This window comes from Patella vulgata, chromosome 2 (genome assembly GCF_932274485.2).
Source record: "Patella vulgata chromosome 2, xgPatVulg1.2, whole genome shotgun sequence".
In the NCBI taxonomy this organism is placed as follows: Eukaryota; Metazoa; Mollusca; class Gastropoda; family Patellidae; genus Patella; species Patella vulgata.
In genome coordinates this window covers 7,730,201-7,847,184 of record NC_065880.2, presented here as the reverse complement: position 1 = coordinate 7,847,184, position 116,984 = coordinate 7,730,201, and the positions used below count along the sequence as shown (strand labels likewise).

Below are 116,984 nucleotides of genomic sequence, written 5' to 3'. Positions count from 1 at the left end.
CCACATATTTTAACCTAGGGGAACCAGTTAATTACCAAGATGAAAAATGTGTCGAAAATGGAATCAGCTGCCTCCAAAACGTATATATGACACCAAATGTGGTTTTGTAAAATTCGAATTTTATGATAAATATTATGATAAATGGATATAAAATTGGCATTTTCCAGTCAAAACTGGTGGCCATATTGGATATTTGTTAATTTGACCCATTTGGACACGGATTTCCTGACTGGGACTTTTTTTAGGTGATAATATACGTCTAGACCGACCATAAACCGTGGTCGACCTTTATATTGCAGCAACTGCCTGGACTAAAGTTTAATACATGATGGTGGTTCTTGAAGACACGTGACACAGTGTGGTTCTCGGGAAAAGCTGGCTGTTCGGTCATTGGAAGTCCACATTAGGATCATTCTCTCCATACTACACACGGAAATTCTTCCCTTCACACCGAGACTTCATCGTGACTAGCCGCCTACTAAGGGGATAACGCGTCCACATCGGTGTTTCTAGCACAAGAGCCTCATCGACGTCGAAGTAGTAATGGGTCTTGTTCTGACGGGTTCGTCACAAATCATAAGGGTGACATGATTTATCAAGCATTCCGCCATTATCTCATTATTAACATGGTTCAATATTTGAACGTTACTCAGGGGCGGATCCAGGAATTGTTGCAGGAGGGAGTTTGCAAGGTTTCTGAGACAATGTATCCCCCCCCCCCTCTCCCGCATGGTCTCTATCGTCATTTTGGCGTATATACTTACACATTGAGCTTTTTAAATAGAGAAATTCAACACCTCGTTTGACGTCAATTTTTATTATGAATTAATACAATGACATTGTGATTCAATTTCATGGATGCAAAGCATTAATTGTGATATCACATAATGTCTATATCATTATCTCGTGCTTTGAGTGCCCATCCTGTCCCACATCTGACGATAAAGGATAAAGCACACTTTTCCCATAAAAAGGGTTGATTTACAAAAGAAATTATGTAGCTGAGCAGGGTGGGGGTGGGGTGGTAGTCTACTCTGAGATATATATTAATGTTATCATAATCTATAGATTTCAGAGAAATCGGTTTATTATTGTATGGTCAACAGTCGTCCCTTAAATATTTACATTATTATGATCGTAAGTTCCACTGGAATCGGTTGATTTTTGCGATCTTCAGGCGGGCCACATGAAATAATAATGTGGTAACCTGATGTGCTTGAAACCGCTCACAGGAAGTGACCGAAATGGTGCCTACTGTGGCCATTAATATTTCTTTGAAAATGTATACCCGGTAACATAGCTACAGGAGGTTGCTCGAGGCTTGAATAATTGGTTCTAAGAGCTCACATAGTTAACCGATTCTGTTCACTGAAATATATTTCTCCATTAAAATTGGCTGTTATCTTTATATTATGGAACCCTACGCAACCATGAGTCACAGAAACCTTTTGATCAATAATAACAAAATAGATCAATTGTATTTTATAAAAACTTTATAGTAAAGAAATAAGCAAAACATAAAACTTGAACAATAATACTCAGTTATCAAGATTCAGCGCCCTTTGACGTGTTCTAGAAGGTATAGAGATTGCTAATCTCTGTGTTATAGGTGTAATCAACTACCAAATACTAGAAGTGTATTTATAAAGTGAACCCAAAAGTATCAGGGATTCACGAAAACGGAAAGGTTGATGTGCGTGCCGTCTCATAAAGATATCCCGAAGACGGCAGGACGAATGGGCAGATTTCAATATCGCCGCTACCTTCGGTTTGCACAGGATAAAAATTACTGAGTTACATGTAATTACATTAATATATATCACAATAAAGGTGACAACCTACACATTATACTATATTCATACATTATACTATATTCATGTGATATCAGATATAACGATCGAGTGCCACTCAAAACCCTGAGATACACCCACGCAGCAGCTATGTTTAACAAAACACAGACAGTCATGTACATACCCGAACTGACCAAATTTGAAAAGGATCATTTATGTCTTCAAGAAACAGATGATCGTAATTATGTTCACAGGGTTTTCTGGACACATAATATAATTTTGGAACAGAAACTCCTAGATTGCTGAAAATCAACATGGTTATTTATCTTCGATCCGAATGCTTCACACTAAATTTGAAAAGTAATAGGATTCATCGTCTCACAGTCATAATCTTTTACGCCAAATTGGAAAACAATCCATTCAAAACTGAAGCCTCTATCAAATTCATAATGTTTTCGAAACCAAGGGTTACTCCAGAACGCTGTAAATCGATAGGATTTATATCGGCATGACCCAAGGCTTCACACCAAAGCTGTAGTCTCTATCGCGTTCACATGATTTTCGGAATAGAGTGTGGCGAAATGCTGAATAATCGATAGGGTTCGTCCTCATATCCCGAATGCTTCACAGCATATTTGAGAAAAAATCTTCTCTATCGAGTTTACAATGTATTCGGAAAACGGAAGGGTAACTGTGGAATACTAAAAGGTCGTTCAAAACAGAATATCGATAGGGTTCGTCCGTCCAGGACCACAGTAGAGCTGGGCGATATTTCGGTTTTTCGATATAAAACCGTCACAGAAATAAAAACCGCAAATTTACTAATTATTACGTCACCTGCACCCTGTTTGTGCGGATACGCCAGAAATGTCAAGTTTGGAGTCAAGGTAAAATAATTTACCTGGCAGAACAAATCCAAAATTCAAAAAAGCAGCTGTCGTGAATTTCACTTTAGTCACTCTGTACCAATGTGTCTCGTGGCCTTCCATCACAGGAGGAAATGAAATGAAATGAAATGGGGTTTAACGTCCTACTGTTCTGCTCCTATACTGGGCTAATGAAGACGGGCATACGCCACAGTGTGCTATGGGGGAAATTTTGCCCGGGCAGCGGCACTATCGCCTACTCTTATATCGAATTCCAACTGCCATTCTAATGTATACACGGGACCTCGGTTTTTCGTCTCATCCGAATGACTAGACAGCTGTCCTTGTCAGGCCCTCTGTCCTGCATCACTGACAAGGGGAAACCACGTCGGAAAATCCAGATGAACTTTCTCGGCCAATGCAGGGATCGAACACCCGACCTCCAGTCTAGCGAGTCCGCGTCTTAACCACCCAGCCACCGTGGCTCCCTCATCATAGGAGGAATCAACTAGCGCTCCCGGCAACAAAAATGGGACATTTTTCAATGAAAATATTCCTACTTATCCATTACTAACTGGTTAATCAAATATTCAAAATTTTCTCAACTAGTCCCATTTTTTAACCAGTTAAATTCTCTTGACTCTTGACGATACAATGATAATACGTTAATTAATAATATGACGATATGATAGTTTCACAGGTTGATGGTTGTAAATTAATTGCAGGTCGGGGTTTTGGCCTAAATTAATCGATTTATGAGATATATTATTTGACAGAGATTATAATCAGATCGCATATTTGGGGTTCATTTTTCACAATTTTCCGCGGTCAGTAAAAGGGGCCGCTCTGACACGGGAGCCCGGGCCGGTTCTCGGCCCCAATCCGCCCCTGTTTGGAAACAAACTGTTAAGATCTATATCATTTGATCGAAATAAGAAATTATATGGAAACAGCGGTGGGGGAACTGAATATCGATATGGTTCGTCCTATAATGACCCCAATGTTTTGCACCCAATTTTTAAAAAAATAAAATAACCTGTTTAAAACTGTTTACAACGCAATTCTTGACGGACCTACGGACATTCATGGATGCCAACACTAGAATGGCATAAGCAGATAAAAACTAGTAGAAAAATGTCAAAATAAAATCATTATGATTAACAATTAAAGTGGTAAAAATGTTTAATATTTAACATCGATTATCAAAAATGTCTTTCTGTTTTATAAACACTGCTCTACAGAAGAACAATAACATCAAGCGAAGCTACATTTAAAAAAAAGGCCTTAGTTTTAAATAAATGTTTGAAGACTATCAAAAAGACCTATTATCTTGGCGGTTAGACATCACAGGTCCTGGAATCAATATGTATTTGGATATGGATTATTTAATGTTTTTTGAAAGTCATTGGTGGATTGTATATCAAGATAATTTTAGGTTTGCACGCAAGTTGAAAAATTCTTGAAATTGTATTTTTATAGAAAAGTTTCGATTAAAAAATAATGTACACAAATTAAAATATATTAAATTTAAAAAAGAAAAGGTGAGTGTGTTTGTAAATGGTTTAAAGTTTAATAAATAAACGGTGATATTTTATACAACATCTGTAACATACCTACTATGCAAATTAATACATACAAACATAGTTTTAAAGTAAAAATGTATGAAAACGCTTAAAACAAAACAATTCATATTAAAAATACAAATTTTTCTATATAATATAGTATTATAATTCTCGTTCTTTCTTCATGTAAACCTCAAGAAGTAATTTCCATACTTGTATAGCCTGTGATCCTAAAACGCTCTCTGGCCAGTCATTAAACATTTCTATGTTTAATTGTATGAGTTCTGTTGGAGGTTCTGTATACGGTGGTGAATCAAATTCACCTATTAATATATCTCGTAACCTAAAACACAAATAATAAACAAATGATGTCATAAATGATTATATAGCTATGGATATTTGTTCAATATAATATTAAATATGTGTTTACTTCAAAAGTTGAATTTAGGTATACAGCAGGACTTTCTAAGTCTCTAGAATGATCTTTGTGTTTATATTTGAAAATTTTCCTAATGTTTTTGTCAAATTCTTTTTCGGGAATATTCTCGTAACAAGGGCATGCGATGTCGTATTATTATTAGATTCATCGCAGTTTAGAAATGTGCTTTGAAGTTTACAGGGGCAATAACTAAGCATAAAATTCGTGTTTCAATAGGATTCCAGCTGAGCGTTTACAATTCTTTTGGTGATAGGTGCAGTGTTTCTGGACACAATCTATATATGTTTGACTTTGAGTTTCTATCTATAGGAGCTGGCAAACAATCCAATTAAAACAACAAACTTGTGCTTTCACAAGTACTGCGGACAAAATAGACACATATACTCCTAAAAGCTATATGAACTAAATTAAATAAGAAGTGTAACAATGTATAATTCTGAATTACCTCATTGCTCGATAATCAACATCATCTTCGGGATCTTTAGTTTGTGCAATACGAAGTAAGATAGAGTCATAAATAACATGTAATAAAACATTCAATTTGTCTACACCATATTGCTGATATGTTTGACGGAAATATTCAGCATCATTGTCTTCTATCTCCTTCTTTACTTCATCATCTAAATCTACAAACGACTCCTAAACAAATATAAATTAATATTAACGCTCATTGTGGTGCTTCTAAAAAATCAACACTAAGCCAACATTAAACACAACAACATGATAAGGAAGACTATTTCTACTTTAATTAAAGAGACGTTTCGTCCAGTGTTCTATCAACGTTATCAAGCAAATCATATACAGAAGGTTGGTATACAAAAACACGTAACTACTTGTAATAACCATTAATCTATAGGGAAACCATTTAAATATATTACGTAAATTTACCGACCAAAAGGAATATCATCCAAGCTGAGAGAGAGAGAGAGTGTGAGAGAGAGAGAGAGATGGGGTTTAACGTCCACTCAGCACAAACATGGTTCAATTTTATTTCAATAATTCGCTTGCGCGTAGGGGTCTTTAGCAGTGGGAGGAAACCGGAGGACCCGTAGAAAACCCACGAGGTTGCACAGGCGACCTTACTCCTTCTGACGTACAACCGGGGATTCGAAACCACGCCAGTTGACTCAATGACAGGCCTTATGATACAGTACGCACGTGCTAACCATTTGGCCATTAACATCCAAGCAAATGTAAGTCAACAAAACCATCGTCACCTATAGGACTCATCTATCAAGTCTGTAGCTATACATTGAGGGAAGACTTAGTCAACACCAACCTAAACAATCTAACCAGACCTCAGCCGTAGCAGACCACATCCGATAAAATGCAAAACTTCAGCGGTTGCTAGGCAAGATACGCCCACATTTTGCAAGAGATGGATAGAGAACAAACTAAAACAGAAGCGATTTTTCGCACAACCAGGGGCCATAATCCAGAAAGGTATGGTCCGAAATGCGCAAATATCAACAGGGAGTGAGATTTTCGGGATATAAAGATATATTTTAAGTTTCATGAATATCGGATAAAAACTGTGACCTCTAGAGGGTCCACAAACTTTGTATTACATACTTTTACACAATTTGCGTACAAAGAGCGCCCAGTTTGTTGGACAGTTTCTTTTCGATTTTCCCGAAATTCGAATTAAACCTTCATTATGGTAATGGTATTTAAAGTTTTTTTTAAATATCGGATAAAAATTGTGACCTCTAGTGAACCCACAAGCTAAAAACGCGATTTTTCGAACGGTTACGTTCGGTTATGCGCGATTATCAAACGGAACCAAGATCTTTGTGATATAAACATAAATTTAAAAGTTTCACCAAAATCGGATAAAAATTGTGGCCTCTAGAGAGTCCACAGCCTTGAAATACCATATTTTTCACACTATTTGAGTACGAGGGCCTGCCTTTTGTCCAGTAGTTTTAGTCAGATTTTCAACAAATTCGAACTCAACCATCACTAGTGTGTAACGGTTATATATCCACACGTTTTTTTTTAAATTGGATAAAATTAGTGACCACTACAAGGACCACAATCTAAAATGCGATTTTTCGTACAATCAAGGGCCATAATTCAGGAAGTTACAATCCGATATGCGCGAATATCGAAAAGAACAATGCTCTTGGGGTTATAAACATGTCTTTCAAGTTTCATCAAAATCGGATCAACATTTTGACCTCCAGAGGGTCCACAACCTTGATATACCAGATGTTTACACAATTTTGCGTACGAGGGGCGGCCATTTTGTCAGTCAGTTTTGGTCCGATTTCACTTTTCTTTCTTAATATACATTTTATTTACCTTATTGCTTGCTGCCAATCTTTTGTCTTTTTCAAATGACAATGTCAACCACAAACATTGGAGATGTTTAAACTGGCATTCATTTCTTGCCTATAAAAATATTTAAATAATATCTACGATTAAATCAACTACAATATTGCAACTTACTGGATAAATCCCATTCTGATTTCGTTCAGTATTTACAAAGAATAAATGACGAACTGAAAATTTCATCGAACGATGTCGCTTCCTATGTAACAAGACGGTTGCCATCTTTGTTTGCCGTGAACTAAATTGACGCGTCTGTTTTAAATTTCATTGACCCCCCCCCCCCCATCCACCTGCGAGAGACTATCTTGTTCTTATGTTTTGATTTAGTTTTCTGAGTTAAATGTTGAATAATATATGTGAGTACACACATAAGCGTCGGGCCGCAAGAAATTTGATATTTTTCGAAAAATGCGAGAATCACACATCGTTACTTTATAACTGATATAACTGGCAAGAGAATATAATCACATTAGCATCCTTGATGCTGTAAAATATTGTACACGAATTCAACAGTTTAATTCAATTCTTAAACAAATGAATGGCGTTTAACGTCCTACTTTTCTGCTCCGAACTGGGCTCGTGAAAACGGGCATACGCCATACAGTGTGCTATGAGGAAAACTTTGCCCGGACAGCGGCACTACGGCCTACTCTTATATCGAATTCCAACTGTCAAGGGATCTTTTACGTACAGGCCAATGTGTACAGACCTCGGTTTTTCGTCCCATTCGAACGACTAGACAGCTGCCTTTGTCAGGCCCCCCCGTCCTGCCGGAATATCTGGATGAACTTTCTTGGCCAATGCGGGGATCGAACCCCGGACCTCCAGACTAGCGAGCCATCAGCGTTTATCCACCATGACCCCCAAATCTTAAACAACACTCTTTCTATGTGTGGTAATGTTTTCAATAAATAAAACGTACTGTTTGAGAAAATATTGTTGTTTTCATCTTCAGAGTGCCCGACATGAATTGATGTAAATTAGCTTCTGGATCACCTCCAAGAGATTTTAAGAAGGAGTTAGCAATATCTAAATTGTTGAGGGAATCACATATATCAGGTAACTTCTGTATTTCTTCACATAATTGATGTTTTAATACCAGTTTCAGCGATACCTGAATTTGTGAACATACCATTATCATGCTTTATTTTAAAATGTCAATTTTACATAAAGTTCATAAACCATCAATCAAATTAAAATACAGAATTATATTCCGTTTCGTTTTTCTATACTTTCGATGGTCTGCACTACATGAAGATCTAACATGTTGTAGCGATAGGTCGCGTCAAAGGTCATACGAGCAGCTTTTGACCGATGACGTCAGAAATTTGATTAACCGATCAGCATTGATGTTACTCGTGGATTACCCACAGTTCCGTGCAAAACACGCATAAAGCTCGCCGTAACAGACCGTTTCATTAGCTATTCCCTCACATCATTCAGAACACGTCAAAGATACCAACTCTTCCAGATCCTAGCGTAGTAAAGACAAATAAAACAAAATTTTGAACTATAAAAAACGAAACGAAATAGTATCTGTTTGATAAACCATCTCATAACCAAAATGAAACAGATGGGTTACCAGACAGTCACATATTATTTTTCTTTTGTAGGTAATGTGAGCATTCACAAGACAATAAAAACTGATCAAGAATAACAACCCATTAAGTAATCATCAGACATAATTATTCCCATTGCCAACATTTAGTTTACACTGTATTGTTTAAACCTGCCAGTAATTATCAGAAACGGGATAACTTCAGCCTACAAGAATAGTCGAAGTGACCATGAACCATAACTCTGGGTGTCTTCCCCTCATGACCTTGAACACCTTTTAAGTTCTGGAACTTTAGGTGTTATTACCTGTGGAATTTTATTTCTTAAAGCACTAAATACAACAGCATTACTGGAATCTGCTTTAAACAACATAGCATCAATCTGAAACAAAAAAAAAAATATTTGCAGTTCTATTCTGAAGGGTTAGGGTTAGAATTGTGGATATAAACACGGACAGATATTTCTCAGATCGTACAAAGATCTAGTATCGTGTGAGAGAAATAACTGATACACGTTCAATCTTCAGCATTCTGAGAATTCTGTTGAAGTTGAAAAGTTGTTTTGAAACCATGATTTGCATTCCATGCGGCGGAGACAGAAGTTGTTGTCACAAAAATAATAAAATAAAGCTTACTGAATAAACTATAATTATTGCCTAAGGCGTAGAAGTACAGACCGAATTAATAAATAGACGGGAATTCACGGACTTGTTTTATTTTTATAACAGTCTCTTATTGCGGGGGGGGGGGGGGCGAATGGTTAGCGCGTGCGCGTTGTACCATAAGGTCTGTCATTGAGTGAACTGGCGTGGTTTCGATTCCCCAGTTGTACGTGACAAGGAGTAGGGTCGCCTGTCCATCCTAGTGCAAAAGACGACTACGCGCAGGCGAATTATTCAAAAAATAAAAATGAACGATATGTTAGTCCCGAAATGACCTAGTTTGTGTCGAGTGGACGTTAATCGTTCTCTCTCGCTCATCTCGACGTGACAGTCGATTCTTCTTGTGTATAGTTCTTTTGGAACATACTTATATCCCCATAGGGTCTCATAACAACTATTTAAAGTCAAAGGAATTATCGTTGAGCTGTAAATCGACTCCGAATCATACTCCTCGCAGTGTTTTGTTTCATTATACCTAATAGCAAATTTCTGTTCCAAATTATGACTGGTTAATAGTCCGATTAACAACCAATAGCTAACTGCGTAACAATATCATTACGCGTTAAACAGAGCTCCAAATTGGACCAAATATTTTTACATAACGTTACGTCATGACTCGCGATTTTATTATACCCAATATTGCAGAAAAACTAATTGCGTGACCCTGGTGTACAAAATATTCCATAAATTGAACAACAAATTTATACCGGAGTTAAAATTCTCCGGAATTAGAATAGCAAATTTAGACGATTTTGATTCCATGTAGATTTCCGTAATCGTATAGACCGAAAAAAAAAAAATTCTTGTCCTTATAAGCCTTATAAAAACATGTACGCTCACCGAAACGAAATTCGATCGTTTATATAAGGGATTATGATCTCACTATTGTTCAATTAAGTAAGCCCTCCCAAGAGAAATGGCATCTATTATCCTATTCGGAAATAGACCACGTCATGCAACTTCCAAAAAGGCCAATCAAATCATTTAGAAGGCTGATATGCAAGTAGAACTGTTACAATATAAATAATTGGGCTTTTCATGACTGAGACTGATCACGACTGAGACATACATGATATGTCACACGTTGGATAATATTTGATCCTTTTTAAATTTTAAATCGATATGGATTCACAATTAAGAACTTTTGCATCGACGGGTATACAAATTCATAAGAATTAGTCCCGAAGTGTCGCCACATTCTTTATATTTACAAAAAAGGTCGTTTTTTCCACCAACCGGAATATTTTATGTGCCAGAAATGTGCAATAAACAAGACAACACACAACCATTTTAATTCTTAGATGGCCTATTTTTAAACAGTTACGGTTTATACCATATATACAGTGATTTATTACGATCAGTTTTCATTTTGGTGACTTCCAGCATATCATGTCAAATCTCATCCAAGGATTGACAATTTTTCAGTTTTCTTTATCAGAATCTGAATCCCTGATAGGAAATGAAATGAAATGGGGGTTTAACGTCCCACTGTTCTGCTCCGACTGGGCTAATGAGAGTGAGCATACGCCATATTGTGTGCTATGAGGAAACCACGTTGGAAAATCACAATGAACTTTCTCGGCCAATGCAGGGATCGAACACCCGACCTCCAGCTTAGCGAGTCAGCGTCTTACCCACTTAGCCACCGTGGATCTCATCGTTGACAGGATAATAGAAATATCAATTTCATTTGTATATGCTTACAATCGGACTTGTCGTTCTGGACGGATTTTGGAAACGGTAATGAAACAAATGGCGGACCGTTTTCTAGAATCATCGATATTCGATTTGTTTGTTGTTCGCACGTTTCCGACCCATGGTGACAATAGAATTTGACACAATAATATCCAATTAGGCATTCTTGTATAGTTTACATACCGTATGAAGCCAAATCAGAAAAGGTATGTTAGTCAAACACTATGCTCCATAATGCTTTGCAACTAAGTGTCAAAATCTATTTGTAGGACGTTAAACCCCATTTCATTTCATTTCTGTCAAAATCTATCTTAGCCGTGAACTCAGGTATAATGTTCAATTTTAGACTGTGTATAGTTTAATTCTCTTAATAGTTATTTTGGCTATTTATAACTTATGTCATTTTCAGTGGAATTAATTGCGTCTATTGTTTATAATTTTATTTTTTAAAAATATACTAAGTTTGAATATATAATATACTTACTGGTATAATATGACCTTCTGTTTTAATACGGGATTTACGAGTGAATACAGTGTCCTTTAATTGATTTTCAAATCCACCAAAATCATAGATCTCCTTTAAAAAAAATAGAGCTTTTGGTACACACCTCAAATCTTTCTTTACTTAATCGCTTTAAAGGGAATTTCCCGATTTGAACAGAGTATCAAAAATAAAAGTCGGAGTACGTATGAAATATAAGCGCCAAAATATAGAGGAATGGTGTATTTACCTTGTCTCAAAATTTCAGCTCAAAATATTGAGATGTTTGGACGTGAACGTCAAAATTCCTTGTTTGAAAACGTATCACATATGTTGAGTTAGTTGCTCGACCCTAAGGTAGAGTATTTTATGGGATTTTAACACAAAATTAAGCAGTTTTATTCTCCAAAATATTATCGGGATTGGCCCTTTAAGTCATAAGTAGGGTGACTGAGATACTAAGTCGGGCGCTGGAGATAATTAAGTCGAGCCCGCGAGATACTAGGTCGAGCGCTCGAGATAATACGACCGAACACGTCTCAACCGATGATTTAAGCTTTATAACTGTGTGCATTATTTAATGATAAACATGCAGAATACAGATATCCATTTGGTCTTTTTTACAGTCCATCCAAAGCTGTAGTGACGAAACGGATACACCTCCCCCCATCCGATGCTTATCATACCACTAAATATTTCCCATTATACCTACCCCTTTCCAAATGGGGAATATATCGCAAGTTATTATAAGAATCAATAATTTTATATATCGAGGTTACAGAGTTTTGCTAGGGGAGACTAATATTTCCTCTTATCCCGAAGCTCAGTTGTGATCAGCGTTTTAAATAGGCTCTTGGCAATGTTGGCAATTGTATCGAATAATCGAAACTGCTAAAAGCGTTGTGCAACTCTTAAAATCGGTTCTGTCTCAATGTTTTGAGTTGTAATTTTCAAGGAATGTAAAATAGGCTATTGTTCGAGGACCCCGTGATATGTGGAGGTGTTCCTTTAAATATTATTCTATGAATGAATTAAAAATAAAGTATATCTAACCTCGGGTTCGGATTTATCAAGTTGAAATGAATAATTGCAGTTACTGAGAACTAATGGTAGAATATCCTTTTCCAGGTGGAAAGCTATCAAATGGTAAGAACTAATGTCCTTTATTTCAACGACTGGAACATCTTCAAATCTTTTTAAAAAAAGGACAAAATGTGCAAGTAAGTGTGTGTCATCATAAGTCTTGTAAATCAAACTTAATTTAAGAATCAGACCTTTGTATTTTCATTTCTTTACAAACCAAATCTAAATTGGTAATTGAGCCAGATATAATTCATTTTCATTTTCGCTTTATCTTTTTACTGGTAAACAGAAGACAATATATTCACTAAGTTTACTTCTGTCTTAAAGCCAAAGTTGTTGACAAAATGAGTTATATGTACACTATGACATATTTTTTAAAAAAAATTAGATAGATATATATTTTTCAACACACATAAAATGTAATAAAATTGAAGGTTTATTTTTCAACCCATTCAAGGGCATTGTCAGCGCCAACATGTACATCTATATACATGTAAATGTAATATATGGATTGCTTCGTGTACATACTCTGGTTTATTTCTGGGAGTAACAGTTATTGCATAAGCTTGGTCAATTATTTACAGGAATTAGGCAAGTGATTCAATATTTATAACATAGTTTGGGTTTACAGAAATAAAATATGATCTGGATTCAACATTTTATTCTAACATATACAATGGTATACTAAATATATGAGAAACCCTTCTCTGGTGAGCAACCAAAGCTCATCTCTTCTATATCCAAAATCTAAACACAATTTATACTAAATATGGTGAATGATAATAGTACATTCATTAATGATACTGAACAAAAGAACTTCTCACTATAATCACATAGCAGGTTACAGAACAATTGATATCTAATCACTGTAGCTCACATTATGTAACATATTATTGCTAGATGTATAGATGAATAGGCTATAAATAATAAACTAAAACTGCATACCTCTGGTTAGTTAGTAAACAATAACTTTCTAAACAGCTGTTATGTTTACGAAGTAAGTATTCAGTCATGATATATGAACAGACTCCTGGGCCTTTGACAGATGGCAATATAAAGTCTAGCTTTGTTGACTTGTCCATCTTCATATTGTGGAATTCATCTGGAATTACAAGTCTGCCTCCATCCCTGAGATGGCACACTGAAATTCAACACATACCATGCTTATTTGTCTGATAATTTGATCTTATGAAAGTTATCTCACATACAGGCAAAACTATTTTGCATGGAGCTACAAATAAGGCATTCCGCAATGACAGTCTGTCGTTCTTATTGCAATCTTTTAAAAGATCCTACTTCTTATATTAGGTATTTGAGGACAGTATCACAACAATTAACTAGGAAAAAAGTCACACAAAGCGTGGATCAAATCAGGTTCACATGCTTTTTTTAACAAATAAATATCTCTGCAATACAAACTTATAGATCGCTGAAATTAAACCGGGTTCATCCTGGTCGCGGGACACTGAATATACACAACGTGAATGGATTCATCTTCTCATTCATTAGACGCGGGGTTTAATGCCCACTGGACACAAATTAAGTTATTTCGGGACTATTGCGTTGTTTTATTGCGTCTATTGGTTTTTTTTTAAAATATTGGAACGCTCACTGCGGCATTCCTCGCCGTTGGACCTACCCTCTGCGTTTCGGCCACCTCTACCTCGAATCGGTGAGCGCGCGTCGTCGTCCATCCACGCAAGCCTGACTTCACACACCACATTTTGATGCAAAAAGGTTGACAAAATTTTAAATTATTAAATATTAAGGCAATATGATTTGAATCTGATGGTGATATCAAAGGCAGTAATTGCGTTAATATAATATAATACACGAGAAACGTGTTTTAATGTTTCAGGTTTAAATATAATCGCTGATTTAATTTCTTAAAGTTAACAATTGAAGTAATATAAAGAACTGATGATATTTTATTTTTGACTGGATGCAAAGAAGATGTTTTAATTAATGGAATAACGAATAGTAAAATATCATTAAAAATGCAAAGCGTTTACCTAGCGCCAAAGATTTCTTGGATACAATCCACAATGAGTTTACACAGATAATACAAAATAGAAATGTTTCTGACAACATGAACCCAAATTTGACAGATATATAAAAAGTAAAGTAAAGTAAAGGACATATGCCCTGTTGAACAGCCATTTATTCTTTTTCATGTAATGTGGACATTTAAATAATACACCCAAATCTGATCAAGAATAGTAATCCACGAAGTACTTATCTGATTAATAGAATAATAAAATTTACCTCACTAGAAGTTCGACAAATTACTGGTTCCTTACTTTTGTTACATAGCGACAGATGTTATAGACGCTTCGTGCCATCGTGACACGTGAAATATCAACCTGTCCGCTATCGACAACCCTGGTGGTCCTGCTGGCACTCATAAGTCATTATGTAACATCAACTTGTGGCTGGCCTGTGTTTTATTTAACTTACTTTGCCTGATAAGCAAACTGTATTGAATGTTAAATCTTATATGATGCAGTAGCCAGGTGTCTAATAATATCCTTTGTCTTGAAGGGTTTATAAACCCAGAATAGAAACGACATCGGCAGAGAGGAGGCTAGGCGAGACGGAACGAAGGAGAGCGTCTTGGAGTTGGCACATTTGTGATCAGCTAGGACATGGCTCCTTCAGTACAAGTTAGTAATGGGATCTTTAATATTAAGATGTTTGTACTTGATATGTAAGAAGCAGAATAAAAGTATTATAAGATGTTAAACCAGTTTGAAGTCCTAAACCACTAGACGATCACAGATATTATTATTAAGAGGTAAGTCTTTTCTGAATCCTACCATGGCCACGTTTAATCCTGACGATAGTGCTATGTTTAATAATTTTACTGAAGAAATAAGCGGTAACTCAAATTGTTTTAAATATTTTCTGGAAACCTGACCAATTTATTAATTGGCTCACAATTATATATCAATGTGACCTTTTTTACTGTTGTCACTGCTCAAAAATTAAGTATGTCGCGTATAAGGCGAGCCGTGGAACAGAACATACCTATTTGTAGAGACATGACTGAAAAAAAGCTTAGGGGTGCATCTATTTGTTTCGGATAGGTCGTGTTGTTTTTAAAAGATTATAAATTATAATTGTTTGTTTTGAACACATATTTTGGCTCTAAACATTATTATTAATGAAATATTAACGGGTTTATATTGATAAGTAAAATGTTTTGTGGTTGTTTAACTAGAATTGAGTAAAGAGTATCCTAATTGAGAGATATAACTCATAAGCATTCACACGGTATTAACGGTTTTATCTCTTATATTTTTTTGTTATATATATATATATATATATATATATATATATATATATATATATATATATATATATATATATATTTGACCCGAGTTTTATGGGATTCCCCGATATGTTATGGGAGAGATTTTATTTGTTTAACCCCAATAATATGAAATTGGGATGCCCCGATATTTTACGGGAAAAGTTTTATGTGAAATTCCTATAAGGTGGGATTGGTTTTACCCCCAGGAGGGTCGTGCTCGGAATTAAAGGCGAATGTGATGTCTTGTTTTGTGTTTTGTTTAAATATTATAGAGATAAAACCACTGTTAACTTTGATAGACTCTTTCCAAAATATCTTATTTAAGATTGGTGAAATATGTTCAGATCATTCATTATTCTTTATCTTGAGGTAAAACAATATGATCTTCTATTTTTCAATTTTTTAATGTTAAATAATAATGTAAATATCGTTATCTAAAGTCTGCTCCACTTGCTAATTTGATTAACTATTAATTAAGTTCACTCCATGATATGATAAGCAGATGATACAACATGGGCAAGGGTGCCAGTTATAATATTCTTCATAGCACATGTCATAACACACCGTTCGGCCAGACGGTATGGAAAAAGAAGAGACTACCGGACAATAACAATGCCAATGGTGGCAAAAAATGAAAATAGTGGATCTACACTAAGCAGAGAAAATAAAGACCCCTCGCCATTACGGGAAACAGTTAGCCACAAGAATGATGTAGTGAATAAAGAAGAGGGAAATAATTCGTACTTTCCCTACAGTTTGTGAATATTAGAATAATTTGTATTATTTATGTGATTCAAAGAACTCGCGTATGTAAAAATTAGAATAGTTTGTATTATAAGTGATTCCAATAACTCGAGTGTCTGAATCTCAGAATAGTTTTTATTATGTGTGTGATTTTAATAACTCGCGTGTGGAACTTTACAAGAATTCATGCTATATGTGATTTCAATAATTCGTGGGTGTGACTATTAGAAGAAATGAAATGAAATGGGGTTTAACGTCCTACTGTTCTGCTCCTATACTGGGCTAATGAAGACGGGCATATGCCATACAGTGTGCTATGAGGGAAATTTTGCCCGTGCAGCGGCACTTCGGCCTACTCTTATATCGAATTCCAACTGCCAAGGGATCTTTTACGTATATGTATACACGGGACCTTGATGTAAAAATATCGTACACGAATTCAACAGTTTAATTCAATTCTTAAACAAATGAATGGCGTTTAACGTCCTACTTTTCTGCTCCGAACTGGGCTCGTGAAAACGGGCATACGCCATACAGTGTGCTATGAGGGAAATTTTGCCCGGACAGCGGCACTACGGCCTACTCTTATATCGAATTCCAACTGCCAAGGGATCTTTTACGTATATGTATACACGGGACCTCTGTTTTTCGTCTCATCCGAAGGACTACACAGCTGTCCTTGTCAGGCCCGCCGTCCTGCATCACTGACAAGGGGGAACTACGCCGGAAAATCTGGATGAACTTTCTCGGCCAATACAGGGATCGAACACCCGACCTCCAGGCTAGCGAGCCAGCGTCTTACCCACTTAGCCACGTGACCCCTCACTATTAGAAGAAGTTGTATTATGTGATCGTGTGAGACATAGCGGTGTGAACAAAAAAAAACCCTTGTGTATGTATAACTCTTAAATTAGTGGTTTGTTCTTTAATTTTCTTTTTAGACTTTTGTTTATTGTATCACAGTTAATCGGTGTTGATTTTTTTTATTGTTGTTTATATTTTAATTAGGGTAGTTATTATCGACCCCATATATATAACAATTTGTAACGGCATTAAAAAAAATATTATTTCATATTTGTAACAAGCGTCTATAAAATTTGTCGCTGTGTAACACTTTATCGTGATCATAAACATTTAAGTCAACCGGATAAGCGCCAAATGTGGACAACAGGAGTGGCGATAATATACGACTATATTTCATGTTGGCGTGAAAAAAAAAACATTGTAAGGCAAACCCAACACAACCTAAGCATCACTTACCATGAGAAATAAGTTTTTCCTTGAGAGTTTCCCAGGTACGAATAAGATTTTCAAATTGCAAACGAATCTCATCATTGCCTGAAACATAAAAAGAACATAGATCAGATATGATTGTATTTCTAGTCATAATCCACTGAAGACAACTCACTGAACTGAAAATGCGACCATCTCCAATTCTTCACACCAACTTGGGACAAAATCCATTAAAAACCGTAGTCTCTGTAACGTCACCAGTGTGTTCACCAAAAGTAGAGGGGAAGTAACTCCATTAAAACATTAATAATGTTTTTCGAAGAGGGGCGTGTAACAATGGAATGGTAGGTCGCGTTCTCTGATGACCCCAATCCTTAACATTAACATATGGAAAAGACTCTGCTCACATGAAGTGGGGTGGGGGCCGGAACAAATGTTCATGTGGCACTGAATAGAGTTCTTCCGCTAATAACCCAGTGTTTCACAGCACATAAGCATATAGATGTTGACCAAAAGTGATAAGGGCACTTGAAACCTCCAAAACCAGTGAATGTAATAGTTCTCTCAAACGGTAGGTTATAGATTGCTGAAATCAACAACGTTCATCCCCTCCGATCCCACTGTATAACATCAAATTTGAAAATCAATAGGATTCATCCTTCCACATTCCTTACTCTGGAACGGACTATCGCTGAACGCTGCAGACGAAAAGTGTTTGTACTATTGTGTTTCATGGCCCATATCCCGCCCACAAGTCGATTGTAAAATGGGGTTGTCTGCAGAAGACGGACAGAACGGCTGACCGACAGAGTTACGGTATCATACACCTACTAAAGTGAAGTTGTTCTTACCACCAAAACATTCGTTTAAAACAGTTCCTATAGTTAAACGTTTAGCTCCGCTCCTGTCCACCTTGCGACAGAATGTCATCACAAGAGTATACTGTAGTTTTATTATATCTGGTAAAAACTGCAAGACTTGTAAACAATATTTCTGAAATTAAAAATTTAAGAACTATAGGACTTCACAATTTTTTCTAAAGCTTTAGATTGTGGGTACTTAGTTTATTTTATACATGGTATAATATTAAATATGATAGATAGTTTTGCCAGTAAACACAAAATATGCTTCACCAGTAGGTTTGTAAGACAGATATTCTGCCAGACATGAGGCTTTGAATAAGGTTTCAAAATGTACTTTTAGTACTACTCTAACACGATGTCATGTCCTCGATGGTAACGGAAACGAACGTGACTGGGCATCGACTTGGAGGTGTGTGGGTGCTTTGGGCACCATCAGGGTGGGTGTTTAGGTACCATTTGGATGGCGCGGGGGAGGGGGTATCAAAAAAGGTGGTGGGTCTCAGAGCAGCCTGGTTACAAATCCAGATTTACCCTTCTTGAACCCGACGTTTGGTTTAAAAAGTCCTGAGTAAACTTCCTGTTATATATACAGGTTACAATTCTATGGAATACAATTACTGCTTAGTACATTTCCACTAGACTTCTATATGGTCATTATCAAGCAATGGAATTATGACCTGTATACTCCAGTTCAATTACTAAATGCCATTGAAACAGTTCCTGATGTATAGTCGGTCTCTCCCCTAAGACTGCAATGCCAAGTCCTAGATATTTCTTGGTCTTTTTTTAACATTTCGATCATCTGAATCTTTATATAACCACAAATAGCTTAACATGTTACAATCATCTGAAGAAATATTTTCAAACGTGATGACTATCTTGATATTTGTGATACACTCGGCCAAAGGAATCAGTCAATAAAAACTTTCCTTGGGAGATTTTGGCACATTTCAGTCCATTTTGACGGAAATTCGAACTCATTTGCAACTGTAGTGGAATGAGCATGACATAGAAATTGTGAACTCTATGTTTTCGTAAAATCAGAGGCAAAAGTCCATGGCGTTAGAAAATGATCCGATCCAAAATCGACCGTTGTGATATAAACATATTTTCAGTTTCACCAAAATCGGATCACAAATGTGAGCTATAGAGTGGTTTATTAATTGTTTTCAAACACCCCGACCTGGACAACATCGTTTCAGTAAGACAGGGTTCCATATTTCAAAACAACATATAGGGTCACAGCAATATACTCTCACGTAAAAAGGCCTCAAATTCCAAATGTTTACATGGAATTAACTGCAAAAATATTAGTATTAAATATGGTTATTTTTCATGACCAAAACAACATTAATTTTAGAGCTACTTAAAATTTTATAAATAACAATACTGATAACTCTTAAACGTATGTTAAACAAAGTAATATTATCACGTAATAGTCTTACTTCTTGCATGAATAATCGAATCAACTGGAAGGTTTGTGCATCACGTTGATTGTCTTGATCTATAACTTTAAGTTGGAATTGTCTCAAGAAATGTTCCACGGTTATCCTCTCTCTGTATCGCCAAAGAATAGGATTAGTTTCAAGGTTTTGTAAACCCGTATTTTCTGCTGGACTGTCCACTTCATACAGTATTTTGAGAAGATTACTTTCATCTTAAAATATGAATAAAATTATATTAATCCAGTTACATGATATACGTCCACAGCATCCAAGTCCGAACAGTCCAGAATTGTTGTCCCACTTGGATTTGTCATAGGTAACCAGCAACATTATGATGGGCAATAACTATGCATAATACATCTTCTCTAGATGACTTACACGATTTCGGCATGTTTTAGAACAATATACAAAATGACAGAAATTGTGAACGAGTAGATGGGGCCACGTAGTGTACAGATTTCAAGTCCTCATGTTTCCGACCAAATTAGAAAACAAATCCGTTAAAAACTTCAGTCGTTATCGTGTTCATATAACAATTATTGACGAACCGACAGAGTGACAGGTTAAAGGTGGGTATTAATATCTGATACCGTGATGTTTGATTCAGTATATTGGTGGTCTGATATTTACAGGTCGAGATGTCTGGTATATACGGACAAACTATGATCACTGACTATATTCTTACCTGAACTGCTATTTTCCACAATCGTTTGATTAGCATTGGCCAGTCTGCCTTCCATACTCTGTAATATAAATCAATATAGATTTAATCCATTAATATATTTATCAGATATTCACGTAAGGCCGTGGAATACGTCAACACTACAGCTTATCCGAAAGGAAAATGAAATATAACACATACTTGTGGAAGAACAAGTACTGATTTACTTAGGCTACGTTTTGAAGTTGTTGTTGTAAATCTTAATTAATGTTATGTTTTGATTGTTATATTGTTTTTACTCATGGATGTACTATAAATGTAAGGTTGTTATTCATTATTGATCATTGCTTGATAAAGATACCTGTAAGAGTATTGAAACGTTGCATGTAATAAACTAAGAAGTAGTAAATCCATAAAGTTGTGTTATTATGAAGTTTATTAAATAATTAAAAATAAAAATTACAACTTCATGTACACAAATATTTATACCTGCAGAATTTGGGATATAATTGCTGATACTTCATCTTCCCAGTTCTTTCTACTTTCTTTGGTGTCCAACAAATGAATTCCGCCACCTACAAATACAATTTGTACTGTTTATGTTATATAGTTCCTTGATATTTCTGTAGCCTTGTCTTTCCGTCAGAGACCAATCCTCTCACTTTTTATTATAATGACGTCACCTTTGACAACATTGACGCACCTCAGACCATTTTGCGGCGGTGCAGAACGATTTTCAATCTGGTGCCAATCATTCGGACCTTCTTGCTATTATTTCGGAAGAATTTGTGAAAGAGAAGAGTGTTGTTCGATTGAAGGAACTATTATTAAGGATATTTTCATGACATGAACAAGTTTTAGGCGATTCATGGACCGACGATCAATTTGTCACCGAAGTCGGAAGTGGCAATAGAAACAACGAGAAACCATTTTTAGTTTATTTAAATATGATTAAAAAGGACGAAACAGACTGTTCATGTTAAGCTGTTCTACTTGTGTCATATCACTTAAGTCGATAATTGTGACCATGGTTGAGTTGCAAGAAGGCTCTCTAAAGCGTAATAGGAATCGGGGGGTAGGAGGGTTGTTAAAATATGACATTCTGCAACTTTTAAATTTAATAAAAATCTAGAGAAATTAAAGGACAGCTATAGCAACTTAGTGCTGATTGCAAGGCATATACAGCTTCTATTATGTCTAGTAGGCCATCCTAATAAAACAGTAATGAATATATATCTACTTATTTAATATAATACCTGTTGGTAAATTATATAACAGGTGTTGACAAATAAGATGAATCAGCAGATAAACATCATCTGAACTCTTTTGTAGTGCCTTCTGTAGCACAGCTACATCTTTTTGCAAATGACATGTAAAGTAAACTTCAACATCTTCATTAATTGGTGGATTAATCAAATTTGCTACACCCTGTTAAAATATATTATAATAACACGGTCTGAAAATATTTCATAATTCATTAACATATCCATTCTTGACAATAAATCATAGAACATAGTTAGATTATATCCTGGTGGAAACGTGTTCAAATTATATTCATATACCAGGACAAGATTATTAAGCCCTTCAAATCACCGTAGACTCGTGTTTAAAAAAATAAGCTAATATAAAAACTATTGTTGAATGGATTTAATGGTTTGTCTACGATATCACCGCAGGTGGAAGTGGACGTAAAACTCTAGTAACGAACGAACGAACGGATTTAATGGGGATTAATATGAAGCCGACATTTAGTTAGACCATGTTAATTTCCATAGCTAGCGAGGCTTAAAATGTCGAGAATTTGTTTATTCCTATGTTCTTCACACAACCATTCCCTAAAACATTTTTGAATATTGTTTGGAACAATCTGATTCAAATACAGATCTATATTTCGTTTCGTTTTTTTATACTTTCGATGGCCTACACTACATGACGATCTAACGATAGGTCACGCCAGGGGTTAAAAGACCGACTTATGACCCTATGATGTCAGATATTTGATTAACCAATCAGCATTGATGTTACTAGTGGATTACCCACAGTTCCGTGCAAAACACGCCTAAAGCTCGCCGTGACAGACCGTTTCATTGGCTTATCCCTGACACCATTCAGAACACGAGTTAAATAACAACTCTTCCAGATCCAAGTGTAGTAAAGACAAGTAAAACGAAATTTTGAACTAGAAAAAGGAACCGAAATAGGATCTGTGTTTTAACCCGATTGATACGCCACACAACTTTTATTTAGCCTGAAAAATTACTTCACAAATTCATCAGATGGCGTAAAATTTATTAGTTGTCACGAACGTTCATACTTGGTGTTGATGTTTACTAGGCGTTTACGAGCATTAGTATGTCCATCGTGGACTTAAAACCCAATAATAAATTTGCTTCTATTTGATTGAGAATGGTGTAAACGTCGTGTTTGGTTTAATTTTAGGGGATTTATCTAATTCCTCATATGAACTATCAATTTAAACCTACTAACCTCTGGATTTTGTTTGGCTCCCAACATCATTGACATATGAGTCATCATTCGTATAATAGCACAAACAGATGGTGACATAGATCTTTCTGGAATGGCTTCTAATGGACGCTGATCTGCTTGACCCAGGATATGACCCGTCTTTGATCTATCATGTCTAAATTAAGTCAGAAAACTAATTGGGTGAAAATGACCAAGATAAAACATATTCATTATACAAACATTATGTTGCCAAATAAGCTGTCAATGAACGAGAGATTATAGTTTGGATTGGGTAGCAAGGTCCATGGTTTTTCCCAGAGAGAACAATAAAACCAAATTCCAGGACATCAGTGAAGTGCAATCCATTATCTGTTTCATTTTTATTTGTATTTGGTAAAAATAGTAGTGTTGTAGCAATAGGCCGTCTGTGAGACTTGGAAAGCGGGCCACACTCTCTGCTACATATCTCAGGACAGTCTGCTGATCGCCTAGTTTTCTCCTTGGTGGATATTGTTCTAATTCTCTATTATTTGGGACACTTTAAATGTCTCTCCAGCTTCTTACATTCTGTACTTTTTTTTATCAGTCTCAAAATACCGTATGATTAACAAAACAAGATCACAGGAACAAGAGTACGGTTTCTTCAGTTTTAAATCAAGCCTGGATACATTAGTTCTACATATATATATATATATATATATATATATATATATATATATATATATATATATAAAATCAACATTTCCACGCTAAGCTAGAATACGTCTAACCAGCGTTGGCTAGACGTTTAGAACCCACTACATCATGGCTCTACTACGACTTCCGCCGGTCGTCAAGGAACTGCCAATCTGATGCCAAGATGGCTCTTAAATAGATTTATAACTTAGCTGACTCTGAAATTTAATTATGTGATTGGCTAATTACGCTCAAATACACCCCTATATGGACCAGAAATTGGCCTTGGCATGATATATTTTTAACCCATTAAAACAACATTTTTATCGACCTGTAGGACAATTCATGCATCAAATTGTAAACATCATATACCGTTGTTTCCACAATATTGAAAAGAATAATTTTCACTTCAGATAACCCATACATGTACTAACGTTACAATTCACCACAGAACGTAATATTGCTAAACGCCCATTCTTATATTCGCCTAACACCATTATCTCTTAATATAGAGCATATATCCCCTATCAATATTATAACAGTGTTAGTGGTATAGATATGCAGCGAAAGAAAGACTGGCGATATCTTCTAAGGTTTTTTTGACCGCTTACCGAGAATTAGTGTTTGTTAAATATTGACGAATAGCATTGACGTTTTCACTTATGTGAAGGACTTTTGATGATGTATGTTTGCTTGGAATTAGCAACAACGTAAAACAAACAACGACTTGTTGGCCTTGTAACCTATGTGAAAGACCACTGTCATTACTACGATTATAATTCTTTGATCTCAGAAACTAAAAGATGGTTGTCATACATTTAATTCAGCGTACGACGTGTTAGTTTCAGTAATTTGTGCCGAGATAAGAAGGGACGTAAATCTTGAATTGGAATTTAAAAAACGCCAGAGAATTACATTAACAGATAACTGATGATATTGTCTATTATATACCAGTTCCAAACTGTTAAATTGTCTGAAATATTTAATTGTTGAAATATTTGAATTTGCATTGCATATCTGTTTCCTTGACAATCGACTTTCATTTTACATGATTAATCTTATAAAAAGTGGTTACGATTGAACAAGGATCTGGACACCTTTAGATGTATTTTGGCTGGAAATTATCAAAAGACAATTTTGAAACATGGGTCTATGTGCGAAAAATGTTATTTATGGGTGCCGAGGTTTCGTTATAAACTATTATATGAGACATTATAAAAAGCACTCTCTATCCTCAAATTGACAATAAATGTGGGCAGACAACCTAATACATCCACTAGTACAGTATTTATATAAATATTAATTTACCCATCATCTATAGTATTTCCGTCTGCTGCTTTATGGCGCACGCCACCAATTTCCGCATTACATTCATTACATCTGCTAACTCCCCATGGCCTACCACACTGAAGAACAAAACAGGAATTAATCAATAAGTTGAGTTACAGTCAGATATCCTTAAACATACATTATGCAAAAGCTAAATCTTACTATTCCAGATCTTTCTTTAGGTCTGGAATGTTATCTAAATTATTAATAAGTCATTAATTAACTTATCCAGACCATAATCAAATCTCGATGGCATCGGATTTCTCCGATATTAAATAGTTAAGAACGGTTCAGCCATATTTTAATTTAATTTAAAAAGGGAGGAGCGAGACTGAGCTTCGAACAACCAGTACGGTGGTTGCAATTATGACATTTAAACGTTGCAATTGGAGAAAAAATATAAAGGTTAAAATGAAGAGAAACATTGAAATTGTTGAAGAAAAAATTGAATGCTAACATTGGATTATTTCAATTGTACTTGTCATTGATTCATTTGATAATGGCTATATTTAGCACGAAGACGGCAAAATCATTCATTTTTGTTACGTACATCCGATACATAAGTAAGAGTCGACACTCGTATCTAGCAGTAGCAGTCGATGTATATTTCAATAAGGTATCGGCAGAAAGTGACAACTTGTCAGACATTGATATCGCCCCAAATGTTCTTCCCTATCTGTACGGGCCAACTTTGCTCAATACAACAGCAGAGTTCATGGACTATTACGTTCTTCCGATGGTATATATTGACGACAGAATATATATCTTTACCTAATACCTTTATCCTGAGCGCATACATATTCGGGTGTTGCGATAATTTTCTAATTGCATATTAAATATAAAACAATGAATTTACCTCGCCGATAAGATAAGCATGACCGTTTGGACACCCTAAAAATAAAAAAATATACAGTTAATCAAATATTCAAGATAACTGCATTATAGAAATAATTATGTTCACTAGTTTTTTTTTTTTGCTTATCAACAAACAGTAACACAATCTGGAAAACTAGCTGTCAGATCGTTTTTTGTTATTTAACATAATTACTCCCTGTTAATATATATATATATATATATATAGCTTCTGTCAGACGTTAGCCTACTTGTTTTGCTATTCACATTTTCCAAGAGACGAAAAGGGAACAAGCCGAAAAAAAAAGCGATTTCCGTACAGTCAGGGGAAAACGAGAGAGAGACAGAGAGAGAGAGAGAGAGAGACGTGGTTTAACGTCCATTCGACACGATCCAGGTCATTTCGGGACTAACATATGGTTCAATTTTATTTCAATAATTCGCTTACGCGTAAGGGTCTTTAGCAGCGACCCTATTCCTTGTCACGTACAACCGGCCCATCGAAACCACGCCAGTTGACTCAATGACAGACCGTATGATACAGCGCGCACGTGCTAATCATTCGGCCACCCAACCCCCCGTACAATCAGGGGGCATAATCCAGGATGTTACGGTTCGAAATTACATAATATCGAAAGAAACCCGGATCACGGAGACATAAACACATATTTTAAATTTCATCAAAATCCGATTACAATTGTTAACTCTATTGGGTACCCAACCTTGGTATTATATTAGCAAAATCCGCGTAATTATGGTGTAACGGTGATATATGTGTAGTCTTTAAAAGAAATACAAATTATGACCTCTAGATGGCCTACAAGTTATACTAGCATTTTTCCTAAAATCAGGGTTCATAATCCAAACAGTTACCGTCCGATATGCGTCAATATCGAACGGAACCGCGCTCTGTGGGATATAAACATATGCTTTAAGTTTCATCAAAATCGAACAAAGACTGTGACCTCAGGAGCCCGGGTCGATAATCTTGGCATTACATACATTTTCACGATTTGCGAACAGGGGGCAGCTTTTCAATCAAATACGTGATTTTTCGTACAATCCGGGGCCATAATCCAGGAAGGTACGTTCCGATATGCGCCAGTATCAAATGAAATCGAGATGGGATATAAACACATATTTTAGGTTTCTTCAAAATCGGATAAAATGACCGCTAGAGTATCAATACATACTTTTATACAATTTGCTTACACGGAGCGGCCATTTTGACTGGAAGTGTCTGTCCGATTTTCACGAAAATCGACCTCAGGCATCATTATGGTGAACGGTTGTTAAAATCGGATAAACACAGTGACCTCTAAAATCGCGAATGTTTTCGTACAATCACGGGCAATAATCCGACCCGAAAGGAACTGGATTATCAATATATACATATGGCACTAGATGCTTACAATATTCTCATACAGGAAGCCGCCATTTTGTCGGGAAGTTTCAGTCTAATTTACACGAAATTTCAGCCCACCCGGTTTTTTAAAGGACAATATTGGTGCCAGTCATTATCACATAGAACTGGTTAAACACGTTCCAAATATTATTTTATCACAGAGATCATTACTGCGATAGATGCGTTATCAATGCTTCAACAATCGGAAGTGACGAACACAAAAGGAAAACACGAGTTATCCCTCTATATAACTGACTGAACTGACGAGTAATAACAGATACATGGGCGAATATCTCCTCACTAATAATTCCTTCGAAGACCAAAAGTTGTCACCATAAAGTCGAACAAACACGAAAGTGAAACGGGAAGTAAACAAAATCGAAATTCAAACATCGGTTCCCTAAGGATTGTTGCCATTTGGAGTAGGTTCAATACAAAATCGGAATTAAAATGGCGGCTGAATATCGATTTGAATGTTTTTTTTGGTAAAATCCAATATGGCGGCCAAGCAGTCGAAAATGTTATCGCAAGGTCTTTGAAAATGAAAGATAATATCTTGGGCTAATACTAACATATGTCATTTTTGTCTATTTTTAAAATGGAAAGAACTATTCGTGTTCGGGAAAAAACGGAAGGCCTCGGTAATTGCCGGAAGTTTCCGGAAGCCGTCACAATTGTTTTTAATATGCCAGTTTGAAGGCATCTGTGTGTTCCTTATTCCTACTAAGTTTCAACTTGATACCTCAAATAGTGACGGAGATATGCCATCTAGAATGTCAAAAAAAAAATGATGAAGAAAACTTTCGCAAATCTTTGATGCTAATATTAATCGAGCGAACTTCCGAATTTCTAAAAACTGTCAGTCATAGCCCATATGGGATTTGTCCAAAGAATCCAAAAATGAAGATCTGCTGAGAAATAAAACAGATATGGGCAATCTGAGATGATTTTTTGTACCATCAGTAGAACACCCCCTGTTCGTCAAAAATGAACGCACGGAAGCCAACCGCATCTACGTTGGCAGAATGTTTGTACCATGTACAGTTTGGGCTGCACAAACTGACTAAATTTCACACAAAAAATAATAAAAACACTTACAGAAACTATACGTGTTTCGAACAAAGGTCCGAAATACGTAATTATGACCTGAAGAGTACACAAACAAAATGTCAACGGACGAATGTGGCGACGACAGTATACGACCACGTATTAAAATATGTCATCCAGGACAATAAGTGACAAAAAACACAGTTTAGTGAATGAATAGTGGAAAGATTGGGGCCCCGTTTCTCGAAACTTAACTAAAGATAAAATCCAAATTTCAGTAGATACTTCAATTTTGATTGGCTTAGCACTAAAATCAATCCCTATATTATCCAATCAAATTACTAAAATCTTAGTTAAAATTTCGTGAAACAGGCCCCGGCGTTAGTCACATATATTTAATCTTCCAATTTAAAAATCGCTTTACCGAGGACAATAATTAGCGAGTGCGACGAAGGACACAGCTACCTTTTTGTTCTTGTTGCTGTTTTTCACACAGTGTAACACAGGGTTGTGTAACATGCCATCCCATGATCCCAATACACTGTAGCTTCTATATTATTGTTGATGGGTGGCCCCCAGAGACCGACAGGAAGGTGACGGCATAATACACACATACTAAAATATGACCGTAAACACATTTAGAATAGACAGCAGGATGACAAGAAGTATATGAACATCGTTAAATGTAAAATGTAATGATATCTAAAATGCTTACTGTATACAGTGACCTGGTCTGCTCGAGTTATCATTGCTTTTATTACCATTGATATATCCGCCAGAGTTTCTTCAGGCATTGTCGGTAAAAACACCCCCTGCAAAAATTTAAACGTTGGCAGTATGCAAATTCAAGATTCCTCAAACAATCGGGAGCCACAGTGGTTCAGCGAGTACGAGAGAGAGAGAGAGAGAGAGAGAGAGAGAGAGAGAGAGATGGGGTTAAACGTCCACTAGACACAAACTAGGCCATTTCGGGACTAACATATGGTTTACTTTTATTTCAATAATTGGCATGCGTGTAGGGGTCTTTAGCAGTGGGAGGAAACCGGAGGACCCGGAGAAAACCCACGAGGTTGGACAGGCGACAGCGAGTACGACGTTGACTCGTTAACCTGAATATCTCGTGTTCTATCCCTTAATTGGCTGAGAAAGTTCATTTGGATTTTCCGACGTACTTCCTCCTTGTCTGTGGTGCGGTAGCTATGGTCTGGCAAAGGACAACGCGTGGGGCATTGAAATGCAAAAATGAAATGGAATATAAAATTAACATTTATGATAAAATCCTGTCTCTTTTATTAAACAAACCCGGTTGGGAAAAGATGTGATGTAATGACTGACAACGGTTGAGGCTCTCACTTTAAGATGAAAATATGAGTTAAAAAAGTATGACCTATGCGAGAGCGACACAAAAATAACTTCATATCTTCTGTTTGTTCTATAGTAGTTTGGCGAGTCTCGTAAGAGCGGCTTAATGTGATGAAGTTTATTTGTGCCTGCCAGATTCCAAGAACGTTGCCAGCGGTCATAAATAAATGAATTTATGATAAATTAAAAAAAAATAAAAGGAATGTAAAATTCGGAAATAGCAGGGACAAATGGCGTGAATGTAAAAAAGATCCATAGGCAGTTGGAATTAGATATAAGTGTAGGCCACTGTCCGGGCAAAATTTCGTTATAGCACACTGTATGACGTATACCCAGTCGGAGCAGAACAGTAGGACCTTAAATCCATAATTTCATATCCTTTTATCTTGATTTTTAAGCGAAAATATATTCCTACTTCTTTTTTAATCAAAATTCTTTCTCTAAAAGTTGCATTATTGCGTTTCAAAAAATCAGCAAATAGGCTTCATTCTCTCAGGACCCAAACTTTCCAAAATTTAGAAAGAAATCTGTTAAAAACTCCAGCCCCTGTCGTGTTAACTATGTTATGGAAAAGGGAGAAAATTCCACCTAATTTGAAAAACACTACAACCTATATCATGTTTTAGGCAAAGTCACAGGGCGCTGAGACTCGAAAGGGTTCTTCAATTTCGTACCATGTAAGATACGCTCACATTTTTCAACGAATCGACAAAGAACAAGCTTAAAACGTGATTTTTCGTACAATCAGGGACCATAATCCAGTATATTATTACAGTTCGACATGCGACAGAATCAAAAGGAAAGAAGATCTTTGGGATATTAACATAGATTTTACGTTTCATCAAAATAGAATAATTATTTTGACCCCTTGAGCTAAAAATCTAAAACGTGATTTTTATACAAGCTACAAATACGATTTCTCGTAATTCAGGATATTATGCTGCAAATTTCCCACATAGACATATGCCCATTTTCATTAGCTCAGTGGGAGCAGAACAGTACACAGTGATGATGCATAGTGATTTACTAAATTATGACTGCAACGAAATAAGTTAACCTAACGTTCTCAATATAAAGTCATCAATTGTTTTATGAATCTGCAAATAAGACCGATGGTCGAAATTCAAAAGTTGCCTTTGCTGTGTGCTATTTACTGTATTGTGTGTTTGTAAACTCGTTACAATCTGGTGTAATGTATTGTTAAAGCAACGTTTATTTGTTTTACCTGTCGCGGATGATGTCCAAAAGGCTAATGCCTATTTGATATGAATATTTGTCTTACCGCTGGGCTCTCTATGTCTATCTTTTTTTTTATCAACCTATAATTATTTTACTTGCATCTTACTCATAATGTTCACGTTTTATTATTCGTTTTTAAAAAACAAACCAGCGGCTGCCAGCCAGGATACGCCCACATTTTACAAGAGATGGATAGAGAACAACCTAAAAACAAAAACGAGTTTTTGTACAATCAGGGGTCATAATCCAGGAAGTTATGGTCTGAAATGCGCAAATATCAAAAGGGACTGAGATTTTTGGAATATAAAGATATGTTTTAAGTTCCATCAAAATTGGATAAAAATTGTGACCTCTAGAGGGTCCATAACGTTTGAATTACATACTTATATACAATTTGCATACAAAGAGCAGCCATTTTGTCGTCAGTTTCATTTCGATTTTCCCAAAATTCCAATTCAACCTTCATTATGGTGGAATAATGATCTAAACGGTTTTTAAAATCGAATTTAAAAAATGTGACCTCTAGAGAATCCACAATCTGAAAATGTTGTTTTTTTTACCAACCAGGGACCATAATCCAGGAAGTTACGATCCAATATGCGCGAATATCGAAATGAACCAAGATTTTTGGGTTATAAACATGCATTTCAAGTTTGATCAAAATCGGATCAAAATTGTAACCTCTAGAGTGTCCACAAGCTAAAAATGCGATTTTTCATACAATCAGGGGCCATAATTCATGATGTTTCGATCCCATATGCGCGAATATCAAAACCAACCAAGATCTTTGGTTATAAACATAAATTTCAAGTTTCATCAAAATCGGCACAAAATTGCGACCTCCAGAAGGTCCACAACCTAATACCAGATATTTACACTATTTGCGTACGAGCGCGGCCATTTTGTCGGTCAGTTTTGGTCCTATTTTAACGAAATTCGAACTCAACCTTCATTAGGGTGTAACGGTGATATAATCCAACGTTTTTTGAAATCGGATAATAATTGTGACCTTCAGAGGGACCACAAGCGAAAAAAGGCGATTTTTCGTACATTCAGGAGCCACATGTCAGGAAGTTACGATCCGATATGTGCAAATATTGAAAGGAACCAAGATCTTTGGATTATAAACATGCATTTCAAGTTTGATCAAAATCGGATTAAGATTGTGACCTCTACAGGGTCCACAACCTTGATACACCATATTTTTACACTATTTCCGTACATGTGGCGGCCATTTTGGCCTGCAGTTTTGGTCCGATTTTCATGACATTCGAACCCAAACTTCATTACGATGTAATGGTGATATAATCAAACGGTTCTTTAAATCGGATAATAATTGTAACCTCCAGAGGGAACACAAGCCAAAAAACGGTGATTTTTCGTACAATCAGGGGCCATAATTCAGGAAATTACGATTGGATATGGGCAAATATCAACAGGAACCAAGATCTTTGGATTATAAACATGCATTTCAAGTTTCATCAAAATCAGATTAAAATTGTGACCTCTAGAGTGTCCACAAGCTAAAAAACGTGATTTATCGTACAATCAGGGGCCATAACACATAAAGTTATGGTCCGATACATGCCAATATCGAAAGGAACCGAGATCTTAGGGAGATAAAGCTATATTTCAAGTTTCGTTGAAATCGGATAAAAATTGTGACCACAAACAAATTGTAGACGGACGTCCGGACGGACGGACGGACAAACAGGGGCGACGACAATATACGTCCACATGAAAATGTGGGCGTATAAAAAGATATAATTAATATTTTATTCTTAAAAGGCGACTATGAGCTGAACATGGTCCTTTACTTATACTGTTATTTTCGTGGGGGTGGGTGTGTGATTTAGTTTGTCTTATTGTATAGCATATGGCTTCATTAGAATTGACTTTGTGTACATATTCTATGGATAATAATACAGTAAGGGTATCAGAATGTGTTACTAATTCATTTCATGAGGAATAATACTTTGGCTATTTCGCCAAATCAAAAAATAAAAACTTAGAAAATCTTATTACACAGCATTACAGTTGAACCAGAATTAAATGAGGGCAAATCATGCGGACATGGGAAATGCTGCTTTACTAGGTGTAGTATGGCGAAATACAACACAATTTCTACCATTTCTTGTTTTAATACGATATTTTGTTGTTAAATAGGGACACGTAACTTGTGTGGACAATAACACAATCTCGTGTTGTTTCATAACACGTGTTTTGTAGTGTTATCTTTAGCCAATTACTGACGGGCAGTTTTCCAAGTTTAAATATATCTTTCTCATTGAGACCAACCCAGATGATCCTTGATTACATATGTTCTGGTGCAGTAATAAACACACTGTCGAGAAACCCACAAAAACGCATAGTTTAAAAGAGCTAAATCGCTAACATTTTGGACCTAGAAATTGACAAAAGTGGGTTGCAACGCATATAATACTGTAATATGAATGTATATAAACTGATTTACATTCAATGGTTTCCGTTTTTACTCCAATTTCAAATCAGTTATGTTCGGCGAAATAAGCCAGCAGTCTCAAGCGAGTCCAAATTTTTAGAGTCTGGTTATTCCAGTCTACATACGCCGTTTGATTTGGTGCAATGTGTCTAGCCTCGTCCCCCGAGTCTTTTGATACAACTGGGGCTGAAGCGCATTATGGTACACGATTCGTGTACCAATGGTAAAATGTTTATTTTGTCTTAAATATTGGTTATCAAAAGCCCATCTTTTCCCGGTATGATCACAACATGAATGTTGATTTAATTTGACAAATAAATCGTGTTTTTAATGTTGAAGATTTTGGATGTCATTGAGTTAAAGACTTAGCTCCTTTAAAATTCAACTCTTTCAGTCGATTTCATTCCTACCAAATCAACAATCAACCAATACAAACTTTCACATACCTCCATACTGCTGGGATCCACTAATAATGTATACAAAGGTTGTAACAATCCACCTTTAGATGCCGAATTTAAAACTATTAACCAGTGATAGAGCAAACTCTCCAAATTTTTAGATTCTATGTGGTTTGTAGTAGTAACACCTATATATTGATTCTTCTGCTCTTCTGAGGTTGATAAAAACTCAAGTGCTACATTCTGAAATTGCAATTCACATCAGGTACATTCTCGATTTGCTTTTACATATTTTTAGTTTACCAGTCGGATAAACACCTGTTTTAGGAGTTTATTAATTTGTTGTCGAACGTGGGTGACTACAGACGAAATGTCTTTACTCACCTTTAATTGGAATTTATCATTGCCTTTGATGAATTCATCAAGCTTTTGTTTAGTTTTCTAAAACAAAGAAAGACAATAATTATTCAGACAGCTGCTATGAAATTCTAAACATGATAATTCTCAGAATAATATAAGGTGAATCAAGGGGAAGGACTAACTCTATTCTCTCACGACGACATAACTACATGTATATTTCAACTACCAATTACCTACTACACGCTCGACTGATTGATATTATTTTCACTATCAGCTTACTGAAAAAAATTATAGCTACACAATTATTATGTTTGATCGAGTACATATTATTTTACTAATTAGGCGAAACAAGTCAACCACGATGTCCATTAGCCCACCAGTAAGCTAAACCACGTTTGACTTTTAAACTTGATTGCTGGGGTTATAGTTAATGCAATAATAAACAAAGAAGCCCATGGTTGAAATGTTGTGATTTTCGATTTCGAAGGCAAATGTACAACAAATTCAAATCAGTTTAAATATTTCAAAATCACAGGAATACCAATTCACTTACTTCATTTTCAAATGTTGATACTGTATTCTGTAATACCATTAAAAAGATGAATTCTTGTCTTTTCTTGTTTATTTTCTAACATAATAAAACATATGGAAGTATCCGTAATTTTCCGTATTATCACATGCAAGTTTCATATTGTGATAAGCAATATATACTCTTCAAAAAAAAAAGTGTAGGGGATATTCAGAAACAATACAAAACTGCGAAATGCGCTGCTGTTTTTATTAGAGGTAACCAGTGTATGTTAATAACAGGCCAATTGCCTACACATGATCATAAACAGTTCATATGGGCGGCTTATATGACGGCCCCATTTCACTCGCAAAGAGATACACTGTCAAAAGTGAAAATGGACGTTTTTGATTTTTGTCTTTATAATGAGTAATTGCTCCACCAATCCTCAAACATTCAGCAATTCGCCCTGGCGTGCTCCTGGTTAACCGTCCATTCACGATTTGGGGCAATCTGACCCACTCCTCTTGTAGTGCCACGGCCAATTCTTGCAGTGTTGTCGGTTGACGTTGACGTCGACGAACACGGCTCCCGAATAAATTAAACGTAACACACTAAAGCAAAGATACGCTAAACAGTAAATATTATGCAAGAACCGATAGGAAAGCAAACATGGATAGGATAAACCAGAAAGCGGCAGTTTTCATCAACCCTTCCTTGAAGTGTCAAATTTGACAATGAACCCCTCCCACGTGTATTGCGCTATTGCGTGTCGCATGTGCAGCTCAGTGGTTCTGTTGGGGCAATAAGTTCTTCATCGGTGATCATACTCTCAAAGCATGTCAAGTGACCATGACTATTTATCATATCACAACCTGCATAGGTATTTGCATTTCAATATCCCCTACTTTTTTGAAGAGTATATTATAAATAAAGATTCCTACCACTAGCATTAAAACCACAGTTATGATTATTTCTAATGATCTTCTGCACTAAGAATTAACATTCAGTTCGTGTCAATATACGAACATCAAGAGATACAACCTTATCTTTAGATAAACTAGTGCCTAAGTTTCCATTGTCTACGAACACGATATCCCCATGGACAACATCACCGGACGTGAAGAATAGTTAATTAAGGTATATGTAAGGTAACAACCCGATAACTTTATATATTCTTACCAGTAATTAGCTTATCAGATTGGCAGGATTTTTAGGAATTCATAATCGATGTGACCCTGCGTTACTTTGCTAAAACTTTTCACTTAGTTATGTTATATGACTATAATGTTAGACATACCTTTAAACTCCTGTGTAGTGTTTTAATATCGTCTCCTAAATCAACAAGTCTTAGTGTCTGCAGGACATTTGTGTAGTCTGTACCATAAATAACATATCTATCCGGAACCATTTGCTGTTTTAAAATATGAAAATTCAATTATTTAGAATACACATTAATATCATCATGTCACTGGCAAATACAAGATCCAAGTTCAGAAATCTTTATTAATGGCCTTACCACTGTTATTGTGTAAATTGTTCCGTATTGTGCGCTAAAAGTAAACCAGTGGGTGACCCTCATTCAACACACTGCGGTCAGCAATATCCATAAAGATTGCCATTAATTGCGAGTCAATTGAGTTGAAAGTCGCATTGAAAACTACGTGATTTTTTTTATTTGAGAGGGGGGCGCAAAAATCCTAAACCCATGATACAAAGTGCGTCACTGTGTCCCCTTCACATAGCCCCTGTATCATACAACAATTAACTATAGTGTACATACCCTTTTTCTTTCTAAACCAATCCATTTGTATTGGTCATTACTCATAATTTCTTCATAACAGTCAGTTCCATATTTTCGGCAAATTTGTTTCAACAAAAACATCCTAAAACACACAAACATTCTGTGGTGGGTATTGCTGAAGCAATATATGTTTATAAAAGTCTGAATGTTTATCCAAATTCTCATTTTTATAGACGCAATACATTTTCACAAAATTGATCTGTAATTCCGTTGTATACAAGCATTCTAAATGCCAATCATATACATCGAAAAATTCTGGAAAACAAATTGTGTTTTTACTTTAATTCAGCACATGGACATTGTATATAATCCCCTGAAACTTGGATCCGCAACTGTTATATTCATCAGTGTACTAACTTTCAATCAAATACCTCGACGTTAAACCTAAATTAAATCCAGAAACAAAGCCTTAATTCAATAAAAAATATTCACACAATTCCACGAAATGTATCACTGTTATATTTAGCAATGTACCGATCTTACTGAATTAAATCAGGCTCAGGCATATAAATTTATAAATGATTATAAAAGTTGTTTCCAGAGATTTTCCGAGAAAGAGAAGCAATATACGTCCATATTGTAATATCGGTAGGCGTAAATAACAAGAGCATCGCTAACGCTACAACAATATACGTCCACATTCCTGCTTTGATTGATATGGTACTTTTCAAAATGAAGAGAATGAAATATGAAACGGTTGTAATATGACAAAGGGCAAAGAAGGCTAGGCGTTGGGTTTGATTTTCCAAATTTACAGACAACTTCAATAGTTGCCGTCCTTAGGGTATAAGGAATAAGTATACCAAGTTCCAAGATAATCCATTCAGAATTTTGGACTTCGGGCGCTAAAGGCAAAAATTGGGCGTGGCTCTGCCTCTGTCGGTCGGGGCATTGACCAATATCAATAGTTGACGCTCTTAGGCTATAAGGAATAAATATGCGAAGTACCAAGTTGATCCATAAACGATAAACACAAAAATTGGGCGTGACTCTACCACTGGGGGTTGGGCAATCACCCAAAAACAATAGGGGTCATCCTTAGGTTATAAGGAATAAGTATGCAAAGTTTCAAGGGGATACATTTAGAAATGCAGTCTGTAGATGACAAACAAATAAATTCAAGAGATTGGCGTGGCTCTGCAACTGGGGGGGGGGGGGTGTCGGGCATGCACCAAAAAACAATAAGAATCATCCTTAGGGTATAAAGAATTCATATGAAAATTTTTCAAGACGACCAATTAAGAATTGTGTCCTGTAGGCGACACACAGACACACAAAAAGACAATGGGTGTGGCCCTGCCCCTGGGGGTTGGGAATGCACCAAAAACAATAGGGATCATCCTTAGGGTATAAGGTTAGGGTACAAAGAATAAGTATGCAAAGTTTCAAGATGATACGTTAAGAAATGCGGCCTGTAGACGATAAATAAACAAATACAAGAAATGGGCGTGGGTCTGTCCCTGGGGGTCGGGAATGCACCAAAAACAATAGGGATCATCCTTGGGGTATAATGAATAAGTATGTAAAGTTTCAAGATGATCACTTAAGAATTGTGGCCTGTAGGCGACACACAGGCACATACAGAGACAGCGGTGGCGGCAAATATACGTCCACAGGAATTAACCATGTTAATTACAAATGCGATTTATAATAAAAAAAAATTACTTTGGCCACATCATTGTAGTTTCTATTTTGATAACATTTCTAATGGCTTCTACCAATGAACGGAATTCCTCTGACATATTCAAGCTTTTTGAAATAAAGAAATGATGGAGATATTTAGCTGCTACAACCAGTCCATATCTACAACGCACTAGATTCTCGAGTTGCTCTATCACAGAAATCTCATCTTTATCTCTTTGTCTGAAATATTCTGCAGCTGCCTTTAAGCTTTTTGTGGCTGCATCTATTTCTTGGATACACTGGTCTGTAAAGTCAGAAGCGTTTTCATAATATACATCCTGAAATAAACAAACAAAAATGCAGTTCTACATGCAAGCTAAACCCTTTAAGAAGTTTAGTAAACATCTTATATGTTTAAACCCACGTGGTTCACCGTGGCAGATGAACAAATGGTAAAATGGCAACATACACATCAATAACAAATATCAATACACTGCAGAAATTGTTTAAAGATGCCTTTCCACTTACAAACTGTGTAATTTGATGATTTATTCGGGAAACTAATTTGTCTATCAAACGTTTGCTGCAAATGCCTCTTAAAAACATTCGAATCCCACGAACACTAGCCCGCCCCAACATAATCTATTTTTATCACCCGTGATTATAACAAGGACTAATTGAGAGAGAATCCATTTTTAAGCTCTTTAGTTGCTGTCCGTTTACTATAAATTTCAAAGCCTTTTTTAAGTTCATGGACAACCGTGTGACGTTAAAGCCGCCTCACCCACCTCAAATGCTGTCACAACCGTTAGACATTAGATCAACAGCGCGTGTCGCGACCTGAGCCGACAGTTCAGGACAGCCTTAGAATGTTACCCTTTGTGTTTATCAGAGAACCCAGTATTTGTGTCTTAAGTTTGGGTGTATATATTTGTCATATGTACCAAATATGCCATACTTCTTTTGGGATAGAACTACCCCAGAAATAGATTCATGTGAATGAATCTTTAAGTAAATTTATTACAAAAAGAACATTCTTTCTCTTAAATATGAATCATATTAATGACATTTGAAGTACCATGCTTCAAAGCATCAATCCAGCGACTCAGTGTATCAGTAGGAGATTACCAATGACTCTGAAGTATTTAACTTTAAAATTAAACTGGGGCAACAACACATACGTGTTTAATAAAATAACTTATTAAACGTATTATTTCGTTACTAAATTTTAAACTCGATGTATAAATTTCAAATCAATTCCATGATAATTGTAGCCTCGGGAACAACCATATGCTTTTTCAAATCGATCCAGGGCCATAACTCCGACAATAAAACATTTCAATTAAAACGATTGAGGACTGGCATGCAAGTCAATCGGAAAATATATGCCAGCTCATTTCATGGTTTGGAAATACTGAATACAGCATTGGTCAAGTCAAAATGTCACAGTTTGAATTTCTGACGGAATGTAACTGGCTGCCACGATTAGTGACGAAAGTCATATGCACTAACATGACAGGCCATGTTCACAGGTTTAACTAGGGAGCCCCTGAAGTGCACGATTCCACTCTCAGATAATGTTCTCATACACAATGCCACGCTTCTTATATAATTATTTCGTTATAAATATTAATTCGTTAGAACGAAATAATAAATTCGATATAACGAATTTTGTGACAGCAAGATGGTCTCACGCCATTCATTTCAACAGAAGTCGCTAAAAATGAAAAGTGTTTATCCATTAATATGTTTATTACTTCTTTGATTTGGACACAGTGGGCTAAAAACTGTTGGCTCTATCGCTTTCACAAGGTTTTTAGATGGAGAAAGGGACATGGGCAACTCTGTAGAGGAAAGTTGTGGAGGAGGAATGATGTAAAACTGTGGTCCTAAAGCTTCGCAATACGTACGGACGGATAATGTCGGGTGGGGAAGGTGGAATTGATACGGTCCATCCACAAAACTACGCCATGGTTGGTCCATGTAATTGTGCACGAAAAAATGATCTAAAAGTGGAATCGTGCACTTAAGGGGCTCCGTACTTAACTGACCTTTTGCGATCAAATACATTTCCGAAAGAATTAGCAAAGACAGGTGCAACTTAAAATCAAGGTTTATTAAACTGCTTTACGTTAATGAGATGAACACGGTCGACAACATATTACGTACACATAAATAAGAAACACAAAATATAGTTTTATAATTTGTGTTAATTTTTCTTAAAACTATATATTCTTTAGTTTGGGAACATTTTTAAATCAGCGACTAGTACTCTACCACACACGCACATCAAGTACAGTCGTTGTATCGTGTAAACAGCTGTCAGACATGTTTATGGGACTGCTGTGTGGATTGGTGGATCGTATAAACCCCACTCTAGTCCCCACAGTTGAAAATAACAGAAAAATGGAATTGTTGGTAACCAAACATACATGTCTAAACGAATTACTCACCTCCAGGCAATATGAAACCAAAGCACTGAATTCTACCAGAGAAGATTTATTTACTTTTGATGTTCTTCTACTAGTTTGTTCAATTAATTGTTTAGCGTCCTCGAAAAAGTCATGTAGATAACTTGATGTGTATTCAGCGCTACGGATTAAAATATCAATCGTGTTTATAACATATTAGTCAATACTTTATTACATATCCGTATTTGGTTATTTGTTTGCGTCAAATAGCCATTTCAATTCCTAGGGGAAAATAATTTATCGTTTCCAGCAGCAGCTGCTCTAACTATATAGAATGAAAAATATTTTTTGAGTTCATAGAATTGTAAACCGTGTATCCAGGTTTACATAAAACCGAATTATTTTTGGGTGGTATTAGCGACATCCTGATGTATGTGCCAACGTCAAATATACTAAGTCAATAATTGCAACAAACGTGGAGTTCAAGATTGGAGAGCTACAACAGTTATTATACTCGATCAGTGGCCAAGACAAAGTATTGTAGCCGCTAAATTGGTAGTGGTTTAGCTTCCATTTTCGAACATATATCTGTTCTTAGTAGAGGTCAGACTCATATTTATATAGGGTTCAAAGGTAGTTAAACGATGAAGTCACCAGGTTTAAAGGGTCTTTGGAAGTCGAAAACATTTCAAGGTGGAATGGGAAGAAAACAAAATATCACGACAAACCCATAAGATATGATGTCTGTAGGATGCGTGCAGGTGTGGACGAACTGACCACCATCAACATATAACACCATAAAAAACATGTTTGGAATTTAAAATCATTTTATATTTATGAAATTCAAAGTTACCTTTGACGAATAAGCAGTTTCAGGAAAAAGAGTCTGCATATTGGAGTACGGTCAATTTCATGAATGAATAAACTCATTGGTTTCGTTTTGACGCGATGAACATTTAATTCTCCAGTTCTAGCTGTTTTTTTAACTGTTATATATTCCATCAACCTGTGTACAACATCTTCACTAGGTGCGGTGTTTGAACTAAAGCACAGTTTAGATACCATGGCCATCAGAAATGAGTCACAATGCCTATGAAAGGTCTTTAATTGTCTCGAGCTTTCCCTGAAATGAATTTGATCTTAATTACAAGTATGGGTAAAGCACCAAACTGCAGCCGAATGGGTATAATGCAAATGTAAAAGCAATATTCCCTTAAAATGGACAAGAATCGTTGTTTTACTAGTATAAAGGTTCCATTTGAAAGTATAATAACAAAGCTATGACATGAAGTCAATGTGAATGATAACCAAGGCAGCAACTAAAATTAGCGTGCAAGGGACTTGCGTAAAGTAAAAATTAAAATATGTTGTCCAGTATGCTTGAGTTTGTAAATTAAACCTGTTTTTCTTCAGTTTGAAGAAAAATGCCTGAAATAACTATATTTTTACTGGATCATATATACCGGTTTGAAGCCGCAGCATTAAAGTTGTCTGGGTTTTCTCTTTCGCACCGCCGACAGTGTTTCTCCCCATCTTCTTGCATGTCAATCATACATTCAGTACAGATTTTATTACCACATGGAAGTTTTACTGGTGCCGATTCGAATTTGGTATTACACTGTGTACAAGATGCTACTTCCCTACAATGACATGTAAATAAACATAAAAATTAAACAAGAGGTTGCCATGCAAGATAAGTCCACATTTTGCAAGCGATGAACGCAAACAGAACAATAACGTCCTCTAATAGGGGTGGGTCATCTTAAGGGTATAAAGAACAAGTCTGCAAAGTTTCTTGACGATCCGCTAAGAATCCCGCCTTGTAGGCGATACACAGACACACACACCCACAGACACACGCAGACAGATAGGGGTGACGGCATAATACATTAAGAATGTGTACGTATGAAAATGGATGTAGTAAAATAGAAATATGGAATAACAATACACTAGTTCAAATACAACTATCTTGATTTACAGAATGTTCCTGAATAAGAACAATGTGGTCAAAATAACAATATCCTGTGTGAACGATACACCGGGATTACGGAACATGTTTATATCTGAGAAATTAGAATAAACTTACCCCAGAAGCTTGTGTAATACGGCTTTGTTTATTAATTTCAGGAATTTTTCAACCTTTTCTAAAGAATCCAAATTGTGCAAGTCGACATCTTCTTTTAATAACTGTAAAAAAGATTATCGTAAACAATGATACAGACAGAACCGATTGTCATTACATAGACATGAAAACATTGATAATGTGCGTTTATGCCTTCAAAAAACGGAATATCGTACGTCCGCTGCTTCAAACCAAATTTGAAATAACCCGTTGAAAACTGTAGACTCACAATGCTTTCGGCAAGGGGAGACGGGGGATGAATATCCATTAGGCTTTTATCATTAAAAACTATAACGTTATATATCCCAACAAACAGAGGTCGAATAATATCCTGAAAAGCTATTTCCTTTTCTTGCTTCACTCGCCTTCCAGGACAGCAAGTTATGGAGTAGGGGTATGCCCGCAAAAACATTTCCATACCAACTATTACAGTAGTGCAGACAGTATACTTGGTTGAGGGTCGCATGTTTTGGAGGTAAGAACAGCCCCGAATATGGTACAAGTGAGCATAAAATTGGCCCAGTTTCATGTTTTTCTCTTACGAATTGACGATTTTGTGTTTGTCGGAAATTGTAGTCTTTAAAGGAAATCTGACATTTACCGTAAAAATTGTGTACATTTCCGTAAATTTGTAGGATGTCAACCAGTACATGAAAAAACACTTTTTTTTATTTCATTGACTGGTCTAAATTGCTTACGAACGGGCCGGCGGGCAGGGTGATTATACGCTCAAACTATGTGTAGGCGTATAAAAGGTAAAACGAAAACCCACTAAATTGTTGGCAATGGGACCCATGTATCAACACAGAAATCTCAAATTATGATTATGTTTCTTATCTGACTGCAAAAGAATAGCGTAAATAAAATGTCAGCTGCATTATCAAAAAACAAAAACAACAAAAAACCAAACACTTACATGCCAGAGTATCTGCCATTTGAGGGATTGATATAGAGCAGCAGTAGATTCATCTGCTGGTGAGAAATGCTCAACGAACAGTGTAATAGTAACAATTTTCGTCCACAAACATCTGGAAGTATTCAATTATATATAAAATAACTGTCTACAGACAGAAAACTACTATCAAATTGAAATTAAATCATGAAAGCCTTTCTACAGAGCACATACTTGAATTTTTAATTTTGTGCACGAGCTATTTCCCTTGTAGGAATCACCATCCCAGCTACTTCTAGTCCTTGATTTTGGTTCTGAATCATCATAAGCAAATATTTCCATCTACATGTCGTTAGTTGAACGGCGAATCTCTGTTCATTTTGGTATTGAATGAAAAGGAACGATATTTGTAAATGTCTGTTATGTCTAAGTTTCTAAAATACCAAACTCTAACCTTTAACGAAAGTATACGTGTGAAAAATGTCTCTAATTAAAGCATCAGTGCCTGTCTTGTGAGGACAGTTAAGAAACCTAAATATTTATGTACGTATCCACATGCAAACGTGACTTACAAAAGTAAAATGACATCTAGAAATTTGGCAAACTCTCTGCATATTTAACCAATCAAATAATGAATGAATCGCTTATCTCAGAATATCCAGTATATAAAAGATAGGAACAAGCTCCGACTGGTCAGACCGATTGGCATGGTAATTTTTCAAGAAGTTAGCGCTCCGGCTAGAGCGAACTGGGCAGGTTGAGGGAGAGTACAATATCTGACGGTTAACTGCTAAGACATAGAATGTCTGGCAGGATTATGTCATTGTAACCAGGATATTGGATTGGGTTCTGCTCAGCCATACAAAGCCCCTGGTCAAGTTATATAAAGCGATATTAAATCCGAAAAAGTCATTGAATTTTTAAAAACAAAACTTTGGACCTATTTAGAATTCAGTGGATATTTTTCACGGGCAGATTAAATTGAAAATGGAAAACAAAATATTTTGTTTTATGTCAATTTAAGCATACCTTATTTGTGTTAACTGATCTCTACAAGCATCATGATACTCCAGTCCTTTAACTGTTTTTGTTGATGAACTAAAATCCAGTATTTTTTCAGCTACTGGTAAACATCTACATGTTTCTTTATACCAATCTCGTCTACCATCTGGATTGTCCAATTTGCCTGTATGTGGTGTCATCATCTCCATAAACGCACATAATCCCAAAACATCTTCTGTCTGAAACAACACCCAATCATAGTAAATGTATTTTATACATATTTACTTAGAATGACAATAGGAAAATGTCTACATTCTCCCTATCATGTTACCCTACCTCACCCGAACCCGAATAAGCGCCAACCAAGTAAATTATTAAACAAATTTGACTGAAACTAATACCAGATTAGGAGAACATGTTGACAACCATATTGCTCGGGCCATCCACTTGAACATCAAAATTATCCCTGAAGAAATACACGATTCTTGGAAAAGTTTTTCAGAATCCATATAAATGTAATAATATAATTTTAAATCTAAAACAGCAATTGTGTGCGCTGAAAATAATTTCTCATATAAATATTAAACAGGAAGGTTTTGTCAATCATGTTTTGAACAAGAACAAAGTAAAAGTCCCTCCTCTAAATTCACAACTGTATGAAATATAGGAAGAAAGTTCTTCATTTGATGAATCCATATTTATACCTCATATACCTACCATGTGATAATTGGTTGAAGCACAAAACACGCAGTTAATAAATAAAATTGTAAATTGTTGTTTAAGATAGCTGGACACAAGTTCTCTGGGTAAAAGGTAAAACATAAGGAATATCTACCATGTAATTTTTGTTCAATAAGCAATGACCAGTATTCTCTGCCTTCATATCAACTATCGCACGTAAAACATCAGGCTTGAGGTAAATAATTTCCAGAAAGTGTTGAATTCTATATTGAGCTATGGTATGTATATAATGTACAACAGCTATAATGAAACTGATATCCAGATCTTCTACATGAAATCCACGCTGCTTCAAGGCACTTGATAAAATATCATATAAAATCTGAAATTGAAAAAGTAATGAAAATCGACAAAATCAAATATAAAGAATTTTTTCAGAGCTCTTCGTTCTTGCCATAATCGTCCAAAAATAGATAATAAAAGATAGCCACGCAAAGCGTTGAAATACGCCCACGTAGCAGCTTTGTTTTGGAAAATCAGTGGTTGCCAGGTAAGACAGAGGAGAGGCTAAACAAAAATCTGAATTTTTGTACAATCAGAGACCATAACCCAGGAAGTTACGCAAATTGCGAAAGAAACCGAGATCCTTGGGCCATAAACATATATAAGTTTGATCAAACTTGATCAGGTGCGGCCATTTTGTCAGACAGTTTCGTTCTGATTTTCACCAAATTCGAACTCAACTGTCATTAGAGTGTAACGGTGATACTGTTAAAAGTTTTAAAAAATCGGATAAAAATTGTGACCTCTAGAGGGTCCACAAGCTAAAAACGTGACTTTTCGTACAATCAAGGGCCATAATCCTTGAAGATACGGTACGATATGAGCAAATGTCGACAGGAATCAAAATCTTTGGATTATAAACATACATTTCAAGTTTCATCAAAATCAGATGAAAATTGTGACCTCTACAGTGTTCACAAGCTAAAAACGTGATTTTGCGTACAATCAGGGGCCATAATCCATAAAGTCCTTGTCCGATATATGCCGATATCAAGTTTCGTCAAAATCGGATAAAAATTGTGACCTGTAGAGTGTCCACAAACAAATTGTGGATGGACGGACGGACGGACGGACAGGGGTGACAGCATAATACGTTCACATAAAAATTTGGGCGTATAAAAATATACATTGAGCAGGTTATATGAAAGAAAATCTTACATGTGGACCAAGGATCCTTTATTTATTTATTTAAGAAATCCAATCTTTTAAGAATGCTTAAAATCATCGGGGTGTAGACTTTGCGACATCCCAGTTATTCATACCAAATTTGAAAACCAAATCGGTTAATCTCCCAAATTCCTATTGTGCCACATCAAATCATTAAAGGAATTGTTAAAAACTGCAAATTATTGGCAAAGTGTGGATAATACCCAGGAGTTAAGGGTTGCGAAGGAACAAAAAATAAACCAAGCCGGCCCTCTTATGACCCAAATGCTTAATACCAAATTTGAAGTAATGTCGTTAAAAACTTTAGCTTCTATTGCGCCCACAGGAGTTTCGGCAAAGGAGCGACCCCGGAACGGAGGTTTATTGAGCAGTGAAAATGATAGAGTTTGTCTTCGTATGGATTGCAGTGCTTAAAGAAACTGTAGCCTCCGATCGCCGTAGCAAGCATATTGTTGAAGCGCGGGAGTATCCACGGAAATGGATGACGACATAATAGGTGCACATGTTATTCTGTGCGATGATATGAATTTTTGAAGCTTTGACAACGTTTGCCAAGAATAGCCAACCCATTTCTGATGGATACTCGCCTTCAGATCACACCTTCTATTGACATGTGCCATTGCTATCCCGATGGCAATTTTATTTGTATTAAATTTGTATTACTTTCAATTGAAATATGACTTTGGACGTACGGGTGGACGATGTGGATGAATATAAACACTACCTCAAAAATATCTTTGTCTTTAGGGCCATACGTCATCACAATAAAATCACTCATATAAGAGCTGAACATTTCTTCTTTAGAAACAACAAATCTGTCTAGTATCTTGAATAGTTCATTTTTTTCAATAACGTGAACTGTATGTTTTACAATTTCTTCACCTTGTGAGAAAACAAAATGCAACTTTCATTTAAAAATATACCAAAATAAACCCACATAAATCAGCAACTTGCAATTCACATTATTCTACATCATCATTTGTTCTCGGATTGATTATAACATGAGCATCGCTACGACTGCAATATACGTCTACATTCCTGCTTTGATTGATACGGTACTTTTTTTAAAATAAGAGAATGAAATATGAAATGACTGCAACGACTGTTATATGGCAGTGGGCAAAGAAGGCTAGCCGTTGAGTTTGATTTGCCAACCTTACAGACTAAATATTAACAAAACAATTGGCGTGGCACCGCCCCTGGTGGTCGGACCATGATTCAAATTATATAGTTGATATCCTTACGGTATAAGGGATATATATGCTAAGTTCAAAGACGATCCATTCAGAATTGTAGTGTGTAGACGATAAACACAAACATTGGGCGTGGATCTGCCACTGGGGATCGGAGCATGCACCAAAATCAATAGTTGGCTATAAGGAATACATACGCAAAGTTCCAAAATGATTCATTAAGAATTGCAGTCTGTATACGATAGACACAACAATTGTGCGTGACTCTGTACATGGACATGTACCTTGCACCAAAACCAGTAGTTGCCGACCTTATGCTAAGGAATACATATGGCAAGTTACAAGAAGATCCATTGAGAATTTCGACAGGTAGTCAACTCAAACAAACACATAAAACACAGAGGGGTGTGGCTCTGCCGCTGGGAGTTTGGCATTCACCAATAGGGATCAAGAGGATCTGTTATGAACTACGGTCTGCAGGCGACACAGACACACACACACATTTGACGTGGCTATGTCCCTGAGAGTCGGACATACACTAAAAATAATTGACGTCATCTTCATTGTGGCCTGTAGGCGACACACAAAGAAAAAATGGGGCGTTGCTCTCTGCCCCTGAGGGTTGGCATGCACCAAAAACTATAAGGATGGCCCTTGGGGTTTAAGACATAAGTGTGCAAAGTTTCCGAATGATCCATTAAGATTTGCAGCCCGTAGGCGACAAATAGACATTTACAACAATTAGGCGTGGCTCGATCTGCCCCTAGGGTCGGGCATGTGCCAATAAAAATAGAGGTCATCCTTAGGTTATAAGGAGTAAGTATGCAAAGTTTTCAAGACGACCCATTACGATTTGTAGTCTTCAGGCGACCGACAAACTCACGAAAATGGGCATGGCTGCGACCCTGAGGTCTTCAATAAAAAAAACTCGGATAAAAATTTGTATCTCTGCAGTGTTCACAATCAAATGCAAATATGCGCCCGGGCCTCCAGACGACCGGGTGGACATGGTCTACGGCATCACTAATCCATATGAAAATGTAGGCGTATTAAAAATAACACAGCAATACCTGTCAAACTTGGATCTTCACGAACTGATGTATGGAGTGCTGTTTCAGTCAAATCATAGAATAACCAAGAAAATGGAAATATTGCTTGGAAGGATTGTCGACCATATCCCGTATTACGAACAACAAATTCATTTAATTCTTCCATTTTCTCTGTTGATATTAGATCTGTGTATTTCAAACCGCACACCGAAGGTCTGCCTAGAATCTTCAACCAGACCGATTTCTTCCAATCTGTGCTCTCAACAATGATGTTTAGATTTAAATTCTTATCAATGTGGGCAATTATACCAGCAAGTATAGGGGTGATTTTCTCTTCTAGATATTGGCACCAGGCTCTCCTTAAGAAAAGTATACATAATGTAATTAAGATCAGTACTCGCCTTCCTTGCTTATAATTTTTTAGGCTTCCTCTATTACGTTAATTTTCTGTCAGGTGTAATGTGTCTTTGTTCAATGTTTTTATAATAAATATTTAACAAAAATAATGACTTTTCATATACCCATCGTGCTATGTTACTAATGTTCTGTAAACTGTTTATAATTTTCATTGTGCTCTGCCTATTTACATTTAGTAAGTTTAATAGTTTAATACAGTGTACTGTAAGCGAAGGTCTATCAAATGTATCTGTGGATGTTTTATTTAAAGATACATTATGAGGGATTAGATAATAGTTAAAAACTAGATAATGTAAAGGGAATTTGCTGAAAGTTTCATTCAAATTGATCCACTCTGAACAGAGATTTTAGCGATGGAATTTTTGACCTAGCCGAGATCATCATTACTAATCCCAATCCAATAAACGACAATGGCTAGCGATGACATCAAGAGTTGATTATGGTCTGGATAAGTTAATTAATGTTTAATTAATAATTTAGATAACATTTCAGGTCTAAGAAAGACCTGAAATAGGCAGATTTAGCTCTTGCATAATGTATGTTTGAATAAATGTAAAAGATTATGTTAACCGGTATGTAAAATAGTTACCTGAACGTTCCTGCTTTGTTGATATTATCAGGTTTACAGGCTTCCTTAGCCAACCACTTTTCGGCAAAATATATCCCCATCTTTTCCTCTTTTTGTTTAATTAAATAGCTTATTAAACGTATTATCCCTTGACTAAATTCCCCCTCAGCGTCTATGAATAAAGATTCAATAAACATTAATGAACATAAAACAAGCGACTGTCATGCAAGATACGCGAACATTATGCAAGAGATAATGCAAGATGTTACGGCCCGGCATGCGTCAATATCAAACGGAACCGAGATCTTGGCGATAGAAACGTGTATTTTACGTTTCATCAACATAGGACAACAATTGTGACATCTAGAGTGCCCACTATGGCGGTATATTAGATTCAAAATTCTAACATGCTGTCGTTTAATCTTCTGATCGTGTAATTTCTAATTTCTATTCATGTAATTGCTATTTTCTAGTCATGTAACTTTTAAATTAAGACAATGTATAATCCAACTTCTTTATTTTTTCAGCGTAAATTTTAATTCTATTTTATCTTATTTCTATTATTTAGACGAAAAACGTCTTTTTCATTGATGCTTTACACATTTAGCATGAACAACAACGAATTTAGACTTATTATACTTCTGCCTAGCGACCATCATTATGAAGTCGATTGGTGTCGTCACTACGTGCTCATTCGGTGATTGCGCACCTGTTCGGGAGCATTATCGTGATTTAAAATACAGATGTGACGTCATCCTTTGATATTGGCATACCATTAATTCCAATAATGTACGGGTAACTTGCCAATCGTACATTATCTATACTAGATAAAATATTGGACTCGCGTGAAGTATTTCATTGAAAAGCACATGTGAGTTTCTGTATTTTAAGTTGTTTAATGGTCGAGAGCTAAAGACGTTGCGTAATATATGGTATCAATATGTTACTTTATGTCTCGCTCTCGACCATTAAACCATACATAAACGACTTGCTCTTCGTCTGGTTGAGGGTTGGCCGGAGTGCTGAATGATTCGCATGCGTGTGAGAGGATACCGGAGGACCAGAAGAAAACCAACGAGGTTGGACAGGCGACCCTACTCCTTGTCATGTACAACCGGGAAATCGATGCTGAGATTGAAAACAACATCGAACGTGATATGGTTGGCAAATACTATTTCAAATAAGCTAAAAACATTTTCTAATATTTTTTTTAAGACAATGTGAAGGATTTGGAGAATTCAACAGACTCACCATTAAGTAAACGCAGTAATATAGATACTCTATCTGCTGGTCTACCAAACAGATTTTTATCGTCTGATACTCTACCAACAGCTGCTTGTACACGGGCCGTAATCTGTGATATAATATACTGGTCGGTAAATACTGGACTCGTCTTTCCTTCCGGTTGAATATCATTTGGTGTTATTGGTTCTTCTGATATTTCACAACGGTAATCACTTCTTCTAAATAAATCAGCCATTGACAGATGTTGCATCTGCATCAAAGTTGCACCAAAGTCTTTGGTTGGATGTAAATCATCAATATGTAAACAGTGCCATTTACCACCCTAAAATGTACAATTAATAGATACATGTACAAAGATATGTGTTCAAAAATCGCTAAATTTACACTAGAAGAATCATGGAGATTTAATGTGAAGCAGGTTTTGTGCGAACATGAGGTCATATGCAACTTTAGAATACCAGTTGAAAACTCTTGGATGCTCTTACCTGGTATCCAGTAAATCGTTGTTGAGATATTCTATCCAGTTGTATAATAAATATAACATGAAAATTAACAAGATCCTTTGGTAAATTATCATCTACACAATACTGAGCACATTTAACTAAGCTTCTGTTTGCAATCTGTGAATCGCTTTGAATAATCAAAATTCTAGTCTCATCTTCAGCTTTCTGACTAAATGACCTACAAAAAATCCAAACTATATAAAATAAAATGTATTCAGTATTTTAAATTATCAATTTTCATATGGGATGCATATAATGTGAAATATGTATCCTACGGTTTAAGATTCTCACCCTTCCTATGTTTTACTGTAGGATTTTAAGAATAAATTACCTTATTTCTTTACAGAACTGTTGCTCCGTATCAAAAGATTGTAAATGAAGAAGACGGGTATCATGAGTAAAACATCGTTTTGCATCCTCTGTTAGTAAAGCGGAATGAGTAGTAATCTGCATATAAAATATAAAACGAAAGTATGATATTAAAGACAATCTTAGTGTTTTCACGTATCCTTTAAATAGTATAATAATCTTATATTTGTATATTTCATTTTATAATCTGGAAGCATTACAAAAACATCTTCAGAAAACTGCTTGGGGTGGACATGACACTTCAAATTCCAGTGAACAATTCTTATTGTTATCCAGTGGACTTAACTGACATTATCAAATGTAGCTTTAATTAAATGTGGGTCGACTGACTATATCTTGTTAGATCTGCGGAAGCACTAACCAATAAACCATAGAGGAGAAATTTGCACATTTGAAACCGGGAAATGAATTTCAACTTGAGTTTAATGTTATTTGAATACGTCGAATCTGTTTGAGTTTTATCAAGAGACTAATGCCTCTCTACCACCTATCTGAGCCCTACCAACGTGATGAATCAAAGTGTCAACAAGGATAATTGGAGAAAATCATATTATAATCGATTATGATTGGTGATTCAAAGGATGCTAACTGAACAAGAATTTAAAGACAAACCTGGGCAAACAGAGGTTTTGTCCTATTTGTAATGTTTTCATTTACATATTTAAAAATATCTGTATGTTGTTGATCTTCAAAGTAAGTAGTTTGTGCAAACTCTTTCTCTGTAAATAGTTGTCTGTTTTCTATCTGTAGTATTATTTCTGGACTACAACACCATAGTAATGCTTTCTTGCACTCAATAAATTTCTGAAAAATAAATACTAGAGCAGCTAAAAGAGGGAATTACCAACTGTTTATGATTTTATTTCTGGATACATATGGACTAAAGATATTTGAACATACGTAGTACGTTGATTTCACAGATAACCATGTCGTTTAGCGCCCTTTTTATTTGTACATATTACCCCTATACTGGTCCCGTACCCTTGAATATCCCAAGATCGTTGTAAGATAAAGAAGTAAGGAAAGCATTAGATCCAAAATAATAAACACGTCGAACCACATTCTAAATAATTACGATATGAAGGTTCTGCTAAAACATCAACACCAAAAGAAAATAATATCCAATTAAAATCTAGTTGTGTTTGAAATTGTATGCATGATGAGAGTGAATCCAATGAAGAAAGTAAACCTTAATCAATTAGCATGGTGAAAAACAAATTGGGAGCTATACCCAATACAGGCAGGGGCACACACTTGGATAATATCTTGAAAACATCTCGGCATATCTAATTAAGTTAAATATAGCACGTTCGAATCTTTTCTTTGGTTAGCGGCAGTCTTAAAGGATATCATTCTGATACAATTATAAAATAACTTGACACGGACGAAGCAAAAATACTAATGCGCTAGAACTGCGATGCTGTGATGACGGGTTTCACCCGTGCCATGTTACTCTTAAACTAATGTCACTTACCGTACCATTGGAAACGTTAAACAGATTTCCACACGAGCATTGTACGCGTGTTATAAAATTAGCCAATAAATCTGACAATATCCGTTCCATTTATACAACGAAGATTCGACCTTATGACAATATGCCCGTTAATAACAAACCAGCGGCTGCCAGGCAGGATACGCCCACATTTTCGAGAGATGGATAGAGAACAAGCTAACAAGAAAGTGATTTTTCCTACAATCAAGGGCCATAATTCCTGAACTTACAATTTGATATGCGCAAATATCAAAAGGAACCAAGATCTTTGGATTATAAACATGCATTTCGAGTTTCATCAAAATCGGATTAACATTGTGACCTCTACAGGGTCCACAACCTAGATATACCATATTTTTACACCTTCCGCGTACAAGTGGAGGCCATTTTGTCCGGCAGTTTTGGTTTGATTTTCAGGAAATTTGAACTCAACCTTTATTATGATGTTACGGTGATATATTCAAAGGATTTTTAAAATCAGATAATAACTGTGACCTTCGGAGGGACCACAAGCTAAAAAAGGCGATTCTTCGTATAATCAGGGGCCATAATTCAGGAAGTTACAATCCGATATGCGACAATATCGAAAGGAACCAATATCTTTAGGTTATAAACATGCATTTTAAGTTTCATCAAAATCGAATTAAAATTGCGACCTCTACAGGGTCCACAACCTTGATATACCATATTTTTACACTATTCGCGTACAAGCGGCGGCCATTTTGTCCGGTAATTTTGGTCCAATTTTCAGGAAATTCGAACTCAACCTTCATTACGGTGATATAATCAAACGTTTTTTTTAATCGGATAATAATTGTGACCCCCAGAGGGAACACAGCTAAAAAGGGCGAGTTTGCGTACAATCAGGGGCCATAATTCAGGAAGTTACTATCCGATATCCGCAAATATCGAAAAAAACCATGATCTTTAGGTTATAAACATGCTTTTCAAGTTTCATCAAAATCGAATTAAAATTGTGACCTATACAGGGTCCACAACCTTTATTTACCATAAAAGGCGATTTTGCGTACAATCAGGGGCCATAATTCAGGAAGTTACTATCCGATATTCACAGATATCGACAGAAACCATGATCTTTAGGTTATAAACATGCATTTCAAGTTTCATCAAAATCGAATTAAAATTGTGACCTATACAGGGTCCACAACCTTGATTTACCATATTTTTACACTATTCGTGTACAAACGGCGGCCATTTTGTCTGGCAATTTTGGTCCAATTTCCACGAAATTCGAACTAAACTTTTCATAGGGTGTAACGGTGATATAATAATACGGTTTTTTTAATCGATTAAAAATTATAACCTCTATAGGGTCCACAAGCTAAAAACGCGATTTTTCGTACAATTAGGGGCCATAATTCAGGAAGTTACGGTCCGATATGCGCGAATATCGACAGGAACCATGATCTTTAGATTATAAACACGCATTTCAAGTTTCATCAAAATCTAATTAAAATTGTGACCTATACAGGGTCTACGACCTTGATTTACCATATTTTTACACTATTCGCGTACAAACGGCGGCCATTTTGTCCGGCAATTTTGGTCCGATTTTCACGAAATTTGAACTCAACCTCCATAGGGTGTAACGGTGATATAATAATACGGTTTTTTAAATCTGATAAAAATTATGACCTCTATAGGGTCCACAAGCTAAAAACGCGATTTTTCGTACAATCTGGGGTCATAATTCAGGAAGTTACGGTCCGATATGCGCGAATATCGAAAGCAGCCGAGATCTTTGGGTTATAAACTTACATTTCAAGTTTCAACAAAATCGGATAAAAATTGTGACCTCTATAGGGTCCACAAGCTAAAAACGTGATTTTTCGTATAAACAGGGGCGATAATCCATGAAGTTTCGATCCGATACATGCCAATATCGATAAACCTTTATTTCAAGTGTCGTCAAAATCGGACAAGAATTGTGACCTGTAGAGAGTCCACAAACAAATTGTGGACGGACGGACGGGCGACGACAATATACGTCACATGAAAATGTGGGCGTATAAAAAGTTAAATTAAATAACAGAAATAACCAATTCTGAGAAAATTAGCTATTACCCTACAAGGGATGAGGCTAGAAACACCTTTTTGGTATCTATAAGATCGTATCGATGCATACTATTTGTCAATGGTCAATAGTGTTAAACGAGAGAGAGAGAGAGAAATGGGGTTTAACGTCCACTCGACACAAACTAGGTCATTTCGGGACTAACATATGGTTTAATTTTTTATTTACATAATTCGCTTGCGCGTAGGGGTCTTTAGCAGTGGGAGGAAACCGGAGGACCCGGAGAAAACCCACGAGGTTGGACAGGCGACCCTACTCCTTGCCACGTACAACCGGGGATTCGAAACCACGCCAGTCGACTGAATGACAGACTTTATGATACAGCGCGCGCACGCTAACCATTCAGCCATCCAACCCCCCAGTGTTAAACGAATAAGGGATGCCACTTACTTCAAACAAATATTTGTTTTAGATGCTAAAAATACAGTTTTTGCCAAAATGACGATACTTCCGTTGTAAATGAAAGCGTTGAACTAGTTCCTTTAAATAAATGGCATTAGGCATCACACAATGAAACGTTTATGACAATAGAATATTATTGACACTTTTATGGACCAAAAACCTTGAAACGTGACTTGCAGTTGTATTTCTGCAACTGAACACGTTAGAAACCATTTCGTGATATCCATATGATCGTATTGGTTCATTCATTTGTTGATTGGAATTAAACCTTAATTATAAACGAATAACAAAATACGAAACAATTGAATACAATATTTGTTTTGAATGCTAAAAATCGGGTTTTGCCCAAATGACGCCATTTCCGGTGACAGTAGAAATGTTAAATTTGGTTGACCTAGTCATAACTTGCATTAGGCATCAAACGGTGAAACAAAATTGAAAATGGAATAATAATTGGCGACAGAAATAGGCTAAACAAATTATTTTTTCAATATCAATAGCAACATATGCCATGTCCAAGCTGATAGAACTAATTTGAAAGTCACAAGATAGTTTTTCTTCCGATAATAGTGAACGCCTCGGAATTGTCGCATTCGTATAGGTACTCAAGTACCAACAAATGTAAGGTCAAATAGAAGATATTTTAAACAAGATCAGCTTCTTTTTAATAATGGCTGAATGTGTTTTTCTTAAATGTGATACGGATTCTTCTAAGATAAGAGTATGAAAGTAATTGGATAATTTTGATAACTATTATAGGCATAATCGCTCGATCCCATAGTTTTGGTGACACTGTCTGCCTTTATAAAATCATCTCCCTCTATCAGTATCTTTAAAAGTAAATTGAAACAAGTTGACAAACAAGCGCCATCAAAAATAGATTTTACATTGTCGACTTTGCCTTTCCTGTAGTGACTTAAATGATCATAAATTTATAAGGCACATCTCAGACAGCCCTGTATGCGCTTGCGGTTATGATTTTGAAGATGCCGACAATTACCTTTTAACCTGTCCTTTACATTCCGATGCACGTAAACATTCAATTTTTACCTTACCCCAAAACCTCATTTCAATACAAACATTATTAAAAGGCACTAACGATATTATTATTTCAAGTCAGTAGCTAGAAATATGAATATGGCAAACCTGAAATTGTAAATATGGACATAACACTTTTTTGTTCATTTTATTCTTATACTATTCAAATTTATTTTATCATAATTTGGTTATATAGTATTTCTGTATATATTTTCTGATATACAGGAGAGGGATAATATAGGCCTAGCCTGTTCTGAGAATAAAATATTGTTTATAAAAAAGAAATGCAATCGATCCCATAGTTTTGGTGAAACACCGCCTTGATAGAGAATATTTTCGACAACTTCAATGGGTTTAAACAACATTTAATAGTATGTTGATTGATACATATACGCCCACAACAACTAAGTAGTCACAGCAGTCAACAAACGTTGTCGCGTTTTTTTCTGTTATTGGTAAGACAATACAAACTAATTAAGATTAATAAAACAATAAGTAATTATCAGGAATCGTTAGATATTGTCTTCTGATTCTATCTAATTCGAACATTAAATTATAAAAATCAATTAATATCAAGTATATGACTGTTCAAGTTATCGGAAACAGCTTGTCTCAAAACACACACACACTGTATACAAAGCCAATCGGAACTTTGGTCTCTGTGTCAGTAATTATCGAAAATTGTTGCAAATCAGGACCTTGACTGTCTATAAATCGGATCATAACTACATTCTCGGGAGCGCTACAAACTGATGTATAAAAAGTGGGCGTATCATCAAATTTCTCCAGGAGGAAGCATGTTATACATCATGAATATGAGTCAATTTAAAAATGATATCACTGAACCAAATAATGACGCCAAACGCAAGATTGGGTTTGATATGAATACCGTTTAGCTGATGTTGTAATAGCGCAGTCTTCATGTTCTTAGCTGCGACCCGAACCACACGTTCAGTGAAATAGCACCAGTGCAATCTAAATGAAAGCCAAAAAGATCCAATTTGAAACAATGTTATAAATATTTACAAAATATGTTCAATTATGCCACCTGTAAAGTGTACCAGACTATGATAAAAACGTAACATTTGAACTGATGAAAGTCGTTTGCATACCATTTCTTCTTCTTCTGTAGAAAAATCTGTCCAAACTTTCATCACAACAGAAGCTGCAGCATCAGAATGATAACCCATGAACGCATCTTCAACAGTAACAGTGTGTTTATCAATGGTACTATAACTGTAACAGATAACGAAGTTTTATTTTTTGTTCTCATACACACGTATTGGGGAAGGTAGAAACGCGGTCGGAAGGCTTTCACAAAATGGGTGGGCTCTGGAACGCTGGTCCCGGAACACTGAATATACCCAGGGTCCATCCTCTCATAGCCCTACTAAATTTGAAACAAGGCCTTCGAACACTGTAGCTTACTATCGTGTTTATCAGGTTTTCGGTAAGTATGTACATGTGAACATAAACTGTTAAAAGATGAAGCCTTTACTGGGCTGCTAGTCTGGAGGTCGGGTGTTCGATCCCTGCATTGGCCGAGAACGTTCATCCAGATTTTCCGGCGTATTTCCCCCTTATTAGTGATGCAGGACGGAGGGCCTAAGAAGGACAGATGTCTAGTCATTCGGATGGGACGAAAAACCAAGGTCCCGTGTACACATTGGCGTGTACGTAAAAGATCCCTTGACAGTTGGAATTTGATATAAGAGTAGGCCGTAGTTCCGCTGTCCGGGCAAAATTTCCCTCATACCACACTGTATGATGTATGCCCGTCTTCATTAGCCCAGGTTAGGAGCAGAACAGTAGGATGTTAAACCCCATTTCATTTCATTTCTTTATTGGGCTCCCAATGTTTCTGGACATAGAATTAACCCTAACCCCCCCATGAACGCGACGCTCCACACCCAAATTTGAAAAAATATTTTCACTACTATGCAAAATGCAAAAATTTGAGAGTGAGCGTTAGTTCTTTTATGACCTCAATACTACAAACCAGCATGGTTTTCAGCAAAAGGTATAACTTAAGAACGGTTATTGATAGAATTCGGCGTCTGATGAGATTTCATGCTTCACATCAAAGTTTAAACGATAACCCTTTATGACACTGCCGCTATACATATACATGGCAATATTCCATGATATTTTTAAAGCAATAATCGCCAGGCCTTATGTTACTTTGCTGTTTTGTACGAAACTAAAAACAAAAATGTGCACATACCTATAAGAAGTTGATTTTTGTATCAATTGTTCAGCCCATTTCTTCAACTTTTCAGACATTTTAGCTTGATCTTCAGACATTATGTTATTTTGGGTTAAGAAATGTTTTTCTAGACGATTTATTAATGGAATTGGAAATTTGTCATAAACAGTAGTTTTTTCAGCCACAACAACAAGCCTGAAAAAGACAACCCTCACAATCTGTACTAACGTTGCTAATATGTAGCATTTGGATCCACGAGTAAATGTTAATTTATACAGACGATTGGTAGAATGGGCAAACTATTGTAATAACGATAGATAAATGATAATAGATAGACCTACCTGAAGTTCTTGTGGACTCGACATTTGACACGATGAGATCCAAGTCCTAAATCCACGTAACGTTCACCTCCAAATTTTGCATAGTACTGAAAATATTATTAATCTGGTATCAAAATTGAATCCTTAAAGGGAATCGTCTCTTTGTTTGGAATACGCAGTAAGAATACTAGATATATAAATACAGTTTGACAGCAATGAGCCGTACACCCCACCAAGAGATAAGTCATCCAATAACTATGAAAATACTAATCATATTTTATGACACAGAGGAATAACTCGAGAAGTTCTGGAAGTTTAGAATCAATAAAATTCTTTATTTCAATATGATTGCTAAACAACCATCTATGCCTATGCGGTGCTAAGAAGATTTCTTAACTCAATAAGTTTCTTCATTCAAATGTGGTAAGCAGTCACAATTTGGTGAGAGGGCGTTTTCGTACGCAGCACCAAAAGAATGGAACAAATTGCCCCTGGAAGTCCAAAATAGTTCAAACTATATGTTTTTTACCCATATTTTTGAACTATAATTTAAATGCATCACTTTCCATTTGTATATTGTAAATAGTTCAAACTATATGTTTTTTACCCATATTTTTGAACTATAATTTAAATGCATCACTTTCCATTTGTATATTGTAACTTGACTATGACTTTGTATCATTTTCTTTATTTGAATACACATGTATGTTTTTCATAATCATATTTACATTGTAAAGCGCCACAGTGCAGTCAGACTGAGTGAAGGTTTGGCGCTATAGAAAACGATTATTTGGGTTTCATACTGCGTAGCTTATGTTAAACACTATTGTTTTTGTTAAGATTATAACTCTTATAAAGCTTTCATGTTTTATATGAACGTTTATTATTTCTGTTAAGATTATTAAGCCCCCCCCCCCTAAAAAAAATGGGTGGTAGGTGTTGGTAGATTTGTTATTTTATATCGTACAAAATTACTATTGAAGAATATTACCTGGTTCAAGGCATCATACAGACTTTCATAAAGATTTTCTAGATTCAGTAGAATGACTGTCTGTCCAGTTTCCATGCATACTTTAATACGATTAATATTCCTACACACCTGTTTCAAATATATACAAAGATAAACTCTTGATGTGTTGATATTTTGGTTTCTCAGAATGCTTTACTTTAGTCTAACAATAAGCTGTAACTTAACTCTAGTTACAATAAAACAGGTTTCAATAAAACAAATAATGGACAAATACCACTAAACGAGAACCTCAATATTATGGTAAATGACAATATCGTCTTGTCACCAAAGTATGTCTCCATTACTTTCATTTTGAAAAACGATTTTAACAATAATGAGCTTCCATACAAATTAATGATATTTCATAAGTTACTGCAATATTCGAACACAAAGCATCTGACTCATTCAAAATTAAGTATGTACACAGACCTAAATATATACTATTCAAAAAAAGTAGGGGATATTTGATTTTGCGGGCATAATACTAAAATATGCAAATGACTACGAAAAAAGTCACTATAGAACCTAACAGAAGAAACATTTCCAGTTACATGTGACGCCCAAACGCACCAATAGCTACCGCATTGAATGCAGGTGATGCTTGGGATCATCATGGGGGTCCAACCCAAGATTTGCACGACTCTGACTTTGAATGTTACAGTCATTGTGGCATTGAATTCCAGGGTGGAAACATCAGTTTAATTGTTTTAGTGACCAGAAAATAAATTTTGATATGCGTCGGCTTACCCAAAATGAAAGGTTACGTGCCCTTGGCATGCTACAGATCGGCACAACACAGGCGGTTGTGGCGCGGACGATGAATGTTTCTCAGTCTGTCATAAGCAGGCTATGGTCCAGATACCGTGATACACAATCTGTACAGGACAGACCACGCTCAGGTCGACCAAGGGCGACAACTCAAGCCCAGGATCGATTTATCCGTACCTTGGCCTTGAGAAATCGTGCCATCACAGCAAATCAGATCAGCGCTCGTCTTCAAACAGACACTGGTGTGAGAGTGAGTGGCCAGACGATTCGGAATCGACAGCATAGGGGTCACCTTTGCGCCCGACGTCCTCGCGTGATCCCTTGTTTGAGAGATCATCACATTCAGGCAAGACGTCGTTGGTGTAGGGATCGTCAACACTGGGATAATCGACGCTGGAGCAATGTGATGTTTTCAGATGAGACAAGGTTCACTGTTGATTTTTTGGACAGACGTAGGAGGGTGTGGCGTCGTCGAAACGAGCGCTTCCAAGACGTTAACGTCATCAGACATGATCGATTTGGGGGTGGTTCTGTTATGGTGTGGGGAGGCATCACTGTTGCTGGAAGAACGGCTTTACATGTTGTTGCAGGGCGTGTTACAGGCCAGTACTACCGGGACAACATCTTGGCAGTCCATGTTGTGCCGTTCGCACGACGTCATGGCCGCCGTTTCATCTTCCAGGATGACAACGCAAGATGTCACAGGGCCAGGATCGTTACAGGTTACCTCCAACAACAGAACATCACCACATTACCTTGGCCAGCACTGAGTCCCGACCTCTCCCCCATCGAGCATGTCTGGGACATGCTTGGACAGAGGTTACGTCAACGTCAACAACGTCCTGCCAATGTCCAAGAACTTGCTGCTGCGTTGCAACAGGAATGGGACAATCTGGACCAAAATGACCTTAGACGTCTCATTAGGAGTATGCCACGTCGGATCACTGCTTGTTTGGCAAACAGAGGAGGATTTACCCGTTACTGACTTGGTTGTGATGCTGTGGTAACTTTGCTGTTTGACCCCGGGTATCATTTTACCCTTATAATGGTCAGTCTGTGCCTTACTTAGTCTAACGATCATTTGGAATAAATCGATGAATGTGAACTTCATTTCATTTTGTCATTTGTTTCTTCGTCAGTTTCATTAGGTGACTTTAATAACACTTAAAAATCAAATATCCCCTACTTTTTTTGAATAGTATAGTATATAGTAATATGGGGTCTTTAAATTCGGGTTCTTGGAATATCTACCTATTAAGAGTACGAAGGTGCGCAATAGATCGTGAGAGGCACACCGATTACCTATAATGGGTAAGTGCACATGGTGGGAATGTCCTTCAAAGTAGCGAGAACTACCTAAAATGAAGTCACAACGCCAGGACATGGAGCTGAGTCGGCCGTTACGACGACACGTGAGCCCTTGTAAGGAGTTCTGCATGGCCACAACCCTCAGTGGTTACCAAATCGCCATATATACGCGAAACGCTGCAAGACTGTCTGGAAGGAGCAGGACTTTCGGCCTGAGGGGTCATCAAAATCCCCTTGATGAACAATGGCCATCAGAGAATACGTCTGACACTGGACTAGAATCTGAGATTATGGAAAATCCTCTATTTGAATGAAAGCATGATTTGGTTATAAGATAAAGCAGTAATTATAGGCTACAAATTAATGCGGCACGGTGAGTGTGCAACGAAAGTAAACCGACTTCATCCTATTCGATGTATAGATCTACAAACAGCAATGTTATAAAACTAGTAACTAAAAATTATATCCTACCTTAGTGTATTCCTGATCTCGTGGAAAACTAGATCCAAAGATTGTTTGTACTTTATGGTTCTGTAATATTTGTTCTTGTAAAATCCCCAAAGCTTCATAATTTTCAGTAAGAAGTAGTAAATAACGACTGTCACTGTAAAATATATACTATTCAGAATATCAATGTGATTGAGTTTTTAATAAATCAATTCAATAAATAGGTAAATTATATTAGCATACCCTTATTAAAAAACATAATATAAGTTACGAAATATTTACCTTTGATTTCCAAAAAGTCCAGCTTTAATCAGATCGAAAGGTGTACAACTTGGATCTCCTTCATGACGCTGGAATTTTTAAAAAAAATTCAAATTAGGTCAAGCAAGAAGCAATGCATTCAATATGGTCCATGGGTAAAATATTCCCTAAGCAATGGATCGAGGAAATGCACCTCTAGCCATTGGTGTACATGGAACCAAAAGATTGGTTTTTTGACCTAGTTTGTCTATTCTTATCGCCTAATTAAATATCGCCCCTCTTCCATTGTTTGCAAGAAGCAATGCATTCAATATGGTCCATGGGTAAAATATTCCCTAAGCAATGGATCGAGGAAATGCACCTCTAGCCATTGGTGTACATGGAACCAAAAGATTGGTTTTTTGACCTAGTTTGTCTATTCTTATCGCCTAATTAAATATCGCCCCTCTTCCATTGTTTGAAGTCTTAGTTGGAGTCTATTATGTTTGCTGAAACAACGGATATCATAACCGACCGACATTATCATGACAGTCTGTCTCTTTGTTCTGGGGTCTTCCTGATAAATAGTGTTCCGTTGCTGCGTGGTCCAACATATGATAAACAAATCCTAGATCAGTGTTTTACGTTTTAGACGCATTGGATAGCATCGTTAGTCACACAATTGGATTTTCTGTATTTTTGTACTGTCAGCTAGTAAATTGCTGATGGTGAATTTCTCACATTGTGGCGTGATGCAAATGAGATTAAATAATTTAACGTTAACATTAATCTCGATTGATTTGTTATGCTGTAGTGGATTAGTTGTTAAGCCAACTGTTAACCAGTCATAAATAGGGACAGGAATCAGTCTGTCCAGCAGTATTTGAGTGTGGTCAGGTCTAATAGCAAGAAATTATGGAAGACCAAACAGCTCTTTATTCAGTGTTCTTAATTCTTATTTCTTAATTCATAGTCCTTAATTCTTATTTCTTCATCTGTTGTCGTATTTCGACATTTGTACACTAAATTTTTACATTTGTATCTTAAAATCCATATTTGTTTCATAAATCAGACATTTGTCATATCAGATTTGTAAATTGTAATTTTTTTTTAATTTAATTGTATTTTGAAAATCAAAAAATTACATTTACATTTCATCGGAAACATACAACGAAAAACAAGTTTTCAAGTACAAATCTCTAAATATAACGCTTGCAAAGTATTTATATTTAAAGTGGTGTAAATATGAATGTCCCAGAATATAAATTACATTTTTGAAAAGGCAAACGAACCCTCTTTTCAGTGCTTTTCGTTGTATGTTTGTGATGAAATTTAAATGTAGTTTTTTGATTTCCTAAAATAAATTTTATCTTTATATAATCGTATATTGAAATACAGTTAAATTAAATGAAATGAAACGAAACGAAGTGGGGTTAAACGTCCTACGGACCTGCTCCTAAATTAAATTAAACAAATATACAATTTACAAATCTGACATGACAAGTTTCTGATTTATAAAACATATATGAATTTTAAGATATAAATGTACATGTCGAAATACGCCAACAAATAAAGAAAGACGAATTACAGACTATGAATTAAGAGGTAAGAAAGAACATTAAGAGCTGTATGGTCTTAAATATGAAACAAGTAAAATAGTGAACTAGGAACAAGAAGAAGAGCAGCACTAGTTCTTTAAAAAAAAACAGACTCACTCTTTCATCTAATCTGACATTTTCAATATGACGACCAAATATTTCCACGGCATCAATTGAGTCTAGTCCTCCAAAGTTTCGGCGTATACAATGCTCTAACTGATGCCAACAGGGAGTTTCAGTATTGTTTTCAGCAAACGAATAAACCATCTTTACCAGACTACAACATGAAAATGAGGACACACTTTGGTAACAGTAACATACACACATATTAAACAAGCCAATGTCCCCCGCCGAAATCCCCAAATAAATAGATGACACAATTTAATTTATCGCACATTTATTTTTTTCGAAAGTATCAATCAATCAAACTGATTATCAAATTACTTATCTCTGTTTACCCTAAGCAGAAAATGCTCATCTTCACACCCCATCATGGGATTGACCTAATAAACACCTACACCAAGTTTGGACATTATAGCTCAATTAGAAAGATAATCATTGTCTCCCAAAAAGTGTGACAGACGGACGGACGGACAGACGAACCCATTTTAATAGTCCCATACTTTCTTCAATAGGCGGGAGACAATAAGTTAATATAAAATTAATAAAACTGGCCTTTAACGTTCTACTTTTCTGCACCTTTGTGTTGACTGTGTCTACCTGCCCCATACATGCGACCATACAGGATTGTGTATAGATGCAATTGCCCATTAAAGAAATGAAATGGGGTTTAACGTCCAGCTGCCCTGCTCCAACTGGGCCTCTATACGGCCAACTCTTATATCATTTACGTGCACTTCAATGTGTAATCGCCAAAGTATTTAATTTCAGTTTACCTCGTCATATTTTTAAGACGATGGCTCGCTTGTCTGGAGGTTTCGATTGCACTCCCGGTGTTGGCCGCGAATATCTCCGGAATTTTCCGCAGCGATTTCCCCTTGGCAATGTTGCAGGACGGATAACCTGTCAAGGACAGCCATCTATTCGTTCGGATGGGACTAAACACTAAACACCGACACGCCATTCGCGCGCGCGAGAGAGAGGGGAGAGAGAGAGAGAGAGAGAGAGAGAGAGAGAGAGAGAGAGAGAGAATGAATATATGGCAGTCTTTGTGACTCAGTGGTAAAAGGCGCTGGATTTGACAAAAGAAGCTGTGACAGGATGTAGATAAGTAGGTGACACAAATTATTAATGTTTATGAGAGAGAGAGAGAGAGAGAGAGAGAGAGCTTAACGTCTACTCGACACAGACTATGTCATTTCGGGACAAACTTATGGTTAAATTTTATTTCAATAATGCGCTTGCGCGTAGGGGCCTTTAGCCTAGGACTCGGAAGTAAACCACGAGGTTCAACAGGCGACTCTACTCCTTGGCACATACAACCAGGGAATCGAAAGCACGCCAGTTGACTCAATGACAGACATTATGATACAGCGCTCACGCGCTAACCATTCGGCCATCCAACCCCCGAGACAGTGCTATAGACGTCATACAGTGTGCTATGAGACGTCATGCCGTGTGCTATGAGACGTCATGCAGTGTGCTATCAGAGGAAATTGTCTGTGATGTTCCCACCTACTCGTCATTGAATTACATGCATCCCAGTGAATATACGTGTGGATCTCCAATAGTGAGTATGCGCGTTTGTCTTGTCCACTGAGAAGGAGATCCTGGACGACAACCAAAATCGGCACAACAAACATTCTGTTAATTTGTTATATCATAGTTATACTATTATTTTAAGTATGATATGTCACCATTTAAAAAGCTTTACTGAATCTGAAGATTCAATTATAATTAGAAAAAATGTTCACCTGTAAAAGTCTCTCAGACCAAAAAATTCCCTTTCTTGTCTAGCTTCTTCAAATACTTTTAAATAAGATGTAGTTAGGCTCTTCAGTACAGGTTTTATTAAGTTGTGTACTTTTGATGAATTCTGACAAATACCCCTGCAACAAAAAACAAGAAAAGTGTTTTTTGACAACATTTCTTAGTAATAGCCCTAGGCATCAGTATGATGTTGACGATGAGTGTGTCCCTTTAGCTGTGTAACGTTAGCCGAACATTGGGTCATGTGCGAGGCCTATCACATATCGAACTGGCGTTAACTTCGACTTATCACGATACCAGCTCGAATTAGGACATGGCGTCATGACGAAATATGTACTAGAATCCCTTAAATACTGTTCATGGCGGATGGAAGAAACACGTCTGTTTGTTCTTAAAAGGCGACTGACATTGTACTTTTTTATTTTCGTCAGTGTGCATGGTCGATTTTGTTTTTAGTTTTTCTTATTGCATATCATCTATCTTCAATAGTATTGAATTCGTTATTTTCGTATTCGATATTTTTTTATCTGCTGTCTGAACCGTCGTAAATTTTAAACGGATTTTTTCGATTATGAACAAACTACTTAACTCTGATTATATACTTACCTGTGTGTTTGCGCAATTAAACATCTCAGCAAATAAAACCGTTCTCTTTAGAAAAATTCGACGTGTTTACTTATATAATCGAATAAATCCGTTTAAACAATAGGACGCTTCAGATAGTTATTACGTTTTAATGTTATTGCATGCCATTACACAACCTTTCTTATTTGAAATTATAATTGATCTCTTAATCTATCAATTTATTTATTTATACAATTTAATGAATCCAAAAAACTTATAAAATCATATTATTTGAACCATAAATAGATGAGGATAAAGTATGTGGACAGGGAACTGCTCCTGACCTGGGAACATAACGGCCAGATAAAAGAACACTTTGTGAGTATAAAAAACGTTTATTTTTGAAAGCAGCTCAAGTTGGTGTATGGAAGGAACACAAGTTTCTTTAATTTTGAAGTGATTTGTTGATTTCCACACTTGTTTCAAAACAAGTGTGTTTTTACAGTTTAGGGTTTGAGTTACCATTGGTTGTTACAAAACAAAAAGATTCAGTTTAAAATCAAACCATAAGATATTGTTCAATTTCGAGCATGTTTCCATGTGGCCACAATTTACTTACTCTGCAGTATCTATTAACTCTTTAGTTTCTGGTACTTCTCTCTGGACCGAAATACCTCGATTCATTTTAGCCGGATCTAAAGCCCAATTTGATATTCCAACAAACGAAACCTGTAAATGAAAACAATGTAATGCTAAAACTACCACACTTAAAGCACCGCGTTAAAAAGTGGTATGCGGAAAAGAATGGTTTTTTTTCTATATAACAATTAACAGCGTTTTTACAGTAATTGAGCCTAAATTACAACACGCCATGTCACAAATACTTAACTTTAAAACTAAACAAGATTTATTTTCATTGTATCGTTGTATAAAGAACATCTCCCGGGATATCACTGAAGAAATCTAATAAATAATATGTACCTTTTTATGTGGTTCACGGGCTTCATTTGCTTCACAGCCATCTTCAAGTAGGGGATGTAATGTCTTAAATATACAACAAACATTACATTTGTATAACACGATTAAATTTACAAAATTGTACACCCACCAGCATCTTTGAGTGTGTCGTGTATGTTTAAAAAAAGTCAATTAAATCTCATGTTTCATTACTAATTAATGTGTTTCATTACTAATTAATGTGTTTCATTACTAATTAATTACTATTTCATAACCTTACTAAGAATTGTGTTTCCTATGGCCTACTTACTAATTATTGTATTTCTTTGCATTACTAATAGTTGTGTTTCAATAGGCCTACCTACTTATTTTTGTGTTTCATTACGTTACTCACAATTTGTGTTTCAATATGCCTACTTACTAATTATTTCTTTTCATTACATTACTAATAAGTGTATTTCATCCGGCTTCCTTACTAATTTTTGTGTTCCATTAGACATACTTAGACATACATAAAACATCGGTGTTTATGTATCAAGTTTAATTCCATACCTTTAATGGCATTCGTGAAGAATCTTCAGCCAAACCGATTTCGTCTAAAACAACAGTGGCAACAAAAGTATCCAAATTTTTCTCTTTCTGAATTTTAGCACTCTGCTTGAATGTGCTAACTATACCCTCGGCTGTAGATAACGGACTGCATTGAAATGATAGCATGTGGGTCTGAAGGATAAAATAATAGAGATTAGTTTTAACTGAACAAATTATATTGAGATTTATTGAAAAATAATTAAGAGACAAACAGCGACTGTTAAATCAATACAGACCGAGATGGGCCTCTAATGAAAAATGTAAGCGGTATAAAATGAACAATAACATTCCGATAAATTATAAACAGGTGGTGTTTATTGATATTTTAGCTTATTAGTTTTAAGGATTTTGACGGTCCGTTTTGGGTTTTAAGAGTTTATCCGCGATAAGATGGGGGTTCGGAAGTTTTTGATCAAATTTATGCTATGACACTCCCTGGGGTCCAGACGTGACATGCTGGAATGGTTCCGATCTGGTGTCGATATACAGGGCTGCTCTGCAAATGGTCATATAAAGGTTAAAATTTTATCACCATTTTTAAGCACAGATTGCATCTACGGTGCAATTCTAAAATTCTGGTTTTGAACCTGTCTGATGAAGCTTGTGGTCGACTTCCACTCTAGCATTAATTTGTGGACTTGTATTGGAGTACCATATTCACATTGTCCTTATTGTGTGTGCAAAACCAGACACACGGTGACTTTTTCTTTCCTAGCCGCAAGTAGAATTGCTTCGGGTTGTTTTGTAGTGCAAATCACATAGTGTCAATCAGAGTTAAGGGCCTGTCACACTTGACGTTTAAGACAACTTATTCTGACGTATGAAATAATAGTTCCAATACGCTGGGATACGCTGAAGCTGAATTTAAAAATCAAAAGGACGCTCTTTTTGGACGCTTATATAACGTACTTCTAACGCGCTGAACGAATATATAACCTATGTTTAACGCATCAGTAACTTACTTATTCATAACTTATCCCCAACGTAAACATAACTTATACTAGTATATGACAGCGTGTGCCCTACGTAGGTTAATTATTTCATACGTCGGAATAAGTAGTCTAAAACGTTGTAGTGTGACAGGCTGGCGAATACGCTATCGCCAGCCACCTGTAAACTATAAACACGTTCAGTGCGTTCTACACACGTTTCAAACACGCTCGGTAAGTTCTAAAGAAGACAGAAGTACGTTGCCTATAGGTTAGAAATAGGTTAGTATTTGTGTATTGTCTCTGTAAGATTTCATTTTCAAACATATCACCAAATACGGCTACAAAATGCTCTCAGAAGCTGTGTCAATTATTCATGTTACATAGTGGCAGATGTTATAAACGCTTCGTGCCATCTTGACACGTGAAAGTGATTTTAATATCAACATATCAACCTGTCCGCTATCGACACCCTTGGAGGTCTTGGAAGCATTCCTTATGTCATAATGTAACCTTAACTTGTTGTTGGGATGTTTTATTTAACTGTCTTTGGCTGATAAGCAAACTCTACTGAATGTTAAACCTGATATGATAATTAGCCATAAGATCCTTTGTCTTGAAGGGTTTATAAACCCAGAAGGGAAGCGACGTCGGCAGCCAGGTCAAGGCAAGGACGCAGAGAGCGGAGGCCATGGACGCCTTGGCACGAGCCGAGACGGAACGACTGAGAGCGTCTGGGAGTTGGCACAATGTGCCAAGCTAGGACATGGCCCTCTCAATAAAAGTTAGTTATGGGGCCTTTAACATTATAAGATATTTGTACGTGATATGTAAGAAGCAGAATAAAATTATTATAAGATGTTAAACCAGTGTTGTCATCAGCAACCTGAATTAAAGACCCAATACTGTCACATATTAGTTGGTACCGTGACCAGGATAGTGTTTGAAGTCCTAAACACTAGCGTGGGGGGGGGGGGGTATGTATTAATATTATGTAAATATACATTATTTAGGGAGAGGGGTTTTACATAGGCTAACCCTGTTCCCATCCAGTCATACTGTTTAAAAACAATTGTTTGGGAAATTCTGAAAGTGGATAAATTTTATAGGTTTAATTTTACTCTACCTGTTTGAAATGTTTGAAGAAATCCGATCGTGATGATTTCCCTTGCATCACATCAGCTACAATAGCTTTAGCCAATGATTTGGAACTGCCTGGTTTGCCAACCAAAAATAAAGGTATTCTAAGCTCTATACATACAACCATTAGAAACACGTTTTCTTTTAATGCTTGATTTTTAGCAATGTTTATGTCCAGTTCTACATCTTCAAGAAACATTTCTTGACACCTAGTAATAAATAAACGTAGATAAATTGTCAATGATTTTCACAAGCCAATAATCACTGCTTGTATACGAAATAATTTATACATAAATTCTGAGCTGTTGAAACGAGAAGTGATATCAGACGTTCTGCAAACAGTAAACATACCTTTCTATGACTGTTTTAAATTGTTTCGATCCTCCAGGAACAGAGCATGGTGCTGTGAAGTGTTTAATAATATTTTCATCAAATTCTTCTCTGCATCTTAAACCAGCTCGGTAACACACAGCTAGAGCCAATATGAGTGACAGACTTGCATCATTTATCTGACAAAATAATATCTAAGACTGTACATTCGAATAATAAAGGGCATAACTTATTCACTTATCGAGATTCAAAGTCCCGAGAAATAAATTTGCTTAATATCACGTCCTCTCGCGTACCCAATGATCCACAACAAATTAGAAAACAAAATATTTTAAAACCAAATCCGTCATCGTGTTCACAAACTTTTCAACAAACTGGGGAGTGAGGGGAGGGGTAAATATGGGACTGGAGATCGCAGAATGCTGCTTCTAAAGAAGAGGGTGGCCTGTTCTCATGACTTCAATTACCGGAACGTCGTGGAACGTTGAATATCGACAGAGCTCAAATTTGAACACAGTCTATTACGTTCCCAAGTTTCTAGGGTTTGTACATATTTTACATTCGGCTTAAACGGATGAGGCTATAATCCAAGAATTTGCAGACCGATGCCAACCAAAAATTCATCGGAACCCGGCAAATAATTGTGACCTCTCGAGGGCTGAAAAACCTATTTCACATGTTGTGTTATAGGCCGGGGCCTTAGGTTTCATCTAATCGGACAAAACTGGTCGAGCGAGGTTCATCAACTTTTGTATATGTATACACTGTGCATCCCAAAAACTGCACAATGTTTGGAATCGTTCAGATAAAAACTGAAAGCTCATCTGTTTGAATACTATCACGTGTGAACTATAAAACTGGGAGCTATTCATTTGAAATGAAATGAAATGGGTTTGACGTCCTACTGTTCTGCTCCGAACCACACCGGAAAATCTTGATGAACTTTCTCGTCCAATGCAAGAATCAAACACCAGACCTACAGACTAGCGAGCGAGTGTCTTACCCACTAAGCCACCGTGGCTCCTCCATGAGCATACTGTTTGGGTGGAATGCGCGCTATAATAATATTCATTACTATGAAACCACTCAATGATCCTATCGAATAAACAAGTTTTCAGAAACAATTTGACGAGGCAGTAATAGAATTAAAATAACAATTAAACATTAAACATTGCAACTTACATCACTGGATTCATAATCTTCATCATCTGTATGGTTTAGTTCGAAATCATCATCTCCATCTTTCCCTACCTATAATTACGATAAATGTCAGAAAAGAGACGAAAATAATTTGAATCAACAAAAAAGAGCCAACCTCTGTATCTTGCCTTAACTATAAATAACAAAATATCAGAAAATGGACAAAAGTAATTCGTGTCAACGAAAAGCGGCAATAGCTAGAATTTTAGTAACTATTTCATCATTTTAGTTTTAGATTATTCATATTAAACATCAGAGAATAGAATAAATCTGTTAAAAAATATAAATTCTACCGCGTTCATAATGTTTTAGCATAAGAGCTAACTCCGAAAAATAGGTTGCAAAACGAGGAATATCGAGATGATTCGTCTACATATATATATATATATATATATATATATATATATATATATATATATATATTCATATATATTCATCGCAGTCATATATATTATAGGGGCTTAACTCTGAAACCAAAGGTTGTGCAGTACTAAATGTCAATAATTGTAGCCTCTGTAGGTTATCGGAAAAAGGGGCCTAACCAAAATAAAGATATATTTCTAATGATATGTATTCCATTTAATGTATGTATATATGTACACAAAAATATTAAAATATTTAGCACAGCCGTTAAGCATTATTTTGTTTCACGGGAAACGATACAAAGATGAAAGGTATGTGTGTGTGTATATGTATGTGAGTGTGTGTGGGTGTGCGTGGGTGTGCGCGCGCATGTATGTGTGTATCTGTCTGTCTGTGTGTCTGTATGTATGGGTGCGTGTGTATATATGTATACATTCAACTTTTAAACTATGCATGTCCTGTTAGATTATTCTTTTAGAATTAAAATAAATTGTATTTTGCATATTTTCTGAATAAATATATCTTGAAGAAAACAAAGCGTGAGCATTGCATCACACGTTCTATCAGTGAGTCAAGTGGTGTGGTTTCGATTCTCCGTTTGTATGTTTGTAAAACGCCTGGTCAACTTGTTATAATTATATCTACATTTCTATAGCACTACTTCCACAACAGTTTTCAGAAGCGCTCTACAATATGATACATACACAGATATGATAAAATACAAATAATAGAAATAAAACAAAAATCAAATCTGATAAATGTGAAAATATAAAATAAATTTGATCTGAAATATGTATAACAAAAGACAACACCAGGAGCTAGTTAAAAGCTTTCTTAAACAGAAAAGTGTTCAATTTACTCTTAAAAACGGGTAAGGGCACACTGCTTTGAATAATATAAGGAAGTTATTCCATAGTTAAGGTGAAGCACTGAAAAGAGGTAACAATCTTCAGAAGATCTTAATTGACGACTAGGTTTATATAAGTATATAAGATCTGATAAATAGGAAGGGGTCAAATTATTTAAACACCTATAGGTTAAAAGTAAAATCATATATTCTATTCGAAAAACAATTGGTAACCAATGCAACTCATAAAGTACAGGTGTCATATGATCTCGATAAGATGATCCTGAATTAAGACGGGTTGCAAAATTCTGTAGTTTTTGTAACTTACCAAGATGTTTAGCTGGAGTGCCGTATAAAAGTAATTTAGAATTATGAATTCGAGAAGTAACAAGGGAGTTAATTAAGGTTTTCATTGCATCTATTGAAATATATTTTTTAATTTTACTGATGTTACGGAGTTTAAAATAATTAGTTTTACAAATACTGCTAATGTGCAATTCAATAGACATCTGACAATCAAAAATTACGCCAATATCTCTAGCTGATTCAGTAGAAGTTATGTAATGATGATCAACTGCACATCACTTACTTTTTTTTTTAAATTGCATTAGATCCAATAATTGAATACTCGGTTTTATCATCATTAAGTTTAAAAAAGTTGTTGGGGCCATCCACATTTTAATATCTGATATACAGTTTTGAATATTGAGTGTAGAATAATCGCAATAACTTTGAGACGGTTTAAAAGCGATATACCGTTGTGTGTCGTCAGCATATAAATGGAAAGATAATCAATATTTTGTAATAATATTTCCAGGTTAAAGTGAATGAGGTCAAGGACGGTGACTTAAGGGACCCAGAGGAGGTCCGAGGAGCAGAAGACACACCATTCACATCAACACTTTGTGGCCTTGCTTAGGTATATGATTCTAAAAGCTTGAGTGCGTTTCCTGAAATTCCAAATGTTCATTCCAATCTGTGACGCAGTATATTATCATGATCCACAGTTTCAAGTGCCGCAGACAGATCTAGAAGTACCAATAGATCATAGTGAACACGAACCAGAGCTGTTCAGTGATATGGAAACTACGAAAGGCAGGATGGTTTGAAGGCACTTTTTTCAGGAATGATGTTGGAATAGGATCAAGAACACACGATTTTAAAGCAGCTCGGACTATAGATTATAATTTTTGATAATTCGGATTCGGAAACACAAGAAAAATTACGGAGTGTTGATGGTAGGGAAGGATCTCTACCGCTGCTTTTGAAAAGCTCGTCTCTAATCTTGGCAATTTTCTGTGAGAAATACATGTATAGTGAGAAACGTTCAGGCAGTTGCTCCGCAGTCCCATCGTTAGGGAGTTTCATAACAGATTTTGTAATCTGGCACAGTTTCTTTCGCTTATTTTGACCATTATCAATTTCATATGAGTAAAATGCCTTTTTAGCTTCATAAATGGGATTATCCAGTGTAATTTTCTAAGTTATATAGATTTTTTTAATGTGCTATAAGTTTTGTTTTACGTCATTCATTTTCAGCTTTTATCAAGAGTTTTTTTTGCATTAACAAAAAGAGAGAGAAAACTTTGTCATATCAAGTTCCTTTACGAAAACATCTTTGTGTAGACTCTTCAATTTTCTAAAAGTTATAGATTTTGTTGCACATTCAGGTTTCGGGATAGATAATTGAAATGGCAAGCGCGCGTACATCGATAAAAATCGGCAACTGATGGTATCCTCTCAGTTGTCGATAACTGTTGGTCTCCAGCTGCACTTACAAAGTGCTTAGGTTTAAATCGGACAAAATGTATACACTGTGCATCCCAAACTTCACAATGTTTGGAAACTTACAAATAAAAATTAAAATCTCAACTATTTGAATACTATAAAAAGGAAGAACTAAACAAACCTTTGTATTATTATATACACAGGGTGTAACGGTGATACACTTAAACATTTTTTGAAATCGTATAAAAATTGTGATCTCTAGAGGGCCCACAAGGTAAAACATGATTTTTCGTACAATCAGGGGACATAATCAAGGAAGTTACGGTCTGATCTGCGCAAATATCGAAAGGAACCAAGATTTTTGGATTATAAACTTTTACAGTTTTTAGATTTTAACGAAATTCCAACTCAACCATCAATCATTAGGGTGTAACGGTGATATATTCAAACGTTTTTTTAAATCGGATAAAAAAAACGTGATTTTTATTTACAATCAAGGACCGTTATTCAGGAAGTTTTGATCCGATATGCGGAAATATCGAAGGGAACCAAGTTATTTGGGTTATAAACATGTATTTCAAGTTTCATTAAAATTGTGGCCTCTAGAGGGTTCACAACCTTGATATACCATATATTTACACTATGCAGTAGGAAGGGTGGCCATTTGTCCGGCAGTTTTGGTCCAATTTTCACGAAATTCAAACTCTACCATCAAAAAAAGTGTTTTTTTTCGTAGAATCAGGGGGCATAATCCATCAAGTTATTCAAGTTTCGACAAAATCGGATAAAAATTGTGACCTGTACAGTGTTCACAATCGGACAGGGGCGACGACAATATACGTCCACACAAAAACAATTAAACATTAAACATCGCAACTTACATCACTGGATTCATCATCTTCATCATCTGTATGGTTTAGTTCGACATCATCATCTCCGCCTTCCCCTACCTATAATTACATTAAATGTCGGAAAAGAGACGGAAATAATTTGGATCAACAAAAAAGGGCCAACTTTAACTATAAATAACAAAATATCCGAAAATGGATAAAAGTAATACGTGTCAACGAAGAGCGGAAATAGCTAGAATTTAAATAAGTTTTAGGTGCATGTCAATGTGTTCACGGGACCTCCCTTGTATACGTTTCAATGCATTTCCAAAAATCCGAGTTAAGTGTGAAAAATTTAGCCTTGTACCACTGTTTATAAAAGCCGATAATGGTGGTGGGCACAAAATGAAGATAAATAATATTCATATCTATGGTGGTAGCTTTAACTTTTTAACAGGTTCGACACAGGTATGAGATAATACTAATCATTTTACCATCTTATCCCCATCTTCATCCTCAGCTTCACCATTTTTAAGTTTAATTCTAATATTACGAAGTAAATCACCCTGAGTAAGAACCCAACTCATAACTATTATTACTCGCTCCACATCTCGTAAACTGACAAAACTACACTCATTCTGAAAAATATAACACACGTTAAATATATATATATATATATATATATATATATATATATATATATATATATATTATATATATATATTGAACCAAATCTACATATACATAATGAACATGGTTTTAAATCAGTTTCGTGAGTGGTACTCGTTTCAGTGATTATGATATAATCGTTTTCTTAGATATTTGTAAAATCGCCGATAAATCAATATCACTGTGTTAAACCCGATTAGAAAATGCTCCCAACAAAATTTGAAACAATAATGTAAAAAAGAGTATAGCCTAAGTCGCGTGCACGTGGTTTTGGGCAATAGGGAAGGGTGGGGAAGGCTACCAATTATCGATAAGGAATGATTACTCCAATACCTCAAGCCAGATATGGACAAGATCTATTTAAAACTGTAGACTTATCATATTCACAAGAATCTTTAGAAAAAGGAGGCATAACACCGGAGATACAGTGCATTCTCTCATGATGCCAATGCTTTACGCCGAATTTTACGAAGATTTGTTAAAAACTATTGCCCCTATCGCGTTTACAAGGGGGTGGGGCGTCTAAAGAACTATATCGACAGAATCCACCCTTGCATGGCGTCAATGCTTCCCACCAAATTTGAAAGAAATCAGTTAAAAGCTTTAGTCTCTCTGGCGTTCACAATGTTTACGGGAATGGCGGAAAACTTTGCAACGAACGCTTATAATCAATAGGGTTCATCCTCTTCTGACACCAAACCTTCCTACCAAGTTTTACGACAAACTCCGGGTCTGTCCTTTAATGACCACAAAGCTTCTTACCAAATTTTGAAAAGATTCTCGCGTTTTCAAGCCATTCTGTTAAACATTGTAGCTTACATTTCGCAAAGATGGGATAACCCTAGAACGAAAAGTCGTGGAAAGCTGGTAATCGGTATAATGCATCCACCAATGACCCCAATGCTTACGACCAAATTTGAACAACAATTTCTGCACTTAGACTGGAGACAGCAATTGGGGAAAAGCTATCAACATAGAATATACAAACTATGACAGTGTGTCTTATGCTTTACTGTATCCCCAGTCGCGTTCACGGGGTTTTCGGAAAAGGGGTGTAACTCGGAATGGAAAGTCGTAGAAAAGTGAGTATCAATAGGGCACATGCGCTCATGACCTCAATACTTCCCACTAAATTTGAATACAATCTATTAAGAAATATAGCCCCTATAGCATTGAAAATGTATTCGGAAAAGGAGGCATAACTGTGATAGAAAAAGGTGGATTAACTGTGGTGGGAAATGTCGCATAACTTTGACTATCGATAGGGTTCCTCATTGCATGATCAGAATGCGGCTGACATATCCAGCAGCATTTGCAAAATGCATTTACGATTATCCAGACACATGGTAATGTCGTGGTGGACGCTTAATAAATATTTCTCTGTGGTATTCCACAATAAGGTTGAATTCAGATACATGGATGGTCGTTATATGATTAGATATCACCGCTCCAGAAAATAAAGGTTAGACACTGTTGCCATTTTTGTCTAACGAATCTAAGCTTGGTCTATTGATCAATGGGAAAAGGAAAGCGCCTTAAACTCACAGTTATAATTGTCAGTTATAATGGTTAGGGTTGTAGCATGGCACAACTTTAAGACAGGAGTGGGTATGGGATCGAGCCTATGTCATTTAGTAGCAGACGTTTTGTTTATGCTTTTTGCAATTTCAGTCCCATTAACTGGTGGAGAGTCCAATACAACAAAAATAATGCTGTTAAAGGTGAAGGCGATATGGGTATATTGTCCATTCTAGTATCATCAAGTCTTAAATGAAATGCAAGGTAAGATACAAAGTGGCATGGGCTAAAGTAGTTTTTAACTGTTGATATTTTGCTTTTATTGTTTTACAGTTTTATTTGTTTTATATAAATCTAAAATTAATGTAATATTACCGTTTGCTTTCTCATAAATTCTTGACAGGCAATTAATACTTTACTAAGTGAGTTTTCTAATTTATATATATTAGGCAGTTTGTGCTCCTCTATCTGGAAGTAATAATTGCAAAAAATATTTAAAACAAGATAGCATAAATAATGTCAGATAAATTCTTGTTCGATTGTTTTCAAATTAAAATTCTTGTTCGATTGTTTTCAAATTAAAATTAAGAAAACAGATATTTTTCAATATCACGGATCAAGTAAAACTGAATCGTCCCAGCCTCATCCCCAAAATAAATAGATGACATATATCTTTTTGTAAAGCATTGAACAATAGCTAAATAAGCAAAAGACGTGTGAATCTCATGTGATCCTGGTGGATTCACTATAATTGATTATAAATAGTACTGAGAGAGGATTTATAGTTAATATATATATATATATATATATATATATATATATATATATATATATATATATATATATATATATATATATAATGAATTGCTTGACCGTGCATGAGATTTATTACTTTATTTGTATAATTTCAGGGTTTAATAAAACCAGAACCCTTATGTAATTATTTTGTCAGCAATTTGCTTCATTTTATTATTTTTACATGATCTCATAATGTTAATATTGGATTTTGAAAAATAATCGAAATTTGAAATGTTTAAATTTAACTTACTGCCCGCTTAGCCATTTGCTGAATGTATAGTTCTTCAATTTGTACATTTAGTTGACCAAAATCCCACACAAGTGGTAACATACTGGACGGTAAAGGTTGTACTCTGTAGACTAATCTTCTCATGGGTACACGTCCTTTATAAATTATAACAAGTGACAATAACCAAATAACATAAACTGACGTTACCCGATAAAATGGAACTCTCAATGTGGTACACAAGGCTGCTATAGTCTTACAGTGAGTGCGGGGAGGACCGCACTAAACCCAAATCCCCCCCCCCCCCCCGGACAAGACACACGGAGACAAACGACACACAATTATACCAAATCAAGTTAATGGATATGAGGGGACTGACCAAAAGAGTGCACTGTGTTGTACAATCCCGGGCATATGTCACAAACGTTGTGATTGGCTACACACATGTATGTGTTACATGAAATACCAACTGTTATAACTATTTTTGGCAGAGAGAGACTAACGTCCAATCGACACAAACTAGGTCATTTCAGGACTAAATGGTTCAATTTTATTTCAATAATTCGCTTGCGCGTAGGGGGCCCTACTCCTAATTGTCAAGTACAACCGGTTTATTCACGCTAGTTGACTCAATGACATACCTTATGATACAACGCGTACGCGCTAACCATTTGGCCACTCAACTCCCCAATATTTAGAAGTGTAGGCATATTATTCAAATGTATCATTACATAAATCAACTCTTAGCAATGGCTTTAAAAGGTCACTAAGAATTGTTTAAACTTTAGGGATTTACTTGTTTCTTCCTTACCTAACTTGTCAGGTGTTGCATCAGCATCTACATGATATCCAAGACCAGCGTTTTCTAACCTTTTTATCATTTCATTAGTATGCCTGAAATTAAAATTGATTGAAAACAAACACAATATTTATACTACGATATATTAACCTGTTGCAGTTCTTGTAAACAACTGCAACTGTAATACACACAAGGATGAGATATAGGCATGGACTGGATAAACATGGGCTCTGATCTGGTGGTCGGGTGCGATTGTGTGCAATGAGAAATGCCGGCAGTGAGTGTTTGGTTGCAAACATGGAACTGCCATGTCAGGGGGCTAATGTCGACTACGATGATAAGTAATACCGCCGACGCCAAACTACGATCATGTGATCAGTATTTACCTTTCTTAGAAAACCAATGCAATTCACTCGTATCAACTAGTATACGTTCGTGAGTCATACGTGTCGGGTAGTAAAGCAATGGTACTCTACATAGCGTCACAGATTGTGTGAGATCACACATACTCCTCGCAGAGTTTTCTTTAATTAGACCTAATCCCACTTAACACTGCTGTAATGGAAACAAATTTCTGTTCCAAATTATGACTGGTCATTGGACCGAGTAACAGCCAATAGGTAACTACGTAGCAATATCATTACACTTTAAACAGAGCTCCAAATATGTTTACATAACGTTACATCATGACTCACGATTTTATTACGCCCAATTACCAGTGCATAGCAGAATATTGCAGAGAAACTAACTGCGTGACAAACGAGGCTATCAAAACGAATACAATGTAAACAATCTGGTTGGCGACAACAATACTTTCGCTGTTTTTAATACCTTATATTACTGTTCAAAGTTTTAGAGAAGTCACCAGGTTTAAACGAAGGGCTGTCATGTTGCTGTACGTGAGATAGATTTGATTGAACGGGAAGAATAGATACTCTCTTTCAAAAGCTCATGTATCAGAAGCCAATCCACCAATGGCCAGAGAGGGATTTCTCGGGCCATTGCTTCAGGAATATGTAGATCGCAGTGCATCTCTACAGAGTGTGGTGTTTGTATTGTCCAAGGCTAATCCCGATCACACAATTTGTAAGCACTATCTGATACGATGATCACGATTAATAATAATGACTTTTCTACGACCAACACGACTGACATCACCGAATTGAGGATATGATATGACTTGATAGGTTCACCACAATTATAACAATTTCAATCGTAGCGCGAATTATGATAGTGGGAACCTAGCCTTACAATTAGATGTATCATGCACAGCAAAATGTAACAATACCAATATTATTAACGGTCATATAGTCATTTTGAAGACTGATAATATATATTTACTTCCTGTAAGGATTACAAGCCGCTACTATCTTTAGATTTCCATTCACATTCAACATTTCTCCATTCATCGTACCATCACACATGATTTCTTTTATTAATCCTATGGCTTCAGTAGTATTGGCCTCATCAAAGAATAAAACAGTGTAGAAATCTTGGCCATATTCTTCAGAATTTTCTTTAGCAAGTGCAGCTGCTTCTGTGACTTTCTCAGTGATATTTTGAGATGTAGTTCCACCATGTATCTAATATAAATAAATGGTTATTTAAATAACTGTGTTTCCGGGCAAACAAAATAATCAAATAGTGAGAGATGGGGTTAAACGTCCACTCGAAAAATACCAAATAATTTCGAGACTAACATACAAGCGGAGGAAAGCGGAGAACCCGGAGAGAATCCAAGAGGCTAGAAAGGCGACCCTATGTCTTGTCACGTGCAATCTGGGAATCCAAATCACGCCGCTTTACAGTTCAATGGAACAATTTAAAATTAACGTCAAGATTTGTCAAGATTTGTTGAAAAGATTTGTTGTAAAGATTTGTTGTAAAGATTTGTTGAAAAGATTTGTCAAAGATTTGTTGAAAACTAATATCATTTCGAAAAGGAAACACAAACTGCATCCCCAAGGATACTTACAAGAAATGAGAATGACCGACCGGACATAGAATTCATAACAAATCATTTGGAAGTTATGATCTAAAATCATTGCAAATCATTATGACTCTCCATTTCAATTAGATAGACAACCAATATAAATCGTATAAGTGGGTGATGATAATTTTGCAATACTACAACTAAAATCAATGGAAACATTACAGTGTTTAACAACAATTGTAGTATAACAAAATCGAAGGCCAGTAAAGCAATATATCATTACAAATAACGCGGTCTGTAAAGGCAAACATGCAACGTCAATACTAAACTGCGAGATTCGATCTCCTAAAGGTTTGTGCCCTATTATCCTTGTCACAAAAATAAAAACTTGTAACAAAACCATGTGTTACACAGTCTGCAAATCGACACACAAATAGGAAGCAATGATCGTTGTCACGGCCGCCAGTTCTTGTTTCATTTCAGGTTGTGTTTATAATGAGACGTAGTAACGGACTTGCTGTGTAGGATAAAGTTGTGTATATATTCACCAAAGCCTCCCCCAACTTTCAGACCGCAAGTTATTTCGGGCATATAATATACCTCAAAGATCAATGAGATTTATAATATCGCAGAACATGACGTACCATATATCTCCACAGTAACTCAGAAACAGACTGTTCTTGAGTACGTTTAAATCCAGCATAAGTTTAAATAGAATATCTTTAGATGTCTCTCAACCAACTCATCTCGCTAAGGAAAGTAACACTCTGTCTTCCTAATGATCATTTGTATCCCTGATATTCTTGGATGAGCGATTAATTCATTATTTAATTGGTTTTACACTATTTATTTTCGTGCAGAGATCGGCCATTTTGTCAGACAGTTTCGGTCCGATCTTCACGAGATTCGAACTCAACCACGATTACGTTTTAACTGTTACATTATTGAAAATTTTAAAAATTATATAAAAATCGTGACCTCTACAGGTTGCATAAGCTACAAGCGTGATTTTTCTTACACAACCCAGGAACATACGATCCCATATGCGATAACATCGAAAGGAACCAACTTCTTTGGGATATAACCATATATTTTAAGTTCAATCAAAATCGGATACAAATTGTGACCACTGGAGGGACCACTACCATTTGCTTACATGGCGCGGTCATTTTGTCGGACGTTTTTAGCAAATCATTATTACAGTAGAACAGTGATATATTTGAACGGTTTTCAAAATCTAATACAAATTGTGATCTCGAGAGGGTCAACAAGCATAAAACCCGATTTTTCGTGCTATCGGTCAGGGGTCATAATCAAGGAAGTTACAGTCGATTCAGCTTCATTAAAATCGGATAACTATAATGACTGCTAATGTGTCAACAAGCTAACAACGAGGCTGTTTTTACAATCAGGGGCCGACTTTGCCGTGCCCCCCCTCCTTGTAAGTGATGCAGGACAACGTATAGCTGTTCCAGTGGGTTGCCATTGGCTTGCATGTAAAAGGTCCCTTGCCCGCTATCCGGGCAAAAATTATCTCCTAGCCCAGTCGAAGAAGAAATGGGGACGCTAAACCCCATTTCATTTCATCGAAACGAACCGAGTTATAAAGCTATATCTTAATATACGTCAAAATCGGATAACTATTGTCTTCTGTAAAGGATCGACAAACAATGTGAACGGACTGACGAATGAAAATATGGGCGTATAAAATTTTCTTTAGATCAGGCTAATCATTATACATGTACTTATATATGGCAAGAACTCCTAATAATATTTCAATTCTGTAACATTCTGTATTAAATCCCGGGCTCGGATCTTTGATTCAAAATAACATTAAATAACATTATCCTTCAACATATATAATAATGATTACGATTAATACGGAGTCCACTTACCTTCATGAGTATCATATTACGTATCTCTGTACCTACTGGTCGTTGTAAATCACACATAAACTTTATTAATCTGGTTTTACCACATCCAGTTTCTCCCATTATAATAACAGGTATGTTACATCTATACAATGAAAATATTGCGTAAAATATTATACAGTTTTACATTGTTTTATTTTAGTTTCAGCATACTGGAAAATTAAGGTTTATTGTAAAATCGTGTTGGAATCTTACCCTGTTGAGTTGGTACGACGACGGTACAGTAGAAAATTTTCAAAATCAGTTAAGGTCCACAAACTGTTCCTACTATAATCGTTAGTGTGAGTATCGTATCAATCAGGGTCAATAAATTTGGAATACTGTTGTGAAATGCTCAGAATCCATACTGGCGAGAGCGAGAGATGGGGTTTAACGTCCACTCGACATAAACTATGGCATTTCGGGACTAACATATGGTTCAATTTCATTTCAATAATTCGCTTGCGTGTAGGGTTCTTTAGCAATGGGAGGAAACCGGATGACCCGGAGAAAACCCATGAGGTTGGACAGGCGACCCAACTCCTTGTCACGTACAACCGGGGAATCGAAGCCATGCAAGTTGACTCAATGACTGACATTATGATACAGCGCGCACACGTTACCACCCCCCCTCCCTCCGAGCAGACTCGAAAGTTCCGGGAATAATATATGGCGCCTATAAATTTAATGCAGGAATATGCTAGTTAAACAATCTCAGCAAGATAGAAATACAACGAAATCCGACCTGTAGTGTTCTTATAAATAAAGTGTTGCCGTCATATAAACATGGGGCTGGGGCGGGGGCGGGGGTGGGGGGTACTATACCTGAATCTCATATATATAGCTAGTATTTTCTTTGCATTGTCTGGTGTCAGCTCATAGGAAGGATCAGGATCAAAATCAGGATCTGAACATGCATCTATTCCCATTACAGAACATAATTTGGATATTCGATCCAATCTAAAAAAAAGGTTATAGAAATAATTGGTTAATGTACAGTTTAGAGTTACCGTAAGGATATTCCAATCCTTCAAGAAATATGTGTTTCAAAGTCATTCAGGCAATAACATAACTAGCCTGCTTTTCATTCAAAGTAAACAACGGTTTCAAAATTGGGATTTAGTTATGAATCAATCACTGGTTATTTAATCATTATATTTTATTGTCAGTTTTCCATGTTATAAATTTATTGGTTTAAAACTCATTGTGGACATCACAAGAAGTTTTTCATAAAAGTAAATACAGTGGCTTCTGTATTGGTGGTCTGAAATTTAAAAAAAAAATACATAGATTAGTATGTTTGAACATAATATGTTTTTTCTTCAGTGATGTCTGTGTCTACAACTATTTTTTATACCTGCAGTTTTGGTTATAAGTTATGCATAAAATACAGATGGGTTTATATTGAAATCAAACTCCATGCCAAGAAAGTCGTTGCACCACTAAGTTCAGCGAGTTCATACTCCTCACAGTGTTTCGTTTGATTTGAGCTAATCCCCAATTTACCAGTGCAAGGCAGAATATTGCAGAAAAACTTATTGTGTGACAAACGAGGCTATCAACACAGATATAATGTAAAAAACACTGTTTTGAGACGAATAACGCTTTCACCGTTTTTAATACCTTAAATCACTGTCCAAAGTTTTAGGGAAGATCCCGCATTAAAGAAGGGCTGTCATGTTGCTGTACTTGGGATAGATTTGATTGAACGGGAGGATAGACACACTCCCTCAAAAACGCAAGTATCAGACGCTAATCCAGCAATGGCCAGAGAGAGGTATTCTCGGGCCATGGCTTCAGGAATGTGAGGTAGTTGGAATTAAAACAAGACATTGCAAAGGTTTTTTTAAGGCCCCCTTCAACTATAATTATTCACTTGACGGCTCTTTTAATTTTACCCAAACAAGGTCCTAATTTATGTATAAATCCATTCCGTAAATGAAACCAATCTGATATTTGTTGTTTTTATGTTTACCACGTAAATCTTCTCACAAAGAAATAACATACAAAAACAAAATTCCACTTAATTCTGCTTAGGGAATTGCTGGGTAGCCTTTGCCCTCGGAACTATTAGCTTAGTGTCAGTTTCATAATTTATATCAAATGTAAAATGATATTTTGTTTTTGTTTCCACGAATATCAAATTTAGAATAGCAAGACTTTAGAAATTTAAAATAAAATAAATACAATGTACTCCGATTTTAAGCATCCGTTAATTCCGATTGTTTTTTGTTTACATTTAGGCCTATAATATATTGTAGTATAGCGTAATTGCTCTATTTACCTGTAGTTGAATGAGCAAATAGGGAATCTGTTGCCGTTGACTGGATCCTCCCTAGTGGATTTTATTATCTTCAACTCTGGGTTGTTTATTGACAGTCGATGAAATGAAAGACCACGGTTTCTCGTGTGGCAAGCGGAGCACCCAACGAAAACATAATTGCTTTCCAGCATCTTGACAGTAACCGGAAGTAATGAATGCAAACTATAATCTTTTGCAGGCGTCCCAAAACATAACGCATTAAGCCAAATATGCAATCCATTTAAAACTACAACCTTTATCGCATTTTTCTAGGGTACGGAAAGTCGCTGAATATTGGCATGGTTCATCCTCTCGCGAAAATAATCCCTCCATTGCGTTCACATAGTATTCAGAAGGGGAGGGGCCACGGAACAGTGAGTCCCCAGAGCACCAAATATCCACAGAATTCGTCCTCTCCTGACTACAATGTTTCCCGCCAAAAAAAACTACAGAAAGGGTTTGTCCGCTCATGGCCAAAATGCTTCTTTCTTACAAAATTTGAAAACAATCTGTGCAAAACTGTAGACTATACAGCGTTTACAAGGTTTTCGGGAAAACGTCCACTCGACAAAAAACTATGTCATTTCGCGACTAACATATGGTTCAATTTTATTTCAATAATTCGCTTGCGCGTCACGGTCATTTCGGGACTAACATATGGTTCAATTTTATTTCAATAATTCGCTTGCGCGTCACGGTCTTCAGCAGTGGGAGGAAACTGGAGGACCCGGAGAAAACCCACGAAGTTGGATCTAGCCTCTGTCGCGTTCGCAACACGCACATTGTGGACGGACAACGGATCGACATACAGAGTGACGACATATAATATGGGCGCATAAAAATTGGTAAGATGCAAGATGGCCGACATCGGCCTTTTGAATGTACAAGGAAATCCTAACGGTTGGTTTAACACTCTGTATAATGAACATAAAGGAATACCAATGCAGTATCAAAAAGTCAAATGAACCCAAACAAAGTAGTATGACGTCATATATTAGTACTAGAAAATAACAATTACACCTGACATTACAATTTGCACTGTTTATGTATTCTATGGTGGTCATATTTTTGCTATTGTAAACCACCCTGAAAATATCATGATAGCTCCTTTTTACAGTTCCTTTGGGGACCATCGAGGAAGATGCTTCTAAAGCACCGTAATCATTCTCAACTATGAACATTTACATGGCAGACATGACGTGATAGTCCGTTATAAATGGTCTGCATTTCAAATACTGATATTATTACAGGATCTCATGGAACAACGATTATTTGCCAATGCCATGGATCCTGGATGTGCTATCACTATATCGTACATATCATGCGCTCTGCCTTTACAACATTGTAACTCCTCCGTAACTCCAATTCACCACACAGAGAGGTAGCCACATGCATTGAACATGGTCTTTTCTTCAAATATATACAACTGGTGGCAGTTTTTTCTTTGATGTCCATAGAATTTATATCACCTATCAACCTGTCATGACGTCATCATAGGTTGATATATTCGGTTGATATTTCATGACGTCATCTCAGGTTGTTATATTCGCTTCATATCAAATGATAATCGAAATAATACAAAGATCACAGAAATCAATTTTTCTTTGATGTGCATAGAAGTTATATCTCATATAAATCTGTTATGACGTAATTATAGGTTGATATATTCGATTCATATCAACGGCTGATGACGTCATGACAGGTTCATATCGAAATAATACAAACGCACAGAAATCAATTTTTATTCTTTTGACTATTATTTTTTTATGGTACAGTTTGTAGCATTCAGCATCGAAATAGACGTCATACGTATCGGCATATTTAGATCGGTTATCCATGTCTAAGATATCTTTCAGAATTTTCTTTTCGTCCACATTTCGATTATTTCTTCACACAATCCAAGACGCATAGCCTAAGTGTTCCTTTGTAAAGTATTTTTGGGTACAGCCCACTTAAACATACATTATGCAAGAGCTAAATCTATCTATTGCAGGTATTTCTTTTGGCCTGAAATGTTATCTAAATTATTAACTATCCAGACCATAACCAACTCTAGATGGCATCGCTTGCCTGCGATTTCTAGTGGATTATGAGTCGATTTACTGCACAGCTTTCCTTCGCGATTTAACGATTAAATGAATAATCGAGACTATGCTGTTTATCGTACTGACTTTAATAATGATGAACAAGGGTAGCCGGAAATTTCAACCGCTTAGTTCTCGGTTCATAGTGGATCAATTTGAATGAAATTTTCAGCAAATTATTTTTACATTATCTAGTCTTTAACTATTATAGTGAGTACTGCCAACTCATTATCGAATCTCCCATAATGTATCTTTAACACAGTCGGCCAAATCCTTCTCTGAACATACGGAAAACCCTCAATTATCGGAAAAGATTGCCTTTTGATCCAAATTTTCTTCAGCCTTTTGGTAGATCCTCGTCGGAAATTGCATTCACATATATTCCATCGCCAATCTGTTAACTAAAAAGGATTGATTATTCGTCTGATAAAGTATTGCTATCCATTTTGTTTTCGCTTTCAACTCAATTGAACCTATAGCTACTCCAAAATGGCGACGCGTAAACAATAACATGCACGTACATTTATGTGATTACTTCGGACATTTTCGTTATTTGGTGGAAACTAACGGGCAATTATCCAGTCATTGTTGACTTTTAATGGAAGAGTCCATTACATTTAAGAGTGATTAAAACTATGACGTTGTATATATCCGATATAAACCTTCTCTCCCCGGATTGAGACACATGGTAGGTTCATATCCTATACATACCAATTTTTGATGGAGTAAACCGAAAATAGCATAAGGGACAATTTAACACTCCTGAGTATATTATCAAATTAGTTATTGTGTTTTCGATCGCAGAGTTAAACCCATCATTAGGCCAATATGTGGGTTTTAGGTCAAAGGATTTGGGTTTTAGGTCAAAGGATTTGGGTTTTAGGTCAAAGGATTTGGGTTTTAGGTCAAAGGATTTAAGTTTAGGGGTGCGCCCGAAATAAGAGTAAGGGAGCATCGGACATACAATAAGAAAACCAATTCATATTAAAGATTGACCCTGTCAACAATAGGAAAGTGTTATTCCCCCCCGCCTTTCGAAGGAACTTGGGGTACAGCTTCGTCACATCAATACCTCGAGTCTCCGGGTAAGCAGATAATAGGCAATTTGATTGGTCGAGACTTTGGAACACAATAACTCCCCTTCTGAGGTAGAATATTCATTAGGTCGACGACTTGGTGGAGTTAAAAGATGAGCATTGTCTGCTCAGGGTAAGCAGAGATAACTAATTTGATTTGTTGATGCTTTGGGACTTGATAACTTTGGTTCGAATTATGTGAGAGTGATGAAGCTTGGTATAACATCAATACCTTGACTAAGTTTGCGTATGCGCATTTTCGGCTCAGGGTAAGCAGAGCGACAAGCAATTTAATTTGTCGACATTTTGGAGCTCGACAACTTTGATTCTAATAAAGTGATAGTGGTGAAACGTCGTGTATAGTTTCATATATCAATACCGCACTTAAAAAATGTCCGATGCTGAATATGTTCTGCTTAGCCAAAGAAGAGACTTCAGTTTGACTGGTCGATCACTTTTGGAAAAGATAAATGTACAATTTATTAATATGTGTCATCTATTTATTTGGTGATTTCGGCGGGGGACATCAGCCTCACTGTTTACTTGTTTACATTTGTTTTTGTTTTTTAAATTGATGAATTTATGTTTGTTTAAAAGGAAAATGACTAAAACTTTAGCATTTCCCTCAAAATTTGAGACTTTTTGGTACTTTGGTAAACTTTTAGGATATCATTCATTACAATCAACTCAACGGGAAACCACCACAACACATTTTCCAGCAACACATTCTAGGGGCTGATCCCCTATCTTTCATAAATTAATGAGCTAATAATCACCTTTTCAAATCATTGAAATTTTCATTCAAGTTGACTCTATTCTGGTATAAACGGCGATAAAGATCTCTGGACATCAGATTAGCTTTGAGAATACGACCTGTCTGTTGATCAATCAGATTTCCTGAATGTCTCTCAATATTAAATCCTAGGAAGGTCATGGAGTGATGATCAGGATTAAAGAATATATATGGATGCGGACTGGAACAAAAGAGACATCAAAACATTTAATTAAAAATTTCTCAATTTATATTGACTAATCCAACTGTATTGGAATAAAATTTAAAAGATGTATGTGGAACACGACCACACAGCAGCTTTGCCTTAACTGCAGTTTATTCGAAAACGCTGAATAGCGACAGGGCGCATCCGCTCATGAGTCCAATGCTTTACTCAAAAAGTTACATTTTCTTAAAAACTATAGCCTATATCGTGCCCAAATGGCCGTACTAAATACAGAAAAAATTCGAAAAATACCGAAGCAAAACTGAAACGTTTCTAAAAACATACGTAGAAAAATACCGAACAAACCTTTTAGATACCGATTACCGGAAAAAAGAAGAAAACCCCTAAATACAGAAAAATCACTAAATACCGAGAAAAAACACTAGGTCGCAAATAGGTGAAATGATCAACTTCCAAAATAGCATTGGCCTTAATGCACTGGATTATATGCCATCAGCCTATACCTAAAATTATTTATTTTCTATTTTTGCCTAGAAGTGATGACACATAGGCAATAGATGGCTGTCCAATTTTGGAAATATGGACTTACCCTGATTTGAATTATGGACGCAATGTTTAGGCGTATTGATTAACTTTCAAAATTGCCTTTGACCTTAGTGCACTGAATGATATGCAATCAGCTTATATCTCAAATTATTTAATTTCTAATTTTGTCTGGAAGCGAAGAATTGTCCACCACTGATGATCTAGTGTGGCATATTTTACCACTGAATGTCTCCACTGAAGGTCTGAGGCCAATTCCACCAGCCACTGAAGGTCTGTGTGTCACATTTCACCAGTGAATGTCTGTGGCCCAATAGACCATCAGTGGTAGAAAATTCATCGCTTCCAGGCAAATTTAGAAAATACATAAGCTGATTGCATACAATCCAGTGCACTTAAGCCAAAGTTGATTTTGAATTTGATCAATTTACCTGAATATTGCGTCCATATATATATATATATATATATATATATATATATATATATATATATATTAAAGAACGCGATTACATTTGCTTTTGAGATCATTCAATGTTCCAAGAGAAGACATCATTCGACGTTCCTAGAGGGATGAATAGCCGCCTCGGCATAGAGGCCGGGATACAGATACCATTCGGGTTCTTAGACAAAATATCCTACAGCATTCCTAGTTGGACATATGATCGGCTTATAGGCCGGGATGCAGATATCATTCGGACATCACTAGGATATTCTCGAGCCTCCTCGGCTCGATGCCGGGATATGGACATTATGCGGGATTCTTAGATAACTTTTTTTAAGCTTGTATTTAACGGTATAGCGATGTTCGTAGTTTCCTGTTTATAACATTTGTGTTATTGATGTTATAAAGATATCTGCACATAATTATACCAACCCAGTGTTCCCAGACTTAATTTAATTGATCTATTTAAAAGTACATAACGTGAAGTTCAAGACACGAAAAGCTGTGACACGGGAAAAGTTTTACGTATAGTGTCACAGCTCTTAACTGGCAGCAAAATCTTAGCAATGTTCATGATTAGGTAGGTACATATTTCCTAGTAAACTGACAAGGGAAAGAGAAACAAAGCAAGGGATACATTTAACTTTAATTTAGGGATTATCTAAAAATAAAAGTTTAAAAAGGATATTAAAATATTAATATAATTAAATTAAGAAGAGTTAAAAATTGGAGTTAAAATAAGGAAATAAAGTAAGGTTTAGGTTACTTAGGGTAATCGTCTATAAACGTAGGAAAACAATACTAAGAAACACAAATGAAACGAAAACAACCTTAACTGAAACGAATTAAATTAAGAAGAGTTAAAAATTGGAGTTAAAATAAGGAAATAAAGTAAGGTTTAGGTTACTTAGGGTAATCGTCTATAAACGTAGGAAAACAATACTAAGAAACACAAATGAAACGAAAACAACCTTAACTGAAACGAACAACTAAGGTAAAGGAAAATAAATGATGTTTCCGGTCAAAGTAGGTCATCATTACGTTTATCGACGTCTTTTCTTGGAGTTGAAAACTTGAGGTTTGTACATCATTGTAATGTAATGTAACTGTGCTGTTTAAGTGATGTGTATGTATTTGTGTTTAACTAAGTACGGTTAGGGTATAAACCCGTGTAATTCGCGGCCATCGCGTTTACGTTTAGGGAAATGGTCCCTTTTAAATTCGCGAGATAGCGTGTGGGTCGGTATAAGGTTTTAGGTGACAATTTAAAATGAAACAGTGTGCCTTGCAATTTAGCGGGTAGCTAATGCAATGGTAGCTGCAAATGTTTCCAGACTTTCGTGTTGTTTAGTAAAAAAGTAAAAAGAGAATAAGTTCAAAGTATGTGTTATAAGCGACAATTAAGACATATCATGGTAAGAGGTGAAATTTAAATTTGGAATTGAATGTACATTTAGCTGTCGATCTCAATTTTGAATTCTCGGATATGACATGCTAAATCTTCGTAACCAGGATAGTTTCACACATGGAATTAATAGTCAGCAAATTCCATACGATAATGTGCTATATATAAAACTGCATATATAATGATGAGATGTTTCTACCCAGTCACCCCCTCCCCCTCTCCGTTTGAAAGTATATAACGCCCAGTATTTCCTGTATATTGTTGAGCGACTTATTGAGAGGCGAATTGAGAAGAAAACAGGGACTTGGTTGAGAAGTGCAGAGACGAGCTTATGGACTCAACCGAGAGCAGTCGCTGCTTTGTCAGAGGGACGAAATGGTTGTCTTAAAGTAGTAATGCACCGTGTTTATGTTCTTGTCTATGGTCCTGTATTAATGTTCCTGTTTCATGTTCTGTTACCGATGTAAAAAAATTATATATTTACCAAACTTATTATCTTGCAGATATTACATCTGGCAAGTTGGAAAAAGCCTCCAAAAAGTTTTTTTCGGTTCATGATTTTGTTTTATCATGGTACTTACGTACTTCAACCAGATATCCAACACAATCAAGGAAGAAACTGCATTCCAACATTACCAGTTTAACATTTTGAAGACAAAATTGTGGACATGCCATACCTTGATTCCCAGCGTCGTTTTAACTGGAACTGGGTTAAGCCAGCTGTTTCATCTGTATCAGCCCCATTCGTTAATGTTCCATCTGTATTAGTCTTATTTGTTAGTGGAGTTTCTTCACTCATGTAAAGTGATCTTGTGGCAAAATCCTGTTAAAAAGTAATGTAAAACCGACTCGTGTATATATTCCAAAAGTGTGAAAGAACAATTAGCTCTTTAATCCATGTTTTTTTAAGAAGCATTCTTAGTTCTTAATTAATTCGCATTTCTGCATTTGTTCTGGCATTTCGACATTTGTAGCTATACTTAAATTAACATTCGTGTGCTACAATTAACATTGATGATCACATTAATATTAAGATAACATATATTTCAGGAAATCAAACAATAACATTTCACCGGAAACATACAACGGAAAACAATCTCGAACAACAAACGTCCAAATATAAATCTCCAAATACAACTCGTGCAAAACAATTGTTAAAAAACATTTCTCCAAATTCATCTAAACTGACTATTATGACCACAGAGCTGTCAAAGGCCAAAATCAACCTGACATACAACAAGTCAGCATGCAATACGTCGGCTTACCATATAATTAGGATAATTAGGGTAAATTAAAGGACACTATTGGTGTCAGTCATTATCACATATGTGGTAGAACTGGTTAAACATGTTCCAAATATAATTTTAACACAGAGATCATTGCTTGCTACGATAGATGAGTAATACAGGTGTCATGAATCGGAAGTGACGAACGCCAAAGGAAAACATGAGTTATCCCTCTATATAACTGACGGAAGTGACGAGTGATAACAGATATACGGCCGAATTTCTGCTCACTAATAATTCCTTCGAAGACCAAAAGTTGTTGTGTGAGACTGCGAGAGGATATCTGACAATTCTCGCAATCAGCATCTATCTACCATTTGTTAGAATATAGAAACAGGTGCGCCATTATTGTTGTTCATTTCAATTCTTACAGATGATATGCTGAATTATTAAACATATATGTATATGTATTCTGATGATCCAATTTGACGTTTTTTGTGCAGACAAAAATGTTTGGAAAAAAAATATTTTTTCTTAATTTTCAAAATTTACAAATTTGACCTAAATATTCGAATAGCTGAGGTCAATTCTTATCATTATTATTTGTATTGTATGATTTTAGGTGACTTATTGTATATCAGTTTGATTTCGGCATTTGACAGTGTCTTCTGTCATCATAACATTCAGGTTAGATGAATTTTGAGAAATGTTTTTGAGAATAGTTTTGCCGGATTGCTATTCTGAGATTTGCATTTAGAATTTTTTTATTCCAGATATTCTTTTCGTTGTATGTTTCGTAGTTTCTAATGAAATGGCAATGTAATTTATGATTTTCTTAAATAAATTTTACCTTTATATTAAAATGCAATTATATTAATCAAAGATATAATTTAAAAATGTTTGATTTGTAAAACAAATATCGATTTTAAAATACAAATATCGATTTTAAAATACAAATATCGATTTTAAAATATCGACTTTAAAATACAAATATCGATTTTAGAGTACAAATGTCGAAATAAGACTACAAGTGAAGACATAAGTCCATAAAGTTTTTCAAAGGGTCATTAATTCATTAGTAATTATTGGAAATCGTTGATAATCAATATCTTTCCTTTGTGTAAGTCAGTCGGGTGGGGCTTCCCCAGGCAAATGCGGACTAAGAACGAACTCGCAGATGTGGACTACGAACGAACGGACTGCCGTGGGTGTCAACAATATATAATAATATTTCAGTGTAAACATAGAGTTCATTTTATTAATTCACAAGCGGTTGTCATGCAAGATACGGACACATTTTGCACGGGATACACAGAGAACAACCTAAACAGCGATTTTCGTACAATTAGGGACCATAATCCAATATGTTATAGTCCGATATGCGACAATATCAAAAAGAACAAAGATCTAAACATGCACATGAAAATGTGGGCGTTTAAATATTAAACATGATGGATGGATTTGGTGACTACCAGTAAACATAATACCCATAAAGCCTCAACGCGCCTAAAGGCCAGTAATGTTTCTTTTTTAAAATAAACAAAATAAGGGTTGAAAATCTGTTCAGTAAAAATACTTGAACAATATTTGGACCAATATGCTTTATACCAAGACTAATGTTTATTGTATATGACCTTGTTATGTGATCACGATAACTCATCAAAATATATCGTTCATTGGCATGTTCTGCGATTGAACTTTCAAGAGTCTCCCTTTAGAAAGTTTCGAAACCATAGGAATTTTTTGAATCATTTTGAAATTTCTAGAAGCCAAGGAAACTTCTAGAAACAGTGTTTCGAAATAATAAGAAGGTTCTGGGTGGGGTTCTAGAAAAGCCTGAACAGTTCCAGAGTGAACTGGAGTGAACCATCCCGAGGGTAGAACTATCTCAACACTCCTTACAGAACTCAACGTTTAACATAAGTCCTATTTGGCCAATGTTTTTTGTGTTCTCGATTTATTGATATTCCAGGCTGTTGCAATGAACTTATGCATTTTCTTTTACTGTGTGCTTAAACATGCTTATGTTTACAATATATCATTTTAAAAATAATGTATTAAAATGTTAACTATATTAAAAGAAAGTAAAACCTTTGACATTTCGATGGAGAACTGTAGAACAAATTGGGAAAATCCCGGCAGATCACGAGCTGCAGCTGGACTACAAAAACTTGATGTTTCAAAGTCTTTTAACTGTGTGTTCAGAAACATCACAAAATAATGAAGTTCAGCCCAGGACGGATCTTGTATACCACAATGTCTGAAGTATAAAATATAGTAAGATTGAGAATAGTCAAAAATCTGCAAATTGCATACACAAACATTTACATAATCTATCTATCTATATATATATTTGTGACTGTCGTTTGTCTGTCTGTCTGTCTGACTGTCTGTCTGTTCGGGGTTGGCGGCTACACTAGGTCTGCCCTGAGTCTGAAATTTGGGGTAAAGGGGTAGCTCGGACCGGGGAGTAACATAGGCCAGGTGGCGTTAGTCTACGACTTCCGGTTTCGGAGTTATGACCCCCGAGCGAAGCCGGTCTGTTCGGGGTTGGCGGCTACACTAGGTCTGCCCCGAGTCTGAAATTTGGGGTATAGGGGTAGCTCGGACCGGGGAGTAACATACGCCAGGTGGCGTTAGTCTACCACTTCCGGTTTCGGAGTTATGACCCCCGATCGAAGCCGGGTATCTGTCAGTCTGTCTGTTCGGGGTTGGCGGCTACACTAGGTCTGCCCCGAGTCTGAAATTTGGGGTATAGGGGTAGCTCGGACCGGGGAGTAACATAGGCCAGGTGGCGTTAGTCTACCACTTCCGGTTTCGGAGTTATGACCCCCGAGCGAAGCCGGTCTGTTCGGGGTTGGCGGCTACACTAGGTCTGCCCCGAGTCTGAAATTTGGGGTATAGGGGTAGCTCGGACCAGGGAGTAACATAGGCCAGGTGACGTTAGTCTACCTCTTCCGGTTTCGGAGTTATGACCCCCGAGCGAAGCCGGTCTGTTCGGGGTTGGCGGCTACACTAGGTCTGCCCCGAGTCTGAAATTTGGGGTATAGGGGTAGCTCGGACCAGGGAGTAACATAGGCCAGGTGGCGTTAGTCTACCTCTTCCGGTTTCGGAGTTATGACCCCCGAGCGAAGCCGGTCTGTTCGGGGTTGGCGGCTACACTAGGTCTGCCCCGAGTCTGAAATTTGGGGTATAGGGGTAGCTCGGACCGGGGAGTAACATAGGCCAGGTGGCGTTAGTCTACCACTTATGGTTTCGGAGTTATGACCCCCGAGCGAAGCCGGGTATCCTGCTAGTAACAACTAACTACATTGGAGACACCTTTTGCAAATACTAATTTAATTTTTAATAAGCCTGCAAACAAAACTATTTCATACAAGATACACATTAACTCTACCTTAGAAGTATATTCAAACATTCCTTTGGGGTTCCTTCCGGTTCATTTACATTTATGGAGTTCAAACTTTCTCTTTTTGCAAGTTTTAATAAACATTGAAAAGGTCTTTGAAATACTTCACTCTTAAATTCAATTTCATCAAACAAGCTGTCCCCATCACGATAATCTTTAATATAATTAAAAGTACATTCAGTCAAATGATAAAACAAGATATCTTCAAAATATAGGACTGCAACAATATTATTTCATGCAACTCTACAAACTAATCAATAGGGGAACAAACGCTAACTGATAATTTAGAATTACCAATAAAGAGATATAAATGACCATGGTGGTGTTTTTACTTTCCTGTATTTATAAATGGTAGTGTCATTATACCAGTCTAAAGTATCTAACAGCAAAAGTGTAATACATTCACGTAAACCACCTAATATACTGACTACTGCATTGTCCTTTACATCTCACCAGGTTTAAAACCCATTATAAAAAATATATATAGGTAAATACCTCTGAATTTATGTCCTTGTAAAATGACCAGTGTATCGAGGGGTGACCAACAGTTAACCTTAGGCAATATACCAAATATCTGGTGAACTGACTTCCTTATCTGAAACCATTTACATACATTTGAATTTATTTTTTCTGTGCACAATAGCAGAATCAACTATTTCCTTGTCACTGACTTCATAGCAGCCAAACCTCTTCGATTTCGGTCAAAGTAAAATGCGAAATCGGGTTTTTATTAAACTGTCCAAGGATGAACATGAAATCGGTATTTTTCCAACATTGGCTGTCGTCTGGGAACCTAACATTTTATACATAGACAGATACCCAACACGTCATTTTTTTAACGAAACCAAAATATTCATCTACATAAGTTTAGATTGTCAGTAAATTTGCAACAGCATTTTCAAAGTAATTACTTTTATTTAATTGATTTACAAATATTTAAAATCAGCAACATGGCGTCGTTAAAATGTGTGTGTTTTACCATACCTTTGAATCCGCTAGATTGTATCTAGAAGGTATATTTTCAATTACATATAAATCGGAAGGTGATTTGGTCCACACATGTCCATCTTTATCCTTGATGCAACCAAGTATTAACAGATTATACAGTAGAAAATCAACACCATTTAAAACCTAGAAGCAAAGACCATCTTTAAAACAATAGCCACACAATTCGTCGAGTACGCCCACAATTAAAGCAGCTTTCGACTAATCCGAAAAAAAACATGGATGTTGAGCAAATGTGATAGAGATCTAGAATCATTAAAGAAATCTAATCTTGAACCCCATTCTCATATGACCCGATTGTTTCCAACCGGATTTAAAACAAAAATCATTTGTTAACACCTACAGCCTATATTGCGTGCACAAAGTTTTTAGCAAACGGGAGATAAGCCTGGAACGGAAGGCTGTGGGTTATGAATATCAATGCACCAAATATGAAAAAGATCCATTATAAACTATAGGCATTACCACGTGCAACAGATTCGTCGGGAAAGAGGGCATCTTCTCATGACCCCGATGCTTCACAACAAATTGTCAAGAGATCTGTTAAAAAATATAGCCTCAAGCCAAAGATCACTTAATATCGCTAATGTCCATCTTCTCATGATCCCAAGATTTCCACTAAAATTGAAAGAACTCCGTTAAGAATTGTAGCCTCTATGCGCTTATAATATTTCCAGAAAGTTGTTATAACTCCGTTACGGAAAGTCATGGCACAATAGGGTTTGTCCTCTCATGGCAACAGTGTTTCACATCAAATTGTAAGACTTTCGACAAAAAGGGGTAACTCTGAACGGGGAAGTCGCAGAACATTGAATATCGATAGGGTTCGTCTTTTAGACCACGATGCTGCCCATTAAAGTTTTAAAAAAAAGCTGTTAAAAACTTTGTTGTTTCGCAAGGAGTATTTTTGGCAAAGGGGGTATTACTCCAGAACGGAAAATTGCAGAAAACTAACAATCGAAAAGGTTCATTCTCTCATAACCCCAATGCTTACAACTCTGGAACGGGAAGTCGTACAACATCGATAGGTTCCATCCTCACGTGTCCACAATGCTTCCCATCAAATTCGAAAAGACAAGAATCCGTTAGAAAGTTATATGGCGTTAACAAAGTTTCTGGAATGGCAATTTAATTCTTGCATATACTCTCCTGGAATCTTAGCAAGAAGAAAATTAACATATTGCACATCTACGCCAGGTGTGAACATTCTACCTCAATTGGAAGCAGAGTAGTTATTGTGTTTCAAGTGACAAACACACAGACGGATCGACAGCAACACTTACACCTTAGTTCAAAGGAAGGTTATATGCAGAGTGTTGTTTAAATAAACTTCCTTGTTAAGACATGTGTAACAACCAAATGCAATAATGGAAGCACGTCAGGTATATACATTTACCTCAGATGATATATCTAAATGGAATATAACAGGATTTGTTTTTCCTGGTGAATGTTGACGGGTCATCAGCATGTCTACTATATGTGAAATATCAACGTCTTTCTCATATAAGCGTATAGTAAGACTGACATCTTCTTTCGTTGGATGCCGTTTTCTAAGTTTCTCCACTAATCTCCTCACATATAGTGATTTACCAACACCACTTCTTCGAGATTGAATGACCCTCACAGATGATCTGAAAAAAAAAATAAAAACAATATTTCTTTTCAATTTATACGCCGTAACGAATTTCACTGGAAGTTAGAAAATATGTGATTTATAAGCTTACAGGTATTTAACAATAATAATTGTTGCACTTTGAGAACCGTCCGAAAAGTGGAAAGAATTTTTCCTGTACTCAACACCTCAGAAAAAACTTATAATGATACATTAACCTATAGTAGGACACCTACTCAAAGGAATTCAAGTTAATGCAACTGATAATTTCAATATCTTATTGGTATACACATGCTGATTGTGATGGTGAGGAATAATACTTGATCAGTTTACTCCATAATAACTTATTGAAAGCAGTATATAACAGATTAGTCAAAAACATTACATGTAGCGGTGCCATAGAAAGTTTAGGTCTAAGAATATTGTTACCTTGAAAAGTCTACAGCACAGGCTGACGTTTCATCTTGACATACCAGTCGTTCAGTTAGATAATTTGCTATTAACGTGGGAGTACACAGAGCAGGCAGTGGTCGTCTGTATTTCTCTAGAGCCCCAACTAATCGTTTTTTAAGTTCATTTTCTTGTGTACAGAAAATAACCAGTTTAAATAAGTTATCTAATAAAATAAAAATACATTTTAAATAGCAAAGACGGACATATAAGGAAATGAAATGGGGTTTAACTCCTACTGTTCTGTTTCAACCGGGATAATGAAGACCGGCATATGCCATACAGTGTGCCAGAACAGCGGCGCTATGGCCTACTCTTATATCGAATTCCGACTGCTAAGAGTTCTTTCACGTCCACGCCAATGTGTACACGGGATGTCGGGTTCGCGCCTCATCTGAACGACTATACGTTGTCCCTTGCGAGGTCCCCCATCCTGCACCACTGACCGGAAATTCCTTATGAACGTTCTCGGCCAATGGGACCTCCAGGTTAGCAGGCCAACATCTTACTTACTGAGCCACCGTAGCTCCGGAATATAAGACTAAATATCAGAAGTAGCACAACATTTAAGAAATAGTTGGAAATCGCTAATGTTTTTTAACCAGCAGGTTAATCATCAGCGACGATAATTCTGAATCGGGTGATAATTTAACTTCTAGAGTTTCCACAATATATTGTGTAGGCGGGTGAAAATTTAACTTCTAGAGTTTCCACAATATATTGTGTAGGCGATCATGGGGCATACGTCTGAACGTAATTAAATCAATAGGTCTTAGCATCATTATCCGAGCAACCTATAAAGAGTACCTGTTTTAAAGGTTACTTTAACAGTTATAAGGTCAATCAACCAACTAACTGAAAATCGCTCATGTTTTTAAAACAACAATTCAATCGTCAGGAGCGATAATTCTGAAAGTAATTAATTGATAATCGGATGATAATTTAAGATTCTAGAGTTTCACAATATATTTTGTATGCGATCATGGGCCACACCATTAAATTATATTTAAATTAGATTACATTTTTTTGTGAATAAAATACTTCCATCATTTGTAATAATTTATCATAGAGAAACGTTCCTGTACCTTTATTTTCTTCTGAACATTTCAGTAGCTTCTTCTCAACTTTTTCAGCAATTCTATACTCCAGAAAATCTGCAAATGCTAAACAATACAGCTTATCAACTGAATTATAAAAGGCTCTTCTCAGAAAAATGTTAACCTGAAAACCAAATAGTTTGTTATGTAATGGAACATACTGCAGCCAAAAAAGTAATACAGTTCATATAGTGTTTTGTAATCTTAATATAAGGTAGTAGACGACAGCAACGCAATAATACGCTCACACAGCTTCATTGTCTCGATAAAAATATAGTCAAAGACAGCAGCTTATCTCAATGGAAGACATGGATGTTGATCAAATTTAATCGGGTTTAAAAGCTTTATCGGACACATAATAATAAGAACCGGAAGTCCTAACATGCTAAAAGCAACAGGGTTCATCCTCACAAATCCCGAGGCTTTAAACCTTATTTGAAAATCATTAGACTTAATACTCGCAAAGTCCTAAAGCTTCCAACAAAAGTTTTATTCTTTTTTTTATTTTTACGAAAATCTATCGCTTTCCCTATATTTGGACAAAAGAGAGTATAAGTCTCGAAAGGAAGGTCGTGGAAAGCTGAATAGCAATATGTTCCAACGCACATGCCCCCAATGCTTCACGGCGAATTTTAGCACAACAATGACCTCTCTAGTTCACAGGCCAATTGTAGGCGAACGGGTCGACGGGCCGGGTAGTGGGCATAATCCTCGCACGTCTGCAAAAGAGTAGTCACTCCGGAATTAACGGTCGTGGAGTGCTGAATATCGATAGTGTTCAATGCTCCTAATGCCTCACACAAAATGTCAAGAAAATCCTTAAGGAGATTCCAGATTTCCATTCTCCTATTGTAATGTTCATACGTAAGAACGTGTGAATATCTTAGTTGTGTCTGTAAAAGGCGTGGAGTTAAGTCCACAAAGCATGAGGTTTTGGTATGGTGAAAGCCTTCAGCATAACTAATTATCTTCAGCATGGAGTATAATTTCGACAGCGCTTGTCTTAAATTTATCGAATAGAACTCCCAACAAGATAGCTTTGCAAAAGATTCAGCGTAAAACCACAACTATCGATATTTTAATTAAATCTACGTTAAAGAATAGAAGGTTCCACCTTATGAAAACCAGCAAATAAATGTAAAGTGTCGGCTGGGTCGGAGGTCAATATAATTAATAGTTGACAACTACACTATAAATTTATTATTGGTGCATCAGTGTCAAGTTTTCTAAACCTTTCATATGCCGGTATTTCTTGCTGGTTGTGCTTTCTAAATATAACGGCTGATATCAAGATTTTCAGCAGGTGGGACAAATCTGTCAAGGAAGGTCACGAAACGCTGAATATCGATAGGGAGTGTCCACTCGTGAACAAAATGCTTCACAACAAATGTGAAAATATTCCGTTATGAACTGAACAGTAGCATCTATGGCCGTCAAAAACAATTGTTGAACTGATTGAAATATGTAACGAAATAACGTGATAACTTTAAAGTGTGGACATATCAATATCCCTTTTAAATTAATGCCTCTATCAAACGTACAATGTTTTCGTAAAAGGGTGGTTTAACATCACGACGGTACGTTTAAAATTTAAAATAAATTCGTCAAAAACTGTAGCGAGACAGTTATATGACATGATACTGAAATGTTGAAGAACAAAAAATACAAAATCTCATATCTTTGGAGCATTAGATTATATGGCATTATCAAGGGTAAAACAGATAAGACCTATGCGTTGCAGTAAACGACCAAAAATACACAGTAGACCAGATGGTGCTGATATTTGCTGTCAAAACGTTTACAACATGAGCAGGAGCTAAACTTCATTAACACTAATCTCGACTGGATGATGACATTTGTCGTGAGGGCTTCACAAGAAATGTCAATTTGAGCGAATCAAAAATTCAATTTCACAAGGGGATTGATAGTATGGAAAGGTACAATGACATAACCTGGCGTAAACCGAGTTCAATATCTCTTATGACTTCTAAATTTAACGAACATATTGACGTAAACCGGGTTTAATATGTGTAACTTTTATGACTCTTACGACCATATTGATGAAAATTTTCAATACATGCAAAGTAAGAAGTAAACACAGTCTGTATGAAAGAATGTCTAAAACTATAAAACTAAACAAACCTCATCATATTTTGTATCTTTAGTGCAAATCAGAACTTCATCTGGTTGTGGTAACGCTTGATCAGCAGGATGCATGTACATATATGTTAAATAATTCAGCATATCATCTGTAAGAATTGAAATGGACAACAATAATGGTGAACCTGTTTCTATATTCTAACAAATGGTAGATAGATGCTGATTGGGTCTAGAAATATCTTTAATGAAAGAAAATGCATCAGTTAAATATAACTATTTTGATCACTAATCAGCATACACATGTACAAAGTTGAATTTAGGTCAATCAAATGCCACTTTGATCTTAAACTCCATTTCATTTTATTTCTGTTCAGTTTTTAGCAATTTCGTACTAAAAAATTCAATTGAACGATACATTAAGGATAATTTCAGTAAATGATTTAATCACGTCCAAACCAAAGAATCAACTTAAATCATAATCGTATGGGTTCCTCTTATTAGTGTGGTATGACATGTCATCAAAACAGTTTACCCGTAGGATTTGTGTGCTAAAATTGAATTATTTTTTTTGTTGTTTTGGGTTGATTAGGTACCAATCTAACCACAAATGTTGGGGTTCAAATTTTCCGACCGCTTGGCCCCTCTGGGAGGGGCATTTTTGAAATCGGGACCACTCTAAACGAGGACATGGCTATCTCCGCCAATAATGGTTGAATTTTCATGATCTGAAATCCATTTTCGTGTTTTTTCATCATGCCGACTCTACCATCTATGATACACTTAAAACGATTGGAAGTAGTTTTCATTGACTTCCGGTGTACAAAGTCGACCACTATTCCAGAAACTGCACCGCCCCGTGCAGCCTGTTTTACAACCACTTTCTGTTAGTTCTGTTAAAGCACGAGGGTCTGGCAGAGTACAATTTTGCACAGAAACATACATGACTTTGTCTAACTGCCAGCCTGAAAGGTTCGGGAATCTGCTCAAGTACCACTTGTCGCGCATGAGGGTGTAATTAACCAAATAAGTAATGATCACGCCTTCGAAAAGTTCTTAAAACAGTTGATTACAGGATCGTCACTATCGGGCTTAAGGTATGCACAAACCCAATTTTTGGGTGTACCTCCCCAGTCAGTACCGGGGAGGTTGTGAAAAGTTTGGGTGGTGTAGCCTGTGCTGTATCAGCCAGACTAGCATAATATGGCTCTGGTTGAGCTTTTGCTCCTTCAACAGCATATGCTAGCTTGTTTGATACAGTAAAGGCTACACCACACATGGTTCTCATCATGGAGAAACTCTCGGATCTGTAGCTGAGAGATACTGGAGGGAAACACGTGTTTGGTCACGTGACGCCGATGGCCTCACAATTCTCATGGACCTTGTCTTTCGGGGTAGTCTCGGTTTTCGCAGTTATCTCAAGTTTGTAACTGAGAAGGCCGCAAAATACAGAGATCATTGGAAGTCATAGGCTTGGAGAATGTGTCATCTCAGCTGAGCTGGTAAATGGTGACTTGCCTTCACAGGTCAAGGAATTGGAGAGATTTGTCTGCCAAGTCTACTCTTCATCTGTCCCATTAAACTTACCAGCACCTAGATGGCAATTGTTCAGTTCATAAGACTTGGAGTGAAAGATGCTTCCACCGACCCGTGCTGCATTGTTCTCCCATATCACAGAAACAAAGTACACGGCCATACGCGACCAGAAGTACCTAACCAGATCCCTGAACCCCCCCTGCCATTTAACGAAAACGGCTGGCAGTTGGACAGAGGCAATTATGGTCCTGTGCCGAATCTGACTGCCCCTCGTGCTGTGGTTGTAAAACAGGCTGCATGGGGCGATGCAGTTGCCGCGAAAATGGTCTGCCTTGTAATCACTCTGCGCGTGTTTTGATAGGGATCGTACCCATATGATCAGGGATGTGCAATGGGATGAGGATGATGTATCGCTAATATAGTGGATTGAGTTGTATTAATTTCCAAGATAGGAAATTCCTAGTTTTCGTTTCTGGCGACTTCTGGCTTGTTAAGATTCTTTATGTTTTTGATATTAAACTTGTTTACTTGCTACAAATGTCAAAGTGTCTTGACGCTCATGACAGAAAATTCCAGTCAACCAAAAGTGTCCACAAAAAATCATTTTACCATGCTTCAAAAGCCACAAAAAGTGGTAGGCTAAGACACCGGAAATTGGTATTCCCCACCGGAATTCAATTAAACCTACTTCCATTTGCTTTAAGTGTATCATAGATGGGGTCGTCAAGATGACAAAACCTAAGACTGAGCGTTAGATTATGAAAATCCAACCACTGATGACAGAGATAGCCATGGACTCGATCAGAGGGTTCCGGATTTTTTTTTTTTAAAAAAAACCTCTCAGAGGGGTCAAGGGTAAAACAATTTGAACCCTCGAAAAGAGTCCGCATGGTGAACAAACCCCAGAATGAACTACAGATCATGAAAATCCAAAGGTTATTCGCTGAATTCGATTCGTGTTTGATACCGGAAATTGGGGCGACATCATGAAACACCACCAGAATGAACTTCAGATCATGAAAATCCAACCATTATTGGCGGAGATTGCCATGGCCTCGGTCAGAGGGATCTTGATTTCAAAAATGCCCCTCCCAGACGGGTCAAGGGGTCGGAAAATTTGAACCCCGACATTTTTGGATAGCTTGGTCCAACATCAACCCAAAACCAAAAAAACAAGCCAACAGTGAGGCTGATGTCCCCCGCCGAAATAGGAAAATAATTAGAGGACACATATAAATTTATCACAAATTATCTTTTACAAAGTATTGAACAATCAAACAGTATACCTTTACTTATAGTCTAACAATCAAAGTAGGAGAGTTATTGTTTTCCAAAGTCTCGACCAATCAAATTGCGTATCGCTCTGCTTACCCTGAGCAGAAAATGCTCATTATCAAACTTAGTCAAGGTATTACTGTAATGAAACTATACACCAAGTTTCATCAATCTCACTTAATTAGAACTAAAGTTATCGTGTCCCAAAGCATCAACCAATCAAATTGCTTATCTCTGCTTACCCTTAACGGAAAATGCTCATCTTCGAACTCCATCAAGGCATTGACCTAATCAACACATACACCAAGTTTGAACATTCTAGCTCAATTAGGAAGAGAGTTATCGTGCCCCAAAGTATCAACCAATCAAATTGCTGCTTACCCTGAGCAGAAAATGCTCATTATCAAACTTAGTCAAGGTATTACTGTAATGAAACTTATACACCAAGTTTCATCAATCTCACTTAATTAGAACTAAAGTTATCGTGTCCCAAAGCATCAACCAATAAAATTGCTTATCTCTGCTTACCCTAAGCGGAAAATGCTCATCTTCGAACTCCATCAAGGCATTGACCTAATCAACACATACACCAAGTTTGAACATTCTAGCTCAATTAGGAAGAGAGTTATCGTGCCCCAAAGTATCAACCAATCAAATTGCTTATCTCTGCTTACCCTAAGCGGAAAATGCTCATCTTCGAACTCCATCAAGGCATTGACCTAATAAACACATACACCAAGTTTGAACATTCTAGCTCAATTAAAAGTTATCGTGTCCCAAAGCATCAACCAATCAAATTGCTTATCTCTGCTTACCCTAAGCGGAAAATGCTCATCTTCGAACTCCATCAAGGCATTGACCTAATCAACACATACACCAAGTTTGAACATTCTAGCCCAATTAGGAAGAGAGTTATCGTGTCCCAAAGCATCAACCAATCAAATTGCTTATCTCTGCTTACCCTAAGCGGAAAATGCTCATCTTCGAACTCCATCAAGGCATTGACCTAATAAACACATACACCAAGTTTGAACATTCTAGCTCAATTAGGAAGAGAGTTATTGTGTCCCAAAAAGTGTGACGGACAGACAGACGGACGGACGGACGGACAGACAGACGGACAGACAGACGGACGAACCCATTTTAATAGTCCCCTGCTTTCTTCGAAAGGCGGGGGACAAAAATCAATTTTAGCATACAATTCCTACGGGATGTCATATCACACAATACATGTATATGTACAGACCTTCGGGACAAACAATCAGATTTGGAACACCTGGTCTTAATCCTGCTGCTAAGTTCCTTTTAATATGTAAATCATCTGTAAATGATAAAAACAATCATCTATGATTGTGTACAGATTTCATTGCAGGTTATGTTTAAAATAATTACCCTTTTTAGAGCACAAATACAAACATCTCTACTGACATATTTTGCAATTAAAATACATATTAATTTCATAACTTACTTGTTTGAGCAAGATTATGCAATATCATTCCAAGATGCTCTAAACTCAAATAATTCAATAAACTGGAGGACACCGCTCTAAGAAATTCTTTCCATAAATTATCAAATTTCTCAATTAGATCTTTGCATGTCACCCTAAAACATTTAAAAAAATAATATGATAAGATAGCTACATATTGTAGAAAAAAAAGTGGTCGAGGTTTACGTTCAAGACATTCAGAAAACCAACAAACTAAACGTCGTCTTCCAAAAATATACTCCTCAAAAGAAGAAACGCATAAACCATGTTTTATTCTTTTTTCTATGAATGGGGTCGTTATTTCCAGCAATCTTACATGCTTTTAATGTCAATATGTAAGAATAAAAGAAATTCATTATTGATCTTAAATATAGGGTCACGAAATTTGTTTTTGTTTGATTGCACAAAGACACACGAGTTTATCAACTTCGCACGTTTTTCTCATGAAACCCAAATCTAAGGCCTTTAAAATCCCGGGGTTTTCGATTTCAAAATCAGTTGCACATGTAGACACACAGCGAGCCAAGTGATGCCATGACTGAAGGATGTTCAACACGTGACCCCCATGCTCAGGCTGATCAAGAGTGATCACACCTTCCCCGTATCACCAACCACATCCGGTTAGATCATTTGCTGGAACGGTTCACAGCAGCGACCTCTACTGCAGCAGCAATTCCGGGACGGCGTAAGAACTCAGACCAGCCATCCTAAACACTTTCGAGACATGAACTCAGAAATTATTATCCCTTCAACAACAAGCACAAAAACCAAATCTCAATCGAGCAGCAAATATAATTAAGAAAAGCGACAAAGTTTCGTGTTGTGTCAGAATGAACCCCACAGTCTAAACATTACATACGATTAGACAAACCAATCTTTAAAGACACCGCAACATTAATAATCAACATCTTATAAATTTACAAGACAAAGAATACATAACAGCAAAACAATATGATTACCTATCCGCTAAATCTGACTGCCGACAACAACATCTCTGTACACTACCAAAAATAGATAAAAATCCAGAAACAGAATGGTTTATACACAATACATTACCCAAGGAACGCCTAATTACATTAGCCCGTGACAGCGAATCTTACAACATATGTCACTATATATCGACCACTTTTTAATACCCCTAGTTTCCTACCTTAAAGATACCAACGATTTTATTCAAAAATTCAAACATTTAAGAGTCCTTGAGCACACTATCCTAATATCCATCGACGTACAACGTATGTACACGAACATCGACAATAACACTGGACTCGAAGCAGTAGGAAATGCATTCCTTAGCAACACGTAAGCATCCAGACCGGAAGCAGAAATCCTCCTGAGGATGAACGACCTCGTTTTTAACGACCAAGTATACCCCCAGGCTTCAGGAACGGCAATGGGAAAGAGATCTGTACCAAGCTATGCAAAGGGAAAGGGAATTTCTACCACTCTGCCCATTAAAATCAGATCAGGTACATAATAAACTTAAGATATTATAATGAATCAAAAACTTAATGCTAAAACAATAGAAACGTTTGATTTTTCTACTTTGGGTACCATGCTTCAGCATTCAGATGTATTATAAAACGTCACAATGCGCCAATGCCATATTTGAGATTGGGGATCAGATAATACAGAAACTATTGGTTTACCAATGGGAACTGACCCCGCCCCATTTATGGCAAGCGCAAATTTATATAAAAATGAATTCTGCTTTTAGGATCATAAACAAAATCCAGGTTACAAAGTAGCTCAAAATCTAAACTATACTTTCTGATTCATTGATGACATAACACCCATCAATGATAACGGAACTTTCAACAAATATAAAAGCGAAATATATCCCCAGAACTAAAGTTAAATAAAGAAAATTCTGGCACTATAAATGAATCTGTTCTTGACCTGGATAATAATATAATTAACCATAAATTTAATGTCGGTATTTTCGAAAAAACGGACAAATTTAGCTTTGAAGTAGTAGGATAGTAACATACCAGGTATTACGCTATATAGATTTTTTTTCTATTCATAGTATCTCTTTATTTTAAGTGCTGCCAAAGTCGGTCCACAATTACGCATTTTTAAAGAAATTTCGAAATATACCAAGTTTTGACATTTCTTATAAGTATATAACCGACTCCATATTAAATAATGATCTAATTTAATATGTATTTTAAATTTTCTGCTGTTTCCTAATCCTATCTCGATTATCACCCTAATTTTTGCCTTTATATAAATACACTTTCATAGTACGATTTCTTCAGCATACCTGTTTTGCATTTCTTTTAGGTGTATTATGTATTATATTTTGTGGAATTACATAGCTGAATAATTACGATTAGTTCTTAAATCGATAGTTTATTAACCCTTTGGCGTTATCTTATCTGGATTATCGCCCTTGTTATTGTGGTTTTTATTCAATTTCAACCTTTGACGTAATTTGACAACAACCTACAACCATTTACGACACCTCTTTCAATCAGCAGACTGCTGTCTTTCGATACGGTGTACAAATTCTCATTCTGCTCGCTTCTTTATATTCAGTATTGTTTTGTTTTTCCTTCTGTTCCGTAGGAAATGGAACATATATCCTATTGAATACTTAAAATGTTTCTCACTTAACATAGAATATTTAGTTTTAGACTACCAGTTTTTTTATACATTTCACCGATATGGTTACTTGTATAGGCAATTACACAATGGTTTTCTCTGGGTTATATTCCTGTTTGTTTGTCTTCAATTTTGAGTGAAGTCTGTATCAACACAGGCCGGGGACTGTACAACGCAGTGGACACTTACGTCTAGCCCCCGTGTCTATTCACTTAATGTGGCATATTTGTGATACTTGCGTATTGTGTCTTGTCCGAATATTTGTTTTTGTGTAAATTATGTGTGTTGCAGTCCCCCTGCACTTACTATTAGGCGACGTTTTCATTGTCTGGACATTTTGGGCGTTGTTTTAACATTTTAAACAATCATCATCCATCTGTCAAATTAAACGCAAATGTACGTCATAACAGCATAGATTTCCTTGCTTCCACCGTATGTATAAGCGGCAACATAAAAAACACAGGCTAGTAGAAACGAAAGTATTTTTCAAAGAAACCGACACACATCAACTTCTGTTCAAATGCTCTTTTCAGTCAAAACATACATTCTCTGGCATAATGAAATCTCAGATCATTCATTTTCATAGGATAACTGAATTTGCAGTTAAAGAAACAAACAATATGTCATTTAAAACCAAAATTTGTGACCACCCCAGATATAAAACATGCAAAGCGGTAAACATATTTGATAGTTTTTTATAACAAAATATCTGGCACACAATTCTCATTATCAGACCAACTTTCGTACAGCAGTTCAAACATAATTCACCGCATTTCCTGTACACCATGTGACAAACAATAGGTATGAGAGAATCAAAATGCACTTAGGGAAAGAATTAACGGTCATCAGTCGGACATAGTTACTAACAAAGACAAACCGGTCTCAAATCATTTCAACCATCCAAATCGGGACATATCTGATCTCATCGTCACGCCACACCAATAGAACAGATTAAGAGCGACTTTAAAACTCCAGAAGAAATCAAAATATTCAGTCTAACAATTAGAGAACAATTATGGACTGACATATTGAAAACAATAGCCCCCCACCCAGGTTTGAACATTCATACGGCTAGCGCAATAGGGCAACAGCAACAAGTGCATCCAAAATCAACAGAAATTATTATACTGATTTCCAAGAAAATCACCTCAAAAACTTCACACAGAAACTTATAATTGCATATTCCGAAAATAAAAATCTGAACGACATCTTAGTGCACAGTAAATTAGACTAAATAAGGTCTGTCCTCACCCTAATCCAAAGTCAAAAGTATAAGAATTCCAAACCCGGGATAGCAGAACAAAATACAAGATCACAATCTCCATCGAAGGATGGCGAAGACCTTAAGCGCCACCAACACCCAAAACAGCAACCAGCACAACAAATCAACTTTGTATATACATTTAATGTACATTTTGTTTTAAAAACCAAAAAATGTCTCTAACTAAATTTCCATCATCCTAGGCCAGTGCTTATGTGGAGACCTAACCCCTCACTGAATTCTAAAAACTAAATCTTGACCTAGCCGTAACCCACAATTATATAACCCTGTTTACATCCCGTGGCCTTGAATGAAGCTGATCATGTCTATGCTATTTAGTCTAAATATAAGCGCAACTTCAAATTTGAAGAAACCCCTCTTAAAAACTGTAACCTACATGGTTTCGGAAAAAAGTGTAATAAGTTATGAACGACAATTCATGATCTCCATGGGGAGGCCTCTTTCGTGTAACTTTTAAAGCTGAGGTCGCGGAGCGCTTAATATCATTCTTCTATGACCCAAATATTGCACATGATCTCCATGGGGAGGCAACTTCGGAACAAATTAGAGTTCGCTTGCTCAGGCCTCTTTCGTATAACTTTTAAAGCGGAGGTCGCGGAGCGCTTAATATCATTCTTCTATGACCCAAATATTGCACATAATATCCGCATGGTCGTAACAAACTTGAGACATTACACTTAGGTCATATAGGCCTAATGTTATTTTTTAAATATTTTCCACGTTACAGGCGCCTGTGAGTATAACCTCGCCGAACCCCATATATCGATGTATTTCCATCTCCGAAGATCCAAATATCTCATAATATTAACAATTGTGGCCTCAGATGCAAATTATTGACGGATCGACGGACTGACTGACGGCATGAAGCTATACACTGAAATGTGGCCACAATACAGTTTTTAGAACTGATAATTTTAAATAGGGCGACAGCAACATACGGCTAAATAACAATGTGCTGACAAGATATGATAAAGTATAATATACCGGTCTGATTTTGGCATCTTAGTTAATGTTTCGGCAATATTATCGTCTATCGTTTCTCCTTCCGTAGTCCATCCTTGAAATTCATCATGCTCATGATTGATACAATACAGTAGTCCTGTAAAAGACATTTCAATACTGTGATATAATTTGATGTTATTTATTACAGGACATTGTTAATATTGCCGAAGTGCTGTTTCTTGGGGTTGTAGCTTATTCCAACACTAACGACGAAAACTCAGATAAATAATTAAAATTGTACTTTTAATAAACGAGTGTCCAAAACTGGCTAACGGTCACAATAACGAGATAGGTATCGCTAGGGCGCGCCGGTCACCAGTCTAAAGTTACAGTAGAATATAGAACATATATACAAGCTTAGGATTAAAATAATTATATAATAATATTTGATCAGAGATGTTAAATTGTAAATAGGAAACAGATGTTTAAATACAGAAGAAGATATCGACATACCAAGAACGCGTGTTAACTATAATTACGTAAATGTCGTAATATTAAGTATGTACCCAAACAGTTCAAAGACTTGAAAGATTAGCGCGATATCAATTCGGACATTGGTCAATTGCTATTTTGACTACAATTAAATAGTAATAAAATATAGACACACTATAACAATAATACAAATGTTTTATAGATCAACGCAGAATCACCATCGATACATAGGACGAACATTACAATAATGTTAATTCGCTCTCTTTGGGAATGGCAATCTTTCTAAAAAAATAATAATATTGCAATACTCTCAGTCTTCCGTCAATATAACTAAACCGTTCAAATCTTCATTATGAATAGTTAATCACTTATCGCCTATTGAACATCTTTGAATAATCCATAGGTAAACCGCTGACTACTTTCACAGATTCACGAGAGAAATGGGTATTCAAAGGAAAAATCAAATTATTTTCTTCGTTTATTTTTGTCCCGATAGGAGTTTGAATTAAACGGAGGGTATTTATACTTGATTATTATCCAAATGTATTTAATCTGCAATGCATACTATTTATAGCTGTATTTAAATGCTTTTATCAACAGCACACTGTTTGCTTTATCTATATTAAGTCCAAGTTCATGTCTATGTGCAGAAACACTGTGTATAACTTTTTAATGGATGATAGTTTTAATTCTAGAACGTTTAAGTGATCAAGGGCCAAAACTCTGAAAATCAATAGGATTCTTTCGTTCGCTAACATAAAACAATGTGTATAAATTTCGAATCATAAATTTAGCCCCTTGAAAGTCCACAATAAATTGTAAATGGCAGACAGACAAACATGAGTGGTGACAATAGAACACTCAGACACTCAGAAATTCTTTCTTAAAAACAAATCATATGTTTACCTTCCTCTTTGTCCGATTTGTCTGTAACATCATTGTATGCTTTCTTTGCTAAATCTGATGTAAACCCACTGTCTAGTATATATTGAATAAATTCGTCTTTCTGCTTCTCTTCTGAAGTTTTGGGATTGCTGACGTTATCGATTACACATGCCATTGATTCTTCCATGGCTTTGATTAAGTCATCCCTGGAACAATCTTGCTTAACCAATGATAGGATCGGATATATACGTGGGTCTGCTTCCTCACGACCAGTTTTGATAATTTCTTGTTGGAGAAATACTAATTGTTCTAGTGTATAATAATTCAGTTCTAAATATTCTTCCCGCTTTTTGTTTAAATACTTTAACCAATCTTCATGACATTCTTCAAGGAAATTAGCCAGTCGTCTAATAAACTCCACAACATCATCTGGGTTTCTTTGTCCTTCAATTATGTGGCCTTTTCCAAAGGTCAAAAAAGCACACACTTCTTCTAAATCACTGCATAAGAACGTAACCTTCCATGAATCGAAAAATACACATCCATCCTTACATAGTTTCACAAAAGATTTAGTCAATCTTACAACACCATCTAAAACCTGCAAATAAACCAATTCTGACTTTCAACTAATGATAATGGGCTCCATCAGATTTGAAGAAACTCTGAACATAACTCGCAGAATATTCATACTCCAAGTCCACTGACCCAAATGAATCACGCCGAATGTGAAGATGATCTGTTAAGGTTATGGCAAAGGGCGGGTAGATTGATAATGCGCGATTGCGGAGCATTGAAAATAAATAGTTTTCGCCCGCTAATGGCCACAATGGTTTCCGCCATATAACTAAGGAACAGAACGTCTTAGGAAGAAGAAAAAAAGGGTACGTCCTCCGATTGCCCCAGTGCTTCACACCAGATTTGAAGTAATTTTGCTAAAAACTGTAATTTCGACATCGTTAATTAACAAGCTTTTCAGCAAAGGGGAGGTAAGTAAGAGCGTTGCGGAGCGGTGGATATCGATAAAGCTGCCCCCAAAATACCCTAATCTTTCCTACCAAATTTACAGAAAATCGCATAAAAACTCAGGAGAAAGCAAAGTGGGAACCAGGAACAAAATGTCATAAAAAACTGAAAATAGATATTAGATCGCCCTCTCAAAGGATTGCAACCATCACTCCAAATTTGAAGAGAGAGAGAGAGAGAGAGAGAGAGAGAGAGAGAGAGAGATTTTATTTCAATAATTCGACTACGCATAGGCGTTTTTAGCAGTGGGGGGAAACCGGTGGACCGAAGCGAAAGCACACCCATTGAGTCAATGACATACCATACGAGGCAACGCGTTCATACCTATAACGGACGGATAGGGCCACAACTATATAAAAATTGGTGAAAACGTAGTAGACGAAAAGATATGGACAAGGACAACATATTACGAAGACAGTAGCATGTGGGATATTAAAACTTGTAATGTCACATGTACTGCGACCCATACACTGTTTCTTAGAAATTGTGGATGGACCTACGTATGGAAGACATAGATGACAGGCATACATATATCCACATTAAATGTGGACGTATTAAACTTGTAAACTTGGCCCTTTAAGGAGAACAAATCTGAATATCTATCGAAAATGTCTAAATTAATTATTGGGCCCGTCGGTCCGATTAACCTGATTTTGAAAACTATGAATCACAGGCACTTGAGGGAATTAAAATAAAACTTCTTACTACTCTTTGACTATATATTACAGTAATAACAAGCAAAAGGGAATTCATTTGACCTCATTTCGTCTTATTTCCGGTCCGTCTAAGATACGAATAGCCAAGTGATCACGCTTTGAGTTTGATTTGTAATTAATAACGCTGTAAAATGACCAATTTAATTACATTGGAAGGTGTATAATGATCAAATAAAGTCTCGTTGACAATAAAACGACGGGAAGTGTTAGAACTAGTGAGTATTGTGAGATGATAGCAGACGAAATGTCGTCAAAAAGTCAAAACAAAATGTCAGCTGATAAACCTTGTTATTACTGTAATATATAGTCAAAGAGTAGTAAGAAGTTTTATTTTAATCCCTTCAAGTGCCTGTGCTATGAATATACATCACCCTATCAACCAATTTAGTGGTTTAATAGATGTGGGTATGTTAAAATGTCTAAATATCTAACTTTTCAAGAAATAAAAATATAAATAATTATCTACTACGACTGGTGGGTTAACAAAGGGGTCATCTAATAAACTTACTGATGTAAAACTTTCAATATTTTCATTTCCCTTTTCAGCCTGTCCGCCTACTAGCATCAATCGACTTTGTAAATCCATTAACTTACAGTATGTATATATATCCGAACCACAACCTTTCTCTTCTTTTAACTGTGGTACATTTAGTGTTAACACTTTACTTATTTCCTGAAAAAGAAAGATTCATTTTTATAACAGTTCCATATTTTGACCAAGGTGATAACATATACAAGCTGAATATGCTAGGGTTCGTCCTGGCCCCAATGCCTCGCACCAAATTTGATAACAATCGTTTAAATAGCGTAGCATCTATTAAGTTCACAAGGTTTTGCGGAAAGGGGGAACTATGCCCCAATAGCCCAGGGGGTTAGCCTAGCTGAAAAGTGTACCAATTTTCACATATATGGTATCAAAGCATGCATATCTGGTATCATCAGAATGTAAGTCC

At 36.2% G+C, this 116,984-nt stretch overlaps 1 protein-coding gene and 4 long non-coding RNA genes across 5 annotated transcripts; all 5 read right to left on the bottom strand.

Moving 5' to 3' along the window:
• Nucleotides 1-801: 801 nt before the first annotated feature.
• Nucleotides 802-71,070, bottom strand: LOC126809966 (E3 ubiquitin-protein ligase RNF213). The gene is made up of 50 exons (XM_050534844.2): nt 70,916-71,070; nt 68,822-68,992; nt 68,294-68,356; nt 67,932-68,041; nt 66,733-66,867; nt 64,976-65,135; nt 63,303-63,370; nt 63,045-63,177; nt 60,480-60,587; nt 59,510-59,595; nt 59,187-59,363; nt 58,075-58,198; nt 52,548-52,739; nt 51,898-52,013; nt 51,549-51,744; nt 51,070-51,385; nt 49,840-49,990; nt 48,855-49,192; nt 47,316-47,473; nt 45,519-45,743; nt 44,711-44,922; nt 43,706-43,817; nt 42,754-42,854; nt 42,131-42,307; nt 41,521-41,790; nt 40,710-40,848; nt 38,299-38,594; nt 36,613-36,715; nt 36,130-36,243; nt 34,875-34,949; nt 34,346-34,402; nt 34,010-34,204; nt 29,217-29,313; nt 26,054-26,088; nt 25,177-25,274; nt 23,215-23,368; nt 21,984-22,155; nt 21,217-21,302; nt 20,752-20,809; nt 20,067-20,278; nt 18,610-18,751; nt 17,786-17,863; nt 13,414-13,609; nt 12,439-12,577; nt 11,389-11,481; nt 8,855-8,929; nt 7,914-8,105; nt 6,962-7,051; nt 5,103-5,296; nt 802-4,561 (listed from the first exon to the last, which is right to left on the bottom strand). The coding sequence occupies exons 1-50, from the start codon at nt 71,054-71,056 to the stop codon at nt 4,381-4,383; spliced, it is 7,311 nt and encodes a 2,436-aa protein (XP_050390801.2). The 5' UTR covers nt 71,057-71,070; the 3' UTR covers nt 802-4,380.
• A 228-nt stretch (nt 71,071-71,298) lies between these two features.
• On the bottom strand, nt 71,299-76,330 carry LOC130010734 (uncharacterized). The gene is made up of 3 exons (XR_008786021.1): nt 76,279-76,330; nt 72,442-72,510; nt 71,299-71,438 (listed from the first exon to the last, which is right to left on the bottom strand). It is a non-coding gene; the product is annotated as an uncharacterized LOC130010734 (long non-coding RNA).
• Nucleotides 76,331-78,814: 2,484 nt separating this feature from the next.
• LOC126809988 (uncharacterized) lies at nt 78,815-81,816 on the bottom strand. Its single transcript, XR_007675020.2, has 4 exons — nt 81,579-81,816; nt 80,250-80,332; nt 79,463-79,596; nt 78,815-78,882 (listed from the first exon to the last, which is right to left on the bottom strand). It is a non-coding gene; the product is annotated as an uncharacterized LOC126809988 (long non-coding RNA).
• An 8,251-nt stretch (nt 81,817-90,067) lies between these two features.
• On the bottom strand, nt 90,068-96,315 carry LOC126809991 (uncharacterized). Its single transcript, XR_007675023.2, has 3 exons — nt 96,209-96,315; nt 93,569-93,714; nt 90,068-90,516 (listed from the first exon to the last, which is right to left on the bottom strand). It is a non-coding gene; the product is annotated as an uncharacterized LOC126809991 (long non-coding RNA).
• A 1,731-nt stretch (nt 96,316-98,046) lies between these two features.
• Nucleotides 98,047-101,803, bottom strand: LOC126809989 (uncharacterized). Its single transcript, XR_007675021.2, has 5 exons — nt 101,679-101,803; nt 100,573-100,759; nt 99,928-100,162; nt 98,511-98,657; nt 98,047-98,121 (listed from the first exon to the last, which is right to left on the bottom strand). It is a non-coding gene; the product is annotated as an uncharacterized LOC126809989 (long non-coding RNA).
• Between the last annotated feature and the right edge of the window lie 15,181 nt (nt 101,804-116,984).

What these genes read in the sequence shown, in the direction of transcription:
- LOC126809966 (XM_050534844.2), bottom strand. Translation starts at nt 71,056, where the DNA reads ATGGTTGTATGTATAGAGCTTAGAATACCTTTATTTTTGGTTGGCAAA. An exon ending in CTTCACGAATGCCATTAAAG is followed by an intron (nt 68,357 to 68,821) that starts GTATGGAATTAA and finishes TGTATATTTAAG; the next exon opens with ACATTACATCCCCTACTTGA. An exon ending in TTGATAAATCCGAACCCGAG is followed by an intron (nt 11,482 to 12,438) that starts GTTAGATATACT and finishes TTTTTTTTAAAG; the next exon opens with GAGATCTATGATTTTGGTGG.